This window comes from Perognathus longimembris, chromosome 3 (genome assembly GCF_023159225.1).
Source record: "Perognathus longimembris pacificus isolate PPM17 chromosome 3, ASM2315922v1, whole genome shotgun sequence".
Taxonomy (NCBI): Eukaryota; Metazoa; Chordata; class Mammalia; order Rodentia; family Heteromyidae; genus Perognathus; species Perognathus longimembris.
The window spans coordinates 96,516,603-96,629,845 of record NC_063163.1 but is presented as its reverse complement, the minus strand read 5'-3'; the positions used below and the strand labels follow the sequence as shown (position 1 = coordinate 96,629,845).

At 48.8% G+C, this 113,243-nt stretch overlaps 4 protein-coding genes across 4 annotated transcripts; 2 read left to right on the top strand and 2 right to left on the bottom strand.

Annotated features, from left to right (window-relative positions):
* Positions 1 to 9,400: 9,400 nt before the first annotated feature.
* Positions 9,401 to 29,701, bottom strand: Rab36 (RAB36, member RAS oncogene family). The gene is made up of 11 exons (XM_048343523.1): positions 29,568 to 29,701; positions 28,029 to 28,117; positions 26,386 to 26,477; positions 19,368 to 19,433; positions 18,242 to 18,343; positions 13,684 to 13,748; positions 12,056 to 12,107; positions 11,225 to 11,306; positions 10,776 to 10,866; positions 9,977 to 10,096; positions 9,401 to 9,558 (listed from the first exon to the last, which is right to left on the bottom strand). The coding sequence occupies exons 2-11, from the start codon at positions 28,095 to 28,097 to the stop codon at positions 9,494 to 9,496; spliced, it is 804 nt and encodes a 267-aa protein (XP_048199480.1). The 5' UTR covers positions 28,098 to 28,117; positions 29,568 to 29,701; the 3' UTR covers positions 9,401 to 9,493.
* An 8,727-nt stretch (positions 29,702 to 38,428) lies between these two features.
* On the top strand, positions 38,429 to 48,217 carry LOC125347763 (radial spoke head 14 homolog). Its single transcript, XM_048340727.1, has 4 exons — positions 38,429 to 38,642; positions 40,605 to 40,707; positions 42,258 to 42,376; positions 48,141 to 48,217. The coding sequence occupies exons 1-4, from the start codon at positions 38,444 to 38,446 to the stop codon at positions 48,215 to 48,217; spliced, it is 498 nt and encodes a 165-aa protein (XP_048196684.1). The 5' UTR covers positions 38,429 to 38,443.
* Positions 46,887 to 97,086, bottom strand: Gnaz (G protein subunit alpha z). The gene is made up of 3 exons (XM_048343511.1): positions 96,913 to 97,086; positions 74,614 to 75,811; positions 46,887 to 48,892 (listed from the first exon to the last, which is right to left on the bottom strand). Exons 2-3 carry the CDS (start codon positions 75,334 to 75,336, stop codon positions 48,548 to 48,550), a joined length of 1,068 nt encoding a protein of 355 aa, XP_048199468.1. The 5' UTR covers positions 75,337 to 75,811; positions 96,913 to 97,086; the 3' UTR covers positions 46,887 to 48,547.
* Positions 97,087 to 97,468: 382 nt separating this feature from the next.
* Positions 97,469 to 108,400, top strand: LOC125347762 (radial spoke head 14 homolog). The gene is made up of 4 exons (XM_048340726.1): positions 97,469 to 97,541; positions 103,830 to 104,055; positions 106,124 to 106,260; positions 108,118 to 108,400. The coding sequence occupies exons 1-4, from the start codon at positions 97,469 to 97,471 to the stop codon at positions 108,357 to 108,359; spliced, it is 678 nt and encodes a 225-aa protein (XP_048196683.1). The 3' UTR covers positions 108,360 to 108,400.
* Positions 108,401 to 113,243: the final 4,843 nt, after the last annotated feature.

Sequence of the window (113,243 nt, the reverse complement as noted above, 5' to 3'; positions counted from 1 at the left end):
ACCCCCAAGAAGACCACCGAGATTCAGACACTCCGAAATGCAAAAGCAAGGCAAGGCTTTATTTAACGAGCTGCCAACTCGGGCCTCGTCCTACCCACCGACACAGCGGAGGTTAGGAGGAAGCCTCGAGCTATGATTACACAGGGCTTATAAAGGCAAAGAACAAGGTTACAACAATCAGCTGTGCAAGCAAGATTAGAACACAGGTACAAATCTGATTGGCTCAGGGTTCGATTCTAAAATGGGGTTCACGTGGTGGGGCCTGACTTCAAAGTCTGGCACCTCAAAAGTGCAAGGCCCTGGGTTTAATCCCAGCTTGGAAAAGGAAAGAAAGTGGGGGGGAGGGGGAGGGAAGGAGGAAAGAGAAAAAAAGAGAAAAAGAAAAAAGAAGAAAAAGAAGCTGGACACTGGTGGCTCATGTCTGTAACCCCAGCTACTCCAGAGTCTGAGATCTGAGGATCACAGTTCAAAGCCAGTCCAGGTAGGAAAGTCCACCCAATTAACCATGAAAAAACTGGAAGTGGCTCAAAGAGAAAAGAGCTCAGGGAAAAGGAAAGAGGAAAAAAAAGAAAGAAGCAAGAAAATGAGGGAGGAGGTAACAAGTTTGATAAGAAGTGAACTCACTGCCTTACGTATGAAACTGTACATCACTTTGACAATAAATTTTAAAAGTATAAATAAATAAAAAGAAAGAAAAGGTTGGGTGTGGTATTACATTCCTTAATCCCAGGAATTTAAGAATCAATGAAGCTGGAGAATTGAGAATTGGAAGCCAGCCTAGCCAAAGCTAACTAGACCTTATCTCTAAAACAAAAATACAAAGAGGTTGGGTAGTGTGGTTCAAATGGAAGATAAACGGCCTACGCAAGAAGCCTTAGGCTTGATCCATGTACTGAAAAAATAAACAAAAAGACCTGACCTGACAGGATCATGATCAATACTAGCTACCATCAAGTCACCTAGTGGGTGGGCTAGGCAAAATGTATACCCAGGCCTCCTGAACCCTGATCAATAGCCATCACATCAACAATATATATGCGCACACACACACACACACACACACACACACATTCCCAAAGGACAAAATTCTAAGTTCTTTGGTTTCTGTGAGGTAATCTGGGGTTTATTAGGGCTCACATGATCATTAAATGATTAGAGAGAAAATGACATTGGTGGGGAGACTTCATCTATAAATATGATATCTCCTACTTAGTTTCATCTTGAATATTATATGTTTACTCATTTACTTGTTTTGAGACGAGAAGTCTCACTCACTGCTTTTCACACTGCTCCTAAATTCCTGTGCTTAAGAAACTCTGCCTCTATCCCCTGAGTAGCTGAAACTATGAGCATATGCTACTGCACTCAACTTTTATGTCTATCTTTATATATTTATTCATTTATTTTGTGCCAGTACTGGGGCTTGAACTTAGGACCTAGACTCTGTTCCTTAGCTTTTTTCCTCAAAGCTGTTGGTCTACCACTTGAGCCACAGCTCCACTTCTGGCTTTTGGTGGTTAATTGGAGGTAAGAGTCTCATGGACTCCATACTGGTCAAAGGAGGACTATTTGTGTGGTCTGGAAGATGGCATAACCCAAGGAGAGATGGGTTCTTGCTATGTGTGTGATCATGACAAGGCAGTCAGAGCTGGGCCATAGCAGGGAGCACCCACTTTGTTTCCTCCACCCACTTCCCCAGTCACCCACAAATGAATCCAAGCAAGTCACCATCCACTTACTACACTGTCCAAGATAACTGTCATTGTGGCTATTTCAGTCTAAGTACAAAGCAGTTCTCCTGTAGCTGAAGCCACATTTTAGGTTCCCAGTAATCACCAAGGGAGCTATGACCTCTGTAATGCTCAGCACAGATAATGGAACATGTCCACTGAGGTAGAAAGTTCCATTAGCTTTTAATTTCATTTAGAATGAAATCTCAACTTCAAACAAACCTGAAACACTATCTCGCCTCTGATCTCTCATCCTACTTACTATACCATCCTTATTTTCTAACCTGGCCATTTGTTGAACACACCCACAACTTTGGAATCTCCTTGTCTTCACTTGTCTGTTTCATGTTCATAGCACCAGTTCAGGTGTCACCTGCCCACGAAATCCTTCCCCAGACTCCTGACTCTTGCTGGATCTTCCAAGGACATAGATGTCTCTACTGTGGCTCCTGGGTGCTGCAGATTCACCATCTGTCCATTCATCTGACTCCCCCAGGTACCTGTGGCCTCACGTGGCCATCCTGCACAGACACTGTCCCACTGTCAGCCTCACTGTGGCTGGTCCTTTCTTCCCTACACCAAATCCATTGCCAGCCCTATGAGCTCTTCTGGAATGGTCCTGGAGTCCAATCCTTTCTATTACTTTGCTTCCATTCTAGTCTGGGTCACCAATAGGTCTTCTATTTTAGACAGCTGCCACAGGAGTATTCAAAGGCCAGATAGAAGGGTTGGAGGCCTGGTTCCATTGGTAGAGTATTAGCCAGTGAAGCACAAAGTTCAAGTCCCAGTCTCAGACCTAAAAAAAAAAAAAAAAGAAACAAAAACCATTGATAGAAAATGGAGTATTGTCTCCAAAGAACTGGTGTTTGTCAACAGGGGATGGGGAATCTCCCTTGTTACCAGTGCCCTAAGTGGGGAGGACTGACCAGGGAGGTGACAAGACATAAGAGTTGGAGGGAGATAGACTCAGTAAATAAGAAAAACCCTGTGCCAGCACTTGTTCTTCCTTGGGAAGAACATAGGCTAGATCTACTACTGTCCCAAGGCCAGCAGAGCTGACATGAGCCCTACACTCTGGCTAGAGAAGCTATAGGAAAGAGAGGGAGGGAAGGAGGAATGGAAGAAGGAAGGAAATGTGAGTTCTTTATAAGTCATTCAGACTATGATACTTTCTTATAGCAGCCCAAACTAAGACAATGCATTTCTCTGCCAGTACCAGGGTTTGAACTCAAGGCCTCTCTCTTGCTTGGCTTTCTTTCTTTCTTTCTTTTTTTGCCAGTCCTGGGCCTTGGACTCAGGGCCTGAACACTGTCCCTGGCTTCTTTTTGCTCAAGACTAGCACTCTGCCACTTGAGCCACAGCACCATTTCTAGCCGTTTTCTGTATATGTGGTGCTGGGGAATTGAACCCAGGGCTTCATGTATATGAGGCAAGCACTCTTGCCACTAGGCCATATCCCCAGCCCCATTGCTTGGCTTTCTTACTTAGCTGGTGCTCTACCACTTGAGCCATGCCTCTAGCCAGGCATTTTGCTGGTTACTTTGAAGATAGAATCTCACAGACTTTTCTGTCCTGGCTGGCTTTGAACTGTGGTCCTCTAGATTTTGGCCTCTTGAGCTAAGATTACAGGTGTGAGCCATAGGCAACTGGCTTCCTGTTTCACTTTGTTGGGAAGCGGGTATTAGGGCTTGAACTCAGGGCTTCTTACTCTTGTTTGGCTTTTTTGCTCAAGGCTAGTGATCTACCACTTGAGCCATACCTTTACTTCCGACTTTTGGATGGTTGATTGGATAAAGAGTCTCTCAGATTTGTCTTCCTGGGATGGCTTCAAGCTACAATCCTCAGATCTCAGCCTTGAGTAGCTACGATTCCAGATGTGAGCCTTGGTGCCTGGCTCTCCACGTTTCACTTTTTTTTTTTGCCAGTTCTGGGGCTTGAACTCAGGACCTGAGCACTGTCCCTGGCTTCTTTTTGCTCTAGGCTAGCACTCTACCACTTGAGCCACAGCACCACTTCTGGCTTTTTCTATATATGTGGTGCTGAGGAACCGAACCCAGGGCTTCATGTATATGAGGCGAGTACTCTACCACTAGGCCATATTCCCAGCCCCATGTTTCACTTTTTTTTTTTTTTTTTTTTTTTTTGGCCAGTCCTAGGCCGTGAACTCAGGGCCTGAGCACTGTCCCTGGCTTCTTTTTTGCTCAAGGCTAGCACTCTGCCACTTGAGCCACAGTGCCACTTTTGGCCATTTTCTGTATATGTGGTGCTGAGGAATCGAACCCAGGCCTCATGTATATGAGGCAAGCACTCTTGCCACTAGGCTATATTCCCAGCCCCCCATGTTTCACTTTTTGAGGGACTGAAGGGTGCCTTTTTTTTAATTCACCTGAAGGTGTCATGTGGGTGGGTACAGTGGCCCTGCCTGTGAAAGTCTCACCATTCTCACCATCCACCCAGCCCTCACAGGTGCCAAACCTGAGACCAGCCCTCCACAGACATAAATTCTTTTCCATTCTTACAGCCACTATTTCAGCAAAGCACAGGGAAAGGATCACAGAGAGGTAGTGACCTTCCCATCACACAAAAATAGGTGGAGGCTCAGATTTGAGCCCAGCCTACCAGACACCCAAATAAGTGGCCATTGTACCCTCAGGCAATGGCGGGTCCCCTTAAACATAGCAGGGCTTTCTGCCTTAAGACCTACTCAAAGCCCCCTCCAAAACCTTTCTCCTTCTGTGTGGTCAGCACTTCCATCTCTGTCCTAGCAGGAAGCTGAAGCAGAGCTACTTTCAAGTGGGATGTGACCACGTGACCCTCCCTCCCTGTCATCTGTCATCCATCATATGTCATCCGTCAGCCCTAGGGAGCCAGGGGCAAGATCAGAAAACCAGGGTCAGCAACACAACTGTTCTCCAGCTTTGATTGCTGATGCTGTGCTAGACAGTGCACCCCACCTGCTCAGGCCTGTAGACCCCTGGCCCAGAGTGGGGAGCAGGGATATCTTAGGACATTTTAAGAAGAGAATCTTCTGGAACTGTTAGACAAGATTCCCAGTGGAGTGTGTGGGCCCTTCCTCCAAGCCCCTTTGCAGAAAGTCCCCTGCCTTCCGCAGAATTAATTATTGATGAGATCCCTTATGCACAAGCAATCCCAGTGGAATCTCCTGACTGCTGTTTGCAGTGTTTGCCGGGAGAGGAAGGGCTGAGATGAGACAAGCTTGCTCTGGTCCTGACATAGCCAGTGTGATGTCCAGGCTGTGACCTCCTGTGGCTCAGAACCCTCAGGCCAGGGATTCACCCCCCCCCCCCAAAGAGTTCCACACCCACTTTGCATCCAAGACCACTGAGGGTAGGCAAGCTGGCTGAAAAGCTAACACCTGCTTGGGTCACAGGCTCAGACAGGTGGCTGGTATCCTTGAATGCCAGGGTGGCATCCGGACTTAAGAGTCTGGGAAGGATCTGTCTGGAAGGAGGCAGTGAGAGCCACACTTCCCGTCTGCCCAGCAGCTTCCCTCAGGGGAAGGCCTGACATATGGGAGGTGACATGGGGAGGCCACAGCAGATGGCAGAGGTGCCTTTGGGGCTGTTAGGAGGGGGCTGTATGTCAGGGAAGTACCTGAAGCCCTGGGCTTCTTGGGTGGGGCTCAGGGCCAGCCTAGAATTTTTTTTTTTTTTTTTGCCAGTCCTGGGGCTTGAACTCAGAGCTGGAGCACTGTCCCTGCTTCTTTTTGCTCAAGGCTAGCACTCTACCACTTTAGCCACAGCGCCACTTCTGGATTTTTCTATATATGTGGTGCTGAGGAATCGAACCCAGGGCTTCATGTATACGAGGCAAGCACTCTACCACTAGGCCATATTCCCAGACCCTAGAATTATTTCTTGCATAGAAGAGAGGCTCTTGTGTTTCTTCTTCCAAAAGACTCCCCCCCCCCCCCCCCGCATCTACTCTTCCTCTGTCACCATATCCTCTCTATAATCTTCCCTAGGCTTAGAATGGTATGTCTACCTGCTATTGTCTTGAGGCCCAGGACTATAACTGGATAGTTACCTCTTGGTCCCAAGCTGTGTGGCTCCAGGAGGCAGGTTGTGAAGCAGGTTGTTCTGTCATCTGTCATGTGGGCTCCGAAAGTCATAAATGGGAGCATGCAGAGGACCAGGCTGGGAAAGGGCATTGTAGCAATTCTTGGATAAAAATTGGTGGTGGTGCATCTCTGTAATCCCAGAACTCAGAAGCTGAAGCAGGATTGTGAGACAGAGGCCAACCTGGGCTACATACTGAGCCATTGACTCAAAAACAAAGCCCCTCAAAGATAGTAGTAATAGTGAATGTGCCAGGCAGGGGTGTCTCACATCTGTAATCCTAGCTACTTAGGAGGCTGATAATCTGAGGATTACAGTTTGAAGACAACTTGGGCAGGAAAGTCTGTAAGACATTTGTCTCCAATTAACCACCAAAAAGCTGAAAGTTGAGGTGTGGTTCAAGTGAGAAAGCTCTAGCTTTCAGCAAAAAAAAAAAAAAAGAAAAAAGAAAAAAAAGAAAGAAAAAGAAAAAAGAAGAGAAATCAATATGATTTTTTCCAGTCTTTCCATTCCCTTACAAATGGAGCGATGCCATTCTTTCTGATGGAAGCATAAATTTTCATTTGTGTGTGTGTGTGCGTGTGTATGTGTATCTCACATTTTCTTGATCCATTCATCTACTGAGGGGTATCTGGGTTGATTCCATATCTTAGCTGTGGTAAATAATGCTGTAGTGAACACAGTTGTGCTGGTAGCTTTAGTGTGGCCTTGTGATTACTGGGGTAAATGCCCAGAAGTGGGATTGCTGGGCCCTAGTGGAGCTCTTGTTTAGTCTTTTGAGGAACCTCTATACTGCCAGACCCAAAGAAACATAGGCTCCATGGTTTCCCTCATTTGTAATACTTAGTATATGCCTAGAATAGTCCTAGCAGAGGTTCACAATAGCCCAATAGCTATGTATATATAGCCGCATAAAATGATGCTAAGCGAAATGATCTCCATGATATGGAAACGAGGGTTTTTTTTTGTTGTTGTTGCTGTTTCTTTTATTAGTGTACTGTTTGCAGTTATTTCTTTTGTCTTTTTTTTTTCTCCTTGGCTTATTCCTGACTTTGGTACCCTTTGTCTTGTATATAAGTTTATCTGATTTGGGGAAGGGAAGGGGAATCACAGAAATGGTGAGTCTCTTCCTTTATTTCTATGGTGAGCTTAGTCTTCATGCTTCTAGGCCAGATATTGAAATTGGAGACTATTAGTGTTAGCCAGGTCCTATAGGAAGCAGCTGGCACATCACAGTGGGCAATGTAAGTAGTTTAATAAAGGACCCTTTACAGAGGTATAAGTATATGTGAAACAGTGCCCTTCTAACTCAGGATCTGATGACAGCAGAATGTCCCACCCTTCTGGGGCCTGAAGACCAAAGGACAGGGTAGGTAGAAGAAAGGAAGCCAGGTTCCATGGCTGGCTACTCCTACCTTGTGACACTTTCTGCTATAACTTGCCAACCTGAGTGCCTCCATAATAGATCTCCAGTGTGGTCTAGTGGAATAGGCCAGGGCCACACAGAAGAACCCAAGCTGGGCACCATTGGCTCATGCCTATAATCCCAGCTACTTTGGAGGCTGAGGTTTGAGGACCAAAGTTCAAAGGCAAACCAAACAGGCAAATCTGACCCTCTTAACCACCAAAAAAACTAGAAGTGGAGTTGTGGTAGAGCCTTATCAACAAAGCTAAGGGACAGCACCCAGGCCTTGAGTCTAAGTCCCAGTACTGACATATACAACAACACCAAAACAAGCAAGTGAAACAGAGCCTAGCAAGATTCCCTCTCAGAATCTTGAGTGTTCAAAGCTCTAATACAAGGACAGCCACTGAAACATCGTGCCTGTAATCCTAGCTACTCAGAAAGAGGTAGGAAGATGTTGGTCTGAGCACCACAAAAGTAGGAGCCCCTACTGGGAAAAAACAAACTAAAAGCAAAAAGGATGTGGTCCATGGCTCAAGTGGGAGAATGCTTGCCTAGAAAACAGGAGACTTTGAGTTCAAACTGATAATCAACTAACCAGTAAAAGTATCTATATTGGCCGGGTTAAATTAATGCTTTGTCTACACCAAGGAAAAGTAAGCTCAGTGTATGAGAGGGCTCAGAGCTGGCCATCAAGTAGGTAGCCTGCCAGGCAGTGTGCACAGCACAAGGTCACTCTGGAGACCAATAACCATGGTGGCATGCACGGAGAGGCATAACCCAGAGGCATGAAGCCAACTGTTAGCCATGCTTACTTTGGGAGGCGTGACTAATGGGGGGAGGGGAGAGGAGGAAAGGGGGGGGACTTCCATTCTGCATTTTATTAGCATTGTACTGCCTTGTATTTTTCACTAAGCATGTAAAAAGTGATTTCTGCATGGTAAGGGGGAACATTGTCCTAAAAGAAATATACTGATTACCTGACTTATGTAACTGTAACTCCTCTGTACATCACCTTTAAAATAACAATAAAAAATAAAAGTGATTTCTATAAAAAGGCATTTTATACATATATATATATATATATATGTATACAAGTGCAGCCAAAGGGTACTGAGCAAGAAAACATGCCAGTGCCCTGATATTTGGCAATCACTGTAAGTTAAATATTCATTTAGGGACGTGATGTGCCAGGCACTAGAACGGTCATACCAGCACACCAGCCCCCACATTCTCACATCAACACGAAGTAGACAGGGACACAGGATGCACTCACTTGCCAATGGCAGAAGCAGGGCATAGCAATGAAGTCAGGGAGACCCCGAGGAGTGGGACAGGGGAGTGAGGAGGGCAGATCCTCTGGGCAGAGAACAGTGGTGGCAGTGCTGCCTGCCCTGGTTGTACAGGAGGAAATGATGAACCAAGGAATATGCTGGATGTTCTGAAGTCTTTCAAAGATGCACAATGCGCAGACACTATACAAGAGTTCTGCAAGTTATGCAGGCTAGTGGGAGAGAGGGATGGGAGGAGCAGTGCAGCTGAACAATGTAATGGTTAAGTGAGTTACTCCAAGGGCAGCAGTGCAATCTTCATCTCCCAGCAAGGCCAAGGAAATCCATCCTCCAGGTGAGCCAGAGGCTCATTCTGCTGTCCTTGCCCACTGTCCTGGAGGACACTGTCACAGGAACTTCAGAGGTACTGGGAATGGGGATCAGCTAGATGGACTTCAGAGACTATTCTTGTCTGTTGCCCGTGAGAGCAGCAGGGCTACCCAGGGTCCTGAAGTCTGTGGCAGAGAGCCAGTGAGTGGACTGTGAGGCCCAGAACTTCAAATTATATTGATAACAGAAAACTCCCAAGTGGGACAGCAGGTGGGTTCCTTTCAGTTCAGAAAGTCCTGGTTTCTGGAACATTGTAAGGGAATCAGTTTGGAGGCTCTAGCTAGATCTCCAGGACACAGTACCATGACTAACTACCAGCGTGGGCCATGGGTAAGGGATGTGAGGCCAGCACTGGGGTGTCCTGCGTTTGCAGTACTGAGGCCTTGAAACCTCGGTGACTGTCTGTGATCTTGTAAGAAGGACTGGTCTCTCAGATCACTGAAGTGCCATCAGCCAGGCAGTGAAGAGCCCTTGGCAGCCTAGTTGCTCCCAGACTGCCAAAGAGAAGTGGATGAGCCCAGGACAGACACACCACATAATTTGAACTCCATGTCACCCCTCCAAAAGTCACAGAAGCCACTGTCCATGCAAAGTGGAGGCCTCTGACGCTGGGCCCAGCTAACAGCAGCTCAGGGTGGGGGGCTTCTTGCTGTCCTGTGTCTCTAATATACTTCTCTCCATTCCTGTAAGAAGAGGAAAAGCACATGAATCCAGTATCCTGTAGCTGACCCTGCAGGGGCTACCTATCCAGGTAGCTGATGCCCTGAGCTTGATCCCCAGACCTGTCCTTCATAGCCTGGATGACCTGGCACAGGGCAAAAGGCCTGAGTGGGGCATTCCACATAGTGGAACTGAGTGGGTAGCAGTATGGACTGGGAGAGCCAGAGCCAGGACATATCCACAGAGCTCAGGATACCTGGGTTGGGCCAAGGAGGGCCTGGCATGTGGGGTGAGGAGGCTATAGTCCTCAGGCCAGGTGACAGCTCAGAGATGAGGAGTTAAAGAGAACAAGGTAAGGAAATGGCAGGGTCTTGGGTGAAGGGAATGGTGGGTATAGTTTCTGGCCTCCAGCCTGTGTCCTAGGCTGCGGCCTATACATACGAATGAGGTCTCCATCGCCGACCTGAGGCCGGGTGCTGTGCCTCTTCTCCAGGTCCTGCAGAACTGACTGCTCAAATGCCAGCGCAGCGACACGGCTGAAGAATGCCTTCACATTTTCTCCTGGGGACCCATAAGAAAGCTGTGGCTTTCCCTAGATGCAGGTGAGTCCAGGAACCAGGCCAGTCCACCCTCAGGTCAGCTGTATCCCCTTCTAGAGCACCTCTGACAGTAACAGTGACCACAGAGGGTGCAGCCCTACACATCCACGTGGGCAGAGCCCTCCAACCTGGCTTCTCACCTGGCTTCGCCCAGGCTATTTCCTCAAACCCAAGCTTTCAGTTCCTAGCACCCACTCTTCCAACCAGTTGCTCTGGGTGCTAGGACAGGTAGAGCTCAAGACAGACTGAGGACAATGAGGCCTACAACTTCCAGCTCTGTTCTAGAACATTCCGTGTGCTGAAAGCTGACCTCTGTTTATCCTCCTACAGGTGGAGGCAGCTGTTTATCAGGGAAGAGACAGAGTTCTAGCACTCTATGTTGGGTAAACCAGGGTGGTTGTGGGGGTGCTGGAGAACACAGTGGTCTGCCTGGCAAGGCATGGCACGGGCTACAGTTCTTTCTGTCCCTGGGTTAGGCCTCTGGAGATAAGATGCCTCTCAGGCAACAGAAGGCACTGCCAGTCACCACCAGCACAGCTGGGCTATGAGGCCAGCATGACCAGAGCTGCAGATGGGTAGGCAAGAACTTCTGTATCATGGTAGGCTCATCAGGACTGGGAGTTCCCCGGACCCTAACTCACCTGTCTTGGCTGACACTGACCAGTACTCTGCTTGCATTTCATTGGCCAGGTGGACAGCCTCCGCTTCAGCCTGTTCACATGCTGCCCCTGACTGGGAGAAGTAGCCGTCATGGCCTGATATTCCAGGCCTTCTGTGGGGAGATCACTGGGGGAAGGTGCCTGGCAGAAGGCAGCTGCCACTTCCCTACCCTTGCTCCCCATTTCTCCCTGGGAAGGTAGGCCTTAGCGCAGAGATGCTGCTTGCTCAGAGGTACCATCTTGATGGTCCCCAGGAAAATCTGAGCGCCACCCATCCTTCTATAGGAGACAGCACATGAACTCGAGTTCTCTTCCCTTCTTTCTACTTTAAGGCCATGGGCCCATCAGAACCACCCCACACCTCAAACTTGAGCAAAAAGCATAGGCATTTCCCCAAGGGCCACCTAGGCCTTCAGCTTCAATCTGCTCACCAAAAGGTCCTTCTTGGTTCCCACAAGGAAGATAAAGCAGGCACCCTCCTCATTCTCTCTCAAGGCATCAGCTAACCACTGCCTGGAATGCACAGAATGTCAGGCTGAGAGATGTCATCTTCTTTCCCCAGGGAGGTCCAAGGAAGACTAGGAACCAGGATGCAGACTGAAGTTTTTCACAAGGCTGGGAGCATTGCCCACACTGGCTCAGGGAAATCTGTAGCCAGTAGGGTCTCAATGGACTTTGGGGGTGGGCAGATAAAAAACACTGATCAGTGGTGGTGATCCAGTCCTTAGCTGTGAACCTGTACTTAAACCACTTAGCATGATCACCCTCACAGAGCTTGGGGGGGGGGGATGCAGGATTGTCAATATCCCACAGAAATAAGGGCCCATTAGCTGGATTATTTCTGGCAGAAGCAGGATGGCTTCCTGGAATTGGTAACATTGCCTATAACTCTCCCCAATACAGCAAGGGTCAAATCCATATTGCTTCAGAGAATACTGGTTGTAAAGTTATCAGGGTTCAGGGCAAAGTGAATATGTGAGGCCCCCTCATTAGAAGTTGCTTAGGACTTACTCACTACATAATCAGCCAATAGCTAATGAAAGCAAGTGTTGGTACTTTGGCTCATGAGTGCAGGCACAAGTCTTGGGTCAGAAGGCAATAAGACAGTGATCTGTGTGTGGGCAACTGTGTCTCACAAGTGAGAACCAGTCACTGAAATCTATGGTCAAAGGCCCAGCACAGGAGCCTAGGTTTGGATATCTCTTCCAGAAGCATCTGGAACCTGAGGGACCTTGCAGGGGTTGCAGAGCCCAAGTACTTGCCTGGTGTGTTCCAGAGTCTGCACATCAGTGAGGTCAAAGGTTGTGATGATCACTAGACATGGGAGGAAATGTTACCAGCCAATCAACAACCAGCAGGGCCAACAATAACAAAAGAGGCTCTCTTCCAGCATCTTTCACCTTTCTAGACTATGAGGAACCTCTGGCGCAGCCCCAGGGCACTCATCCCTGGACCTCTTGATGGAGGCTGAGGAAAAATCCTGCGGCTATCGTCTGAGACCTGTCCTTCCACTAGTCCCTCCCCGACCTGTAACTTAGGCAGCAGAGCCTCAAGGTGAAATCTAGAGAGGCAGGACAAGGTAGATAGGGAGCTCATGAGCCCATGTGCATTTTGGCAAGGAGACCCTCTTCCACTTTTGGCAAAGGACGTTCAGGTAAGGGCCTTCACTTTTCAGCACCTCAGCTTCCCCATCGGGTGAGGAAATGATAAAATGGTGAGAATGATACCTCTAGTTCTCAGAGTTACTATAAAGATAAGCAGGGACAGCTGTTCTGAAGAGCTACTGGTCCCTGGACCTAGATTTCCAACTAATTGCAGCTAAGACTGCATGAGAACAGGAACAACCAGCTTCAGAGAAATCAATTTCTAGGGAGCTAATGGACAAAAACCTAGAAGACAGTCCTTATGGTTAGCCACCCTCATCACTGACCCTGCTCTGGACTCTTGGTATCCAGAGTGGTTCCTGGGGAAAGTCTACATAGAGAACAGCCTCCATAAAACTCGGTTCCCTACTGCCCCCTGGGGGTCTGAGTGGACTGGGCGGTGGCTGATGGCTGCAGGAGCCCCTGCTCTCCCGAGGGGAGCAGAGAGAAGGTGGACGCGGAGCATTCTCACGATGGCAGCCCACTCCTTGTTTGCAGAGATGTGATAAGCACCTCACACCAGGGAGGCAGCATTCCCTCAGAGAGAAGCCTAGCGAGGCTGGAAGGTTTCAGAAGGCCACAGTGGACCTAGCTGAGCTGGACCTCCAATCCAGGGCTGGGGTGAGGTGCTATGGTTTGTTTCATGGTTTTGCTTCTTTCAAATTTGAAAATGCTGTGAATCTTACACCTGTTCTTAGGCCTGATTTAGGATCCTTCTTATAGTTCTTCTACTGGAATTCCTTTCTGTCTTCCTGGGGTTGGCATGGAAAGCTTATGCTGCTGCCTCTGCTGACTACGTGCCCTGCCCAGTGCAAGGCTGTCCTTGGCCATGTTAGCAGTGGGCACTGAGCCCTGCTGGCCCCCCCATCTGAGATCTGCCAATCCTACAGAATTCATCCTCTGGCCTAATCCTCTAACCCCACTGCTGAGACAGGATAAACCTTTTCTCACCTCCCCTTGGAGTCTAAGGTTGTTCTTTTCTAGAATACCTGGCAAACAACCCTCTCTGAGCATCCTTCTGAGCTGAAAACAGGCTGATACTAGCCAGCCCCGCCCAGACCCAGACTCCCTGAGGTGTGATTTTCAAAGCCAGACTGGGCCCTAGCTTGAAGGCAGCTTCCCCCACTATCTTCTAGAACTTCCTCAGTGGGTCCTGGAGGACAGAAAACTGGTGATTCCTAGGGCTGATTCCAGCAGGGAGCCCCATGCTGCATGTGGCTGAGGGCCCAAAAATCATGGCTGCTTACCTTGGGCACCGCGGTAGTAGGCAGATGCGATACACTTGAATTTCTCCTGCCCAGCTGTGTCCCAGCTACGAGGTGAAGACAAGAGAGAGGAAAATGGTGGAGGCAGGTTAAGCGGGGAGGCTAGTGAGATCATGGAAGGGATATTTAAGGACCTGTACAACTGTGCCAGCCTCACATGGGCTTCAAAAAAGTACTTGTGTGAAAGCTATGCACGGGTGGCTCATGTCTGTAATCCTAGCTACTTAGGAGGCTGAGGTCTGAGGATCAAGGTTTGAAACCAGCCCAGGCAGAAAAGCCCATGAGATACCAATCTCCAATGAACTATCAAAAAGCTACAAGTGGAGCTGTGGCCCAAGTGGTAGAGCACAAGCCTTGAACGTAAAAGCTAAGGAACAGTGCCCAGGCCCTGAGTTCAAGGCCCAGCACCGGCACAAAAACACACACACACAAATTCCTGTGTAAACCAGGTGCTGGTGGCTCATGCCTGCAATCCTAGCTACTCAGGAGGCTGAGATATAAGGACTGCAGTTCAAAGCTAGCCTGAGCAGGAAAGTCCATGAAGACTCTTATTTCTAGTTAATCACCAAAAAGATGGAGGTAGAACTGTGGCTCAAGTAGTGAATCACCAGCCTTGAGTGAAAAAGCCAAGTGAAAGGACAAGGTCCTGAGTTCAAGTCCTTGTACCCGAAAAAATAAAAAGATGGACTTAGAAGCTGATTCTTGCTTCATGAAAAATGCTAGCCTTGAGATGCTAGCCTTGAGCAGAAAAGCTCAGGATCAGGGCACAGGTCCCAAGTTCAAGCCCCAGGACCAGCACCAAAAAAAAAAAAAAGACTGTGAGTCAATTTTCTCTGCCCCTAGCTACATGATCCATCATCGGTACCTCAAGAGGATTCTCTTGGATTCACAGTGCCTATGCGAAAGGCAGCTGTCCAGATGAATGGAGTTGCAGCTTAGGCCCCTTTGACTGTGACACTATAAGGGAGCATATGACAGTTGACACTATAAGAGAGCATATGCTCTATGAATGAAGCCTCCTACTGGGGCCCCAGGCTAGGCCCTCAGCCGGCTGTGACAGTCACTTGTTTGTGTGTGACTAGGGCATTGTTTCACCTTTAGGGATGTGTTTTGTATCCCTTGGGTAACTCTGACCCAGAAAGCCAGAGCTGTTAAGACAGACAGAGCTGGGCACTAGTGGCTCACGCTTGTAATAATCTTAGCTACTCACGAGGCAGAGATCTGGAGATTGTGGTTTCAAACCAGCTGGGGCAGAAAAGTCCTTGAGATCCTTATCTCCAATTAATCAGAAAAAAGCCAGAAGTGAAACTGTGGCTCAAGTAGTGGATCACCAGCCTTGAGTGAAAAAGCCAAGTGAAAGCACAAGGTCCTGAGCTCAAGTCCTTGTACCAGAAAAAATAAAAAGATGGACTTAGGAGCTGACTCCTGGCTTCATGGAAAACAATGCAATGATGGATCCATAATGATGTCTGTGATGGGCACAGTATCAGAAAGAGAAAGATGGATAAGCTGAAGAGGATGTTCTTGTTGTGATTTAGAACAGGATGGTGGTCAATATGCAGAGATGAGCCTAAAATCCATTTCACATTTTATTCTCATTTAAAGTCAATGGATCAAAATTTAACTTATCTCAGTAAAACTGAAAAGGAGGCAAATCAAGACATCAATGGTCTGAGGCTGGTTTTTTGTTTTTAGCAATCCAGTATGATGCAATCTTTTTGGCTGCATTCCTTCATTAATATACTCATATTTTCTTTCATCTCTTTCTTTTTTTGGCCATTCCTGGGACTTGAACTCAGGACCAAGGCACTGTTTCTGAGCTTTTATTAAAAAAATTATTTATTGTCAAAGTGATGTACAGAGGCAGTGAGTACATATCTTATCAAACTTGTTACCTCCTCCTTCATTTTTTTCCCACCTTCCCCCCCTCCCTTGTTCCCTCTTCACCCTCCCCTGAATTGTACAGATGTTTTACAGCATATTGTCTTGTAAGTATTGCTGTTGCTTGATCAAGGCTAACATACTACCCACTTGAGCTGAAGGGGGAATGAAGAGTTAAAGTACCTCATTTTCAGGCAGCCCCCGTTATGAGCAAACCTAGGGCAAGCTTATTAGGGCCCAGCCGGTAAGAACTCTAACCGCCTGGGAATGCTTAACTCTAAGCGCCCCTAGAATGCCTCAAGCCCTGAGCCAATCAGATTTGTACCCATAATCTAGCTTGCTTAAACACCTGATTGCTGTAACTTTGTCTTTTGCCTTTATAAGCTCTGTGTAATCGCAGCTCGAGGCTGGCTCCTAACCTTCGCTGTGTAGGTGGGTAGGACAAGGCCCAGGCCATGGCCCTGCTTGAATAGTCTTGCCTTGCTATTGCATTTCGTTATGTCTGAGTCTCGGTGGTCTTCTTGGTGGTGGTTTCGCGACTTGGCATAACAGAGCCACAGCGCCACTTCCAGCCTTTTCTGTTTATGTGATACTGAGGAATCAAACCCAGGCTTCATGCATGTTAGGCAAGCACTCTACCACTAAACCACATTCCCAGCCCCTTTCATCTCTCAAGGAGACTATGGGAAAGTGACGGGATGGGGCTGGAGATGGTGCCAGCTGGGTGGCTGGTAATTGTCTCAACACAAGACACTGATAGGCTGCAGCAGAGCAGTTCCCTGCTTTGTCCTGGGCTCACTAATTAGATATAGCCCTCAGCCACAGTGAAAAATCAGCCACCAGCCATCTCTGCAGGGCTGCATCCGGGCTGCCGCCACTGGCTCTTTGCTCTTCTCAGTTTTCCAACTCCTTCAGCGTCACAGCTCTGCCTATGTACCATGTCTTTTGCTCTCAACTGATTGTTTACTGTAGGACAAAATATCATTTAGCACCAAGACTGCACTGGGGCCCTGTCTAGGCAGACTTGGGAGCAGACACCCATAGGATCTTTGGGCTCAGCCTAGGCAGGGTAAGGAAAGAGGATGAAGCCAGGGAAGAAGATCCACAGATGAGGAGAGGGGCCCAGAGAATGCCAGCAGGAAAGAATGGGACAGTTACTGCCAAGGAGGAGCACAGAGAAGGAAGAGGGGCCATGCAGGAGAGCATGTGGTTGCAGCTGGAACCTGGGCAGCCCAGAAGTACCTTCTAGGTGCCAGAGGGAAGGGAAGGGCTGAACACATGGCACTCTGGCTGAGGTGAGAAAAGGTGAGCCCTAGGGAGACCTTGGGCTTTCTGGAAGAAATTGAAGGAAAGAGGTCTAAGCCAGTAGGGTCATAAGAGGCAGAGGTAAAGCTGTGGCAGTGAAGACAGAGGCAGAAACAAGAGTGGCTGGGGGGATCAGAAGTTACTTTCTAAGTTGGGTGCTGGTTGCTCACGCCTGTGATCCTAGGTACTCAGGAGGCTGAAATCTGAGCATCAGTGTTCAAAGCCAGCCCAGGCAGAAAAGTCAGTGAGCTCATAGTGGTAGACAGGGCACTAGTTTTGAATGAAAAAGCTCAGGGACAGTGCCCAGTGAGTTCAAGCCCCACAACTGACCAAAAGAAGAGGAGGGGGGAGAGGGTGGGAGAAGAGGGAGGAGGAAGAGATTACTTTCTTATTGAGGGAAGATGAGCATCTCCCATCTGGGGACGAAGCATAGGTCTGACTTTGGGCCCATTGTACAGATGGAGACAGGTTCAGAGGTCAGGAGAGATTTGCCAGAGGCTACCCTGTCTCTTATAAGGTCATGGGAAGTCCAAGTGGATCCAGTGGGGGAGGAACCAGAGCCCAGGAAGGGGGCCTGAGCTTTGGCAAGATCAGTAAGTTACCAGGGGTAGGTAAGTGGGCAGATCAGCCGGTGACTGTCCTCAAATCCAAGACAAATACAAAACAAGGGAGTGTGAGAACCAGTAAGTGCCCAGCCAGGAGGAGCCAGGAGGTCTGCGGAAGAGAACTGGAATGCCATTCTCTGACTCTCATAAGGCTGACAGCTGCCTGAGAAAGATCTTGCCCTTAGTGTACAAAGGTCACAGATTCTACCCTAGGTGTAAACTATTCAGCTTCGAACTTCCCCAGACCCTGGAGCCTGGTGGGAGCCTAACCAAATTGGGTTTGTTTGCTGCTCACCTTCACCTCCTGTTTACAGGAAGCCACCAATCCTAGGACTGTTCCCCCCATTCTGGTGTGGGTAACTTCAAAGAGACTGCTACCTTGCTTTCTGCATGTATACCCTATTTGATGACTGATAAAAGCCCTGCTCACAGGACCCTCTGGATCTGTTGTTGACGGCAGGCAGCAGGTCCCTGGCACTTCAAAACCTGTTCCACAGTCCGGTCTCCATCATTGCTTTGCTCCCAGCTATGGCAGGCCAAGGTGCTCGCTGGTGGTTTGCAACAAGGGAGTGTCCAGGATCTTGGGGAGTCATGAAGCCTGATTTCTCAAACTACCCCAGGCTCTGTCTTGTCCAGATGGGCCCTTGCTGGGCACCAAGGGGCAAAACTGACCAAGGCCTTTCCGAGGTGTCTCTAGGAAGCCCACCCTCAAGCTTTGTGGGAACGAGCAACACGCAGCAGTGACTTACATCTGCAGGCTGTAGGGAATCCCAGCAATCTCAAAACGCTCAATTTCAAAGTCTACCCCAATAGTAGCCTTGTAGTCACGGTCAAAAACATTCTTGCAGAACCTGTAGGAGGTGAGGAAGTCATCAGAGAAATAACTTCACAAAAGTGGATGTGGTCTGTAGGCAAATAAAAGTCCAGCAGTAGAGACTCCATAAAGAAGGGAGGGTCCACAGAGGCAATGGATGGTTAGGTATGTTAGTCAGCTTTCAGTTACTAAGTCAATTTGTAATCATCAATTTATATAGAGAAAAACTTTGGGCTTAGAGATTTGAAGGGTCCAGTCTCTCATTGATTAGCCCTGTGGCTTTGGACTTGTGTCAGGGCAGCATGTAATAACAGGAGTCCCTGGAAGAGCAAAATCACCTACTTCAAGGCCAGAAAGAAAATCGCAAGGGAGAAAGCAGCCAAAAAAGTGTTGCTATGGAGAGACAAAGGATAAAAAGACAAAGGATTCCAAAAGCAATACTTGCAAAACCATTTGGTGTAAACCAACTGAACAACTCAGGGGGTAAGGGGTAGGGGGAGGGGGGAGGGGGGAATGAGGGAGGAGGTAACAAATAGTACAAGAAATGTACCCATGGCCTAACGTATGAAACTGTAAAAAAATAAAAATAATTTTTTTAAAAAGTGCTGCTATTGCCTTCAGGGACATACCCTCAATGACCTAAAGACCTCCCACCAGGCCTCCCATCTCAAAAGATTCCACTACCTTCCACAGTCATGTGGACACTGATCTAAACCATAGCAACAGGGCAGCCAACAAGAATGCTGTGGGGAAGGAGACTGCAGAAGCTCAGATGACAAACAGCGAAACGAAGGCCCTACTTCCCAGGGTTGGCAATGTGGGGCCTGCGTGAGGGCCCAAGGAGACAGGAGATCCATGACAACCTCCTAAGATTCCTGGCTATCTGCCGATGCCACCATCTCCCTGATTCCTGGTCCTGCTCCCATTTGGCTGGTCTTTGCAGCAGCCACAACAGTTCCTAGTATGACAATTTATCTAGGCCTTCCAAGTGCATGTGTGACAACCTGATACTAGGAGTTGTGGCTGACCTGACTGGGAAGGAGGAAGCTGGCAGGACGTACCTGTGGATGAGGCTGGTCTTCCCAACGTAGAGATCGCCAACAACAACCACCTTGGAGAGTTTGAGCCTGGGAGAAATATGTCCATGTTGCCTTTTAGCATGGTTTTGAGTGTCTTCAGCATATACAGACCCTTCCTTCTCTGAGCTTTGTGTGTGCCAGCCTGCCATTCTGGATGAATGACAGGCTGCCCGGCTGAGCCACTCCATCTTCACTTCCCTGGCCCTTGGAGGGAAGGGTGAAGAACTTGCATTTGTTCTGGAGACTTTTCTATCACTCAAGTTATAACCTTGGCCCTACTTGTCCAAAAGTCACTGTCCTGAGAATCAGAAATGGGCACAAGGATAGGCTGAGGCACAGGCTAAGAGGAAGAGGACAGAGCACAGGGCCGGCTGTGGAAGCCAAGAGATACATCCAAGATTTGGGGTGGGGGAGGGCACTGTACCAGATACACAGACACAGAGCCTATGTTGGGGAGACACTGGCACTAGGAGCAAGCAGGAAGCCCTGCATTTTTCCTTCTATGTATCCCCTGGGCTGTGTGTCTCAGCTCCTTTCCAGAAGGCACTCCCTGCCCAGGACACCACTGTCATCTGTTCACTCGGGAGCTATCTGTAAGGGTTTGACAGGCCAAGTGGTGCACCAGGAGTAGCACACAAACATCTACACATCTGGACTGCACCTTGAGGCAAATTGGATTGAGGCCCTTTGGTGTAAACTGCTCTTATATTAAACAAAGGAAGAAAATGGAAGGACGAAGGGTGAACAAATGCAGCAGTGGTACAGACATGATATTGAAAATGAACTAAACAACTTGTGGGTAGGGATAGGGGGAAAAACTGGGAGAGAGCACAAGGGAAGGGATGACGTTGTCCAGAAACAAATGTACTCTTTACTTATTAAACTATAACCTTTATATCACCTTTATAGCATTTTTTTGGCTGATCTTGGGGCTTGAACTCAGGACCTGGGCACTGTCCCTGAGCCTCTTTGTACTCAAGGCTAGCACTCTACCACTTGAGCCACAGTGCCACTTCTGGCTTTTTCCAAGTAGTTTATTGGCGTCTCATGGACTTTCCTACCTCAGCTGGCTTCAAACTGTGATCCTCAGATCTCAGCCTACTAAGTAGCTGGGATTACAGGTGTGAACCACCAGCTGGAATAACAGGCTCTCTCTGGCCACTCTGCCCAGCTACTGGATGAGATAGAGACTTTTTTTATTGTTGGTCATGAGGCTTGAACTTGGGCCTGGGTGCTGTCCCTGAGCTATTTTTCTGCTCAAGGCTAATACTCGGCCACTTTCAGCCACAGCACCACTTTCAGTTTTCTGGTGGTTAATTGGAGATAGAGTTTCATGGACTTTCTTGCCCAGGCTTGCTTTGAAAAGTGATCCTTAGATCTCAGCCTCCTGAGTACTAGGATTATAGGCATGAGCTACTGGCGCCCATCTTTAACACTTTTTTTTTAAAAGAAGAACTCTCCCCTCCCCACCTTACCCTCCCCCCCCAAAAAAAAGAGAAAAGGAGATTTTCTTGGTGGTATGGAGTTCTGAACTCCATACGGTGTTTGTCCCAACTTGTGTTCACTAGGCTGGTATTCTATTACTTGAGCCACGTCTCCAGCCATGTTTTCACTGGTTATTTTTGAGATAGGGTCTCATGTCTCCTAAGGGCATGTGCCTGAGCTGTGATCCATCTACGTCAGAATCCTTTCATTATTGGGATGACAGGCACTCAGTCCAGGCTTCTATCGAAGAAGATAAAGTTTTGTGAACTTTTCTGCTCAGGCTGGATTCAAACTAGGCTCCTCCTATCCCTAGCCTCTTAAGTAGTTAGAATTATAGGAATAAGTTATTGGTGACTGGATCAGAATTTTTCTTTTTTTAATTTTAGCAATATTAGAGATTGGACTCAAGGCTAAGTCATGCTTATAGCCCTTTTTTGTACTATTTATTGTCCAGGTAGGGTCCCACTTTATTCCCAGGTTGGCCTGGACGGTGATCCTCCTACTCATGCTTCTCAGTGTCGCTGGAGATAATAGGTACAGGCCACTATGCTCAGCCACTGTGCTTCCCCTGTAGCCCTGTAGCTGGGGTAATAGGTATGCATCACACACATTGAGTGAAATGTAGTCTCACAAACTTTTAGGACTGGCTTTGAACTTCAGTACTTCATTCCCACTCCCCAAGTATCTAGAATTACAGGCTTGAACTACCATGCCTGGCTAGAAATTATTATTATTTTTTGGTCAGTCGTGGGGCTTTAACTCTGGGCCCAGGCGCTGTCCCTGAGCTCCTCAGCTCAAAGCTAGCATTCTACCAGTACAGCAACTGATCCACTTCCGGTTTTTCTGGTTAATTGGAGATAAGAATCTCATGAGCCAGGGCTAGCTTTGAATCAAGATCATCAGATTGCAGCCTTCTGAGTAGCTAGGATTACAGGCATGAGCCACCAGTGCCTGGCTTAGAAATTCTTTTTTTTGGCCAGTCCTGGGCCTTGGACTCAGGGCCTGAGCACTGTCCCTGGCTTCTTTTTGCTCAAGGCTAGCACTCTGCCACTTGAGCCACAGCGCCACTTCTGGCCATTTTCTGTATATGTGGTGCTGGGGAATTGAACCCAGGGTTTCATGTATACAAAGCAAGTACTCTTGCCACTAGGCCATATCCCCAGCCCATAGAAATTCTTATTGTATTATCTTAAAGGATCTCAATGGTTGAAGTGACCTGGGAACACATCTAACAGATATTTCCTCTGCAAGAGGACACTTTTATGTCACAATTCATGTCGCTGCATCCCAGAAGGCAGGGAGCTGTGTCTACTCCTCAGTTAGGTGTCCCTCTCATTTAGGTGCAGGTATGAAGTTATTGCCAGAATGTCACCGTGGGTAGCCTGGTCTCAGTGTTCTTCTTCCAGTGCTGTTGTGTAGGGACAGGAGTAATACATATAAAGTGCTTGCTATGGAACAGCATCCCTACCTGATGTTATTTACTTATTTATTTTGTCGGTCATAGAGCTTGAACTCAGGGTCTACATGCTGCCCTGAGCTCTTTTGCTCAAGGCTAGCACTCTACCATTTTGAGCCACTTTGTTTTGTGGTGGTTAACTGGAGATAAGAGTCTCACAGACTTTCCTACCTGGGCTAGCTTTGAACTGTAATCCTCAGATCCCAGCCTAGGCTGGGTGGCAGTAGTTCACACCCATAATTCTAGCTCTTCAGGAGGCTGAAACCCGGAGGATCTCAGTTTTTGGAGCCAGCCCAGGCAGAAAAGTCTGTAAGACTCCATCTCTAATTAACCAGCCAAACACTGGACTGGAAACAGGGCTCAAGGAGCAGAGTGCCAGGTATGAGTAGAAAACCAAGTTAAAATGAGTCCCAGAATCAGCACACAAAAAAAGAGAAATATCTATTCTCAAACAAACTGGAAAATATAGGGCAAAAAAGACAAATGTGTAGTACAGTTGACCTACTAAAATTAAACCAAAAGGATATGCGCCACTTAAACAGGTTTATAACAAGCAATGAGACTGAATAAGAGGCCGAATAAGAGGCAATAGGAGGCTCCAAAGAAAAGTTCAGAACCTGAAGATTCCCTGCCCAATTTGATCATACCTTTAAAGAACACCAATATTCCTCAAACTGATCCATAAAAAGATGGAAAGACGTTCCATGTTCATAGGTTAGAAGAATTAATATTGTGAAAATGGCTGTACTGCCAAAAGCAATCTAGATTCTGTGTAATACTGATGGAAGTCTCAATGTTATTCTTCCTAGAAATAGAAAAATCAATCCACAAATTCATATGAAAGCATAAAAGACCCCAAATAGCAAAAGCAATTCTAAATAAAGAATGCTGCTGAAAGTATTAGTAGACTTCAAATCATACTACAGAGCTATAGTATCAAAACAGCTTGGTCCTAGCACCAAAACAGACCAGAAGGGGCTGGGAATATGGCCTAGTGGCAAGAGTGCTTGCCTTGTATACATGAGGCCCTGGGTTCGATTCCTCAGCACCACATATACAGAAAATGGCCAGAAGTGGCGCTGTGGCTCAAGTGGCAGAGTGCTAGCCTTGAGCAAAAAAGAAGCCAGGGACAGTGCTCAGGCCCCGAGTTCACGGCCTAGGACTGGCCAAAAAAAAACAGACCAGAAGACCAATGGAACACAATAGAAGACTCAGAAACAAAACCCACAAAGCTACAGCCAACCAATTTTTGACAAAGTATTCAAAATCACACACTGAAGAAAAGACAGTTTCTTCAACAAATTGTGCTTCCCCAGACTGTTTCTCAACTTGCAGGAAACTGAAACAATTACCAGAACCAAAAAACAATCCATGGAATGAGAAAAAAAATGCCAGGTAGTAATCAAATACAGGGTTAATATCCAGATATATAAAGGGCTTAAAACTTGCAAAAGAAAAAAAATAGGCAGGCGAACTGAACAGACAGTTCTCAGAAGAAGAGATGCAAATGTCTAATAGGTACATAAAGAAATGTTTACTATCCATAGCCATAAAGGACATACTAACCAAAAACTACACTAAGATTCCATCTCATTCCAGTAAGAATGGTGTTCATCAAGAAAACAAGTAACAACTGCTGGCAAGAACACAAGGAAAAAGAACCCTCCATGCACTGCAAATGAGTGGAGCCACTATGGAAATCAGTATGGTCAAAAGACCAAAACTATACCTCCCCTGTGACCCTGCCACACCACTATTTGGCATATATCCAAAGGAGAGTAAATCAATATATTAAAAAGACATCTGGCAAGAGTGCTTGCCTCGCATACATGAAGCCCTGGGTTCGATTCCCCAGCACCACATATATAGAAAACAGCCAGAAGTGGCACTGTGGCTCAAGAGACAGAGTGCTAGCCTTGAGCAAAGAGAAGCCAGGGACAGTACTCAGGCCCTGAGTCCAAGGCCCAGGACTGGCAAAACAAAACAAAACAAAACAAAACAAAACATCTACATACCTATGTTTATTGTAGTATTGTTCACAGTAGCCAAATGGTGCAATCAGCTGAGATGGCCAACAACAATAAAGAAGATGAGCTATAGATACACCGTATACAGTATATTATATAGTCGCAAAGAAAAGTGAAATCATGTCATTTGCACAACAATGGATGGAATCAGAGGACATATTGAGACAAGCCAATTTTAAAAGTCCAAAATATTGTACTACTTCCACTCATAGGTGGAAGCTAGGCCTAAAAGACATACATTTTAATGTCTATATGTATATAGAAATTATATGTATATGTATATAGACATATGCATATACATAGTATAAAGACATAAATTTAATGTCTATACACATATGTATATACACTGACACACATAAAGTTACATATATAATATTAATACATATCTATCTATATGCACAGAACATGAACCTAACTATGGAATTATTTAAGAGGATGAGAGGAAGAGGAAAGGGATAAAAAAATTACAGAGGTGAATAACTGAAATACATTGCAACCATGTGTGAAGATAGCATAAAGAATCCCAGTGAAAGCTGTTGATCACTAAGGGCTTGGAGGGTAGGAAAAGATAAAGCAATAGAGAGGATTAATCAGAGCAAAACAAAACAAAAATTGTGCACATCTGAAATATCTTGGTTGAGCCCTGTGGTACAACTAATATACATTAAAAGAAAAGTAAAACAGGTTCTGTTGGATGGAGGGGTAGGTACCATCTGGAGGGTTTGGGGTAACAGGGCAGGGTGGATGAGGGTGAATATGGCTGACGTAGTTTGCATGCATATATGAAAAGAGAACAATGAAATCTGCTGAACTTATTTTCAGAGGGAGGTGGGTAAAAAATAGCAATAAGAGGGGATGAAGTATACTAAAGTATATTGGTAATAAAGAAAAGAAAAAGCCAGGCACTGATGGCTCACATCTATAATTCTAGCTATTCAGGAAGCTGAGATTTGAGGACTGCAGTTTGCAAACCATCTATTTGGGGAAATCCAGGATACTCTCTCTCTCTTTTTTTTTTTTGCCAGTCCTGGGGCTTGAACTCAGGGCCTGGGTGCTGTCCCTGAGCCTCTTTATGCTCAAGGCTTGTGCTCTACCACTTGAGCCACAGTGCCATTTCATTTCTAGCTTTTTCTGAGTAGTTTACTGGAGTGAGAGTCTCACAGACTTTTCTGCCCTGGGCTGACTTCGAACTACAATCGTTAGATCTCAGCCTCCTGAGTAGCTAGGATTACAGGTGTGAGCCACCAATGCTCAGCTCGTCTATGATACTCTTTTTTTTTTTTTTTTTTTGCCAGTCCTGGGGCTTGAACTCAGGGCCTGAGCACTGTCCCTGGCTTCTTTTTTTGCCACTTGAGCCACAGCGCCACTTCTGGCTGTTTTCTATATATGTGGTGCTGAGGAATCGAACCTAGGGCTTCATGTATTGGAGGCAAGCACTCTTGCCACTAGGCCATATTCCCAGCCCCTCTATGATACGCTTATCTCCAATTAACTAGTAAAAAGTGGGAAGTGGAGCTGTGGTTCAAGTGGTAGTATATTAGGCTTGACTGGGAAAAGCTAAAGTCTCAGTACTGACATATATATCAATATACATATGTAGATGCTCATTAATACTTATTTGTATATATACATACAAATAAATAAAAGTACAAATAGAAGTGTTTCAAGGGTGGGATTAAGTGGTAAAGGGCCTATCTAACAAGTCAAAGGGAATTCAAAGAAAGGATCTGATACCTAGCATGCACGAAGCTCTGGGTTTGATTTCTTCAGTACCACATAAACAGAAAAAGCTGGAAGTGGCGCTATGGCTCAAGTGGTAGAGGAATGGCCTTGATCAAAAGAAGCTTGGGATAATGCCCAAGTGCTGAGTTCAAGCCCCAAGACTGGCAAAAAAAAGGCGGGGGGTTAGACCTGAAAACAAACAAACCAAACCCCAAACCAATGAACCTCAATATGGCTCATTCCCATATTCATTCATGTACTCATTCCCCTTGGTCATTTTCCCCACATCCCAAGTCCCCATAATGCTCACCCGACAGTCCCTGTGTTCCTGTGCTGACAGGCTGTGCTGACCTGCCCATGGAAATGTTCCTTGAGCTGCAAGCAGGCGTCAGGTGTATACCACTACAAAGAGACACAGACAGACATAATGCATTGAAGAACTGCAGCTTGTTACCTGAGCCAAGTGTCAAGGGGTAACCAACTTCACAGCCTTCCCTCCTCCCTCCCTTTCTAGGCCTTGGGGCCTGGTAGTCTCATTAGCTTTTTCCATTCTCTGCCATATTGTAGGCTAAACACACACACACACACACACACACACACACACACACACACACACACACTTTCTCAGTACTGAAATGGTGTGGCTATGGGACTTAGCCAGCAGACCCTGGTGACCTCTGGGTGGGATAGAGAAGAATATACTCTTCTCTTCTCTGAAAACAGGACACATGCCTCGAGCTGTCTCACTGGGGCAAGGAGCTCCAGAGCCAGAGGCAGCCAGTTCAAATCCAAGTTCTACCATGTTGGGCTATGTGATGTCAGGCAACCTTCTCTACCTCTCTGATCCTCACTGTCCTGTTCTGTAAACAGGGTCCTTCATTCCATGTACTCTTGACTATTTCCTGCCAATCATACTTCCCTTCCTTTCTACTGATGAAACATCTATCTCCATTGTCCTTGGTTTCCACTGGCAAGTCCCATAGGGGAAAAAACAACCCAACTTCAAAATGGAAACCCCAGGGAAACTGTCCAATGTCTAAAGCTTCCAGTGTGTGAAGGAACAGGGAGAAAGGAGAAGAAGAAATGTCTACAGACACAAAATATCCAGAGCTTCCAGCCACTTCCTTCCTGATTACCAGTCTAGGTATAGAATCCAAAAGATCTAGAAGGCTGGAGAGATGTCACTCCACACCTGTATCAAGGTAAACCACAGAAGATGGGCTGCTACAACCAATAGTAGATTGTAATACAGAGGTGAGATCTCAACAGAAGCTGAAGGCAGAATCAAATGAGAAAGCCCTGGATTTGGGGACAAGAAACTGGGAGTGCTAATTATTGTTATTTGAGACAAGGTCTTGAAGTCAAGACCCCTCTTCCTCAGTCTCCTGAGTGTTGGAATTACAGGTATGCTCAACCACAGTGGACTGTTTTGTTGTTTTCCTCTGTATGTGTGTACACATGGGCACACATGCACACTGCTGATGGAACCCAGGGTCTGTGCATGCTAGGCAAGTGTTTTACCATTGAGCCACTTTCCAGCCCCTGGAGTCTTACACTGAGTACAGCAAGGAACACCCACAACTCTAAGGGAGTTCCTGTTTACCATAAGCAAGGTATCCAGTGGAAGAGGCATTATCTTAATGTAAGTAACAGCCAACTCTGAGAGATTAATTTCCCCATGGTCACACAGATTAATGATGGATGATTCAGGAACCACATCTAGGACTCTCTGACTTATAACCCTTATAACCTCCATTTCTCTGCTGCCCATGTCACCACTAGCTGTCTTTTGGGGGAAGTCAATATGCACTCTGTCAGTTTTCCAAAGAGAAGACAGATTTCTTGAATCCATCTGCCTGATTTCCAGGGCTGAGGGTAACCTGGGAGAGCTGGATAAATCCCAGGGTCATGAGAGCAGCGCAAATCAAAAGGGTTGGTCTTATGACTGTCTACCTTAGGGAAGTTGGTGATGACACGGTCCCGGCTCACAGGAGGTCCCAGAGGCATCAGAGATGACTTCATTGTTCTAGAGATCTGTGGAACTAACCAGATAAAGAAAGTGTTCAATAAAATTTATAGAGGCCATCCTTTTGGACTAGCCTTCTGTACTAGTGACCAGCAGACTAGATCAAACCAGAAGGGAGGCATTCACACTAGGTACCATGTGACAAAACTGAACTTTGAACCTGACCAGTTAAAAAAAACAAAAACAAACCGAAGAGATTTGCAGTAATTAACGGGGCCCAGTGTATCTGAGCCAGTATGAATTTAAAATCAAAGTCTCCTCTATTTTAGCTTTATAAAGAAAGTAATTTTGAAACAACCATTTGCTTTTCATTTTGTTTCTGCCTTCACCTGTCTGTCTATAAAACCCATATCTTGGCCAAGTGCAGTGGTTCAACCAAATAGGGTTGCACTGAGGAGGCTGAGAAAAGAGGATGGAGAGTTTGAGGCCAGCCTGGGGTACACAGTGAGATTCTGTGGCTTGGGCAGTAGCTCACACATGTAATCCTAGCTACTCTGGATGCTAAGATCCAGAATCTCAGTTTGATGCTAGCCTGAGTAGAAGAGTCCATGAGATTCCATTTCAAAACAAAACAAAACCAGCAAAAAGCTCAGGTTTAAGTAGTGGAACATACCAGCCAAGCAAGTGTGAGGCCAAGTTCAAACTACTTACTGGCACAATCAAAACAAACTAAATCTAACATTCTCTCTCCACTCCTCAGAAGACTATTTCACAGGAGTTTGCTCACTTATAGAATCACGCATAAAATTAATTAAATTCTATCGTTTGTTATTTTTTTGTTTCACAAGAATTGGAAAGTCCTAAAGATGTATGTACTTAAGAGTTCCTATCTTCTCATCAGTTTTAGAACCAGATCTTAGGCTTCCCTCTCTGTTAGGGGAGAGGAATCAGGAGGCCATCCAGACACAGGAAGTCAGACCCTCTCTCAATCTGTGGGCAGTATGGTATGGGAGGCTCATGTGTGACCCCCAGCTATGGGAGTCATTAAACTCGGTCTTTTCATTATAGATATCTGAACCTGTCTGAGCTTACCTCCCTCGAGGTAAAACCCCCATCTGTGTGAGTCAGGGCTCAGGTAATGGAAAGGGGGGACGGGGTGTCCTGGCTCTGAGCCAGTAAGGATAAAGGCTCTGAGTTGTCAGGGGACTTTAAGTTTCAGGCCTTGTTTTTCCAGAAAGTCTTCATCCCACCCAGGTTCCAGCTCAAGTTAATTCAACATCACCTTTCCCGCCCAGCGTCCTTGATATCCCTGCCTTAGCCAAGGTCAGTGTATCCTCTATTTGAATCTGCTGCTCTCCAAGAACAGCTGGGGCCAGGCAGGTGCTCAAGGAAGGGAGGAGGCCCCGGCCATAGGCCTCGTTCAGATTCTGAGGGGGGGGGCACCCTGGCGATCCTAACCTCTAGAATTTGTGGGCGCGGGGTGGGGAGAGGAGGCGAGCTTCTGACCGCGAGCTTAGAGGACTCACCCACTCTGGCAGCCGAGGTTCGGAGCTCCCGGGCTCAAGTTCCGCGGCGCCTGCGGAGCAATCACCACAGCAACGAGGGCCACCTGGGACTGGCGGGCGTCTGACGAATCCCAGAGGTCAGGGGGCGGTGACTGCTGCCGGGGCGAGTTCCGGTAGGCGATCACCATAGCAATAGTAGCTTCCCGGGGCGGGGGAGGGGTCTGGGACCCACCGGCTCAGAGACTTCCGGATGCAGCTGGAGGGTGGGAGATCACCATGGCAACAAGGGCGGAGGTGGATAGTCGGCGGTGGGCGGGACCAGGGGTTCAGTGGGTGAGGACCGAGGTCTCCGCAGCGGGTCTGAGTGGGGCTGCGGTCTCCGTAAAGGGCGGTGGCAATCACCACGAGTGCAGTGGTATTGGTGTTTGATTGCAGCCAAGTACTCTACCAACAGCAAGAGACCGACATTCCTTATGTCTGCTATCTACTCACCTTGCTATATAGATTTGAACTGATAAGCCCAGATTTCAGGGGTCTCCAAAGACCACCAAGGAGCCGATTCAGATGCAAGTACAGAGTCTTTATTGCAAGCTCGAGCCTGGGCTCACAACCTTCACCGACACAGCGGTTCTGAATTGAGAGCCCTGCCCCTCTATCTAGCAGGGTTTTTATAGGGTTGTCAGGGGCGTTTCATGCATCATAGTATCATAAAGCAAATTACATTGTGCCACAGGAAAATAAAACGATTTCAAAAGCTGGTTGGTGCAACTGGTGGGGGGAACAGGTCTGGAAAAGGTGGTTGGCTGGCTCATGAGGGCGGTCACTTAAGCTCGGTGGTCCGGGCCCTCATGACTACGTGCCATCTTGCAGGGCTGTCTAGCTGTTATCTTGTTGCCTGAAGAAGCAGCTAGACCTTGAGGCCTTCCCACCACCTGCTGATTGGCTGAAGCTGGGGAGTTTACCACAAAAAGGGGGCTTGAGATATGTTTCCTAGAGTCTAAGTCCTTGGCATTTTCTTAGAATAGCTGCTAGGGAATAATATTGTTAATAGTTGGCTGTGGCTGAGAGGGACTGATTTTAACTCCCTAAGTGTGGGGAAGTAAAACAATTTTATTCAAGCTCAATTATTTAGGCAGGACCATAGGTACGTTTTGAATAATGACTCCACTGACTTATGGCTGCCTAAATTATTTAGATTGTATTGATATTTTGTCTAGGCCTTACAGAACCAATGCTGTCTGAAACTCATGCCTGGCTTCTAGAGCTCACGCTAGAAAATTCATTCCTTGCTTAATGGCTCTTAAAAGGCTGACTCCTGCCAGGTGCTGGTGGCTCACACCTGTAATCCTAGCTACTCAGGAGGCTGAGATCCGAGGATCATGGTTCGAAACCAGCCCGGGGAAGAAAGTCAAAGTCCATGTATCTCCAATTAACTGCTAAAAAAAAAAGAAAAAAAGCTTCAAGTAGAGTTGTGGCTCACATGGTGGAGTGCTAGCCTTGAGAACCAAAGCTCAGGCACAGCTCCTAGGCCCTGAATTCAAGCCATGGGACCAGCACTAAACAAACAAATAAATAAATGCTGACTCCAGCTAGGTGCCAATGGTTCAGGTCTGTAACCCTAGCTACTCAGTGTTGTGCCAAGTCGCAAGACCACCCCCAAGAAGACCACCGAGATTCAGACACTCCGAAATGCAAAAGCAAGGCAAGGCTTTATTTAACGAGCTGCCAACTCGGGCCTCGTCCTACCCACCGACACAGCGGAGGTTAGGAGGAAGCCCCGAGCTGTGATTACACAGGGCTTATAAAGGCAAAGAACAAGGTTACAACAATCAGCTGTGCAAGCAAGATTAGAACACAGGTACAAATCTGATTGGCTCAGGGTTCGATTCTAAAATGGGGTTCACGTGGTGGGGCCTGACTTCAAAGTCTGGCACCTCACTCAGGAGACTGAGATCTGAGATTCAGGTTTGGAAGCTATCTGGAGCCGGAAATTCCGGGAGATTCTGATCTCCAGTTAGCCAGATAGAAGCCAGAAGTAGAGTTATCAAGTGGTAGAGCACTATCCTTGGCTCATAGACAGTGCTCAGACCCTGAGTTTAAGTCCCAGGACTGATATATATATATATACATGTATATATATATACATATACACACATATTGTCATCATCATCATCATCATCATCATGACTAAGATCCTCTGAACTAGTTTCTGTCTGGAAGGTGAGGTGTGTCTGGTTAGAGTAGACATGGAGAGGCCCTTATAAAACCAAGTAACCAGATTCTCAGAGGTTCAAGCTTCCCAGTGTTGAGAATTTGCTTGAATTGAACTGCTGAATATAATTGTCACAGCCAAGGAAACTAAAACGCACACATTCAAAAATATTTGCCACATGAGTTAGACCTGAAAATCGGAACCCAGATTTTCTGACTCAGCTCAGTGCTCTTCACATCATTTTCCTCTGAAGGAACAGCAATAGGAGGCATTGTATCACAATATGAGATCCTTGGTACACAGATCCTGAGTCAGTCATCTTCCAAGGGAAATGGGCTGATGTTTGATGCCTTGGTTAATGCTGTTTCAACTGCTAAGGTGAAACTGAAGGTTCCCTGTTTCCCCCCATCTTCTTTTACTCAGAGTTGAAATGGCCCTGTCTACTTCAAAGGTTTCATTGTTACTAAAGACTTGGGTCTTTTGGCATAGAAAAAATAGAAATGAAATCAAGCTAAGTTTGCAGAGAATACAAGCAAGGCTTCTCAGCTTCTGAGTGGAAAGGAGCCAGTAGTGACAGACCAGGCTGTTCCCATACTGTAGGGAGAGGGGCCTTACTGATTTGCTGGGGTAGGTTGTATCTTGCCTGAATGATTTCAGATGCCAAGGAGTTCCTGGGTATGACAGAAGCTGCAGGAATCAGGTGCTTTAAGAGCATAAGGATAAGGTTCACAGGACTCAAAGTGCTTATGCTGCTGCTGAGGCCGTTGCTGAAATAGCATGAAGGTAGATCAGTTCTAATGGGTAGTGAACATGGCTGCATGCTAGGATGCATAGAATTTGACCCAAAGGTTAAGGCAGCAAAGTGGAAGACAGACACAAAGTCTTTTCATTCTGTGCCAGTTACCATCAGACATATGCAGGCCCAACTGAACAGTCAGTGTTTTCAATAAAAGTGCCCTTTAGGTCCCTGAAAAGTAAATAAATAGGCAACAGTTATTAGAATTCACAGTCAGAGATGTTATCTACATCAGAGCTGGTAGGAAACTAATAATTTATTGCCCAGCTGTGTGGCCTACAAAAATAGTGATTTTGAAGTCAGTAACAGATGAAAGAGGGTGAAAGTGTTAATGCAACTAAAATATGCTCAGAACTATAGTTTAAACCCAATACCTAACTCACTTTCAATAATTTTTCAATTATACAACTTAAACTTAGGGGCTGGGGATTTAGTTCAGCAGAAGAGCGCCTGCCTGGAGAGTGCAAGGCCCCGAGTTCGGTCCTCAGCTCTAGAAAAGACAAACAAACAAAAAACCTTAAACTTTTTTTTATTATCTTTAAGTAGTTGTACAAAGGAGTTTTAATTTAACATACCAATTTATGAGTATAATGCATCTTGATCAATGTCACCTCTGTCAACTCTTGCATTGCTCTCCCCATCTCTTCCAATCACAACCATCCCCTCAATTACCTAGTTCCATTTTTACATGTGTACATTGTATATTACTACTATATTTGGCCCTCTTTTTTCTCTCTATTCATCTGCCCTTCCTCTCCTTGACACCCTCTGCTCCTGACAACACATATTTTAGGACCCTGGTATTCATTTTGTTAAGCTGTAAGTTGGTAGGAGTTACACCACTGCAAACCTCCTCTGTGTATACCATACTTTAAACAATATGTTAATATATATGCATATGACACTCTATGCTTTTATATACGTTTATAATTTAGCTCTAACTTCCACACAGGGGAAATGAGATGCTCTTTGCCTCTTTGAACATGATTTATTTCACTTAACATAATGTTTCTTTTTGGATCCATCCATTTCCCTGAAAATGACATTGCTATTCTTTGTAATGAGTAAATTAAAATTCCATTGTGTGTGTATGTTGTGAGTATGTGACATTTTCTTGATCCATTCAAGAAATATTATGTATTTATTTATTTGTTTGTGCCGAAGCTAGAGCTTGAACTCAGGGCCTTGTACTCTCCTTTAGCTTTTTAATTTTTTTTCCTTCAAGCCCAGAATTCTACCCACTTGAGTCACACTTCCACGTTCAGCTTCCTGGTTGTTAACTGGTGATAAGAGTCTCTCAGATTTGTCTGCCCAGGCTATCTTTGAACCTCGATCCTCAGACTTCAGCCTCCTGAGTAACTAAAAGTACAAACATAAGCCACCAGCACCCCCTTTCAATCATGAAAGCATTTTAAAGACATTTTTTGTCTGCACCCACCCCCACCCCTTCCCCATGCTGAGGAACTTAAGCCCATCCTTTTTTTCAGCTTCAGGCAAGGTCATCATGCTTCTTATCTCAGTGACTACAGGAGTGAAGGAATGTTCAGGATAGCAAGACATATACAGAGACTAACAGTGGTACATTAGGAAATAAGCCGTCCAAAGTCATGCCTCTCAGCATGTATAAATGAAAATCTAGGCTATGCACTGCCAACAGCTTAGAAAGAAGAGAGGCTTTCTCTTTAAAATACCTATCCTTTGTTTTGGGAATAAGGACTGCAGCTTTTGAGATAGTATCCCACTGCACTCCTTTAGCTGGCAAATTCACAAACCTAATTTCCTTTTCTGCAAAATTTGGCTTTTATATGTGAATTCAGCTTCTAGTTAAAGGACTAAATTGTCTGTGTTGAAAATGCTTTCTTGGGCTGGGGATATGGCCTAGTGGCAAGAGTGCTTGCCTTGTATACAAGAGTTCCTGGGTTCAATTCCCCAGCACCACATATACAGAAAATGGCCAGAAGTGGCGCTGTGGCTCAAGTGGCAGAGTGCTAGCCTTGAGCAAAAAGAAGCCAGGGACAGTGCTCAGGCCCTGAGTCCAAGGCCCAGGACTGGCCAAAAAAAAAAAAAGGAGATGAGTCTCACAGGGACTTTTCAACACAGGCTGACTGTGAACTATAATCTTCAGCTCTCAGCCTCCTGACTAGCTAGGATCACAGGCATGAGCCACTGGTGCTGGGCTCAAAAATGCGTTTAGAATGTAAAGTTTTATTAAGTCCATTAACCACTCATTTGTTCTACATGTAACAAAAACTTCCTGATAGGTGTCTGGTACGGGAGAGAGAAAGAAACAGAACTGACATGGTATCTGTTCTTAGAGGGCTGGAGTTTTTTTTTTTTTTTGCTTTGTTTGTTTTTGGGAATCAGAAGTAAACAGAGGCTGGGGTGTACAGGAGAACACTTAGTCTTACATACCTTAAGGCCCTGGGTTCAATTCCCAACACCTATGGGGGTGGGAGTTAGAGAATTAGGAGAAGGGAGTGTGCCAATGCAGCAAGCTCTCAGATCATTTGTTAGTTTGGATCTGAAGTTGGAAGTCTTGCTGTTCTGAACATTCTTTCACTTCTGTGGCCACTGAGATATGATGAACTTGCCTGGAGCTGGAAAGGTATTCTCAAGTTCCCCAGCATGGGGGCGTCATGGGGACTGAGAGCCACACAAAGAAAGGAAAGAAAAAAATTTAATGTTTAAAATCTATTGTAATTGAAAGTAATTATTGAAAGTAAGCATGTACTAGGTATAATTGTGAGCATATTCTATTTAATTTCACTATTTTACATGTAACTGACTTAAAAATCTCTATTTTGCCAACACTAGTGGCTCACACCTGTAATTCTAGCCCTCAGGAAGCTGAGATATGAGAATTGAGAATTAAAGCCACCCCAGACAGACAAAGCCAGGAGATTTTTATCTCTAATTAAAAACAACAACAACAAAAAAGCCAGAAGTGGAGGTATGGCTTAAGCACTAGTGTGCCAGCCTTGAACAGGAATAACTAAACAGGAGCACAAGGCCCTGAGTGTAATCCCTAGCACCGAATAAAACCAAATCTCAAAAGGACAAGTCTAACATGGCTAGAAGAAGCCATAACCTAGGCCTCAAGCAGCAGGCTAGAAGAGAGAGACAGAGAGACAGACAGAGAGATAGAGAGACACAGAGGGAGAGACAGAGACAGAGACAGACAGACAGGCAGACAGGAGAGACAGAAGCAGAGAGGAGAGGAGAGGAGTGGGTTGTTGTTTTGGGTGTGGTCTCACTCTGTTGCTCACAAAAGTCACAAACTCCTTGGTTCAAGCAGTCCTCTTTGCCTCAACTTCCCAAGTAGTTGGAACTACAAGTGCAACCCTATACCCTTTCCATGGAAAGGAGCAAGAGGGTGGTGGAGGTGGTGTCTAATTTTTCAGATCAACAACTTCAGCTAGCAATGTGTTATGCCAACTGTAAGATAAATCTTTGTCATTAGTAAGTGGTCAGCTTTCAGATCAAGAAGCTTGGGCCAAGACTAGACAGTCTTGGAGTCAGGTCTGTGTGAATTTTAGGGTATGTATATACTTAATGTATATTTACATAATATATATATTTATGTATGTATGTATTCGTTTGTTTTTTTACTCCTATCCATGTTCTGGCTTTATTGTCATCAAAGTCATGCAAAACATCCAGTACAGAGAGAGTGTAAATAAGTCACTTTCCTTTGCTTCTTGAGCCATAGACAAAGTTCAGCCTATTACTCCCATCTAGTAGCCAGCCACAGAGTCAATGGCTGGCACGCGCCTGCGCAGTACAGTGAACGCAAGCGCATGCACGCTGGACAAAGCACTTGCTGCCTAAGTCGCCAAGCAACCAGGTTGCCTAGCAACAGGAGCGTCCCATTGCTGGCAGGTGCTTGGAGACCTCTCGCTGAGTCAGGTGAGGCCATGGTTGTGGGTCCGGGGCTCTGTGCTCAGGGGCGGAGGGTGTGTGTGTCTTCTGACCCACCCAGTCTCATTCACACCAGGTCCGAGTCCCAACTCCTAAGTTACACCTTTTTGTCTGTGGCAAACCTCCCACATCATGTGCCCTTTTGTGGAGGGCAGGCCTCTGTTTCAGTGCGTGTGGTTCTAAGAGAGGGGGAGCCCGTATAAGGCATGGCTGTGTTCTTCCCAGCCCTTTCCTCTCTTCCCCTTGTCATGTGATACTAGGTATCTGAGTCTGGTTAACCTTTTTCTAAGGGAGGTTCTTTCAGGACTAGTTTTATCCATGTGATTCAGTGTAATAACAATTTTAATAATCACCACAGCTAATATAGCTCAAACCCTGGTGAGCCAAGCTTATGAGTATCAGTTAATATGGCAACATTGGAAAGAGCCAGAAGGATATACTGTTTATTACTTTCTTTGTGCAGCTGCAGAAAGACCCAGATGGAGGAAGTAACTTGTCGAGGGCCACCTGTAGCCTGGGCCTGAAGCCAGTTCTTTTTTTTTTTTTTTTTTTTGGCCAGTCCTGGGGCTTGGACTCAGGGCCTGAGCACTGTCCCTGGCTTCCTTTTGCTCAAGGATAGCACTCTGCCACTTGAGCCACAGCGCCACTTCTGGCCGTTTTCTGTATATGTGGTGCTGGGGAATTGAACCCAGGGCCTCATGTATATGAGGCAAGCACTCTTACCACTAGGCCATATCCCCAGCCCTGAAGCCAGTTCTTAACCACTAAGTCACACTGCCTATAGTTGCTCAAAGTACACATGTAGAATCGAAAGAAATCATCTTTTAACTATAATTCCCTTTTGCAGATGCAAATATGGGTCCCTGACAGGTGAATTAGTAGATCTCTCTCTGTCTCTGTCTCTGTCTCTGTGTGTGTGTGTGTGTGTGTGTGTGTATGCAGTACTGGGGCTCAAACTCAAGGCCTCACACTTGAACAACTTCATTCAAGTCTGGTGCTCTTATCTCTCGACCTATAGCATCCTTTTTGGCCTCTTGCTGGGTATTTGGAGAATCTCACATACTTTTCAGCCTCAGGTGACTTGGAACCATGACCCTCAGATCTCAACCTCTTAAGTAGCTAGAATTACAGGTGTGGGCTATCAGTGCCTGACTTAAAACTGGATTTGAACAATGGCTTCTAGCTTTCCAGTTCAATGAATTCCAGCAAGCTGCTTGACCCCATGTTAGTTTCCTCATTTGTAAAATGTACATACTGTCCTCTCCTTATGGAGTAATTGAATTAGATACTAGTAATTGCTGGCACTGATAAGCACTAAATGCAGAGACTATCTTGCTCTTTGCTTGTTTGCTCTATTTAGTCCTTTCAGTGACTGATTGAGGACCCACCCTATAAAGTATAACAGTAAGTAATATTCCAAGGTCATTAAGTAATATACCCTGAGGTCTGCAATTTGGGTTGTTACTTTCCCTGTGACCTTGTGAATCTCTTCATTGCCATTAGCCTTATTTTAATCATCTGTACAATAGGAATAAAAATGCCCATCAAGTCAGGTGCTGGTGGCTCATAACTATAACCCTAGCTACTTAGGAATCTGACATGTGAGGACCACTGTTCAAAGCCAACTTGGGCAGACAAATCCAAGAGACTCTTACCTTCAATTAAAAAGCCACAAGTGAAGGCATGGCTCAAGTGGCAGAGGGCCAACCTTGAGCAAAAAAGCCAAGCAAGAATGTGAGGCCCTGAGGTCAAGCCCCCAGTACTGGCACATAGACACACACACACACACACACACACACACACACACACACACTCACACACACACATACATCCATCTGCCTGTCCTCATAGTTTTGGGGATCAGATTAGTAGATTTTAAGTCACAATAGTAATGACAACAGATTCTGTGATTCTTTTAATCAGGGGTGTCTGCAGAGTTTCATTTTGAAGGCGCTTTGCACATGTGTAAAGATGGCTCATGCTAAGATCTCCATGTACCTGCCTCCCAATATCAATCCTGCCCAGGCTGACATCGCCTATGGCTGCCTCGCCCTGCCCAAGCTGAACAGAGAGCTGCAGTCAGACAACCTGCTGACAAGACAGAAAGCCCTTGTGGCCCTATGTGACCTCATGCATGACCCGGAGTATGTCTACGAGGCCATCTCCATAGGTGAGAATGTCACCGCCCAGATGACCATGACTGGGGTCATGGCATAACTCAGACAGTGGCGGGGCTTGAATAATAAGGATTGTAATGTAATGAGCCAGATTTCAGCCCAGCAGTACTTTAATTGTAATGCCTGGTTCATCTCAGTCCTCACAGTAGCCACCTACAAAGGAGAGAACATTCTAAATCTACACATAAGAAAATCAAAGTTCAGATACCACTTTGGGGGTATTTATCCAAAAGATTACAAGTCAGAATACAGTAAAGACATCTTGCACATCCATGTTCATTGCCATACCTAAGTTATGGAAGAATCCCAGATGTCTTACAGTGGATGAGCGGATCAAAAAATGACATATAAATAAATACCCTTATTTTACTTATCCATTAGGAAGAATAATATATAATTTGCAGGGAAATGGCTGAGCCTTGAAAAAATTATGTGACATGAAGTAAGTCAGGTTCAGAGAGACAAAGGGTGTTTGTGTTCTCTCATAAGTAGAAGTTAGATCTAAATTATGCACACATATGATAACATATACAGGGTCCTATGCATTTATACACAAGGGAAGATTCCAATGGTGTTACTCCTTTGGACCACTAATTTACAGTTTAATAAAATGAATGCTAGTAAACAGAAACATGTGGTCGAAGAAGAGGAGATCAAGAGGAGGAGGGAAGATGAATGGGAGAGGTAAAGCAGCCCCAAACCAGTCATAATATCCAATGTACATGTATGAAAATAGAAGCAGATCACTGAGGGAATGAGGGGGTTGCGAGAGATGAAGGAGAACGATGGAAGGGGTGACATGAACCAAGATACATTATACTCATAGACTGACATGTTGAATTGAAAAAAAATTGAGTTTCAGAGAAAGGGTGTGAATCTAAAATCACTGAATCAATAAATTAAGCAGCATCCTCATTTGCTAAATTTAACATTTCTAGGTTGTAACTCATTTGAGTTCGAGTGACTAGTTTGGGATATGGTTATAGTTTGACCTCATATCCCTATCAAAGAAATGGCAATCCAGGTGTCAATGCCTTTAACTTTAGCTACTCAAGAGGCTGAGATCTGGATCAAAGTTTGAAGCTAGTCCAGCAAGAAAGTCCCTGAGCCAATGCCTCCTCCTTGCCCTTGTCCTCCTCCTCCTCCCGTTTTCCTCCTCCCCCCCTCCTCCCACTCCTCCTCTTCCTCCTTCTCTTCAGCCCTGGGGCTTAAACTCAGGGCCTGGGTGCTGTCCCTCAGCCTCTTAGTGCTCAAGGCTAGTGTTCTACCACTTGAGCCACAGCGCCACTTCTGGCTTTTTCTGAGTGGTTTATTATTCTGTCCAGGCTAGCTTTGAACCACAATCCTCAGATCTCACCCTCCTGAGTAGCTGGGATTACAGGTGTGAGCCACTGGTGCCTGGCTACCCTGAGACTCTTGTCTCCAATTAACCACCAAAAAGCTGGAAGTGGATCAGTGGCTCAAGTGGCAGAGTGCCAGCCTTGAACAAAAGTGAGAATGTGAGGCCCTGAGTTCAAATCCCAGTGTACTGGCACATAGACACTCAAAAAAATGGCCAAAGAAAAAAATAAAACCAAAACATTTTCTTAACCTCCTTGGTAGACTTTGAGAGAAGATACTAATACAAAGTGCAAGGAGAATGGGAAGGAGGATTAGATGAGATGATTCCTGCCTGTGAATCCCTGTGGTGACTCTCAAAGACTCTGTAACTGACTTGATTCCCCAACATTCTAGAGTGATAGAATCTCTGGTGCTTTCTCATTGTCCAATAGCATCCATAGGTTGACTTCTGGGCTAGTTGATTTGTTGGAGTGGCAAATGTTCACAGGTTTCTTTTCTTTCTTTTTTTTTTTAATTTTTATTGTCAAATGGATATACAGAGAGGTTACAGTTTTACATTTCTTGTACTGTTTGTTACTTCCTCCCTCTCACAGGTTTATTTCCTGTCTCAACAGGTTACCTGGACAGCCTGAAGGTCTTGCTGAAGGATGGTGATGACCTGGTACGGATAAAGACCACCGAGGCGCTCTACATCATGGCGACCCATAGCGTGGGCAGGTGGGCAGCCGTTTTTGTGCGTGCGTGTGTGTGCGTGCGCTGGTACTGGGGATTTGAACTCAATGCTTCAGTGCTGTCCTTTAGCATTTTCACTTGAGTCACAATACCATTTCTGACTTTTTTGGTGGTTAACTGGAGATAAAAGTCTCATGGACTTTCCTGCCTGAGCTGGCTTTGAACTGCAAACTTTAGATCTCAGCCTCTTGAGTATCAAATGTCCCACATGGAAGTTGCATGACTCCCTTAGGTGGATATCTTTGAGCAACTTTGAAGACCTGTACTGAGTTTCTGTCTATAGCACGGGTCTTCGGTAGGACTTCTATTTAGCTAGAACATGCCTCTCTGTGGGGTGGTTTGGTTGCATCTGTGAATGCCTAACAGGACCTTCTGTTCCAGATTAAATTTTATGGTAGCTCTTAATTCTTGGCTTCCTACGTATGATGGAAAGAAAGTTCAGATCCTACACCTGAAACGGTTTTGCCTTTTTAAAGCTTTTTATGGAGAGCCAAGTTCCATGTTCTAAATTGCCCCACAGGGCCTGTGGCTTTGGCTTCTGTCTCTATGTGGGTGTTAAAAGACCAGCTTCAAAGCACACATTTGGCCTGGGCTGGTGGCCTCATGTCTTTCTCTGATACTGAGATTATTTGAGTTTCTGACCTGGAAATGTCCCTTTACCTGCAGAAAGCTTTACATTTTATACTTAAAACCTTTTTCTCCTAGGCTGGGTGACAAAAGTTCACACCCACCATTTTAGCTCCTCAGGAGGCTGAGACCTAGAGGTTCAGTGCATGATGTGAAGCCAGCACAGGCAGAAAAAAGTCTGCAATTAACCAGAGAAATGCCACACTGGAAGCAAATAGTAGAGTGCCAGCTGTGAGCCAGAATGAATCCCTGAGTTCACACACACACACACACACACACTTCACTTTTGAGTCTTCAACACTTTGAGTAAAAATAATCAACTTTTTTCCTAATAAAAGAAAACTCTTCTCATCTAATTGGCTTATCTAATATTTAATTAACTTCTCTACAATTATAGTAAGCATAAACATTGTCTATAGGTCCAGAAGTAGGCAGCAGGAAGCTCACAACTCACAAGTAGGCAGCTATGGAAGCTCACAATTCAGTGGGGAGAAGAGAAGTAGGAGGGCTGTGGGCGGGGCCTGTCGGCTCTCTTCCTTCCAGCTGTAGAGAGATGGTGAATTCACTCCCACAGATCTACCAATATGAGTTATGGGCGCCTATTTATTATTATTATTATTATTATTATTATTCCCATTTTACAGACTTTGGGACTGAGGCCCAGGATGAGAAAAACCAGAAGCCAAAGGCACAAAGGACCTAAGTCCTTTGATTCTTATCACCACATACACCACATTGCTCTGCTCACATGCAGACTCTGGGGAGTCTGGCATGGGGTGTCTTGCTCTGGCTTTTATCAGCCTCACTTGGTCTAGATTCTGGCAGGGCCCCTGGCCTGTTCTTTTCTTCCTTGTTCCCCTCCAGGAAATGGCTTTAGTTATAGCCCAAACCGGTCTTCCTTTCTCTAGAATCGGCTTTATAGAGTACGACATTATCTTTTCCCTGGCCTTCCTGCTGAATGACCCCAACGACCTCTGCCGGGAGAACATGTACCAAGCCTTCAAGCACCTGGCCCAACTGCCTACAGGTAGGCTCGTGCCTCGCACATGGGTCTGGTGAGCCCCAGCTCCATGTCAAGTGTGTGCCAGGCTGCTTATCACAGACCATAGCACTTCTTAGTTTGTCTTTAAGTTAGTATAGTGGTTCACACTTGTAGTCCCAGCTACTTGGGAGGTTGAGGTTAGGATAACTTGAATCAGGGAGTTTGAGATCAGCCTGGGCAGCTCAGCCAGGGCAACAGTAGCAACAATCACCACCATGGAGTTACCGTTTTTTAAAGATATAATGCAGGCATGTGGGAAGCCAAGATATAAGGTCTACATAGCACATAGCATGCACAGTCCTGAGTTCATGCCTGGCACCTACACCTCCCCAGGAAAATTTCAAACAAATGGACATTTGGTTAAATTATAATTAATAAGCTGGGCGATGGTGGCTCACGTCTGTAACCCCAGCTACTCAGGAGGTTGAGATCTGAGGATTGCCCTCCAAAGCCAGCCCAGGTAGGTAGTCTGTGAGACTCGCATCTCCAGTTAACCATCAAAAAACCAGAAGTGGTGCTGTGGCTCAAAGCAGTAGAAAAGAGCTCAGGGACAGTGCCCAGGCCCCAAGTTTCAGCTCTATCACCACCACCACCACCACCAAATCACACACACACACACAAACACACACACACACACACACACACACATACATAGTATATACTGCCCTTCATATGCCAGAGATTAATCCATACTTTTTTTTTTTTGGTAGTATTTAGGACTGAACTCAGGCCTTGCCCTTGCTAGGCAGGCCCTCTACCATTTGAGCCATACCTCTACCTCCTTTTTACTCTGGCTATTTTTGAGGTAGGATCTTGTTCTATTTCCCAGGCCAGCTTAGACTGTGATACTCCTACTTGTGTTTCCTTGTGTCACTGGAGGTGACAGGTGTGTGCCACTTTGCCTAGCGCCTAGCCATTGTGCTTCCCCAGTAGCTGGGATGACCACACATATGCACCATGCACAGACAGTGGGTGAGATGAGGTCTCTTAAACTTAAATTTTTTTTTGCCAGTCTTGAACTCAAGGCCTGAGCACTATCTCTGGCTTCCTTTTGGCTCAAGGCTAGCACTCTACCTCTTGAGCTACAGCACCACTTCTGGATTTTTCTGTTTATGTGGTGCTGAGGAATTGAACCTAGGCTTCATGCATGCTAGGCAAGCACTCTACCACTAAGCCACATGTTTAGGGGTTATCCTTAAACCTTCATTCCCTGACCTCTCCCTCTTAAATAGCTAGGATTACACAGCTAAGCTACTATATTCATATGTTTTGCTTTTTTTTCTTTTATATGGTACTGGGGATGGATTCCAATGCCTCACAAGCTAGTCACATGTTCTTCCATTGAGTCACACTCTAGCCTAGATTTTTGTATTTATTTCAACTTGACATGGTTACATATAGTCTGTAATATTTCTTTTCTTTTTTTGGTCAGTCATGGGATTTAACTCAGGGCCTGGGCACTGTCCCCAAGCTCTTTTGCTCAAGCCTAGTGCTCTACCACTTTGAGCCATAGCTCCACTTCTGGTTTTCTGGTGGTTAATAGGAGATAAGAGTCCCACGGACATTTCTGCCCAGGCTCGTTTGACCTATGATCCTCAGATCTCAGCCTCCTGAGTAGTTAACATCATAGGTATGAGCCACCAGTGCCCACCTAAGTTCGTAATATTCTTTCACTCAAGTTTGTTTCTGAGATTCATGTATGTTATGTATTACTAATGAGTGCCAACTTATGCTAAAGTTTAGTATTTGCATTGTGCAAGTATACTATAGTTGGTTTATCCATCCTGTGTCACCAACCATTTGAATTGTGTCTCTTTAGAGCTACCAATAAACATAATGGCTAGAACCACTCTTACTACCTCTATTTTGAGATATATCTAGGAGTAGAATGCTGGCAGGGTGTAAATTCCTGTTTAGTGTTAGAAGATATTGCCAGATGGTTTTCTAAAATAGTTACGCCAGTTTTCACTCCTACCAGCAGTGTATGAGAATCACAGGTACTTTGCCTCCTCAGAAATCCTCCATCTTTTCTGTCTTCTTATTTCAGAGATTTTGGTAGGTGAGTAGTAGTATCTCATGTTAATTTTAATATGTATTTCCCCAGTGATTAAAGGAGAGAGGCCCTTCAGTTTTTATGTTTTAAGACAGGCTCCTAGAGTGCTTGCCTCGTATACATGAAGCCCTGGGTTCAATTCCCCAGCACCACATATACAGAAAACGGGCAGAAGTGGTGCTGTGGCTCAAGTGGCAGAGTGCTAGTCTTGAGGAAAAAGAAGCCAGGGACAGTGCTCAGACCCTGAGTTCAAGCCCCAGGACTGGCTAGAAAGAAAGAAAGAAAGAAAGAAAAAGAAAAAGAGACGAGACAGGCTCTTGCTAAATTGACCAGGTTGGTCTTGACCTCCTGGGCCCAAGCCCAGTGTCTAGTACTGAACAAATATTGCAGGTTTAGTCATATTTTAGAGATCACTTGTTTTCTTGCTACAGTTCATTCACCAAATTACCCATGCACTCAACAAATACGTGTGGACCCTTTCCATGTTCCAGTTACTGTGTCCCATTTTCCTGACCTGTAACATGGGATTTCTGTGGGAGAATGTAGGGTCTTTCCTCTGAATCCTTGCCCCAGGAAAGGTCTGACTCATTGCATGAGTTCCTCCAGTAACCAGCAGAGGGCGCTCCAGGATTGAGGACCCTCTTGGCAGGTCTCACCCATTCCTTCAGGACAGCTCATGCTTCAAGATGGTGACCTGCTAGGAGAGGGGAAACCAGGATAGTAGACAAATGCCATGCAGAGGCCCCCATTACCCAGGCTCTAAGTGCCTACCCAGGGTTCCTCACCTGCTCCCATTCTCCAACCTTCCCCATCCTCCCTCTGCTTCTGTCAACCCCATGAAGAAACAGGTCTCATTTAGTGGCTAGGAGGAAAGAAGCCAAATGTTGATATTGAAAATACTTGCTCTGTACTTTGGAGTGCACTTGAACCTACCTCTAGGCATCCCTGAGAGTACCAAGCCCCAGAGGAATCCCCCAGAACCCTGGAGTCTAGCTTCCCCCATCGGCCTGCCAGCTTTCCTGATAGGCTTTGAATTGTGGCCCAGCATTGGCACCAGTGTGGGTAGAACCTTCTGTTCCTAACCCTTTGTGCACAGCCTAGACTTGGGTCAGGCCCTGAGGAGGGAGGCAGACACATCTCCTAAACCAGAGCAGAGTACCAGCCTGGAGAGGGAAGGAGACTTATCTGAGGAAACTGGAGTGGGAGTCAGACTTAGGTAGGGGGAGAGGATGGTGCCCTTGGTAGGTGCCTGGCAAAGGATATTTAAGGCAGAGAGAGCAAGAGAGGACATGGCAGGGGCGATGGGAAGAACCAGTAGGGAGGCCTGACATTGGAATTTGGGATTTAGGGTCTTCCATGGTGCTGGAGCACTTGTGACGCTCTGGGAATAAGAGGAAGCCTCTGATCCTTGAGCACCCCAAGAAGGAAGGTAGAATACTACTTTCTCTGTAGCTGGGTATTTTTAGGTTAAAGATGCTCACAGTAAAAGCCCTGCTCATTTTCACAGTTGGTATTAAAAGCACAAAATAAGCCTCAGTGATTTCAAGTCACGTTATTCCTTCTTAAACCAGAGTGCCTTTGGGTTCTTGCCACTTAGTGATGTGGGAAGGTGTGAAGGAAATCCTCCATGGACTGAGGTCTAGGTGGAATGGCCAGGACCAGGCCTGTGCATCTGAGTATACGTATCTGCCCATAGGCCTCTGTGTGTGCGTCTGCACATGTGGGTGTGTCACTCTCCATTCAGGTTCTGCTTTTGGTGGGAGGCTGTAGGGTATCTGAGCTCTCCCCCTGCATTCCTGTCCCATCCAGGTACAGGGCAGGTCAGAGCCCCAGGCCTCCTGACGGCACTGCACCCCTCCACTAGGGGGGGATACATTTGTCTTGGGAAAATAAATCCCTGACCAACTGCTCTGCAACCTTGGCCTTGAGTACCTTTCCTCATCTGTAAAAAGAGTTACCCATGGTGAGCTGCAGAGGTGGAGAATGTTAAAAAGTATCAGGAGCCTGGCTCCGTGTTCCTGCAGAAGCACATGGAACCACCGCCTTGCCTAGGTGCTGCTTATAGCGCAAGCAGTCCTTGGGTCACTGGGAACCTCTCCTTTCCAGGGGCTGTCCTATACTAAGATGGCTCCTCCCCAACAAGGAGTCCCTCTGTGGTGACAGGAGGACTCAGCTCTCCATAGAGCTATCTGTGGAAAGATGGCTCTGGGAGCAGTGGGTCATCACCTCCAAACCAGGTCTCTTTCCTTTGCATCTTCCATCCTCCTAAGGTTACCCATGACATTCATTTCCAAGTGATTTTACCTTTGTGTGAAGATGTGGAGGGAGGGAGGGGCCTCAGTGTGGAAGGTGTCCCCAGTTCCCTCCCCCCACCCCAGATGACACCAAGGGTAGCACATACCAGCCGCACACACCAGCCACACACAGCACACTGAAGCAAGCTTTGGCTTCATTCAGGGTATTTTATTTTCTTAAAGTAGACAATCTTTGACTTTCCTATGGTCACCAGCTCCTCTTTTCCCTCTGTGTATCTCTTCAAGTCCGTGGCTGTGATGCTGCTCACTGCCCTTGGACACATGGGTACTGAACAAGGGAGAGAGGAGCTCTGGCAGGGGCTCTGGTGGGAGCCTCCCTCTCTCAGCAGCAGAGGGGTGGGGGGTGTATTTACATGGGGCCCTGGGCCAAGGTCCTTGCAAGGCCAGTGTCCAAGGGCCCTGGGCCAGGATGGGAAGGCCCAGAGCACACGGTCCCAGCAGGGCCTCCCTCAGGCCACAATGCTGGCGAGGCCTTCACAGGAGTTGCAGCTCCCAGCCTGTGCAAGGCTGGGGGCAGGCAGGGACCCAGGGGCAGGGGAGGGAGGGGTGCCATCTCTCACCTCCCCTTCCTTCATTCAGCAAAGCCACAAATAATTTACGCTTTAAATACCAAGACAGTTAGCTATTGTTCATTCGCTCCTAGGTAAAGAACCTTTCTTTAAATACATCACATTTATTTTTCTTAAATAAAAACAAAGCAGAAAACCGCACCAATAACAAGAGGACACTGCAGAGGCTTATATACACGTGCCCCACAAGGTGGCACAGGACGGCCATTCACCCCAGAATTCTTTGGAGCAGAGGGACAGAATCATCCAGATAACAACTTTTATACTCAGCAAGCCAGACACGAAAAGGACCACCTGAAAAAAATTATATTTTGAAAATCTGCATTTAAAAAAGAATACTCAATTGCATCTGAAATTTCTGTAGTTCTGTGAACTACCACAAGATTTGGCAAAAAAAAAAAAAAAAAGGTGTTGGAGAAGAAAAACTAGGTTTTGGTTTATAAAACATCAGACTAGTAGAAGAAAAGCTGGAACCCAGCTGGCCTAGTTTGAAGGGATATGTGCCACTGGTTTGCTTGTGTGATTTTTGCTGCATATTTTGAAGCTGTTTAAAACCAGTTGGGAGTGGCTGGCGCTCTGGTGAGTGCTGTTAACCTGGCCCTAGAGGTCCCAGGTCTGAGACAAACATGGTGCAGAGAGGCTATGGTGTCAGATATGGCCAAGCAGGGAAGGGACACATCCCTGCTTGGGTCTTCACTCTTGCTCAGTGGCAAGGTCCCCAGTCCAGCACTCAGGGGGCGAGCTAGCCTTCTTCTGGGTGATGGGCACAGCTGGCTCGACTTAGCCCTGACCCTGCCGCCTTTCCCCGGCAGTCCATCCATGGACCCCATGCAGCCTGGGGGGCCAATTCAAGAAGGCAGAGTGGAAGGACAGGATGGCCTTGGAGTGAACGTGTAACAGTAGCTTCACATGTCCTCAAGATACCTCAATGCTCTGGAGAACTTTGCCATCTCCAAGTGTATATGTGTGTGTGTGTGTGTGTGTGTGTGTGTGTGTGTGTGTGGTGTGTTTGTGTGCCGGTGTGGCTACCTACCTAGCAATCTATCCATATATATTTGTTTGCAGAAACCTGAGGCCAAGGAGGCCGAGGCTGAGGGGCGGGGGGTGACATTCTTCAGGCCTCCCCCATTTTCTGCCCTTGAGTTGGGCCTCTCTAGCACGAGTCGGGGTTTAACACCCCGTGGGTTTCATCACAGGCAAGCCAGCCAGGCCCGGCACTTCAGCATAGGCCAATGTACTTGAGATTGTTCTGTATAATGACGTCTGTCACCGCATCAAAGACAAACTGGATGTTACTGGTGTCGGTGGCGCAGGTGAAGTGGGAGTAGATTTCCTTGGTCTCCTTGTTGCGGTTCAGATCCTCGAACTGCCGCTGGACGTACACGGCGGCCTCCTCATACGTGTTCTGGCCCTTGTACTCTGGGAAGCAGACTGTGAGCGGGATGCGCCGGATCTTCTCTGCCAGCAGGTCCTTCTTGTTCAGGAAGAGGATGAGTGAGGTGTTGATGAACCAGTTGTTGTTGCAGATGGAGTCAAAAAGGCGCAGGCTCTCTGCCATTCGACTCTGGGTGGGGGTGGAGAAAAGTGCTTGGTGTGAGTCGGGGACGCAGAGAGCAGGGATCCTAGCCCCATAGCCCTGCCAGGAGGAAGGCTCCCTTGGCAGGGTCTGCCAGCCCAGCGCTGGCCCCTGAGGAAGCATCCCCTTCCACCAGCACCCCTTCCTCTATCAGGTCAAAATCTGTGCATCCATCTTCTTTAGAAACAGTTGGTGCTGTCCACCTCACTGAGAGCCTGCTATGTGCTTAGAAGGGGCTTCCTCCCCTTTGGGGCCCCTCCTCAAGCCAAGGTGATCACCGGCGTGGCCTCGGGGCTGTGGCATCACAGTCCCTTCATACCCTCACCCACATGTCTCCAATGTCCGTGCCCAACCCAGCCCAGCGCTGCAGTCAATCCTGCCTTCCATGGGAGCTGCTGTCAGATCACATCAAGTCTGGGGGGTTACATGGTCCTTTGAGACCAGGATCCTACCACATGGCACCTTGGAGGGGCAACATGTACTTCCTTTCATAACCCAGATATCCCGTTTCCAGGAGCTGGGAGTAAATAAAGCACCAGCCCTGTGCCAGCCTCCTCTCCCTGAGCTCGCTGGCTCTGGGAGCTCACATCCAGTGCTCTGGATGTCTGGCCCTCAGTATGCCAAGGGCAGCATCCTAGCCCCACCCCTGGTGGCAGGCTGGAGCAGGCTCAGCAGATACAGAGAGGGTTGGGGTAGCACCCCAGGAGACAGCAGTATCAAGTCAGAGAACAGTCCTTCCTACTTTTACCTTTCTTCCTTTTTTTTTTTCTTGGCAGTGCTGGGGTCTGCATTGAGGGCCTTGTACTTGCTGTGCAGGCCACCCGAGCCACCCTACTCCTCAAGTCTGTGTTGGTTAGGTTTTGAAATAGTCAGAGCTGGTCTAGATGGTGATCCTATTTGTGCTCCCCAGCATTGCTGGGATGACAGGCATGTACCACCGTACCTGGGAATGGAGGTTTGCATATTTGGGGGGAGGGCTTGGGCTGGCCTCAACCATGATCCCTTACTGTTTGCTTCCCAAGTAGCTACAATGACAGGTTTGGGCTTCGGCATCCACTTTTCTTTCAGTGACCGGACTTAAAGCACTGTACTGCGTTTTGGCTCCCAAACCCATCACTTCCCAACAAGGCTGACAATTCTTGCTTCAACAGTGAATTAGCTTCTCAGAACTGCTACTTGGGCACCACTGCTGGTGAGCTGTCCTTCCTCCTAATTCACCCCCGATTCACCATTCTGATTTTCACTTTACCGATGAAGGGAACAAGTTTGGAAAGCAGGAAGTGCTCTAAGCCCCTTGGCCAGGAGTTCTGGGCTTAGGGCTCCTGCTGGGTAAACCCAAGGAAAGCTGTCCTGGAGTGGGGCTATCCAGGAGGTATAGGCTTTGCAGTTTCTTTGCTGAGAAGAAAATGGGGGCCTGCATCCACCTGGGACAGTCCTTGGTTTTTCAAATCCAATCCTGTTCCTTCTTTAAACTGAGCTCGGGATAAGAGAAACTCCAAGAAGCCTGGGGTGTGAGCAGGAACTGACCTTTCTGCAGAGAAACAGAAGGCAGGCCCCCAGTCCCAGTAGTACCTCTCAGGGAGCCAGCACCCCTCCACAGCTTTTTCTTTTCAGTGGTGGTCTAGGAATGTCACATTCTACTGGGAGAGTCATTAGCTCTAATGGATTCCTGGAAGCCACATTGTAAAGATGACTGTGGGAATGGAGCTGTCACTTCTCATAGAAATGATGTCATAATTGGGGGCTATGCTTTTGAATCTAAATTCTGTATCAGATATGGTTATTAACACATATTCGTCAACTCGCTGAGCACTTGCTGAGCATGTTCTGGGCCCACAAGCCACTGGCAGGCTCAGGCTCTCCTGCGGGGTGGGGAGCCGAGCTGGGAGCCTTAGGGTTGCAGGAGCAGAGCCTTGCAGGGAAAGCAGGCTCCTTCCAGGTGGTGAGCCAGGGCTTACCCCAGCCTGTGAGAGGGTAGCTTGTCTATCAGCAGGCTATGTCCTGGGGTTCAAAGGCTAGTACAGAGTTGGGGTGAGAGCTGGCTCTGAGTCATTCTGGGTGGCTTGGGGTGACAGTAGAGGGTGGGTCTTACGAGCCCTGGGAGAAGTACAACAGATGATTTGGACTGTCTTGGGACCATCCCCAGTGCTGAAGCCATCGCCCATCGCGGCTGCTCATGGCCGCTGTTCTCATGGGCTACACTATCCTAATGCACCATGAGCCCCTCTTGACTTAAGTGGTCTGAACCGCTTCCTTGACAATGGCAACACTGTGGGGACCCTATAGCTCTAAGCCTTACGCATCTGACTCAGAGACCACAGAAATGCAGACCTGCTTCTCACAGGGTAGAAGGGGGCAGAGGGAAGGCCCGTTGTCCTTGACTACAGTGCTTTACACACACACACACCATGCTCACACGCCCAAGCAACTTTTGCTTTGCTGGTGCGTGGGGGGGGCTTCTTTATTACTTGGGACAAATTATGGGGAATCACGCTGACCATCATTTAGTGGGCTGCCACCAAGTAACGGGCCTCAAAGAATATTAGTAAAATGTTCTCTGTGGAGTCATCTGTGCCCTTGGTGCCATCATCTGGGTCCTGCCCAGCAGAATCCAAGACAGCCAGGGCATTTAGTCCCTATGCTGGCTGAGTCCCTGCTGCAGACGGGCACCACACAGCTGGAAGATGGGTGTGTACAGATGGGGAAGGCTGCTCAGGAGGCCCAGCAGTTGATGTGGGGCTGTGATGTCCCCTCTCACAGGGTCCAAGGGCCTGTCAAGAGTAAGGCAGAAGCTGTGTCCTCTCCAGTTTGTACCTAGCCCAGGGGCCAGTGGTGTGAGAGAGGGGGCAGGGTGAGAGAGGCTGAGGAGCCATTGGCACTCGGTGGTCAATGACGGCCCAGCAAGAGCTAACAAGGAAAGCTTCTCCCTAAGTACGCTGGAGGAAGTGTGTGTGTGGGGGGGGGGGCTGTTTCGTCCCCTATGCCTGCCAAGGGGTATGTTCCAGTGCTCCTGCAGCCCCACTTGCAGACTAGTAGGCAGACTGGCATCCTGAAACAAACACGTCCACTGAAGGAGCATATGCTATTTCAGGATGTAACTCTGGAAACTACATTAAGTGTGCATGAGTGTGAGCATGAAAGGACTGAAGCCAGACCATGCCTCCTACCTGGGCTCCTAGCCTCCTCCTGCAGCCCCTCTCACCCGTGCATGCTGTGCTCCCCCATGGGGACCCTGCCCTAGGCTCCTCCTTCCTGCAGCCCACCCACCTCTCTGGAGCCTACAGCTGTCTGCAGAAGATCCTAGTTCCAGTCTGGACTCTGGAGTTTCCCTTGCCCCTCACTGGGCATGCATGGTCTGGGAGGAGTCCCACCTACTTCCCTCTATTGCGGCTCATTTGCTGTTATGGGCTACAGTTGCTGCTGAGGGGCCTGGAGGTGGTGTCAGTCCTGGGCACTATCCAAGCAGCCTGATGGGGGCTGCTGGGTACCAGGGCAAAGACCCAGGCAGCTCTGGGTCTGACTGGCCACTTCCACCACATCTCTTGTCCAGTGTTGACATTTCCCTCAGACTTGAATAGGGAGCTGCCCCTGCTGCCAGAGTTGGGCTCCCATTTCACATGCCTGCCAGGCTAAGGGGAGAACCTTACTTTTCATCAACCACAATTGTCTCTTCCAGCAAAAAAAAAAAAAAAAAATCCCATGCTTTTAGCTCTGCAGCTGTAGTTGGAGGAGCCACAGTTGGAAGTACAGCTGGCACTGGTTGCTGCGATGCCAGCCCAGGGCTAATGCCCATTCGGCCCTCTTCAGGGCCTGGCTCAGCCATGAGATGGCACCTTCTAGAAGGCTGGGGCATGCCTGCACATTCATTTATATACATAACACTGAGAAGACAATTCCCGATAAGAGCCTGGGCAACATGGACGCTCACTGTTTGTAGTGGGAAAGCACTGATTTGTAACAATGGGCGTTGGCTGCTGGGAGCCTGGGTAACACTCCCTGGGGTGGCACAGTCATTTCATAGCCACTTGTGAGAAATAAGACCTCCAGATAGGTCTAACTATATTTAATGCCACTAAACCAATTTTACCCCAAAGCATCACCTGCCTGAGCCTCAGCTTCACTACCACTGGGGGTGGGGTGTTGGGGGGAAGATCTCATGACCCATTTCTCTCCTTTTCTTCTGTGGCCCTGGGGCTTGAATTCAGGACCTGGGCACCATCCCTGAGCTCTTTTGCTCAAGGCTAGTGCTCTACCACTTTAAGTCACAGCTTCACTTCCAGTTTTCTGGTAGTTAATTGGAGTTAAGAGTCTTATAGACTTTCCTGCTTGGGCTAGCTTTGAACTGTGATTCTCAGATCTCAGCCTCCTGAGTAGCTAGGATTACAGGTGTGGGCCACCAACACTCAGGTGTGATGGCCCATTTCTAAGGATCTTTCAGCATGTAGGCTTGTGAGTCTGAGGTCTTTATCCCAAACACTGCTGCTAGGTGCCAGCAACTATGGTAACTGAAACAGGACTGACCCCTGGAATGACATCCCAGGCAACAGCTAGGTGTGCCCAGAAGCCTGTTCTGGGCTTGTTGGGCTGAGACTCTTCAGCCCCCTCCCCACAGGGGCTGTTCAGATGTATAAAGTGGCAAAAACTCTGGGTATACACACAGGGTCTCGAGTCCACTCTTCATGCTAGAGTTTGCTTTGCCCTGGGCAAGTCATTTTGCCCTCTCTGGGCCTCAGTTTCTTTATCTGCAAGATGCCAGGACTATTGTGAGGACTTCCTCTACCACTGATGTCTGTGGGAGGATGTGAGCACATGAGGCTTCCGTGGGATGGAAGAGGCTTTGGCTCTTCAAACCAGGGTGAGCTAGTAACAGGACACCTCAGTGCCAGCCACAGGACCAGGTGGGCCTGGCTACTCAAGAGATGCCAGAGATGAGATGGCCAAGGCCACACTGCTGACCACATGGACGTTGCAGCATGCTGGGCCAGCCTGTAGTGTGTGGTCCTTATTCCATGTTGGGTTAGTTTCCTTGTGTAGGGGCATATTCCCCTGTCTCCCAGCATGTGGGGTATGGAACAGCCCTAGGGATCTATCCCTATCATTTTTGCCCAGATAAGAGGTCAGGTTATGTGCTAGCCACAGGAGAACTGCCAAGGGGTCCTTGCACAGCCTATATTCTGCCTCGACACAGTGCACCCTTCCCCAATAGGCACAACAGTGCTGTATAATATAGTGTACCTGTGCTGCTGACTGTGGAAGGTTGTGGCCTTCCTTCCTCTTCTTCCCCACCAGTTCCTCATCCCACGTGGCCCAGAACAGAGCTTACTATAGCTGAAACACACAAGATCATCTCGACCCAACCAGACATCTCAAACCCCAGACCTCACAGAAAACGGGTGAGGCCAAGGTTTGAGGTCTTTCAGGTGCCATTGTAAACCTTGGTGTGATCTGGAAACTCCAGCTCTCCTTGGCACTCTCCCTAGGCATGTATGTGTGTTCCAGGTGAGCAGAATGAACCGGTGTGGTGCCTTTTGAGTGGGCATGAGGACGGGCTCTTAGCTATAAAGAGCCCCAGCATCCTGACTTGGTAAAGCAGCCTATGCAATGCATCCCCACCGCCCAAACAAGGTGAGGGCTCAAGTGGGGCACAGGTGATTCCCACAACCTGGCCCAGGTGACTGCCACAACTAGCACTGGTAATCGCTGACAGTGAGTCTGATCTAAGTGCCACCCAAGGCTCGAAGCAGCAGGGAATGTGTTGCCTAGGCTTTTGGGGTGGAGGTAAAGAGTGGGCAAAGGTCTAGAGCTGTTGTGAGGGCATGCTGAGAAGCAGGGATTCGGTGTCAGATGGCTGCTCGGGGGAGGAAATCTGGCTGTGGGCCTTAGTTTTTCCTCATCTGTGAACCAAGTTCTCAGTTGGAGTCTAAGAGTCTCAAGTCAGCCTGTCATAGAAAAGCCTGCAGTGTTTGCTCATGAAACAGTGAATTCACCTTGGAAGTGGGCAGGGCTGGGGATGTGAATGAACTCCATTCATCCAACAGAGCCAGCCCCACAGCTGCCCAGCCGGAGCAAGAGAGTGCCAGGCTGTGAGGGTAGCACCCCGACTGGAGCAGCCACAGCAGAGGTTGTTGCACATGGGCTAGACTTCACACTGGCGATCTTTATGAAGTGACAGCTAAGCCTCTGGTGCCCTCTGAACCTCTTTGTGGTAAAAGACTTAGGGGAACCAAGGGGTGAGGGTGCTTGCCACTACCCTGAGTCATGGCGGAGGGAAGTCCAGGACGTAAGAAAACCCTAATTCTCTAGTAGGGAGAGGGTGAAGAGACCTCCCTCAGCCCTGTGCCATCAGGCACAGAGGTGGAGGAGCCTCTGTCACACAGTGCTGTTCACACAGTACACACACTGGAATCTTTTATAGTGTGGAACAGTGTGACCATATCAGAAAAAGCTACTTTGAGGATGGTAGCAGTCACTGAAAAAGAAGCTTACTGTCTCCAAAGAGGAGAACACGTCTTCCGGGTGAGAGCAGTGTATGTTTTGCCCCTGCAAAATGGCAGAGGGGTGTAGGGGAACAGGGGTGGGCAGCAGGCCCTGCTGACTGGCTGTCGGAGGCAGGTACAATGTGTCTGATTCCATGGGACAGGTCAGGAGGCCCAGAATGCAACAGGCTGTGTGGCTCACAGCAGCCTGTGCTTCTCTGACTTCACTTTCCTGTCCTGCAGAGGTGACACATGGCTGGCACCTACCCTCAGCCCAAAGGAATGGAGGCAAGCATGCCAGCTCCAGGTGGTGGTGGCAGCTGAGGGCTCAGCTGTGTAGAGTGGGTGGGATGGGGAGATGGAGGTGATGATGGCCAGTCAGGTAGAAAGGGGAGAATCTGTGGAGGAGGATGCTGGACACAGGGCAGGTGTTGTGAAGGCCAAGTGCTGTTGCTGAGAGGCCACTGACTGAGGCCTGGAACACCCCCACTCCTCTGGCAGAGCACTAAGGCTGAGCAGCTGTCCGCCACGTGTCAGGACCAGGGTGCTTGCCTCAGTGCTGACATACCCTGTAGGGTCCCAAACAGTGGGCTGGGTAGAAAAAGGCTGCTATGCTCAGTGAACCTCTGAGGGCCTTATTAACGCAGGAAGCTGGATGCTGGAATTTGTTTCTAGGTGCTGTTTTCTCTCCTTGTTCCTGGCCTCTGCTAAAACCTGGAAATGCCTGTCCCCCTCCCCTGCAGATCCTCCTGTGCTTCAGCACTTGGACCTCTCTAGACCCCTCTGCCAGGTCCTCTACCAAACCCTAGCCACTCTGCAGGTATATGCTTGTGTCCTTGCTTGACAGAGGAATCTTCCTGCACCCCAGTGTCCTACCCAGATCCATCAGAATGCTTGGCCAAGTGTTATACTGAATATCCATCTCTCCATTCCTTGTCCCTGTCGGCTTGCTGCCATGCTTCTTCTGGGTGTGGGCACCTGGCTACACAGAATTCCCTGCTCTTCTTTGCTCTCTTCCCTCCCCTTCTTCAGCTACAAATCCTATGAAGATATACTGAGTAAATGGCTGTTTGGACTTTCCAGGGTCCTGGGCTGCCACCACCCAATGTGTCAAGGTACAAATGAGCATGGGGCATTGAGTTCCACAGTCTGTCTGGCATCTTCTCAGGGAGAGGGAGGAATACCCCTTTTAATTCTTCCAGAGATCTTCCCAGCAATGCTTGAGACAATGACAACTGGGAAATGGGTGAGGGGCCTGCCAGCCTATAAATACAGCTAAGGGGACGAATGAAGCACTCCCTCACTGCCTTTCACCTCCTGGGTACCCCTGAGGACAATAGGCTGGCAGGGGCAGGGCTCAGTCTGAGGATGTAAACCTGTGCTCCAGGCCCCTAGCTATTCAGGACAGGCTCCCACTACCACGCTGTTTGGAAATGACAAAGAATCATCGTATCTGAGATAGCCCACTGCCACTAGGGAATGAGAAGGCTACTAGAGACTGGAGAGGTCACTAATGGGCTGTGGAGAGGCTTCTGTTGGACACATCTCTGCCGGCTCCCTGGGGAGGGGGCCTGGCAGATCCTAGTTGACCTGGGTTCTAGAGCTCAAATGGCAAACTGCCATTAGGGACTCTTGAGTGTGTCACTTCCTATTCTCTAGGTCATAATTCTTGACTTAGTAAAATAAGCTGCTCAGCAGGCATGGTGGCTTGTGCCTGTAATCCTAGCTACTCAGGAGGCAGAGATCAGATGTTTGCAGTTCAAGGTCAGCCTGGACAAAGGAAAGTGAGTGAGACTTCATCTCAATAGATAAACTGGTACAAACCTGTAACCCCAGCTGTATGGGAGGTGTAGGTAGAAGGATCACAGCCAAAGCCAGACCTGAGCAAAACCATGAGAACCTATCTGAAAAAAAATTACTAAAGCAAGAAAGACTGGAGTACAGTTCAAGTGCTAAGAGCGCCTGCCTAGTAAGTGCCTGGCAACTCTGAGTTCAAACCTCAGTCCTGCCCATCATCCTACCAAACTGTTATCTAAGATGGCTACTAGAGCGGCCTGGATTGATTTGCTATCTTTGTGAAGATGGCTCTGCCAAGGCACCCCATCACTTCTGAGATGCCTCTGCAAGACCTCCCTGTCTCCAGGCCCTATGGAATCCCAGAGATATCCAATTTGGCAAATGGGCCCTGTCCCAAACGCTTAAGACTTTCCAGGGTCTCCCCTCGGCTTTGGAGAGAACAGGTCCAGCATGTATGCCTCCTCTGCAGGCCTGGAGATTTGTGGCTGCAGCCCTTTCCTGGTAGCTGGCTGCCCTTTTGCTTTAGACTGCGGGTGAGGCCGGTGACCATGCTCCACATCCTCAGGGAGTTTGTGACACATGAGAGCAATGGAACCAGTGGGAAACCAGACAAAACCCAGGCAGGCGGCACAGTGCTGCTTCCCAGCAGAAGCCAGTGCAGAAGCAGGTGGGGAGGCATGAGTCATCTCTGATTGCACTTGTGGAACTGGGGGCCTTCCCAAGCAGTCCCAGTTACTGTCTGCTGGAATCCTGATATTATCCTGTCCTTTCAGTGAAAGTGGCTCCTGGGACAGGGCATGAGAAAGCACCCCAGCATCTAGATGGGTCACAGCTGATCCAATCAGACATGTACCCATAATCCCACCAGTCTCATCACCCACAGGAGATGGCCAGTGCTACTATATCTGCCAGGCTCAGGTGGATGGCAACCTCTCTGGAAGGTGGTAACAGCACTTTCCACTGGGGGCCAGTGGCCCCTCCCTCTGTTCATCTTAGCACACATTCAGAAGAATGCTGTTTCCATGACAACTGGGAAGGATGCCTCCACCCTTAGTCTCAGAGCAACCTAAACCAAAGGCAGGAGAAGGAAGCTGCTGGTCCTTGAACTGAGACAGTTCTTGGCCCAGCATCCAATGCCCATTGACCTAGGGGTATCGGGAGAGCTTTTGGGAGTTAGGGGACCTGGCTCTCCATGGCCTGAGGGGCAGGTAGTGAGCAGGGAAGGGGGATGAGGGGAAGGCGCAGGACGGTGTGGTGTCTGTTACAGAAGGAACATGTTGGAAGGCTTGAGATATCTCACCCTGCACACCCTTGTAGCCTTTTTAGCTTTGGCTTTTTCAGTGGTGGGGACTGTCAGGGTGTCCTAGTTCTCTGTTTACCAGAGAGCCAGCTATAAGGGGATACAGGAAGAGAAAGACAAGAAGGGGCTCCTCACAACCTTCCTCTTTTACAGATATGGAAAGTGGACCACCACCAGGCCCACTACTCTGCCTCAAAGAGCCTCAGACATCCCCCAGGCCTGGTTATCCCCTCTGCTAATGGCCTCAGGCAGCAGGTGTCTGGAAACAGAGCTAGATGCCAGGGTCACATCTAGTTCAGCCTGGTTAGCATTCTCCTCTTCTTCCTGGAAACCTAAAACTGCCTTGATGGGCTGGAGAATTGGCTTAACGATGGTTAATAAAGGAGCCCAAGACAGCCCCGGAGGTAATTTGCATGGGTAGTACAGAGAGGGCATCAGCACAGGAGAGCCTGGGCCATGCTCACCTGCCCACTAGGCCCAGCTTCTGCTTTTTATAATTGTCCAGGTTGGGGAAGCCTTACCCATTCACCAAGCCTGGCCTTTAAACCTTACACTGCTGCCCCTGTGGTTGTGTGAGTGCTTGGGATCTTAAGGCAGAGGAAACAGCCCTGTCCCCATTAGAGGGCTATTCTGGCTCCAACTACACTGGTTTGTGATCCCAATTCCCATTCTGCCTCCCAACAATTGGTCCCCAGCCACTCCATTACCCCAGCTCCACACCCTCCTTGTTATTGTGCCTCCTTCCAAACAGAAGCCCTCAGTAACCCTGCTTGCAGGTCCTCTTGGTCGGACACAAACTCAGGTGAGCACTCCTCTTCCATTTGATCCCTTCTCCCTGGCTCACTTCAGCTTTCAAGTTCCCCAGGTAGTATGGCCAGTGGGAGGGTGGAGGACAGCCTAGAAGGGCAGTAATTGGCCCTTTAGCAAGTGAAGACATAGCCCTGTGGAGAGTGAGGAGTACAGGGAGAGGCTGTCTAGAGCTGGGTTCTCTGCCCATCTGCAGGGCTGTCCACTTACCCTGATGCCAGGCCCACTGTGGGCTACCTTGGTTCTCCGTGAACTCCATCTTACCTCAAAGGCTGGCTGTGAGACAGCAGTTAGTTAATTTGTGAAATGACATGGTCAGCAGGCAGTAACAAGAGGAAGCTGGAGCTGGGCCTGCGTGGTTTATGCTTTCAATAATCCTGATTACTCAGTGGAGGCTGAGATCTGAGGACTGTGGTTGGGAGCCAGCCTGGGAGACAATCCTTGAGACTCATATGTTTAATTAACTAGTAAAAAGCTGGATGTGAAGGCATGGCTCAAGTGGCAGAGTGCCACATGTGAACAAAACTGAGCAGGAGCTTGAGGCCAAGTTCAAGCCTCAGAACTGGCATAAAAAAAATCAATCAAACAAAAACCCAGAAGAGTGGAACTGTGGCTCATGTGGTAGAGTGCTAACCTTGAGCACAAAGAGGCTCAGGGACAGTGCCCAGGCCCTCAGTTCAAGCCCCACAACTGACAAAATTGAAGATGAAGCCTACCTCCCATAGGAGAAGGAGCCAAGGCTTGGGCACTACCTACAGGGCACTGAGTATAGAGTACCCAGTGTTAGGTTCGTGGGCACTGTTTGTCTCACTGACTCCTATATACCCACCAAAGTCATTAGTCTTAACCCTTTACAACCAGCTGCTATCTGGTGTTTGGGGATGACTGTCTCCATCTTGGGGCAAATGGCAGGTGGGCCTAATGACATGTGTGCTAGGCATTTGACATTGCAGCTGCATATGGAGAGTTGGGATAGCTGGCTACCTCTCTGTACTCCTGGCCCTGCCTTCTTGTGCAGGTGAATCTATCCCTCAGCCTAGCATGTTATTGGAAGTCTGACCGTGGCTGGGTGGGGAAGGGCCTGTAGGCTTCTGTGAGGACTTCTAAGATGAGGTTGGGGCAAGTGAAGGGAGTGGGACTAGGGCTTCTCTTCCCCATAGGGCCTGACCAGGCCTTGCAGTGACAGGTGGCCTGGGCCTGCATGCTTCCTCACGACAGCTGTGCTGTCCAACAGGTCAGTCAAGTAAGACACCAACAAGGTTCAGGCTTTAAAATGACCAGCAACTGTCTGATCTCATACCTTGGCAGGGAAAGACTTGGGGTTTATCTTTGTCATTGAGGACCCTCTGGCCATTCCCCTGGGGTTGTGGGCACAGAGACCTCAGATGCGGCTCTGTGATGGTGACCCTATGTTGGGTGCCCCGTGCTTCTTGCTGTAACACTGGATCTTAGTCCCCATCCTAGTTGCCGCCGCCACCTGCACACAACCTGAATCCACAAAACCAGCCTCAATCTTCAAATGAAGATTAGCAAGTGACACAGAGGATTAGCAACTCCTGCAGACAGATATGCTCTGGGCCCTCATTTCACAGGGCTCTCTCACCCTTAGGGTTTCCAATTCTCTCTTCCCTCATCTGATGCCTCTTTTCCTAGCCCCAGCCCCCTGGCTGGCAGGGGCTGCAGACAGGGGGATGGGAAGACTCTCAGGGTTTAGCCATTAGTTTGGCTTTGTAGCCAGTAATGACATTGAGGCTTCTGACTTGTGGACTGGGGTAGGGCTGTGCTCTAAACAAGTGAGAGCCTTGAGTACCCAACTGTGCCCAGTGGCAGGTTAACGCTCATGGTAACTGCACTGGTCAGACATGCACTTCAAATAGCAAGAACTGTTTAAACAAGATAACAGGCGGCTGGTAAAGCTGTAACTGGGGCCCTAATGGCCTGAAATGCCCTTGTTTTGAACCTGTCGGAGACAGTACAGAGTTACTTCCTGCCTCATGCAGTTCAGCCTCTGGCCATCTCCTGTTTACCTGTACATGGTACAGTGGGGGTTGGGGTAATCCTAAATGGCAGAAAGAGGGGCTGTGCTGCCTTCTAATCCTACCAGGCCTTGGGTCCTCCTCAGGAGGTAGAGAGACCTGCAGCTCAGGAGGCTCCTGGCTTTGCCTGGGCAATGTCAGAACTCAACTTTCTTGTTTTGTCTGGTGGAAGTGCCACTTCCTATAGGTTGGGGGACTTAAGAGACCACGTGAGCAATATCCTGGGCAAGGCTCACATCTCCTGCCCTTCCATTTCCATTTATGATGCACATTGCTATGGAAACATAGCTGAGCCCAAAATGTATCTCTTGAGTTGCTCCAAACCCCCAGAGCTGAATGATAGGCTGAGGGGATCTGGGCTGTGTTGCTGGGCCAGCGTGGACCTGGGCAGTCCAGAAAGACATAGGTGGCTCCACAACCCTGAGGAGGGGACCTATCCACCTTGGGGGACCCAGTGTGAGCTGGAGATGGCATGGCACTCAGAACAGCTGCTTGTGTTGCAGTGGGTTGCACCCACATGACAGGGCTTTCCAGGAGTATGAGTGCAGCCATCATAGGCCCAATGCTCTATAGTCAGTTTTGCTTTTTGTTCTCACCAGATCTTAGCACAGGTAACTAGCAGGTTGTTAAGAGTCTGATGAGGCCCTTCTTATCTCAATACATATTGATCAAGATCCCTATAGAGGGAGAGCTCCAGGAATAATGTGACATGGGCAGTGGGCATCAGATGGGGTGATTCAGGAATGCTCCCAAAGTCCTACTTCTGGCACGGCAAATCCTCACAAGATGCTGGGAGCATTCTGCCTTGAAAGGACTTGAAGTTGCTGAATCTGGCTGCCCCACTTGCGCCCCACAAGCTGCTACAGTACAGGATGAAGCTCAGGTGGTGGGTTAGTGCTAGAGCCCCCATGCTCTCCCACCTTGTCAGAAGGAACTACCTCTTACAGAGTCCTAACTCACCTCTGCCTCAGCTGAAATGCGAATCATCTCCTATTTGTTTCTATGTTGAATGCTGCAGGCTTGATTTAAGTGCCCCTGCTGCTAGTCACTGACAGGAAATTAACAGACAGCAGGATGCAGGAGCCTTGTGGGCTAGAGACTGTCAATATAGACACAGCATAAGGAAACTGATACACAATGCTCTTCCTACTTCAGCCCCAGAAGACCCCTGGAGTTCCCAGTCCAGCACCTTGCCTGGTCCATTCAGCAAGGTGCACGCTCACAACGGTAGACATCAAGGCTGTGATACTGGAAACAGGTCTGGGTTCAGTCCTGTGAGGGATATGAGAAATGGAATAAGGAGCAGTGATTCTAAGCACAGAACCTAAGCTTGTGGCCTGTAAGATGGATTTCAACCATGTTCATACTTCAGAGAAGATACAAAGCACTGGGCATCTCCATCTGCAGGACAAGGAGGGCTGGAGCAAGTGCAGGCCCTGCCCAGACTCTGGCTGCAGTGACAGAGCCTCCCTTGAGAAGGGTGTCCCCAGTGTGCTTGGGTGGGAGTAGAGTGTAGATGTAATTTACTACCTGGTTCCTAGGGGCTACCACCACAGAGACCTGGAACCTGGGAGTGGTTGCTCTTCTCTCCAGTAATCATCCTGCATATGTTGAGGTGGAGGACAGATTTTGCCCAAAGGCGACAGTGTCCCAGATGTGAGGACTGTGGGCTGTCAGGAGGGTTTAGGTAGGCCTCAGCTCCACAAGTGTCCCTTTGGAGAAGCTGTGAGAAATGTGTGATAGTAGACAGCACTGAAGATGAAGCTTTCTGGCTTTCCTGAGCAGCTGTTCTAGGAGACAAAACATCTTTTACATCCTTGGCCAATGGCCTGGACATTGGGTGTGTCCAGAGTAGCAGCCATATTCACATTGCAGGCTGCCACTTTCTGGTGTGTTATAAAAACCGTGTAGTAGGTTATGAACCACAATCTAATAAGCAGGTAAGAAAAGCCCTCATGAAGTGCTGTTACTGCAGTAGCCATACCCCATACATATATGGTTTCTAGCAGCTGAGGACATCTACCCTGGCTGGCATCTTCTGAGCCCTCTGCCCCACCAGGGACAACCATCCTCAGGAGGGTTCCTGAGTCTCAACTCTTCACTAGAATGATGCTCTTGACCTTCAGGTCATGCATGGCAGGCATCACTCCCTCCTAAGTGGTCCCTAAATACCTTATTCACCTCCACTCCTGTCCTGGCCCATGTTACTTAATGGCTGTCTAAGCCTGTCTTGCCAGGCCAGGCAGTAAGGCTGAGAGCAAGGCTGGCAACTCAAAGTACCACCCAGGCTGGGCCACAGTCCAGGTCTGGGGTGGCCAAGGCACATATGGGCTGGGGAAGGAGTCCCAGCAGAGCTATAAGAAATAGGGGCTACCCCAGCAGCTGTGCCCATAGACAGGGCACTAGGCAGACACAGCATGGGGAAAGAGCAAGCCAAGAGGCCAGGCTGGGTCACAGCGTCTATGCTGTCCTTAGGGAAAGAAATTGTCAGGTAAGATGCTCAAGGATCTCAAGGCCCCATGGCTCCACATTGCCTAGTAGAGACCTAACCCTCACTGGGTCCCCATCAGGAGCAGATGTTCCTGAGAGGAACTTGTTCTGTACTAGGCCCATGGTGCCCCAGCTTCCTTACTCTAAGACCTCCAGGCCCCATGGCTATATGTGGCCCCAGCCCACTAGCTTGCCTGTGAGTGGTACTTGGAAGAATCTTTAGTGAGAGAGAAAAACTAAGTGGCTGGTAGACTTGATGGCAGATGGCACCCACCATAATCCCCCAAGTTCTCACAGTTCCCACAGTCCTTTCAACAACCCTGAACTAGCAGAGGAGTTTATTTTATGGGTGAAGTTGCTAGGGCTGGGAGAGGCTCACTGTCCTGCTGAGCCCCCAGGGTCTAAATCCCAAAGCTGGTGCTCAGTTGTAAGCCACATTATAGGTTCTCATAACTTCCTTCCTGCCTGCCTGCCTTTTCTTTTTCAGTTTCTTCCTCCTCCTTTCTTTTACTCTTCTTTTTCTACTTCTTTTCTTTTTCCTCCTTTTTTTCTTTTTTTGGCCAGTCTTGGGGATTGAACTCAGAGCCTTGGTACTGTTCCTGAGCTTCTTTTTGCTCCAGGCTAGCACTCTACCACTTTAGCCACACACAGTACCATGTCAAGCCTTTCCTGCATATGTGGTACTGAGGAATCAAACCCAGGGCTTTATGTATGCTAGGCAACCACTCTACCATTAACCCACATTCCCAACTCTCTTCTTTTTTTTTTTTTTAATTTTTTATTCATTGTGCTAGGATATGTGTTCTTTAGTTTTGAGAAATGTACTATTTATTTGACAACTATCTTTTTTTTTTTTTTTTTTTTTTTTTTTTTTTAGTCAGTCCTAGGCTGTGAACTCAGGGCCTGAGCACTGTCCCTGGCTTCTTTTTGCTCAAGCCTAGCACTCTGCCACTTGAGTCACAGCGCCACTTCTGGCCATTTTCTGTATATGTGGTGCTGAGGAATCGAACCCAGGGCCTCATGTATACGAGGCAAGCACTCTTGCCACTAGGCCATATTCCCAGCCCCCTCTTTTTTTTTTTTTTTTTCTTTTCCAGTTCTGGGTCTTGAACTCTGGGACTAGGTGTGATCTCTGATCCTTTTTAAACATAAGGCTAGTGCTCAACTACTTGGATCACACCCCCACTTCCAGCTTTTGATGGTTAATTGGAGATAAGTCTCACAGGCTTTCCTGCTGGTTTTGAACTGTGATCCTCAGATCTCAGCCTCTTGAGGAGCTAGGATTACAGGAGTGAGACACCAATACCCTACTTATCCATTTCTGCTTAAGCAGCATTTCTACCTTGAGCCACAGCCAGCTTCACTCCACAGCCAAGGAAGCAAAACTGGATGAGCTTATCCAGGCTGAGGCAGAGCCAGAGCAGAGGCTGTCTGAGCTGGTCTGTGCCCCTTCGCCTTCTGCAGCCCCTCCTTGGGCAAATGAGGCTTCAAGAGAAGTAGGAGACAGACATGTTTGGAGCCCTGCAGGTGGCAAATGCAGGATCATGTGGTGTGGTCACCTCCCTTCATTTCTGCCCTATTGGCCCGGGGGGGGGGGGAAGCACCCCCAAACCACAGGCTATGTTAGTATTTCTGGAGCACTCTCTTCTAAACTGGTGTCCTGGGGCCCTGGGATGCAAGAGCCTATGGTTCTTGAGGAACACTGTGCAGGTAATGAGTTTTCTAATTTCATCTGTCACTGCTCAAGGGAGGCTAGCAGCCTGGTGAGCAGAGACCTGCCAAATTGCTGTGGGGGCTCCAAGTCTCCAGGGTCACCCTGGGACACTATGGGTCTCCCAGGCCACCACAGACAGGAAAAGGTGTATGGGGTTGGGGCTCTAGGTTGGCCTCTTGGAGAAATCTCAGGACGTGAGGCCCAGGGCCCAAAATTTGCTCAACTTGCTCTGGCCTGGACTTTTGGTGGTTGCTTTGGAGAGGGAGTCTAGGAAAGTGTTCTGCTTAGTCTGGCTTTGACTGTGATTCTTAACTTCCTGAAGTAGCTAGGATTACTGGTATGAAGCATTGGTGCTTTGCTCATTAGTAATTTCATTATTGATGAAATTTGAGAAAGTGCCACAACTGCAAAGGCATTCACTTTGGGGTGTAATGAAGTCCAGGCTGCTAGCCTGATCTTGTCCCCTGTCCTCTCTCTTGGCTAGTACTGAGTGCCTCCCTCAGATACCCAGGAGCCTTTCCCTGGAAGATCATTTTTCTAATCCCTCCAGAAACCAAATGGCTGGTGCCTTGTGAGGCCTGGGAGCCCCACTGATGGGTGGAAAGGGTCCTGTACTCCATCACCACAGAATCTTCTTTTCTATCTCATGGGTAGAGCTAGGTGCCCTATCTCACTCACTCTCCTCTTGTTTAGATGTCAATGAATAGAACTTGCTTGGGTGGCAGACCTCCCAACATCTTCCCTGGTGACTAGAGGCCCCCAAAGCCAGCAAAGCCCCTTGTTTTCTCAGCCTCCACCCTGGAGTCTGTTTTTGATAAATGGAAAAGTTGTTTTTCAGTTCTTGGCTTATACAATAATAATTTGAATCTTAAAGCCCATAGTGATTCTGATGTGTGCATAATGAGCAGGGCTAACGCGCTCAGGAAATTAATTAGCACTGCCCGGAGCAGCTGAGCAAATGTGAGGTGGGAAACAACTTTGCTTCTAAGCTCGTGGTACAGCTCAGAGGGGCATCTTTGAAATCACATGGTAGGCACAAAGAATGGCACAGATAGGTGAGGGGGGGAGATACACACGTCAACCCCAGTACTGCCACCCCTGTGTTTTCAGGTGTAATTGCCTGCCCTGGGCAGTACTAGGTACCAAGGACCTTGCCCCCTGATCCTCCTTTGCCCCTGGCGTAGGATTTCTAGTGCCCCATTTCTTCAAGGGGTTATGCACACATAGTATTGGGCTCTCCACAGGCCCAAATGACCCCCCTGGGCCTTCCTTTGCTGGCTGCCTAGCTAGGCCCCATAGATTCATGGGCTGGATTGTGTAAATCTGATCTTTTCCAGATCAGATTACCATCCATATATTTGTCCTAATTCACCTAGGCCTTGCTCCCCATGTCTGGGTCCTCTTGTCTTCAAGTTGGTCTCTGGGGCCCCAAGAGTTTTTTTCACGGGGCTGTCACATGGCCAGCCATAGGTCCTCCCCAGCCACTCAGGTTCTCCAAGGGCTGCTCAGTGCTGTCCCTAGCTGACCTCAGTGAAGGAAGAACATGCTCCTCTTTGGGTCTGGGGCTTGCATATTCTGGGCATGACACTTCCTGAATCAATGTCACAGGGCTTGTTCTCATGTTACCTGATGACAGAGAGCATGCTGAACTCTCAGTTCTGAGGCTGCTTCTCGGCATAGTAGAATTCTTAAATCTGCCAAAGGAGAACAAGAGTAAAGACCAGAAGGACTGTAGAGCCACTCTGGCAAATAACTCTTCTCCAATAGGACCAATGCGAACAGAAATACTGTGTGGCTAGTGGAATCATTGAAGAACCAGAGGTGGATGGGAAAGCCAAGGCCACTATGCTCAAACAGTAATAATTCATCAATAATTGAGCTTGAGCTGGGGCAGATTCTTCTCACTGGGGTTTAGGACTCACCATCTTTGGAGTGCTAGCAAGTATTTAACAATGTGTGTGTGTGTGTGTGTGTGTGTGTGTGTGTGTGTGTGTGTCTGTGTGTGTGTGTACAGGTATGTGTGCTGGGGTTATACTGATTTTGTAGTGTAATTACTTCTACTTGGCTAATCTTATACTTATCAGTTAGATGTCAGCTCATAAACTCACTAAAGATGAAAAATTGGCTTTTGTGAGCTGGTATAAGTCAGCTGTAGCCCCCACTGGGTTGGCAGTAAGAAAGGAAGGCTCTGCCACTGCTCACCGTAATCTCAGTATTACAACCCCTCTGCAGGATGGACAAGCACCAAGAGCAGGTTATTTGCTGTATTTCCTTAAAGTTTAACAGCACTGAGGCAAGAGACTGACCTCAGCCAAGAATGGGGTCAGCATCTCCACTAGTACCCAAGCTGGCTGACCTCCTGCTTAGTATGGCCACTGGTCTCAGAGATCCAAGGACTAGTATGGCATTCTTATATATATTTTGCCAAGGAACAAGTCAGCCACTGTGACGACAAAGATGGGGCTAGTGTTACAGATGTTGTCCAGCTGTGTTCAGTGACAGCCTGGGTCTTGGGTGCCTTATAGTGACATAGCAGGAAGTGGTGCAGTGAATGAGAGAGCTCGCCATCAATGAAACGGTCCTATTAGGAACCCAAAGCAGATGTGGTTGGTGTATGGGGCGAAGGGATGTACTACACAGCAGATCCTTGAACTTGGGGCTCCATCCTACTTCTTGGCTAATGGTTCATGAGAAACTACCAAGGGCAAAAGTTACTACACAAGGGGCCTAAGGAATAGATTTGCTCTTGGAAGTCCCCAGTGACGAGAGAAAAATGGAAGAAGCTGAAACATATAAGGGTCACTGTGGCTTCATGCTCCTTTGTTCCGCAGGAGTAGAGGGAAGGAGGTCCAATCCAAGGTTCTAAAATTCCAGTTAGCAAACCCCTGGCCTTGTGCCAGGATGTGCTCCCTTCTCTCCTCTATCTGCCTATCCTGGGCTGGAGCCAGTACCGCACAGGGACTTACTGTGAAGTCCAGAGTCCTAAGTGAACAGATACGACCCTTGCTGCCTAGGGAAGAGTATGAGGCCTGCTGAGCTCTGTCCCCTGTTCTGTACCTGCTTCTGTGCACCTGCCTCCCACTTCTTTGTGGAATGTCTCAGATTGGTATTTCCTCTGGAGTCATCCAGTTCCCAAGAATCCAGGCCTCTCTGCCAGCAGGGACAGGGACCACCTTTGTCTCTGGCCCAGGAGGTCTCCATTATCCCATCGGGGGTTACTATGATTTATGGATATTGGGGAACAAACAACACGTATCTTGGCACATTATGAAATCATGGTGTCCCAGCAGCTGGAGGGGGAAGAGTGGTGGGTTTCTGGTGGGTGAGCCATGGCCTTTCTGGCACAATTCTCTGCATTAGAAACTGTGGCTGGAATGATGCCCTGGACTGGGTCAAGAGCAGGAGGCAGGGTGGGAACAACTCTCCTGGAGCTCCCTGTGGTCCTGCCACTGATTGGGGGAAGCTTCACTGTGACTGCCTTCCATCCTTCCTGAAGGGAGGGTGGCCAAAGAAGCTCCCAGGGTGGAGCTCAGCCTACACCCCCAAGGCCTTCCCTGGAGCCCCCTTGCACCCCCAGGATGGGGGGATGCTAGGGAAGGGATCTCTAGAACCTCCAGGTGGGAGTTCTGAGTTCCCCCTAAGAACCAGAGACTGCCTCTGGGCATGTGATATAACCTCTCAGCCTCAGCTCCTCATCTGCAAAGCTGGCTGTCTAAGGACATCAAAAGAACCTTCCAATTCCAAGTATGTGTATGATGGGGAGGAGGTTGTTCACACCTAGCTGTTTCCCATTTGAAATCTCTCCTTTGACTAGACATAACCAGCTCCATAATTAACAGACTTGGGCCTGTTTGACTACAGATACCCTGTATCTCCCTCCTTCCTCCCCCATCTCATTTTAATTTGACAGAGATGTTTAAACTCAATTATTATTATTTTTTTGGTGGTATAAGGGTTTGAACTCAGAGCTTCATGTTTGCAAGCATCCTACCACTGTAAGCCATGCATCTGGCCCTTTTTCCTTTAGTTTACTTTTTTAGTTAAGGTTTCACTTTTGCCTAGTCAATCCTGAACTGAGGTATTCCCATCTCTGTCTCCCATGTAGCTGAGATTATAAGTGTGTACACCACACCTGGTTTAAACTCCATTTCCAAAGCGCTGAAACAAGCTCCCTTCTCGGGCTAAATGACAAACCACAGTGGCTAGGGTGTCTGGCACATGCTATGTTTGCAGGACCACTTCCAGCAGCTCACTCCTCACGGCCTTCTCCCCATCACCCACTAGCAACTAGTACCCATGACTTTATCCTAGAACTACGGAAGCCAGAGCCCCATCATGGTAGCTCTTCCCAAACCAGTCTGCCTCCTGCTTAGTCCAAAGCACCCACTGAGCACCTACTGTGTGCCAGGTCTTTCACTCACAGAACAGGTCATGTGGTGGGTACTCACCGACCTGCAGGGTATGCAGAGGCTGCTTGATCAGTCTAGGGGTAGGAGGGGCTGCCTATGCAAAGGGGTCATTGGGAGCCACTTGCCTGGAGTCTGGCCACAGTAGCATCTACTACCTGCAGAACTTGCCTCCTCTTCAAAAGCAAATGTCTTTGAGCCCAGTTCATTCTCTCCTTGACATGCTGATCTCTTTGACAAGTAGTAAGGGTACCTAGTCTCCCAAGGTGAGCCTTTCTGTGGCCCAGCTAACCTATGGCTTTCCTGTGGCCCTAGTTGTAAGCGCAGAATGGAGGACATCCCTAGGAACTGTGTCTGCTGGCTCCGGAAGAAGGAAGCTAGTGTCTAGGGCAGCATGCTTGTTTGTGGGGATTCAGTAGTAGCTATGGTGGTGTGACTCCCTTCCCCCTCCTCAAGCAGTTAGAGTCTGTCTCACACCACACCCAGCCCCCAGCAGGGACCTTGGGCTTCCACAGGGGGTACACAGCACACACACACACAGCAGGTACACTGCAGGCACACAACAGGCCTGCCTGCTGGGCTGGGAATGCTGACAGCTCCACTGGGAAATGGGCAGTGAGCTCCCTGTGGGTTTCCACATGAGAACATTTGACACTTTACAACCAGGCCTTTTAATCTGTCCCTTCTGAAGATCCCTCCACCATTAAGTGGTGGTTGGAGTTCATTAGCCGATCCCCACTGACAGAGGTTGGGCTGCAGGCACCCACTTGCTCACAGGCCTGAAGCAAGAATGCTGGGCACCTGCTTGACACAGAGATGCCTCTGAAAGGGGAGTGGGGATGCACTCCTGATGGTCTGAGCCATGTTTGTCATCTACATGGGCCTCTGGGGCTCAGTATTTCCACCTCTCCTCCTTGGCCACAGAGCTCCCGAGGCCTCAGAATGACCTACCTCTATCAACTGGCCCTTCACAAGTATACCAAGGAGGAGGAGCAGAGCCCCTAGTCCTGGGCCTGGCTGAGTGAGGAGGGGCTGTTCTTCGTGGGAGAATGTGGAGGGGGTTGGCAGCTGGGCAGCACTGTCCTGCATGTGTGCCCCAGTGCCCCTGCCAGGGACAGAAATAACAGGTACTGCCACATTACAGCTAGGGGAAAGTGCTAAGAGAAACCTCCACAAATCATTGGACTATGTCTTGGCCTCTGTTGTCAAATGGGGTGGGGGAAAGTAGGTATTAAAGAGAACCCTGGAAGACTACCTGGCTCTGGAGCACCAGGTACCTGGAAGGCCTACAAGGGGAAGTGGTCCCCAGCAGTCAGATCACCTATCCTCCTGGGACTGAGGGTGGTTGTGCTTGCTGACACAGGTCATAGATGCCTGGGAATCTACCTTCCCTTGCCTCCAAGGTGCTGCCCTGTGCTCTCTGCAGCCCGGGAGCCCCAGAGCCCAGAGATGCTAATGCTCTCCTTGGCAACATGCTGACGTAAAAGCCAGCAGGCGGCGGGCTGGGGGGGGGGGTTGTAAATGCTTCTCCAGGCATGGGGGCAGAGGGGGAATGCCAGCCTCCATTAGAGGGAAGATGAGGCCTTGGAGCTGAGCAAGGAAGGAAAGATGTAGAGGAGCTGTGGCCAACCTCTGGCACTGGGCCCGAGGTTAATTTGGCTTTTCAAATAAGTAGTGTGGTCTGTTCTTGGCTGAATTGTCTTTGTTGGGGATGGGAGGCCAGCTCAGGGTATTCCAGGAGAGGGCAAAGGGTGGAAGGCCTGTCTTAGTATCTGTGGTACTATCCCAGGCCTAGCTGGAGGAAGAGGCAGGTCCTTACTGCTGTCCCCACCCTGCATAGCCTGCTGCTGGCTGGAGGAATCATGGGAGGCTATTGTCTTTCCTCAGCAGCCTGTTTGTTTTGCATCCTCAGATATTACTGGTAGAGCGTGAAAGGTCAGAATCATTTGGAAGCCAGTGAATTTCCAGCCAGAAATCAAGAATTTCCTTTTCTAGTGAACAACCACTTTGCTAGGCTGTGGAGACTGGAGGTGTGTGTGTGTGTGTGTGTGTGTGTGTGTGTGTGTGTGTGTGTGTGTTTCCAGTTGCCTCTCCCTTTAGAAAATGCCCTGAATGCCACCCTATGCCACCTCAGAGTATGGCTTCTCTGGCAGGCACATATGGGCCTCACAGAGATCCATATGGGGCCAGGCTGGTGGCTCATGCCTATAATCACTGATAGTCAGGAGGCTGAGATCTGGAGGATCAAGGTTTGAGGTCAGCCTAGGCAGAAAAGTTTACTTCATCTCTAAAATAACCAGCACAAAGCTGTGCTGGAGATATAGTTCAAGTGGTAAAATGCCAGCATAACAAGCATGAAGCTGTGAGTCAAACTCTAGTACTACTGATGCAAACAAAGACAGGGCTGGAGAAGGCTGGAGACAAGAAGTTCACTGGGCTCCCCAGCAGGAAATGGCTTGCTTATGTGTGATCAGTGACCCAGTCAGTCACAAATGACTCCGTGAGGGGTAAGAGAAGGCCTTCCAAGGAGATAAGAGTTTGGGATAGTCCTGACAGAATCAGAAGACAAGATGGTCATGAGCTTAAGGCTGGACAGAATGTTGCTATGAGAGCAAAACAAGCTATTAATGAATGGAATGTGGGGAAGGGGGTGCTGGAGAAGTGGCATAGGCCAGGTGGAACATAAGGGCCTAGAGCAGGCAAAAATGGGCTCTGGACTAATCTTTGGAGACTGCCATCTCACTGCCATTTTCAGAGAGCAGAGGTGACAACCAATTCTTCCATGAAACTCAGTGTGGAGGCACCCTGGATCCAGGCACACCTGTGGGCACAGGCTGCCAATGATGGGCTGGGGCCAGGACTGCCTCAAGGGAATTTGAGGGATAGGCATCCCATCTGGACCTAGAAGTTCTTGAGAATAGTTTCTAGTCGGCTCAAGGGAATAGCAGAAGTGACCAGGAGCTTGAGCCTGTGTAACTGCTGACTACACTATGGCTGACAGAACTGCCACACCACCATCCTCAGGCCTGGCCCAGATATTTCACAGTGGTGCCCCATCAAAGGAGCTTCATCGTGCTCATCTGTTGGGATGTCATCTCTACAGGATGCTCAGGTGGGACAGCAGAGAAGTAAAAGAAACTAAACCCTAAAGAGCATTTACTCCTAGATGGACACGGCTGGGAGCACCTGTGATTCATCCCCTGACCTAGACATACTGGAGCCACCATCAACACCCAGAGGTTGGCTCCTGCTGTCACTGCCACCTGACAAGAGGCCACCGGCCCTCTCCACCCAGAAGAATGCCCAGGCACTCAGCACTATGGTCACAATCTTCAGCCTTTTCACAGACTCCCTTGGGGAAGGGGTACAGAATGAAGTTAAGAGTGCTTGGGTGAACCCAAAGAATAAAGCTGCCACCTGCTTTAACAAGACTCAATGAAGGTGCCATGCTTACATCCATCTGTGCCATCACCTTCTCTGAGCTCCAGGGCACCCACAACCCCACTCATGGATCCTCAGGGATTCCCTGTTTGTTCCCATTCCACTTAGCTGCAGGCTTAAAGGTTCTTGGTGTTTGCCTGGTACACGGGCTCTGCTGAGCAGGACAGCTCTAGGGTGGGCTGGCCCTGGCCATGCGGGTCACTTGTCTGGCTACATGGCTTTTGCTGCTGCCACTCTTGGGCACCTGGAGAGACTCCAGGTACTTCAAGGCATGTTGGCCTATGCTGGCCTACTATCTCCTTGCCAGGGATCTCTCTCTCTCTCTCTCTCTCTCTCTCTCTCTCTCTCTAGCCCCCAGTAGCTCAGTACCAGGCCCAGTTCTCCCTCAGGTCACCCCCATCCACTTCATGACTCTGATCCTCCCCACACAATGTTTCTCAGCCCAGGCTGAGGACTTCAAAGAATCCCAACACCTACCCTGGCCCACACACTTACCGAGTTTCTACCACCAGGGCCCCAAGCGTGAGTCATGGCACCTGGGATTAAACTTTCTTTACTCCATCACAACCTGATTCTCAGGATTCTCAGGATGGGGTTATAGTGGTGAAGCTATTTCCAGGACCCACAGGCTATTTGGCACTGGTAGGATTTGCCAGACCACCATGTGGACCAAAATGAGGCTTGATCAGGTCTTGTCCTCTCTTGTACTGTGGCTTCCATAGTTTATGCCACAGTTTAGGCATGATCTGTCCACAGTACTAAGGTGGGAGCAAGCTAGGGACCTAGGGCCAGCATATGCCCTGAGGGTACACTTAGTGCCATCTGCAACTCATGGAGGGAGGCCATGCCTGATGGGGAAAGGTGGGCTGCCTGGTGAGCCAGGCCACCTTCTGTGGAGCCCATGGCTGTGGCATCATTTGGAGGGTGTCAGAGTGCTGAGGGAATGTCAGAGCAAGGTCACTCAGGTCAAAACAAGGCCCCCAAGCCCAGCACAGCCCTGCCTGCCAAGGGTACCCCACCATGGCTGACATCTTGGCAGGTCCTGTGGTGTCTGCAAGACCTGCTATGTTCCACACTATGTTCCCTGAGCACAACATGAGGGCACACTCACCCCCGTCTCACTGGAGTCATCACAAGCATCATGTGGCTAGACCAACCCAGCTACAGCCCCTCCCTGCCTACACAAGTCCACCTGCTTCCCAGCACAGCAGGAACAAGCGCAGAAACCTGGGCTCTACTCACCGTTTGGTTATCTTCGTAGAGCTTCAGATCGTAGCCACTGAGCTCCACACAGAAGATGATGGCTGTGACACCTTCGAAGCAGTGGATCCACTTTTTGCGCTCTGACCTCTGCCCACCCACATCCACCATCTTAAATGTGAGCTCCTTGAAGGTGAACTTGTTCTCCACAATGCCTGTGGTCATGTCCCGGGAGCGCAGGATGTCCTCCACAGTGGGGATGTAGTCTGGTGCAGCGATGCGCTCCAGGTCATTCAGGTAGTAGGCCGCATTGTCCTCCAGGTGGTACTCGCTTGAGCGGCCAAAGCAGGCCTGTGCCCCAGGGTCAGCCCACAGCCGCCGCATGACACCCAGCAACTCGGGTGTGATTTCTCCCTTGCTCTCTGCTGGACCAGTCAGTGCAAAGAGCTGCACAGCATCATACGCACGATCTGGGTTGTGGAAGTCAATTTTGAGGGCAGCCAGGGCCCGGATGATGCGGGTCAGCGAGTCAATGGCGTTATAGATGATGAGGGGTTTGTACTCCTTGCAGGCCTCCAGGTTAAAGCCACCACTGTGGATGATCTTCATCTGTTTGACTATGGTGCTCTTGCCCGAGTTGCTAGTGCCCAGCAGGAGCAGTTTGATCTCGCGGCGCTGCCGCTGGCTCTCTGAGCGCAGGTGGCGGTCGATTCTCCGGGACCGCCTCGCTGCCTCTTTCTCCTCTGAGCTTTGCCGACATCCCATGGTCCGGCAGCGGCAGACCCAGATGTGGGAGCACAGGCTATGCACCTCTCCCTCTGGCCACCAAGTAGGGACGGCTGCAATGAGAGAGGCTGAAATGTGGGCTTGTGTGCCCAGCAGACAAGAGCCAGGTGCCTTGGGAATGTTCAAGGCAAAACCATGGACAAAACTGTGGCACACAGCAGCCCCTGCCCCAGTGCCTCTTCTCCAGCCGGCATGGCGCTCTGTGCAGTGGGGCGGTGGCCGCACCCTCCCCTCTAGTGACACTCCACCTCCCTTGTCAGCGCTGTGGCCTGATTTGCCGCTGTCATTCCTTGGCCACGGTGGGAAGTAGTCCTCTTGCGTCTGCCTAGGCTGCTGCCGTCTGGTTGTTGGTTGCTGTGGAGATGCTGCTAAGCGCGGCTGGAGGGCCCTGCACTCCTGGTGGCCCCCCTGCCTCAGACTGCTCCGGCTCCCTGTGTGGCATCCGGCCTTTCACCTACCAAACAGAGAACAGCATGAGCCATCTCCTGTAAGGTGGACAGGGAAAGGGAGAAGCCCACAGATCTCAGAAAACACAGGGATAATCCAGCAGTTCCCTGCTGTTCTGGGGGTATTGTAAGGATAGTGACCAAACCACAGTAAACCCAACATTCCTAGCTGACACCAATCTCCTTGCCTCAATCACTGCCAAGACAGTTTGAAGCCAGGTGTATGAGGGAGGGGAATAAATGTTCATTGCCCCACTTGCTTGCCTCTATGGTGGACTTAACACTGCTGAGGTTCCTTGCCTATTGACTTGGCTGGCCTCGCTGTTCTTGAGCCTTTTTGTCTAGGGTTCCATAACATAACCCTGCTATATTCCTATTCTTCCACAGCACTGGGGGAGGTCAATCCCACCATAATTAACAATCTAGTCCTGACTAGGGCCCTGCCTGAAGGAGGCCTAGTTCCCTTGGATGTGTCTGGAGGTAGGTCTTGTCCTGCCTGCCCTGAGGGCCATCTGTGGGTCAACTCTGAAGCAAACAGACAGGGCCAAAGGTGGCCACTCGGTGCCTGAGTGACAACAGCTGGAGGTAGGGTCAGGTCTTGAGAAGGGGCAGAGCTGGTCTCACTCCTGGTAGGGAAGCTAGGGCTCAGGAAGGGGAGAGAATTAACAAAACAGAGTGACAAGGTGAAGTTTATCTGGGAAGGTAAGAAAGGCCAGGGCAGTTCTTGAGGCAGTGGGAAATGCTAGGTCCAGGCATGGCAGAACAGCCTAGGGCCTCCCTAGTCTCACAACTCTGACTAGGCCAAGGCACTAAAATGAGGTACAGCTGTGCTCAAGGGTTGGGCAGGTCTATAGCATCCAGGCTTCTGAAGGTTACCTGTTGACCAGAAGGGAAGAAGAATACACCCCAGGGCACCTCTGTGACCTTCTTGGTGGTGGGGCCAGGCCCTTCCACTCAGGCTTCTGCCCCTGGCTAGGAGCCCAGGGCGGTGCCTGATACAGCATACTTCTTGTTTTCCTTCCTGATGTCCTCTCTCCAATCGTCCTACCACAGTCATGCTCTTACTACTCTAGTACTCTCTTCCCCTAGAGCAGGTCCCAGGGTGGGAGACCTAAGGTAGACAGGCCCTGACAGCAAAGGGTCTATGTAGTGACTCTATATAGTGCTGGAAGCAATCTTCACTGTCCACCCTGGCTCAAAACCCTCAGATCATCTACCCAGCTGATATCTGTGCCACTCTCTATTCCATATCCCTTGCAGACCTTCCACCACTAATCCCAGCGATCCTGCTCTGAACTGTCCCTCAGGTGCCACATCTCTCCCTGGCCCTAGATTCTGGCTTCTCTCAGCTACTGTGGCCTCCCTTTCTCTCTTGTGTCCTGGCCACTTACCTCCAATTGTGTTTGTTTGTTTTTGGTGCCAGTCCTGGGGCTTGGACTCAAGGCCTGAGCACTGTCCCTGGCTTCTTTTTGCTCAAGGCTAGAACTCTACCACTTGAGCCACAGTGCCACTTCCGGCTTTTCCTATATATGTGATGCTGAGGAATTGAACCCAGGGCTTCATGCTTTCTAGGCAAGCACTCTACCACTAGGCCATATTCCCAGCCCTCCAATAGTATTTTCTGATGCCACTTCTTTCCCTAGGGTCAAACCTGAGGCTCTCAGGGAAGATTCCTTTTATACATGGCTCTTGGCCAGGCACTCACCTCCAACCGTTGCCACCTGCCAAGTACCAGACTAGCAAGTGCAAGTCTGTAGCAGTTACTACAGTATGATCCCTTGTCATTTTGAGCATCGCATTCCTCCCTATCCACTGCTTCTGCCCTATCCTCACTGCTGCCTCCACAGCAGCCCTCAGCTAACACATGACCCACGTGACCTTGTGTGCTGCACCTCCTCCTGACCAGGAGAACAGCACACAGCAGGCCCTCTACACCCTTCTCAGGCTCTTGTCTGCAGAGAATCCCTCTTGGCTTCTGAACAGTACTTTGCTTGCTTTTCACAGGTCAGCCTATGCTCAGTGCCTCCCTGCCAGTGGGCCTCGCTCCCTCTCCCCTCTTCTGCCACTAACATTTCCCTGCACTATGCCCCTCTCTCTGTGGGCCTTTCTCTGTCCTCTGGGCTAGGAGAGAGGTCAACTTTGTGTGGTCTCTAGCTCTGAAAGGCAGGGAGGCCTGTGTGAGCAGGGGTTAGGCCTAGGACTAGGGGGTACCCTCTCTGTGTGACATATTTAGGCATGTGTCAGTAAGCACTGAGAAAACAGAGAGGTAAAAGGTGAGAGGAAGAGGCAGAAGAGAAGCCCCACTGAGGCTGTGGTCTTCTTCATCAAAGAGGAAGAGGAAGCCCACTGAAGAGTTTTAAGTCATGAGTGCAGGTGCATGTTGGTGACAGTGATAGGTACACTCCTCTGGGGAGGGGGGAGGTGTGTAAGTACACATGTACTGGGGCAGTTCCATGTGGTGTCTAGGGATAGAGGTGGTTATGGAGAGGGGGCTCTGGCTATGACATGACAGCTTGGGCTGGAAAGAGATGAACATGGTATGGTATTTGGCAGTGGGGTTGGGGAGGGGGAAGCTAGTGTTGCTAAGCAAGGCAAAAACCAAGTCCCTGAAATTTGTTCAGCTAGGGAGAGCAGAGCCAGACCATGGACAGGATATAAATAGTGAGTGACAGAAGGTACTAAATGGAGCTCTAGATAAGTAAGAGTCATGTGTGGGGATGCAGGCTGCACATCTGCAAAGGTGGGTGGGGCCAGCATCTCAACAGGTAGGATGACTATAAACAGGTGATGAGGAGGTCACTGTCAGTGCAAAGGGCATGAGGTAGGAATGTGCCTGGCTAGTCTGAGGGTCATGAAGTACAACTGGTGGAGAGGCAATCTGGCAATCAGAAGCAAGCTAAGGTTGAGGTGCGGCATCCCCTGGCCTGCCCTCTAGCTCTTGGACTGAGGCTAGGGGTTCCTGTGGATACACATCCAGGAGAGAACATGACAAGGTGGTGAGGACTGGACAGGTGGTATCAGCACAGAGATGCTGCAGGAGCCTCTGTGAGACCTGGGCTGCAGGGTGGGCAGTGCTTGGTGATGGAGCAGTGGCTGGGTACTGAAAAGGTATCTGGGCCTGACCAGTGGGCTGAAAGCTGGGGGGGGGGGCATTTTTGAAGATACTAACAAGAAGTGGTAGGTATTGGGGGGGGGGACTGTCAACTGAGTACAGATGTGTGTACTATGCCAATCAGTGAGGCCAGCCAGCCATTCCGCCTTATACTGTATCAGACATGCACAGCAGAGGCACTGAGAGCATGATTAATTCACCAGGCTGCATATGTCCTGCTCCCTCTCCTGAAATCTCAGGAAACCAGTTTCATCCTAGCCGCTGACTCTTGGGTTAATTCCCCAAGTCCTTGAAAGAGCCCATTCCCTCTGGTCCCAGGGGCAGACCCTTCACCACACACACGGACTGTCCTCTTTATGACTCCTCTGCTCTGTCACCCAGGTCCCTGACTCTGCTCTCCTCATTCCAACTTGCAGGCTGGCCTCTCTGGTCTGTTTCTGTGACAGAATGACAACCCTGGGCCAGCACAGAGGCACAGCTGTGGAGGGACAGTGCTGCCACCTTTCCCAGGGACCTGGCATCCATGATGCTCTTTATATATAGAGTTGCCACTGCTCTCTCCTAGCCTGTCCCCATGGCCTGCCACGCCTGCAGGCCCCGCCGTCTCTGAGCACACAACACTCATGGCTGCTGTGAACCCACTAGGACAGGGCCAGGCTGTGGAGCTTCAACCCTGACCCGCCCTACATGCACACTCCCACACCTCCCCTCAGAAAGCATCCCAGGGCTTCATTTGCAGTTGCCAGTGGGTTGGCCCCTATGAGATGGGAGAAGGCAGCCAAGGTCACTGAGGTGTTGCTGCTGAAGCCAGGCTAAGCCAGGGGCACTCTAGGGTGGAAAGACTTATCAGCTTACAGGCAGGCTCCCTCACCAGCACCCCCACTTCCTTAGGGACAAGCGGCCAGCTTCTCACTCTCCAGACCGGATGCCTGCCACACGCCCTTCTGTCCTCATAGGAAAAGCAGCCTGGCCAATGGAAAGCTCTCCACCTACAGACTCTCTCCCAGGAAGGTGGCTTATGCTCACTGATGAGATAACCAGTACTCAACTGTGACTAGGTAGAGACATAGTCATGTCTGAGGCCCAACAAGAGGCCAACCCTGCTGAAGATGGTGGAAAGAACCCTCAGAGGTAGCAAGGCTGCATCCCCGCCATACTCATGGACCTCCAATTTTTCTGTTACCACATACCTCAAATCCTTGAGTTCCTGCCATCCTGTGCCCAGCCAAGGCCCTGGCCAGTCCCAGCATGGAGATTGGTGATGTCTGAGGATGGCTATTCCTGTTCTATAGAAACTACCCTGGGGCTATCTGTGCCTACTGTCCCTGGCCATGCCTAGAAGCCCCCACAGAGGCCAAGCTCTTTGACAGCACTACCCACCCAGCCTTTGCCCTTGTTTGCTGAGACACCTGTCTTGGCAGCAGTGGTCCTTCCACCTGTCAGTTCCACTTCTGGATACCAATGGCTACTCTGGTGATCTGGTGTGTGCAAAGAGAGGCTGGCCCTGTGGTGGCTGCTCTTCATTTTCTCATTTGAGGACATTAGGCAGTGTGGGAAGACCCCCAACCCCAAAGTCAGCTGGTGCCTTAGTGTGTGTAGGAACAGCAGGGAGGAATGTACCCCGTTTCCTGAGCCTACACACCTGAGCCATGGGGGCAGTTCACACATGCTCAGGCCAGTGTGCATGTCTGAAAGCCTAAGCTGATCCTTCTAGGTATTTCTAACCCCCTTTTAAACAGTGGGTTCTAAACCCTCAGTGCTACCATCCCCAAGTTGGCTTCTACCATCAACTGTAGTTTAGAAACCAAGATTTGGGTTTAATGTCTTGCCACATGCCTGTAATCTCAGCACTCAATCTCAACTGAGGCAGAAGGGTAACAAGTTACAGGCCAGCCTGGGCTACACAGTAAGACCTTGTCTTAAAAAAAAAAAAAAAAAGGGTCCGGAAAAGCTGTGCCTGTGGCCACCACTGATAATCAGCTTCCTTCCCTCTTAATAAGGAAACATTTTCCACTGCCCTTTCACGCCTGGCTTACTGGAACTGCACTGTCTGCTTGCAGCTGACACATCGCACGTTCTCTTAGGTTTCCCAGAGCCTGGCCTGGGCCTGCAAGGCTCTTCCTCACTGCAGCCACGGAGCCAGATGTCCTTAGTGTGGCCTGGCTCTCTTGCTGGTTCTAACTTCCCTGCCCTGCCAGCCCAGCCTCCTCCCTAAGAAGCAAAGACCCTTTCCAGCCAGATGTCCCATGCACATCACTGAAATGCCCACTATCTCTTTACGGAACCATCCATACATGTTCTTAGATGGTGGGGGGCAGCTCTTGGCTGAGCTCTAGACATGTGTATCAGGGAGGCTGGCACAGTGGGGTCGGGAGCTCAGCTGTGCTTTGCATCCTTTGGCTACCAGGAGGCAGCAAGTGCTGAGGGAGCCTGGGCCCCCTATGGCTAGACGCACTCAGGGGACAGCTGCACTTCTAGCACACGTTTGCTCCTGTTGCTGAGGTGCTGCTTGTTGTGCTTGTACACATGTAAAAATAAGCCTTGAAGGTAACCAGATCTTGCAGATACAGAAAGAAGAGGGGGAGACTTCCTCAGGGTCTTCTAGCTGGGAGACCAAGTTTTCTCCCAGCCCTCTACCTGCAAGCATGTCCAGCATTCAGTCTAACATGGCCTGGGCATAACCTGCTGTTATTTACTACTCAACTTTTTTTTTTAATGGAATCAATTTTTTTCACTTACATTGTACTCTAAAAACAACTCCATATCCCGATTTCAGTGGAAAGCCAGGCACTCATCAAAATGAAGCCATCTAAACTATACAACAGTGTGAAGGAACTGCTTTTGCTGCATAAGAGCCAGGCAAGGCCACTTACTGCTTGTTAAACAACAGAGATTAGCACCTGCTGGAGGCAAGGGAATCACACAGGCCCCAAACTGGGACTTTCTCCTCAAAGGAAAAGGACTGAGAGAGAGAGAAATCAAAAGGATTAGCTTCCTCATAAGAAAGGCTAGAACAGCTATGGCCTCTGGCCACATCATACAGTCACACTCCCTTCCCCTGCTCTGAGAAGCTGGGTTCTGCCCCACTGCCTCCTGGAAATATGGTTGGGGTGCCCAGAAGCTTGGAGCCAGAGAGGCCTTCTCTGCGGGGACACCACTGGGATGGAGCAATCAGGCTATGGTATGTGTTAAAACTGCTTATGCCCCCAGGCTCAGGCCAGAGGCTACCTCTTGCCACAGAAAAGTGGGTCATCCACTGTGGCTCAGTTCCACTGGCCTGTTCAGCAGGATGTCCTCCACTGTTCTGCTGACTCTCTTAAATAACCCAGCACATGTACATCAGCTTGAGGCTGTCCACCCTCAGATCTGTGCGGGTGAGCAATCAATCAGCTGGTGATGATCGATACTGTGGCCTCTGGGACTTCAACTCCAGGGTGTGCGGTCCTGCTTGGGGCAAAGAACCCAGCAGGGCAAGGGGCAGGGGGGAGGGGGAGGCTGCACACGTGCATTAGGTGCATATTCTTGGTATTCTTGTTGGGAGGAACATGAACAAGTCAGGATATTGCTGGTTAAAAAAAAAAAAAAAAAAAAGGCCAGTGCTGTGGAGACCAGGATACAGAGAAAGATACAGAAAGGCACGAGTGAAAAACAGCTGAGGACATGAAGGGCCAGAACAACTTTTAGAGCTGATTCCGCATGTGGAGCAACTAAACATACAGTATATGTTTTCTAGGGTTCATAGCAGTCTGAGGGAAAAGACTCTGGAAACCATACCTGCATCTCATAGGTGGGGTTCCAAGCCTGAGAATTGCCCTCAAAAGCTTTTGAGGCTCACACCTGGAGTAGGTAGCTGATGTGGATAGACTGAGTGCTCTTGGGCAGGCCATGGTTAGGTTCCCTGTGGGACAGCATGAGGCTCTCCGGGCTACTGGACCGGGGAGAAGCACTTCCATGTTGCAGCCTCTACACACTGCAGCGTGTGATGGCATATGGACCCTTGTTGGGAAGGCTACACATTAAACCACACTGTGTTTTGGATAAAGGCAAGTTGGCACTGAGTCCAGTCCTTGTCTGGCAGGTGGAGACAAATAGTCCCTGATTTTCCAGCTCACCTATCTGAAATGTCCTCTGAAAGGCTGGCTTTCTAGCTCCCCACTAAGCCCCAGGGTGAAGGGCAGGGCTGCCCTGCTCTCAAGGCTTCAGCCCAGCACCAAGCAGTGCCAATAAGAAGCAGGTGCTCAGTCAGTACCCGGGATGCCACCACCAGTGCCCCACTGTACTCTCCTTCTCTCATGGGCACAGCTACCAGCACCCTACTGCACTTTCTTCTCATGGCCAGCCACCAGTACCTCACTGCACTGTGACTCCCCACAGATACAGCCACCATCTCCCATTTCACCCTGCCTCTGCCAATGGACCCAGCCACTAGCACCCTGCCCCTCTCATGAACTCTGCCATAAGCACCCCACTGCATTCTCCACAGCTCATGGACACAGCCACCAACATCCCATTGCTCCCATTGCTCTCTGCTCCTCTGGTGGAACACAGATACCAGCACCCCACTGTCCTCTCCCACAGACACCGGCACCCCACTGCCCTCTCCCCCTTTCATGGACATGGGCACTCACACCCTGTGCATTCTTCTCACTGCTCCACATGGACACAGCCTCTTTGTGTGGCTGCCTGTAGGAAGGGCTTGACGGCTTCAGGCTTTTGATACAACACATATTTTGGGACTAAAAAGCCACATCTTCCTGAAGAGATAAAAACTACTCATACTAGTGCCAGTGTCACAGGACAAGAGACTAGGACAGGTCACCCCTGCAGGAACTAGAGGAAGGAACAGAGGCTCCTGCCTTGCTGGCTGCATCTCCCTACTCCTGTGCCCATAGTGCCCTGCCTACCCACAAATGTCCTCCTTGGACAAAATCAGGGCACACTCAGCCTCAATTTTGCCACTCAGTGTCATGGGACCTTGAACCAAGTGTGGCATAGAACTGGTGGTGGGCCTGGCCCTGACCAGACTGTATGTATGGGTCTCTTAGTGTGCTCACTGGGAGCCAGTCTGGGCTCCTGCTCTGCCCCTCTGCCCCAGTTGCCAGCTCTATTTCCCTCGAAGCAGGTGCTGTGTAAAAAATTGCAGAACAGATGGATGGGTAGATGGATGGATACCAAAAATTATGCAGAGCTGAAAGCCTCCCAGTACTTCCTTTTGAGGGTTACCTAACATAACCTCTCCCAGGAACCTGCAACAGAGGGTCACACCAGAGTACAACTGTATCATGCCTTGGACCTTAGATCTCTGCTGGGTCACAGATGGCTCCTTAGGCATTCACCCTAGGGACGACTCAGATTCAGATCTCTCTATTAGGTTCCCTGCTTCTCCCTGCCCTCTGGCTCCTACTCCCTACACACTCCTAAAGCAGGTACTTCCCCTGGCCTTCCAGAGCCACAAGATAGTCCAGGGACTTCAAAGTCAACAGCTCTTAGTTCCTTCTCACATGTGGGGCAACAGTCCTCCTGAAGCTTCTACCCTGCTTCTCTTCACTTCTTGTTCAAGGCTAGTGCTCTACCATTCGAGCCACAGCCCCACTTTTGGCTTTTTGGTAGTTAATTGGAGTCTCATGGGACTTTCTTGCCCAAGCTGACTTCGAACTAAGATCCTCAGGTCTCAGCCTTCTGCATAGCTAGTAACTAGCTGATGAGAGTCATCAATGCCTTTCTCTCATATCTATCAATTACCAAAAATTACCCTCAATGTTGGAGTTGCTGGGCTGACTGCTCTGCTGAAAAAGTGAGTCACTGCAGGGAGCCCTAACAATAGCTTTATATGGTTTATTTGCACTTAAAACAGATACAGGTTCATTCACATACTTTGATACAGAGTGAGCCAGGGTCAAGACCTTTTTCTGAAGCATAAGCCCACATTCAGGACTTACCAACACTATCCTTGCTCAAACCACAGCACACCAGTGTGGCATTCAGTTAACTTTCTCCAACATCAGTGAGGTGGCAAAGTAATCAGAATTCAACCCTCAGGTTGTTGGAATTCTCTGACCCCAAAGTTGCAACTATTTGCCCACACCAAACCATAGCTTCTGAAGATTTCCAAAGTACCTACTCTCATTTTCACAGAAGCCTACTTGATATTCATCTTCTATCAGTTTATGTGATATTCAAGGACAACAGGTTTAGGACAAACACAGCTGACAGAAAAGGGTGAAATGAAAGCAGAAGAGCGTGGCTGCCCACTGGCCTGGGTGTTCAGTCAGCCATGGACTCCAGCCAGCATGTCTTCCAGCAAGGCTTCACCTAGCAAGCTGATGCCGGAGGGAAAAGGGTGTTTTCACCAGTTTTCTATAAGGCTTGCAAATGACTCTGCATTTCATTTATCACAAAGGCTCCTGCAAACGTTTGAAAAATGATAGCATGTGCACATGTAAGATATTACTGATAAAGGACATGTTTGTGGGTTCTTTGCAGTCACCCAAGTCAGGGCCTAGGCTACTGGGTTAGCTCCTCTGCCTCCCCACAATTTGCCTCATCCATAAACTGGCAGCAGATCTCCCTTTCTTTGCCTCCTCCAATCTCCCTGCTTATTTTAGAACTAGGAGTTAGTATATACACTGTCCCCCATACACAACAGGCCCTACTCAATGGCTTTAGCAAGGGTTCTGCCCTAGCGGTGTTTTCTGTGCTAATCTGAGACCACCAGCAAGTCTCTTCCCTGTGTCCCTGTGTTGTCCTGGCTCTTGACATCCTCAGCCACGTGTCCATTCTTCTGGCCTACAGCCACCAAGGCTGGCCAGACAAAAGGTGATAGCATCACCCAAAGAACACTGACTCAGGAGGAAATCAGGCCAGATGCTTCCCCGGGCCAGGAGTAAATAAGTAGATAAAAACGGAGAGGTTCTACCTACAAGAGAAGGAGGGAATGACAGCCAAGATGTAGGGCCTTCGATGAGAGCCATATCAAAGGGGCTGCTGCCGCTGCCTCAGGGAGTTATGCTCCAGGCCCCTCAGTTTCCAGAGGGAAAGTAATTGCTGACTTTTGGAATCCTCCATTGGGTGGGAAACCTGACTAACATTCTGGGTCCCTGTAATATCCTGCCCCCTGCCACTGAGTGTGATAGCCAACAATCCCATCCCTCCTACTCTGGATAGACCCAAGGCTAGACCCTATTTGCTAAGGATTTCATGGGACCAGCTGAGACTTTGGCTCCTTCCCAGGGCCTCTTTGCCTCCCTGCAGCCCCTTCCATCTGTCTGTCCCCTTTTCTTCCTTGCTCTTCTCCAAAGTTTGTTTGCTGAGGCTCCTAAACTCACACCTATACGTTCAGACCCAACTTACCCAGGAAACTGGATGCCCTCAGAAAGGTGTAGGTTTATGGTCTTTCCATGATGGAAGAATGTGCATTTTGTCAAATGCTGTGGGTCCTCTTGAGGCCAGCAGTGTGGAGCCCCCTGCACCGGGATCTACTACTACAGGTGACCTCAGAGCTGGCAGTGGTCCTCCTGCTTGAGATAGGCCTCTCCCAGGAATGTCTAAGCCTGCAATGTCCCCTGAACTTATCTTGATAAGGTCTTCCAGAGGCATTGGCCAAACACGATGGGGCAATCTTAAGCCAGTGATCAATAGAAGGAGAATGTCCCAGAGAAAAAAGCAAGGAAAGGACCCAAGACAAGGCCAGAGAAGAAGCTGGGCACAGTGTGGTTTCAGTCATGGCAGAGCCCTGGCCTAACCTAGGGGAAGAAGAGCCCTGTAGCTGGATACCTTGAGGGAATAAGGCATGCCCCCCCCCACCGGCCCCAGTTACTTCAGTAAAGGGGGTTCCAAGAGCATAGGGAAGATATTCAGTGAGTATCTGTATCCTCAGGGAGGGATGTTGTGATTAACTGCTGGACTAGAATCATTGACAGTACAACTCTAGTAAGGACACAGTAGCATGCACAACATGTTTTCCCTCTATTTATTTCATTTTTTTTTTGGGTGCTGCTGCTCCTGGGAATTGAACTCAGGGTCTGGGTGCTATTATATTCAAGACTAGTGTTGTACCACTTGAGCCAAGCCACAGCTCCATTTCTGGACTTTTTTTTTTTTTGGTAAGGGATAAGTCACATGGACTTTCTTGTCTGGGCTGGTTTGAGCCATAATCATCAAATCTCAGCCTCCTGAGTTGCTAGAATTACAGGTATGAGCCACTGGTGGACTGGCTTCCCACTTCCTTTTTAACAGGGTCTGGTACCTCAGATCAGAGTCAGATCTGGCTGGAGACCTCAGGAGATCTCTCGGTTGACACCCTGACTATGGAGCCCACACTGCCCAGCCCCTCTTCTGGACTGCAGCAGCAATACTACTGTCCGCAGCCCCATGAACTCAGTGCTCCAGCAGTAGCCAAGGGGAACTTGGTGAAAACAGGCACAGTGGGTTTTTCTTGTGCTTGAAGCCTTCTGTCTTTTATCATCTCAGTTTGGAGCCAGGCCACAGTCCTTCCAGGGCTCTTTGGTTAACCTAGCTGCTCTGCCTGTCTCCTCTCTGCTCTGTGCTGTGCTGGCCCCTTGATGCCCTCCCTGCTGACTTCCAACATTTATGGCTGTTCCTTAGTTCAGAACGTGTCTTGGTGACAGCTGGCCCTCCCATCTGGAAAGTTCTCTTCCAGAACCATCTCAGGTCTGATGGCTCAGCTGTGTTCTCCTCAAAGGCCACGCTGCCCTCCTATAGACAATGCAAACCTACCACTTTGATCCAAATACCCACAGCACTATCCCTTCTCAAACACCACTGAATGCCTCATTTGGGAGAACACCCCCTCTCCCACAGTGCCCATGACAGTAGAATCACCATACACAGGGGCTGTTGGCCCATTGGCTCACTGATGTATCCCATGGGCCTACAAGTACCAGATATTCTACAGGCGCTGGTAATTCAGCCTTCGTAACCAAGTCCTCATGTGTCAATTGAGGGCAGAGAGGGGATGGCCAAAGAATCTGTTCAATCTTCTACAAAGGCCCTTTTGCTGGATGGACATGGTAGGTGGATGGGTAAGCCTAAGGCTGCCACCAGGCCTAAGGGATGAGATGTCTCCTCATCTTCTAAGTCCTCTGGGCCTGTTTCTCTTGTGTCATAAGAACCTTGCCCCTATAACACATAAGCAACATGTAGTTCTTCAGCTCACTTTGCACTCTTGGCCCTTTCCCACCCACAGTTTAGCCTCTTTCCTGTGCCAGTGGCAGGGACATTTCCCTAAACCCAGGACAGCTCAGGGATTGGGGCTGTAGCTCATCCTACTCTAGAACATATAGGAGCTTGAGACCAAGTAGTGGAGAGCAAGCTCAAACCTCTCCAGTGCAGGGGACAGGGATGAGGGTGCTGTTATGGCCAAGAGGCACCCTAGAGGAAGTGCATGGAGCTGGGGGACAGGTGGGGACAAGAGTAGCCCATTCAGTGCCTCTGTGCAGTCCCAGACATAGGGCAGGGCAGGGCAGGGCTGGGAATGTGCATGCATGCATAGTGTTATCATAGAGGAAATCGATGCCTGGCACTGGCCCAGTGTTTAAGGGAAATGAATAGATTTTGGCCGAGGACAAAGAGAGTTTGATTAATCAGAAATTGGATAATGGAGGCAACACTCTAATTATTTTTCTTCCCGGCATTTTATTGAGAAATATGTTTATACAGCATATCAGAGGTAATGGAGCGGGTGAGGGGGGCTGCCACACTGGAGGGAAAGCCTGGCTTGGGAACAGGCCACTTGCACCCACACTAGCAGTGATGGATGATAGGGCCCTGGTACCCAGTCCAGAGGGCCATAGGAAGCAGGACAGGTAGATGGGACATGCCTGAGATCACACACAGCTGGAACAGCTAAGGCTAGAGAGGACATACCATACAGAGTGGGGCAGGAGAGAGGAAGGAGGTACAGGACAGTCAGTCAGCACCAAGCCCCCACCCTAATGTAGAGACTTGCTTTCCTGGCTCAGCACCTCCCTTCCTTTATTCCAACCCCATAATAGCACAGGAGCAGAAGGGCAAATGCCACCAGCTCAGGTTGAGCTGCTTCTCCTATGAGAATCTATCTCAGGCCCTGCTGGAGCCAGAGGTGCTAAGGGGCCTAAATGTCCAAACCTGCATCAAAGAGGGTCTTCAGAGACCCCACCTCTCAGCATTTTGGAGGATAGTCTCATTTCGAAGGCTGATGGATCATTCCATGGCCCATGTCACATAGGAGCTTTGGTTTTCCCCAACAGGACAAACATAACACATTTCTCCCTGGTCACACTATTCTCTCATCCTTTGCTGCCTACACTCGACCCAGCTTTGTACCTTCCTCCATTGTCACCTGGTCCACACAGACAGGTAGGCCTCTTGGGGCTCCATTCTGGAACAAAGCCTTGGAGTAGGCTCTTCACTTTGCTAAGTGGTTGAGTCCCTGGCTTTTCTTCTTCACAAGTTCATTCATTTATTCTGTGTACAGACACAGGTTGTCATGGGCCAGGCAGGAGGCAGAACCAGCTAAGAGGAGAAGAGAGTCAACAAATAATTATCTGAGCTGCCCATAAACTCCATATGCCAGCTAAGGAAGCACTGAGGAGGGAGCACTGGAAATCTTCATCTAGCAGTGGATCAGGGTCAGTGTTCCCAAGGAAGGAGAGATAGGATAAGATAGGGAAACACTCAACTTGCTTCTCTCAGAGATGTGGAGTGAGAAAGGAAAGGGCCAGATGCAAAAGGTTCAAGACTGGCCAGCTGCTGGCAAGCATGCCTTAACCCTGACTCCTGGACCTGCTAAAGACATCACTAATCAACCACACTATGCTTCCTCTCTGAGCTGCAATATAGCCTTAGAATCCTCTTCAGTACTGTGCTTTGGGGAGCCACTCCAACTTTGGACTAGGAAGTAAAAACTTCTTATTCTGTACCATTGACTCAGCCAGGGCCTTCAATTTAAGGGTGAAGTAGGCTGGGAGTGTAGCTCAGTGGTAGACCAGTTGCCTAACGTGTGAGGCTCCAGGTTTCACACCGAGCACTGTATAAACACATAGGCGCATGCATGCATGCTTACTAAACAAATAATGAAGTTGAGGAAATCAAGGCTCACAAAGTGGAAAAGCATTTACCAGTTCACCTTTATAGGCAGACCTAGACCCTGACAGGCTGCTCCCTGATCCTGGGGAGCAAGATCCAGGAACATCAGGAAAGGCCACTCAGCTGTCACCATGTTCCTTTATTTCTAGCAGAGTCTTTTTTTTTTTTTGCCAGTCCTGGGCCTTGGACTCAGGGCCTGAGCACCTTCCCTGGCTTCTTCCCGCTCAAGGCTAGCACTCTGCCACCTGAGCCACAGAGCCCCTTCTGGCCGTTTTCCATATATGTGGTGCTGGGGAATCAAACCAAGAGCTTCATGTGTAGGAGGCAAGCACTCTTGCCACTAGGCCATATTCCCAGCCCTCTAGCAGAGTCTTGTCTCATGTTCTTAATATACTTTCCCATGGACAAACTTCTGTATGCCATGACTATATGAATCTTCCCCACATTTGACCAAGGCCCAGATGAGGAACACATGTCACTGAAGCTGACACCAGGTGTCAGCCTGAATCATCTAATTCAGTGTAAGAAGAAAATCTTCTTGCCTCTGATTGGTGAGTGCACCATGGTTGAGTCAGATGGGGCCCAGCTAGTGGTATCTATCTATGCATGGTTTGTGTTGGGTGGTCAACCCAAGGTGCAAGTCCTGTCCTGTCTGAGCAACAGGTTTCAATCACTGCCGGTGCTCATTCACTGTCCATGGGGACTTCCTGGGCACATTTTGGGAGGCAAGCAGAGCAAAATTCTTGCCTCACAGATCTTACACTGAAGCCCTGAAGACAAAAAGCAATCAGAATAAAGAAAATATGGAGTAGATAGACCATGACAAACACCGAGGGGGCAAACAGCATTAGAAAGGGACACTGGAGAATGTAGGGGACACAGGCATTATTACAGAGAGAGGGCCCAATAGGCCTCAAGTGAGCATGTGGTTGAGGATCTAAAAACTCCTTATATGTGGTGGTGTCTGAGAAGGAGTAGCAGCTGCAAGACCCAGCTGGCTCAGTGGAGGAAAAAAAAACAGAGCAGCTGGAGAACAGTAATTTTAGGCAAAAACCAAGCATGTGCAAAGATGGCAAGCTCCCATGCCACCTCCACTGAGGGCACTGACCTGGCAGCAAGCTCCTAGTCACCAGCCTAGTGTTAGCACAGAAGGGAGCTTGTAGCCTATGAGCTTCTGTTCTCACCTTATAAAGAAAAGAAAAAAGAGGCCCAATGAGGTGTATGTAGCATCAGTCCCAGGGGACCTGGCTGCAGGCACTGAGCCCAGCCCCTGAACTGCCTCTCCCAGGGGTGTGGATTGAGAACGAATTGGGCTGGAAGGATGTAGCCTATGTAGAAGCACTGCCATGTTGGCTCTGGCTCAGCAGGTCTTACCAGGCCTCCTCCACCATCCTTCCTGTGACCAACTGGGGAGTGGAGCCAGGCTGCATGGGAGGAGGCTGGGCCACCTCAAGGTGTTGAGAACCCTCAGGTTCCTAGACATCTACTGTCGTTGTCCTTGTGCTGGCAGCCCTAGTTATGAGAAGATGAGATGAGCATTGGCCTGCTGGAAGCCACTTGGCTGTGAAATCCAGGGCAGATTCTCTGTGCCTCATGCCATTGAGAACACCTATATCTGTCTCTGGAAAAGCATGTACACAGTCCATTATTCCTCCATCCCAACAATTTTGAAGGATTTGGGCTTTCATGACTCACAGGGGAAGCCCCAACAAAGAGGTAAAGGTTCCCCACTGAAGAGCCCTGTTTTGGCAGCTCTCCATCCCAGGAATATGGGTCTGAAATGTTTGCTCTGACCACTGAGCCCCCACCCCCAGCATGGCTATGACCATTAGAGACCTAGCTGAACTCTCAGGTTTAGGCCATGTTTCTGGTTTGAGGCTGCTAGGAGGAATAGCTACTTGCCACTGTTTGTAAGGCCCCTCCCTGTACTGTGGCTTTTAACAGTCTTGCTTCTTAGCACTGTTCAATGAATTCTCCAGGGATATCTCTAAAAGAGAGTTCTACCTTAATTTAGAAGCAAATAACTCAAAACTCTGTGATGAAGCAGGCTCCTGTGGAAAAGAGATGAACTCAAGGAAGCCATTGTTTGCAGATGCTAGCCATGCTCGGTTCTGACTAGACTTCCAGATGTGCTACTTGCTGTCCAAGGGATTGCTAGCTGCTGGGGGTGTACAGACAGAGGGGGAAGAGGTGGTTCTTCCCATCTGCAGGTGATTCTTCACTTAGTATGTGACTTTGGGCTCCTGGACTAGGAGGCCAGGGCAAGAATCACAGGCTGGATTTGACTAGTCCCAGCCTATGTGGCCACTCGGAGAAAGGAAAGGAAAAGGAGGGCAGTGAGGACACATCATGGCCCCAACAATTACGCCTTCTTTCTCTGCCCACCACAGCCCTGGGACTGTCCCCATAGTCCCTAGGACCAGGCCAGTTTCCCAGGTACACACCTAAGTAGTCATACAGGACCCCATGATAGGCTTAATGCTCTGTGGTATGTCACCATCATGAAATGCATAATAATTTCTTAACAAACCCATAAATTGTGTAACCAGTTGCCAATTTTGCTCAATTCCCCAGGCACTACCCATCTGCCCTGGTGTTTGATTCAGGAGACATACCCTCCTAGGATGCCTTCCTTTCCAGACTCTTGAGAGGCCATCATGAAGGCTCTCCTATTCCACAGCCTCACCAGCCCTGACTTGAGCCTAGTACCTTTTGAACTCATCTACCTTTGATCTGCAAGTAACCTTAGCTGCTTCTCTCATACTCTGATGTCAAAGATTCCAGGTTGATAGCTCTAGCCTCATTTTTCTCTCTGGCCACCACATAGACCGACATCTACTAGGATCTTAAATTCAACTCCTGCTCCATTGTGTCTCTCAAGTGAGATGGCCCATGTATTCCTCAGCCAGAGCCAGCTCTATCCATCCCCAGGTCTGACCTGCCACTCTTGAAAATAAATCTCATTTGGCCGCCTCTCATCTCTGCTGTTCCCACCTCACTGTTCATCTTCCCCACCTGAAGTATAACATGGCCATAGATAACCTCCAAGTCTTACATCTAGCCTAGTTTACTCTCTCATATTAACAGAGGTCTTTGTGCGTATGTATGTATATATGTATGTACGTATGCATGCACGCATTTGATTTATTTTTGGTGCAGGGGGTAGAACCCAGGGCCTCACTCATCCTAGGCAACTACTCTACCACGGAGCTATACTCCTAGCCTGGAAGAGATCTTTTAAAGTCTAAATTAGTCAAGTCTCCCCTTTGCTCTAAACAGGTCTTCCTTTCTCACTGGGAACTATGAATCCTTCTCAGACAACCTATCAACAACCCTGCACTGGCTCCAGCCAGTCTTGTCTTTCTTTCTTTCTTTCTTGTTTTTTTTTCCTTCCTTCCTTCCCACCTTCCTTCCTTTTGACAAGCTCTTGCTATGTAGCTATTTAACTAGGCTAGTCTAAAACTCCCCACCAAGCACTAGTTTATGAGTCTAGGACACCATGCCCAGGTTCAGCCACCAGGTCTTCTGGCAGGGTTTCTAGCAGCTGAACAGTGTTCCCTCAATGCCTCTGTACCTGCTGTGCTCTCCTGGTATGCTCCTTCTTTGGATACAACATAACTTGCCTAGGGTTTCTCCATGGCACTGTACCAGTCCCACAAAGAGAGGTCATGTCCTCACCCCTACCTCTGGGTCCAGTGTTCCATAAAGCAAGTTGCTCATCCCCCTGCTCTTGGTTACATGTGTTTTTGTCAGTAAATGAGATGTGTGCCCCAGGAGTGGACACTGCATCCCTGTCATACCCCTGTGCCAGGCATGCAGCAGGCACTGGTAAATATTAGCTGAATGAATGAATGAGGGCCTTGTGTAAGGTTAGGGTTCTGTTCCTCAGGCCCAAAAGAAAGCTGGCGTCATCTCCAACATGCTCCAGGATTGACAGATGGTCCCCGTGGGCTCATTCTTATGAAGAGCTTCCACTGCCATTGTGGACAACACAAGGGGCCAAACATGTGGAAAGGGCTGGTGTGGGAACTAGGCAGGGCACTAATGGCTCTGTTTACAGATGAGAACAAGAAGGGTCAGAGAGGTTGGGACTGGATCAGGAGGCCGCGGGGACCAGGGCTTGATCCTGCTTCTCCTTTATACCTAAATTGGAGTTCTTGCCCCACTATCTGGGGCCATGAGAGTTTGGGTGCCCCTGGGCCCTTTCCAGCTTGCACAGCTGCAGTGTGGCAGCTGTTGGGGTCTGATCTTTGGAGTCTGCTCTGATGCCTCTACTTCCCTTCATAATCATTTTAGTCAAGCACAGGACTCACACGCTGCCCTAGAGGTTCTGCTGTTACCCCAGTTTCCTTCCTTGGGGTTTTGGGAGATACATACTCTAATCTGCACCCTCCAGAGTTCCCCTTAGCCTGCTGTGGTCGAGTCTGTGAGCTTGCCTCCATAGCCACAGAGTGTGTATGTCTCCCAGGTTGCCTTATCCTAGCCTCCAGGAAAGGAAACCACACACACAGCTGTCCAAATTCACATACCAGACAACTGAGTGGCTAGGCTGAGGTCTTGCTCTGAGTTCACTTGTGAGAAGGCCTACCATGCTAGCAGCCTAGTCTTTACAATTACCCATATGTTGCTAGAATCATCCTAGAAGCTCCTGAGGTCCAGACCATTTCCCCCCCCCCCCACCTCTGGGGAAACACAGTTGAGAGACAGGGGACTGAGGAGGAATCTATCTCTGTCCCCAAACCAGAGTCCATAGCAGGCCCCTTGGATGAGTCAAGTGGAAAAACAGACCAGGTACTCCATGCAGGCAGGCAGGCCCTGTTCTTAATACAGCCTCCTGGGCTTCAGCTAAAATGTGTGTAGGCTAGGGGAGAGGGATGATACTACCAAAATGAGTAATAAACAGCTTCTTCAGAAACAGAGACAGACAGACAGAAACAGAGGGGGAGGGGAGGGACAAAACCACTCCCATAAGTGAGGGAACTGATCTAGGGCAGAAGGTAACATTGGCCTTCCAAGGGGGAAGAACTATGTCTTATTCACCGCCTGGTGCAGAAAATCAACGTCTGTTAGAAGAACACACAGGAAGAATTAAACCAAATGCCAGTATCTCATCATCCCTAGAGGAGGCACATTGAAGGCATGCTGCTTCATGCAAACACGGACCAACCCTCTGTACCCCTGTGGATCCCTAGATGGACATAGCTAGATCACAGTCACAAATCTCAAATATCCACAGGCAAAAGACACAGAATCATTAGCCAAGCATTGTCCCTAAACAAGTGGCTCCATTCTGGCTCATACGGGTCTGTATAGTTACCTAGAGCACTGGCCCTGCCCAAAGGACAAGGTGCCTAGAAAGCCCCAGATTGCAAGGAGCTAGTCCTCTCTGATCTTTAAAATTCTTTCCCCAAACCCACTTCAGTTCAAAGGGTCTCAGAACTGTTCCCTTTTTATATATACAAAGGCTGCAGTCTCCATTAGGACAGACAGCTAACAAGCAATGGGGTCATTCCATTTCCCCAGATCTCTCAGTCCTGTGGAGCCTCTTACCTCCTTTCCCTCCATACCTCTGACTCCCCAAGCAAGCCTAGCATTCCCACAAGAACTGGCTGCCTAAGCGCCTCTTGGTCTCCATCTACTCTCTCCTCTCTGCCTGCAATGCCCACCCCAACCCTGCCAGTGTCCTTCAAGCTCCAGTTCAAATGTCACTGCCCACAGGCAGGTTGCACCCAAGCTGGTGGCACCTCAACCAGGCCCCTCCCAAGTGCCTGCATTGGGGGGTTGGGTTATCTGAGCAGACAAGTCTCCCCTATGGGGAGGTGAGTCAGTCCTGGGAGGGCAGGCCTAGGCCATTCCCACTCTGTCCACCCAAGCACGGGGGCGGGGGGTACTAAGTAAATATTTGCTTAATTGAATTTGGCCAAGGAGCTTCTTCCAGACAGGGATGAGGGCAGCAAGACTGATCTCCAGGGCAGAGAAATCACTAGAGGCAGAAAGGAGCCAGTCAGCTGTTCAGCTGCTTCCCCAAGCCAGGCAGACTTCAGTTACCAGGCCAGTCCCTACACCCTGAGACTCAGACTCCAGGGAATCCTGGTCTTGCTTGGCACTGCCTTCCTATCCTCTGTAACAGGAGTCCCAGTTCTCGGCCTAGGCAGATTCTTGCCACAGTCACCCTAGACAGTCTCAGCACCTCCCTAAAGGCAGAGCCCCTCTCGCATTTACTGCAGGATACTGAACCCCAGTCCCCAGGCCCTCCCTCAAACACCCCCACCGCCTTTTAAGGGAAAAAATATTGAGCTGGGAACATATTACAATCGTAGCAGGTCGATACTCATCTCTTGCTCTAAATGCCTCCCAGGAACCTGCTAGCTCCAAGAGCAATGACCGAAAACTGCGAGCTGTCTGTCCCCAGGCCCAGGCCTTCGGGGCCCTCTATTCCTTTCCGGCCAAGGCCACGCGTTGGCGCTCGGACCACCCAGGATCGGCTTCTCCACCGTATCTCTGGCGGGAGACCCCGCCTTAGCGCCGCTCCTGCAGGTCGTCTGGCCTAGGTTCTGCACCAGCGGCCGCTCTGGGTACCCAGAGGCCCCAAGGGGCATCCCGGCCGCCCCCTGCCCAGCCTCGCAGGCCCGCAGCCGCCCCGTCCAGAGGCGTCCTCAGCACGGCCCGCGTCCCTTCGGCCGGTACCTGTCTGGCCTTCGGCCACCCCCGTGCCCACCTGGCAGACAACCTTGTCCGGGCCGGCCCCCGCCCGGGCGGGGCATCCCTGACACAGTGTCCTCCAAGCCCAGAGAAATCCTGAGCACAAAGGCCCGGGCGGGGCCCCGGGTGGGGGTGGGGTGGCGCCCCGACCGCGCCCCCGACCCCCCGGGGTCCGCCGAGTGCGCCTTGGCGGCAGGTCCGCTCACTCACCTCCCGGCCGAGGCGCCGTGCATCCGCTGAGCTGCTTTGGGCAGGGCGGGGCGGTGAGCGCGGGCCGCAGCCTCCTCGTTCCGCACGACGCGGGTGACGGCACCCGCGCGGGGACGTGACCGGACCGCGGGCGGCGCACACTCTCGGGTCGGCCTGGCTGCCTCCGCCCGCCCTCCCGCGCCGCCCGCCGCCAGCCGCCCGCCCGCCCGCAAGTCCGCCCGCCCCGCGCCGCGCCGCCGCCGGCAGGGGGCGGAGCCGCGAGCGCAGCGCGTTGCCAGGCCAACCACGGGCGGGGGAGGGCCGCGCTCCCGCCGGGCACCACGCGCCGGGTGCCACCGCCCCTCCACTAGCGCCGGCTCGTCGCCTATTGGACGTGAGTGGCCGACGGACGCATCGAGGGCCCAATGGCGACAGACCAGGGCGGGGCCGTGGCTCCGCGCGCCGCAGTCCCGCACGCGCTTCCCGCGCCTAATGTCCAAGCCACTTTGCCGAGGCCCTGGTGTCCGTCCAGCTGGGTTGCTTCTAGAAACTAGGGAGACCCAATCGGAAAACGGCAATGACGCTGGCTCCCTCCACCACGCTCTGCCCCTCCTGCTTGCCTCTTTCCAACTTGATTCGACTGACCCCAGGTGGGTTTCTCCTGTGCTGGACGACCCTAGACAACCCACTAACCTCTCTCACCTTTTCTGTTTCTAAAGTATCTAGTAGCACTTGTTGCACTAGATTGTTGTGATAGCCCTCGAGGACGTGTGAAAGACAAACGCAAACCCTGAAGGTTTAACACCTGTGAGGTTTGTGCATCCCGGAGCGCTCCCACGGTCCTGCATATAAGGGCTCTTCTAGGAGCTGGTCCCAGCAGGAGGAAACCAACTCCCGCGTTGACACCTTTTGGTAGCTCGAGGCCCTCACAACCTGCACTTGAGGCTAGGCTGTGAAATTTTGCTTTCTATTTCAAGTAGATCCTATTTATGCATCAGGAACCCTCACTTCAGTGCTTAAACGGCTCTGGCCAGACAGAGCCTTGTAACATGAAACATAAGCATCTTACCCCATCCCTGACAAAATGCAAATGTGGCTCCCAATATATTGGCACCTTTCTTGTCACTTTACACCTACATAGTGGACAGATGGGATGGCAGGCCTTAGGCCAGGTCTGTGGTAAGAAGGCAGTGGCATGGGTTGGATTCTGCCCTCTGGGGTGACTGGCCTGCAAACATCATCCCATAACCTCCCTGGAAATGTTTCCTCTGCTGTGAAGTAGGGACTTTATTTATTTATTTGTGCTGCAACCTGAAAGGTCACAGCCCATGTATGATGGTTGTGCTAGTCCAGGGGCTTGAATTTAGGGCCCGCTGTCCCTGAGCTTTTTAGCTCAAGGCTAGCATTCTACCATGGGAACCACAGCTCCACTTCTGGCTTTTTTGGTAGTTAATTGGAGATGAGTCTCATGGACTTTCCTGCCTGGGCTAGCTTTGAACCACAATCCTCAGATCTCAGCCTTCCGAATAGCTAAGATTTACTGGTATGAGCCACCTGCCTGGCTACTGCCTAAACTTTTAGGAGCAGACAGATGATGGTTATGAGCCACAGTCAGTGGTCCTGGGGGATGGCCAGTGAAGACTAAAGAAATTTCATTAGCAGTTGAAAAGCTACTTGATGTCCATGTCTGCCCTGCCACCAGGCTGTGTCAGGCCAAGCTTCTGTCAGGAGGATTTCAGAGTCCAGCACTATGGCCTCTGACCAAGGCTGTTTCCTCACATGTCAAAAAAAAAAAGACACTGGACTCCTTGAAGGGTAATTAATAGGGTTCATGTATGTATGAAACACACATTGGCAAGAAGTCAGAGATGGGTAGAGGCAGTTTCTACTGTAGGACTAAGGGTCCAATGTTTAGTTTTCTGCAGAGAGTAAGCCCAGGTACAAGAGTAGGATAACCCCTTACTGCATTTCAGCTGGAGAGCAGAGGGTAGTCCCTTAAGGGGTCCACTGGGTCTGGTTGTTGCTTCCCTGACCTGTCCCCTGGAGACCACATCAAAGTGAGTTGAAATGAGGTGATCTTACTGGTGGAAAATTAAAAATTCTATTCATTCACATGGCAATTGTGTATCATCAGCCTCTTCCTTCTGGCACATAGCTCTAATATTTATACCTGGCTTCTTCCTGATAGGCCTTGTAGCTCCAAAGCTGGGGCGGAAAGGACAGTTACCTACATTATAGTCATATTGGGTTGTTGGATGGGACCCACCAAGGCTCTTCAGGTAATGGCAAGGGGTCAGCTTCCTAAAGGAAGAGATGCTTGGCTTGAGGCCACAGTAGGACTGGAGGTAACTAGTGAAAGGAGGTCGAAGAGAAGTTCCAAGATGGGTATGAATGAGCCTAGGCTAGACCAGCTTAGCCACACTGGTGTTCAAGTTTGTACCAATACTAAGACTAAGATAGTCATCCCTAGCTGATGGCCTTTCAGGAAGATTAGGGATAGTTGGCCTAAGAACCACTATAAATTCTTCTTTTCCTTTTCTTTCCCCCCCTTCTTTCTATGTGTTCTTCATGCTAGGATTGGGACTTGAACTCAGGGCCTGGGCTGTCCCTTAGCCTTTTCTCTTTAGGCTAGCACTCTACCCCTTGAGCCACTTCCAGCTTTTTGGTGGTTAATTGGAGATGAGTCTTGTGGACTTGCTTGCCCAGGCAGGCTTCAAGCTAAGATCCTTAGATGTTAGCCTCCTGAGTAGTTAGGATTACCGCTATGAGCCACTGGCACCAGACACCCCTGGAAAATTTTAAGATGAGCTTTTGAAATTTGAGATGGATAGTAAGCTTTTGTTTCCAGCATGGTCTCCCCGACCATGTGAGCTCTGCTACAGGGAATAATCAAATAAAGTATCAATTAGTCTAAAAAAATTTGAGGAAAAGCAGAAAAGTCTGTCCATGAGGTCTAGTTCAGCATAGAGCCTGCTGTGGCCATGGGGTCAGAGGGACACCAAATGTGCCAGGTGACAGCACTGGGGGTAGAGGAGGTAGGAGATGATAGGGACCAAGGATAGAATTTTAGTGAGCAGAGATGCTGCTGGAAGGATCTTGAGTTAGGAAGGATCTTGGGTCAGGACTGGTACCAGAACCTGGGAGACAATGGCTAGGGCTTTGTAGTAGCAAGAAAAGGAGAGCCCATTGGAAGCCTCCTGACTCAGCAGGGACAGCAGGCCCACCACCTTTCTCTCAGGAAATGATCAAATATCTGTTGCAGGTGACTTCATGCTATGGGCATCTGCCATCCCTGACACCTGGTCAATCCCCATATCTTCATGCTCCTTCCAAACACATACCCTTGTCTTTCCTACTCTTTGTCCTTCTGGACTATCCTCCACCTCCTTGAGGCCATGCTTCCCTGGGCCTTCCTTCTGGCACTTTCAGAGCCCTCAGGACCCTGGACTTCTTCCTCTGTCTGTATGACTACCAGTTTGCTCATTCCTGAGCCAGATGATTCTCCCACTCAGCTTCTTCTCACCCCATTGTAGAATGGGGATGTCTCAATCTGCTCTGGTCATTCAGTGTCCAGAGTCTTGCCTGCACACTGCCACCCCATCCTAGTGGGTTCTTCTCTGTTCCCCTACCTGCCCTGCTCCCAAACCGTATTGCCTCTCACCTAGAGCCACTGGGTGGGTTCCTATGGGTTGTTTCCTTGGGGTCCACAGGCCCTGCCCCTACATGAACAAGCAGTTGTGGATCTGGGTTAGTTATAAATAGCCAGGCCCGCCACTCTCCTTTTAGCTGAAGAGAAGCAAAGTGAGCGAGCAGAAAGGCACACCCGGCACGCGTTTTATTTTTAATCTTCTCCCTCTGTCTCAAAATGAACCCAGGTCCCAGTGCTGAGTATTTCTAGGAGAAGGTCCCTGAGACAGTTGCTCAAGACACAAACTGAGTAGCTGAAGGCCCTAGCTTTGTCCCCATCTGCTGTGTGACCTTGGGGATTCGAGCTTCTTCTCTGTGCCTTGATTTCTTCACCAAGGGGGAGCAAAGCAAGAGAGATAATCACCTGCAATATTTTGATCTTGTTCATCTCAGCTACCTTTTTTTGTTCTTTCCCCAGCCTGTGGCCATTTCGACTCAGACATTAGTTCCTGGCAGTTTAAGCACCAGTATCTGTCCTGGTATTTCCTAGGAAGCTTAGAGAGATTCTAATCAGGCTCCAGTTCCATTCTTCTTGTTCAACCATCTGCCATTGTGCCCATTTCAGTGCTTAAGAAAACTAGTCTCAGAGACATTAGGAACCTTGTCCAAGGTCACACAGCTTGGAGAGGACACTTTCAAGAGTCAAATTCAGGCTTATTTGGAAATGTGGACATGAAAACTTTTTTTTGGGGGGGGTAGGGTACAAAACCCATGTATTAGGTAGGTACTAGTGGCACATGCCTGTTGTCCTAGCTACTTAGGAGGCTGAGTTCAAAACCAGCACAGGCAGAAAACTCGCTTGAGATTCTTATCAACAACAAACCAGTAAAAAGCCAGAAGTAGAGTTATGGTTCAACTAGTAGAGTACCAGCAAAAAGTTAAGGGACAGCACTCATGCCCTGAGTTAAAGCCAGTACTGGCACATACATACATGAAAGAGAAAGAAAGTAAAAGAGAGAGAGAGAGAAAGAGAGAGAGAGAGAGAGGAGGAAGGAAGGGATGGAGGAAAGAACAAAAAAAAAACACCTCACACATTATGCCCCCTTTGCTAATTTGGGTGGCTTTATTACAGTAATGAGACCATTAAACATGTGAAAAAGTCACGTGGGGGGAAAGAGGAGGGGGGAATGAGGGAGGAGGTAACAAACAGTATAAGAAATGTATCCAATGCCTAATGTATGAAACTACAACCTCTTTGTACATCACTTTGACAATAAATAAGAAAAAAATACAGATAGCAAAAAAAAAAAGAAAGAAAGAAAAAGTCACATGGGTATGAAATTTTAAAAATCAAATCCCAACACAGTTGGAGCAACAGGAAGCAGTTTTCCCTGTGCCCTGAGAAGAAATGGGCCAGAGCCAGCTGCTCCACCCAGATACCACAGTAAGCAGCTGGACATCAGGGAGCATAGGGAGGAGCAGTATGAACTGCTGGATACCCTGCTCTGCCACTTCACCCCCTCACCCTGGGCACCCGCCATTTGATGTCCTCAGGGAGTAAGGGAAGAAGGTTAGGGTTATGTCTTCAAAGAGGAAATCCCTGGTGCTAATTGGCACTCAGAGACCTTTAGGCTAATTAACCTGTTTATTTGTCTCTCTAGAGTAAATTAGAGAGTTTAGCTAGGGAGGGCGGAAGGAAGAGAGAAGTGTTTGCTAGTGGCCACCTCCCCAGGGGTTATAGATGGTTTCTTGGTGGGCAGTATAGGCTTCTGGGGAGACAGAGAGGGAGAGCTAGCTATAGGGCAATCGCGAAGGGTGGCCTGAGAGCCATGTACAAGGGCTGCCCGTTGTTCCTCCCTTATCCCTAGGGCTAGAAAGGCTGTTCAGAGAACCTGGACCCCTCTGGACTCTGCCTGTGCCAGGCTGTGGGTTCTCTGGATGGCTACATGCAGGCATTTCCCAGGAGGGAGGGGAGCCAGAGTGAGCAGGGCAAAGTGTGTATATGGGGTCTACTTTACTGTTTCTCCTAGTACCTGTACTACAGCTGTGCCTTGTGGAATCCTTTCTGTGGGATCTGTGGCATCCGGTCTATGAGCTCTCCAACATCTATGATGTGTTTTGGATGGGAAATGAAGTTTGATGCCTCCTCCCTCAACTATGGGAGCAGAGTAGATCACTTTTTCAGAGAATCACTCTAAAAGAGGAAAGACTTACTTTGGATCATTTCAGAAGCTTCAGTCTATAGTCATTTGTTTCTACATTTCTGAGTATGTGGTGAGGCAGAAAGTCATGGGGGTTAGAAGTGCTGGTCAGAAATTATGGCATGCAGGAAGCATAGAGAGAGAAAGAACCAGAGTAAGAGAGCAAGTCATAGAAAGAGCCAGGTACTGGTGGCTCCTGCCTGTAATCCTAGCTATTTAGGAGACTGAGATCTGAGGAGCAAGGTCCAAATCCAGTATGGACAGACAAATCCAAGAGACTCTTTAGGCCCAATTAACTATCAGAACCCAAACAAACAAAAAACTGCCTGAAGTGGCAGTGTGTCTCAAGTGGTAAACCACCAGCCTTGAGCAAAAAAGCCAAGCAAGCACTCAAGTCCCTGAGTTCAAGTCTCAGTACTAGTACTAAAACAAAAACAAAGGGGAAGAGGGGAGAAATGGGCTAGGGACACCTTTCAAAGTCATGCATGCAGTGATCTGTTTCTTCCCGTTAGGCCACTATCTCCTAAATAGCCATTTGACAATGTCTCATTAAGAGCTTCCCTCATACCACAAGACTAGTGCTCTACCACTTGAGCCACAGCTCTCTTCTAGCTTTTTTGGGATTAATTGGAGATAATAGTCTCATGGTCTTTCCTGTTAGGGCTGGCTTCAAACCATTGATCCTTAGAACTCAGCCTCCTGAGTAGCTAGAATTATAGACAGGAGCTGGTTGCCTGATAATAGTTTTATCAGTTGATGAGGTTAACACCCTTATGACCCAGTCATCTCTCACTCACATGAGCCTCTGTATGGGTAGGCCTAAGGCAATGAGCTGTTGCTTCTGTGACCACTGCACTCCTATTTATGGCTGATGTCCCTGAGATACAGGTAAACCAAGGACAGAGTCCTTTGTGACCCCTGTAGGGCTCATCTTTCAGCCTCAACTCCCGTCATAGCTATATACATAGCCTCCAGTGTGTGGCCAGGTAGCCTGGTTACCCAGACTGCCTGCCAAGTCCTCCTGCCAACCCACTACCTTGCCTGTGCAGCCAATCACTAATGGGGGAGGAGAAAGAAGGTCTCATCCTTATGCCATTTCCTGTCCTGCAGGGGCTCAGAGTATTGTCACTTGTGGCCTGATCCCTGCATTGGTGTGGAAGCTGCAGAGGGAGGAGGAAAACATCCAGGAGCTCATCCTGGACACACTAGCATCCTGCTTGCAGGAAGATGCCTCAGAGGCACTGAACAGCCGCGCTGTACCCTGCTTCAAAGAAAAACTCCTTAGTCCTAATGAAAACATCCGAAGCAAGGCTGCTCGAGCACTCATGGCCATTAGGTAAGGCGACCTGGTGGGACAAAGCAGCTATTCCCTTGGGCTTCTGCCAAAGCCCAGAGAAGACACCTAAGCTTCCACTGGCCCAATAGCAGGCCAGGAACAGGGCATTTTCCAGCTAAGGCTGCCCCAAGGTCAAGGGTATCTGCCCTGGGTCTCCTTGTGTCCTGGCTTCCTTGTGTCCTGGAGGGAGGAGGGTGCTGGGGTGGAAGATGGGCTTCTCTACTAGTGTGACCATTGCCCAACAGTGTCCTGTATGCCAGTGAACACTTCCCTCCCCCCATTCCTGGACTAACTCAGACAACTGGGCACCTCCTTTTATGAGGAAGGGAAAAAAATCCCAGTGATAATAATGATGGTCTGGTCATTAAGTGACCATAGTGTGCCAGGGGTTGTCTACAAGTTATACAGGTAGACACTGAGATGGGGAAGGGAATGGCTCCCTTTCAAAGGGAAGAAACTGAGGTATAAGATCTGGTACCTTGCTCAAGGTCACATGGGATTATAGTCTGAATCCTGACCTGTATACTGAGGAAGCACAAAACTTCCTAACACCAGGCCTAGGACTGCCCATGACCAACTCCCAGAGCCCCTGCTTTGTCTGTGGCCATATCCTCTTAGTCAGAGCCCTAAGTCTTGGTTTTCTTCCACCTGTGATTCTTGCTGGAGGGGTGTGTGTGTGTGTGTGTGTGTGTGTGTGTGTGTGTGTGTGTGTATACATAGTTCCATTTAGCGCAGACCATTCATCCTTCAGGTCTTTGCCTAGAGGACCTTTTCCAACAAGGCTTTCCAAGAGAGAACTCTATAATAAAGTGGCCTCTCTCTAGCACTCCTGACCCTCCTTCACCCAGCTATTTCACCACTATTTCACCACTACTATAATTTTGTGTGTTACCCACACAGTGGGCTACCTGAGGACAGGCCTTGGCTTTTTCACTGCTACAGACCTTGGATGATATGGCCCCAAATGTCAACAGGGTCAAGAAATCCTGCTCTTAGCTCAGTGTCTGCATAGGGCCAAATGCTGCATGCTAGATAGATGCCTGGCTCATACTTGATAGATAAATGAACCTGGAGAATTAAGCATCCTTGACCAAGTGACTTAGTGTTAAGGTTCACGTCCTAGAAAGCTCCAATAGCCTCACTGTATTAGTAAAGGGGCTGCCAAGCTTGTTTTCCAAACAGTGTTCCATAGGAACAACCTTTGAAGTATTAAATTTTCAGAATTAAGAGTTCTCTTGGAACTGAGATTTGGGGAAGGTTGATTCAGTTGGGTGAAGGAGGAATTCTTGCATTGGGATGAGAGTGTACTGCAACATTCCCATGGGACCTCTGGGTACTGTTTTCTGACCCAGGAAACTCTTTCTTTCAAGAGGACAGTATTGGCCCTCTCATAGAGTGAGATATTAGGAAGACCACCTCCTTTTCACAGCTTTTTTTTTTTTGCCAGTCCTGGGGCTTGAACTCAGGGCCTGAACACTGTTTCTGGCTTTCTTTTACTCAAGGCTAGCACTCTACCACTTGAGCCACAGTGCCACTACTGGCTTTTTCTGTTTATGTGGGGCTGAGGAATCAAACCCAGGGCTTCATGCATGCTAGGCAAGCACTCTACCACTAAGCCACATTCCCAGCCCCTTCACAGCTTCTTACAATGCCAGAGTGAGAAGTAGCTTAAAAGTTACCTTGTTTAAGTTCCCATTTCTGTTGCCTAGCACAGGACTGCTCACTGCATGGTCTCTACTAGCTGACTTGCAAGTGGATTCAAATGGACCTTGCTGTGGTTTGCACCCTAGTCTCTGCACCTCTACACTGTGGAACCAAGAAGAACCTGTCCTGTTTCTTCTTTGGGTGATGGCAATGGGGTCCCATTGCCTCATGGTCCCTTGATCTCACCTTCACTGGCAGCTCGCACCGTGTTTCTTTGTGCCCTGGTGCTCTAGATGTGGCTAGTTCTGGGCTACAAGGGGCAGTCCCAACATATGTCCTTTCTTTTGTGACCACTGGGGCAGTCTTAGGCCTTATCACATTCCTTCCCAAAGCAGAGCTCCTATCTGGCCTCCCTCTATTCCAGCATCCCTTTGGAGGGCAAGATCCAGGTGTGGAAGTGTGATGTCATCCCCATCCTGGTGCATCGGCTAAGAGACAAGAACATGGAGGTGAAGGCCAATGCTGCTGGGGCCCTGATGTATGCTACAGTGACCACAGAAGGTGAGGCCATACCAGGATCCCTGAGTTGGAGTGGGTCCATTTGAGTCCATCCCTCCCATGCTCAAGGGCCAACTATTACCCCAGATCTACACCTTATAGGCTCCATCCAAGTCTCTCTCTTAAGCCTATTACTGAAGTCTTCTTGAGATTTTGTCCAAAGCCCAGCCCTCCCTCTTTTTCCTGAATACTGCAGGCTGTGTCCCCATTACTAGTCACTCATTTTATGATGCCTATCCCTTCACACCAGGCTGTTCCCTGGGCCTGAAATTTCCACTTCAGATTCAAGTCCTTTGTGAGCCTTGACCCATGATTCTGTTATCAGGGATTCAGAGCAAACCATGGAGCCCTTGACTAAATGGTCCCTCCCTCCTTCTCTCTATCCCTCCTCCCTTCTTCCAGATTATTTATTTTTACAAATAAACAAATAAGTAAATACTATACGGGGTCTCATGCTTGCTAGGCAGCCACTCTTGCCATTTGAGAAATTCTCCCAGCTATTTTTTTTTCTATATTTTTCAGATAGGATCTTGTGTTTTCCTGAGGTCTGGGCTAGCCTGGACTCCTATCCTCCTTATTCCTTCCCTGTAGCTGAGACCACAGAAAGTGCCACCATATCCAGATTTTATGTTGAAATGAATCCTTTCTTGTCTAGTCTTCTATGGTATTTCTTGATCATAATTTATTTTTCTTAAATTGAATGAGAATTATCTTCCTATACCCAGACCCTCGAAAGCTGTCTGACCTTCCTTGCTGGCCCAAACTCACCTGTACCAATGCACTGTGCTTTCCTTGTATGCAAAGGAGGGCACTCTGAGTCTCAGATTTGTAATGGGTATTCTGCAAAGCCTCTCAAAGACAGATTCTGCTAGAAACTCCTCACTGGACCTTAATGATGGAACTTGAGATATACGGAAGAAGAGAGATTTGGATCGAGTCCACAGCTCACCCTTCTGTTGTATAGACAGGAGGTTGAGTACATGGGGAGCAGAGCCACCCCCTTGTGTCTTGGAGCACCTCAGGATTCTTGTGGAGGAAACTGCTTGAATAGCCAGGGGCCTGTGTGGGCTCAGGCAATGGCCAGAAATGCCAAAGCCAGGACTTAGAGAAATGAGCCACATATTTCCCATTGGCATGCCCACTGAAGGTCTGTGAGCCCTTGCCATGTGTCAGGCCATGAGTTGGACAATGGGAACCCAGAGGTCTCAGCTGTCTCACTCAGCATGAGAGATGATAGATGCAGAGAAATGCAGTACTGGGCTGGGAGCACATGACGGGAAAAGCCTTCTCTCAGAAGGTTTTGAGGATCAACACAGATAGAGTGTTAGGCATGCATGTACACACACACACACACACACACACACACACACACACACACACACACGAAAGAAGGTCTGGTGGAGAGTAAGGGAAAGTGTCTCCTGTACAAATTAAAGTCTGTGTTCCCTGCAGACTGTTACCATGAGATTGCTGTTGTTTTGGTTTATTTTGTGTTATCCTGGGGATCAGACCTAGGATCAGGCTAGGCTTCCACCACTAAATTACACCCCAGAAGAGTGGTTGCTCAGGAAGGATTTGCCACCTGACTGATTGGCTTTCCATTTTAATAAGACCATTTGTAATTTTTGAGGAGAATGAATTTTAGGACAGAAAGAGGGTGGGTAAGGAGAGGCTAGCTAAGGGCTAGAAGGGCAGCAGAGAAGGGGTGCAGCCCGACTTAGCAGTAGAGTACAAGAGAGGTGGGATGGGAGTAGCTGAGTGGGTATAGGAGGCTACTGCCCCTTGAGACTGCATGAGGTGGGATGGTAGGGGGAAGAAGAAGACCTAGGAGTGGCTGGCTAGCAAACCCCTTGCCTACAGGGAAGTATGCAGCACTGGACGCAGATGCCATCACCCTACTTCTGGAGCTGCTGAACTCAGGATTTAGCACCAAAGTGCGCCTGAATGCCACCAAGGCCCTTACCATGCTGGCGGAGGCCCCCGAGGGCCGGAAGTTGCTACAGAGTCATATACCAGTCTTCCACAATCTGGAGAAAGAGAAGAATGAGAGCATACAGCGGGCAGCCAGGATTGCCCTTAAAGTGATTGAGTGGAAACCCTGATGAGCCCTACACCAGGCCACATTTGCTAAGTGGCCTCCATTCCTGAATAAATAGACTGACTCTCTTTATGTGGGCCCCGGTTTATGTTCCTGCAACATGGTCACATTGATCTTGCCCCACCAAAGAAGAAATATCAGGCCCAGAAGCACCAGGTCCTAGGCAGAATAGGCCCAACTCAGAGTTGGGAATTCGTGGGAATTGACCTGCACATCTAAGAAGAGATCGGGAGTGAATCCTTCAAGAGATGAGTGGGGTGGGGAGCTGGGTTGGATTTTTGGAAGGAACACAGTAGGGCCAGGTACCAGCCAAGCTCCAGACACTTGAATGATCAGGTTAATGGGGTACAGATGGACATAGCGCCCCTGGGCACCCTCTTCAGTGCTCTGCTTGGCCAGTTCTTTCTTTTCTCACAGTGGATGGCAGGCAGGAAGGTAAGAGGTGTGGTTTGGTGCTAGCTCTTCCTAGGAGAAGTTGAGTTGGTTATAGAAAGATTCTCCAGGACTGAACCTATTGATAGGTTCTAGATTCTTCCTTAAGATCTTACCTCAAACAGCTATTCCTGCCCAGTGCATGGAAGTCATTAGAGCAGGTCCTTCCTGAACTAGCTTGAAGCTCACCACACCTTCCTCCATTACCTGGGTCCTGTCCAGCAGCCAGATAGTCCTGTGGTGGGCCTAGATCCTCTCAGTCTCTCTGTCTGTGTTTTTCCTTTCAGTGAAACTGAGACATGGGGATGAGGCAAGGGAGCATATGGAAGAGCCCCTTCATCTGTCTCTCTACCCTGCCTTGCCAGGTCTGGTCAGGTGACAGCTCCCCTAGTTTTGTGGACAATAGTGGTACCAACCTCTGTTGGAGGAACTTACAGGGCCAGATTTCCACTTCTGAGTTGAGCTCTCCATCTGGGGAAAAGCCAGAGCCTTATTTTTCCACAAGAGCCTTTTGAGGCTGCCTCCTTGCCTGATGGGAATTTATTCTGGGAGGAGTTCTCAGAATAAACGCAATCAGCAAAATCAGAACTCAAGTGAGCCTCTTCTTGCAGCCTTTTCAGTTTCCCCAAGGACCCTCACATCTCCCAGAAGAAATAGAGCAGTCTGTGTCTTTAGAATTAAAGGATTGGCCCAAGTAGGCCATCTTGTTTTGAATAACTTTTTATTTTTTAAATTTTATTTATTTATTTTTTTTGCCTCTCCTGAGCTTGGACTCAGGGCCTGAGCACCATCCCTGGCTTCTTCCTGCTCAAGGCTAGCACTCTGCCACCTGAGCCACAGCGCCCCTTCTGGCCGTTTTCCATATATGTGGTGCTGGGGAATCGAACTGAGAGCTTCATGTGTAGGAGGCAAGCACTCTTGCCACTAGGCCATATTCCCACCCCTCTGGCCATTTTCTATATATGTGGTACTGGGGAATCGAACCTAGGGTTTCATGTAGACGAGGTGTGCACTCTTGCCAGTAGGCCATCTACTCAGCCCCCAGCCATCTTGTTCCAAAAAGGACTGGCCCATTTGAGGTTTCAAGTTCAATCTCAAAAAAGGCCCAATAGTAGGAAATCTTTCTCCAGAAAAGCAGACCTTCCACTCCTGCCTTCAATCCATAGAAGGCTGGCATCATCCTTGCTAGAGGGTCTAGCCAAGGTCACCAGCTTCCATGTCACCAAGGCTTTGTGCTTTTGATCTCCATTGTAAAACTCTTTGTCTTTTTTTGTTTTTATTTTTGCTCTGGTCTAGGCCCCTGCTTCCTGCATGTCCTCCTCACAATCTCATCTGCCTGGCTGTGGGCCTCCTCCACTAGATCTCCTTCACACCTCTTCCTTCTCTCTTACAAACCTGAGCGTCTAGTTCAGGTATCTATCAGTCATTCTTCTGATTTCAACTAAACATCTGTTGTTAAATGTCTCCAGACAGGAATTACTACCAGCCCTTCACAGTTTCAAAAACAGGAGGGAGGAACATTCCACAACTCATTTTATGAGTGTAATACTGCCTTGATACCTAAAGCACACAAAGAAATCATAAGAAAATGATAGAACAGTATTCCTTATAAACAGACAAAAAACTCATGAGCAACTGGGGTTTAAATGTCCCAGGAATGTATATATAATGTAGCACCATAGTACCATAGAGATAGAAGGAAAAAGTCAGAAAAAGCATCCACAAAATCCAACTCTCATTCATGAATAAAAACCAAACCAAACCATTAGTAAACGATGAATAGTGGGGAAATATTCAACATAATAAGTAACATCTGAAAAACCCACAGCTGATAATAGTAACTGATGGAAAAATGGACTGCTTACCCCTGGAGATTAGGAATAAGACAAGCATGTCTGCTCATGTCACTTCCATTCATCATTATACTAGAGCTGCTAGACAGGGAAATTAGGCAGGAAAAGAAATAAAAGGTATCCAGATTTGAAAGAAAGGACTAAACCATTATAACAATAGAGTACATGATCCTATATAAGAAAAAAAAACCTATACTTAAAAACTATTAGAATCAATATATAAAAGTTCATTGTATTTCTACACATTAGCAGTTAGCCATCAAAAAAAGAAATTAAGAAAATTTCACTTATATTGGCATTAAAAAGTAAAATATTTAGGAGTAAATTTAACAAAAGAAATGCCGGATTTCTGCACTGAAAACAAATCCTTGTTGAGACTTTAAAGACCTAAAAATGGAAATACATCCTATACAGATCACACTTAATGTCAAAATGACAGTTACCATTTCCTGTAGCTCAGACTTGATATGTTATTGGAAATGGAGTCTTGCTTTCCTTATGCTTGTTTTTACTCCAGTGTAGCCCACCTTTAGAATGCATGCAGCTTTCATTCATGTGCTCAACCCAGTGAGTCTCCATAGCCTTGCCCTCCAGAAGTCCTCTTCCAGGCTGGGAATGTGGCCTAGTGGCAAGAGTGCTTGCCTCATATACATGAAGCCCTGGGTTCAATTCCCCAGCACCACATATATAGAAAACAGCCAGAAGTGATGCTGTGATTCAAGTGGCAGAGTGCTAGCCTTGAGCAAAGAGAAGCCAGGGACAGTGCTCAGGCCCTGAGTCCAAGGCCCAGGACTGGCAAAAACAAAACAAAACAAAACAACAACAGAAGTCCTCTTCCCTTTACCTCTCCCCAGTCTCCTGGGGGATATTCCTGACTCCCTTTCATCTTCTTAGCAGTATCCAGCACATCTGATACTATACTCGCCTACCTAAGCTCCCAGACACTTAGGATTCCAAAGCATACCAGGTATATGTCTAGCTTTAGATTCTCCAGTCCACACTGCTCTGCTCATTTCCCTGCATTCTCCAACATGCATTGAACTCTGGTCTCAAGTCTTCCTACACATTGTCCCTTCTTAATCCTGCTACCTGATCTCCTCTTTCCTGGATTTCATATTCAGGTGGAATGTCCTTTCTGTGGGTTCCTGCAATGCACACACTGTGTAAGGGATAAGCCTGTGGACTTCTGCCAACCTCCTGGGTTATTAGATTCCTTTGCTTAGCCTTATTCTCCTCTCTGAAACATAGTTAATTTGACTTGTTCTACAAGGCTTCTTTTTATTTATTTATTTATTTTATTTTTTGTCAGTTCTGGGGCTTGGACTCTGGGCATGAGCACTGTCTCTGGCTTCTTTTTGCTCAAGGCTAGCACTGCACCACTTGAGCCACAGCGCCCCTTCTGGCCTTTTCTATATATGTGGTGCTGAGGAATTGAACCCAGGGCTTCATGTATAGGAGGCAAGCACTCTTGCCACTAGGTCATATTCCCAGTCCCTCAACAAGGATTCTTAATTTGGGTCTGAAGATAGCAGGCTACATGAAATACAGGCAATTGCCATGATCATCAATTATCTAGCTTCCCCCATAGACCATAAGCTCTGAGAGCAGTTCCCATATGTTCTGTTCATGGCTACTTCCTTGAATCAAAACACAGTGGCAGGCACACAATAGACACGCAGAACTGTTAGCAGAATGACTGAAGGAATGAAGGACTGCTGTGTATGCGTGCACCTGCAGAGTGTGATTTTCATGATACTGGGTGGGCCTTCCCCAAATCATGTCAAAATGCTTGAGACTGTTCTAAAGACAATTCATTTATTTTGGTCCCAAGAAGGAAGAAAAATAAAAGTTTAGGGATTCCTTATAGAAACACAATTCAGGAATGGCTTAGATCTATTGGCTAAAGGGAATCTAATCCATGGGCCCTACTCCCATTAACTGGAGTGAAACTGGAAGTATCACTAGAAGAGCTTGGGTGGAGGAGAGAATTCTTCTCCTGCTGCCATCGGGGTATTACAGTAGAAGACAAATCATGGTGAATTGTGGGAGGGCAATTCTATTACAACAGAATCTGCCTTGGTCACACACCTGGTACAGACAGGAGCCAAAGTTTCCATCTGAGATACAGCTGTTGCTCTATGTCTGTATGTGGTCATCAGTGCTGGGCAAAGAATCTGTGCACGACAGCCCCAGACTGGGGTAGAGCAGAGTTTACACAACATAACATCATTGGTGACAGGGCTTTACCTTCAGTGATGGAACAGAGCAACATAGGGTGGGCATAGGAAAGAAATTGTAACAGTGAAATAAACACAAGCAAAAAAAACCCATTCTAAATATATCTAGAGATGAAAAAACCAAATTAAATTTAAAGTGAAAGTCAGTGCTGGTGCAGTAGAGCCATTTGGAGAAAATGACTCATTCAGAGAGGAACAGATGCTCTTGTGTGCATAGTCTCTGCAGTCATGAATGGGCTTTGCTCTGTCCCCTAGGCAACACACATGTTGCAGCTGATGCTAGCCCTTGATGCACGACACCAGGGGTGTTTTCATTAGTGTGATCTTGGACCCTTGTCTTTGGGTTTCCCCAAGAGGATCCCTTCT

Excerpts from the sequence above, each read along its gene's own strand:
- Gnaz (XM_048343511.1), bottom strand. The coding sequence starts at position 75,336 with ATGGGATGTCGGCAAAGCTCAGAGGAGAAAGAGGCAGCGAGGCGGTCC. Across the intron at positions 48,893-74,613 it reads TCTACGAAGATAACCAAACG|AGTCGAATGGCAGAGAGCCT; the intron begins GTGAGTAGAGCC and ends ACCCCCACCCAG.
- Rab36 (XM_048343523.1), bottom strand. The coding sequence starts at position 28,097 with ATGAAGTCATCTCTGATGCCTCTGGGACCTCCTGTGAGCCGGGACCGT. Across the intron at positions 11,307-12,055 it reads CAGACTCTGGAACACACCAG|GCAGTGGTTAGCTGATGCCT; the intron begins GCAAGTACTTGG and ends TGTGCATTCCAG. Across the intron at positions 10,867-11,224 it reads GAACCAAGAAGGACCTTTTG|TCAGGGGCAGCATGTGAACA; the intron begins GTGAGCAGATTG and ends TACTTCTCCCAG.
- LOC125347762 (XM_048340726.1), top strand. The coding sequence starts at position 97,469 with ATGACGCTGGCTCCCTCCACCACGCTCTGCCCCTCCTGCTTGCCTCTT. Across the intron at positions 97,542-103,829 it reads CTTGATTCGACTGACCCCAG|GGGCTCAGAGTATTGTCACT; the intron begins GTGGGTTTCTCC and ends CCTGTCCTGCAG. Across the intron at positions 106,261-108,117 it reads TGCTACAGTGACCACAGAAG|GGAAGTATGCAGCACTGGAC; the intron begins GTGAGGCCATAC and ends CCTTGCCTACAG.
- LOC125347763 (XM_048340727.1), top strand. The coding sequence starts at position 38,444 with ATGGCTCATGCTAAGATCTCCATGTACCTGCCTCCCAATATCAATCCT. Across the intron at positions 40,708-42,257 it reads GCGACCCATAGCGTGGGCAG|AATCGGCTTTATAGAGTACG; the intron begins GTGGGCAGCCGT and ends TCCTTTCTCTAG. Across the intron at positions 42,377-48,140 it reads CCTGGCCCAACTGCCTACAG|TCCATCCATGGACCCCATGC; the intron begins GTAGGCTCGTGC and ends TTTCCCCGGCAG.